The sequence below is a fragment of the Pagrus pagrus genome (genome assembly GCF_965226575.1).
Source record: "Pagrus pagrus genome assembly, chromosome: 1".
In the NCBI taxonomy this organism is placed as follows: Eukaryota; Metazoa; Chordata; class Actinopteri; order Spariformes; family Sparidae; genus Pagrus; species Pagrus pagrus.
In genome coordinates, this window is record NC_140185.1 from 30,770,371 (window position 1) to 30,908,467 (window position 138,097).

Here is a 138,097-nt window from a genome sequence, read left to right on the forward strand (position 1 = left end):
TCTGCTTCATTCACACATCACTGCACCGTGGACAATTTAGGCAGCCCGTTGCTCTTCATCTCTGCTCATCTGAGACAGCCCTGTTCTTCAGTATTGACCTGCAGGCACCACGATGGGCTCATAAACTGACACAGACGTCCTGTTTCCGAGGCGAATATGGAAAAGAAACCTGACATTGTTCTGTTGAAGAAAAAAAAACAACAACACAGAGCCAAGACAAAAGGAAGACGTCCACACCTCTACCATGTTCAGGGCGGCACTGAAATCATCCCGTGCACTGTGCCAAAAAAAAACAAAACTAACTTGATTGTCTTTCTAAATGCAATAGTGCCATTCTGTTATGACCACTCCCATGCTTTGTGTTAGCATTGATCACTGTCGAAGAGCACATTGTGACGGAAACCAGAGTAGGGTTTCACAGAAAAGTAAAGTGGCACTAATAATAAACAAATGTGAAGGGCGAGGTTGGAGATTTCCCTAAGACTGTTAGCTTATAACGAAACCTTTCAGACTAATCGACTTTTCGTATAAAATCTGAACCGGGGCCAAAGGATACAGCATGGAGATCTCTTCATGTCTTCATGGAAAATATTCCAGTTTTTTCCTTCAGCTACCCTTAAAGGAGTTATATGCCTTCTTAGCAGACACTGAATCACACAGCTAGTTTGAGAACATTGAGCTTGACGAGACAATACAAACCTTTTCTAAGAGGAGACAACACAGGTGAAAATGTTTTTTGAAATGTACGCAAAATAATTGTAATATGTAATTAGATCACCTAATTTATTTTAAACATTTAATATCAGAAAACTACAAATACAAAAAATCTTTAAATTTTACCCTTCTCACCATTTTCTGTCTAAAAAAAAAAGTATATAATTTAACAATCTACATCTTTAAAGGTGCAATATGTAAGAAACATTGAAACAAAATAACTTTTATGATTAACAGAATTTGAAGAAATAACAGGTTTGGGGTTATGTCAAAGATGTCCTCCGTCTCCCATCAGTACAAAGCTCCTGTGCTCGCAGTGTAAACACCAACCAGTTGTCGAGCTAGCTGCACGGCTAACTGAGCTAACATGGTAACCGTAGCTACAATCATGGATGTATGAGCAGGATGCAGTTAGCAGCAGTTGGCAGTCACTCTGGTGAGATGCTGCTCGTATTAGAGGTGGCTGATTCTTACATATTACACTTTTTAAAGTTTTCTCTTTTTTTTTTTTATTCTTTGAGCCGTAAATCTCCACTTCAGCAGCACTTACACCAAACTAGTGTTTGACTCATATCTATATTCTGAAGATGTTTACAGAAGGGTTTGTTTATATCATTCATAGACTGATTTATAAAATATAACTTGACATTTTACTCTTAACACACGGTGAAAATTGATTTTTTTTTTTCTTTTTATGGCTGTTGACAATGTTTTCTAACTTATTGAGCGATAAAAAAAGATATCCCATAATCCATCTGTACATTTGTCAACAAAATGAAACCTGGAAATGGAAATGTATGCAAATTGACACTTTTTAATCATATAAAGCCTTATTTAAACATTTAAATATTTAATTCAGACAACCTGTAACACAAAAAATCTCATTATTCTCAGTGAGTTAACAGCTGGGAAACTTTCATGATGATACCTTTTCAGTTTAAATTTCTACCCTCACCTGTAGTGTCTCCCCTTAAGTGCTAATAAACCGAACTCCAAATGAGAAAGTCACAGAATAACTGATAACAACTGTCGCTGTCTTGGACAGATTATATTTACTGGCCTCTCGTCCGGGCTGCAGCTGCACGACTTAGTGATGTAGTTGCTCAGAACGCTGCATTAGCCTCAGTTAGCTCAATATAACCTCCCCCACCAGGTGACATTTCTCACATACATAGCATTCACCACACTCACTCAGATGTCAAGGCGACGTTAATGTGAAAGCACAAGTAATCAGGGTCTTGAATACTTCACAGGTTTGCACATGTCAGCGAAATTAGAGCGACTTCTAAGAAATGCAACTACTGAGAGACAGACGGCGTGGCTGCTACGGAAAATGATTTTTAGAAATCAGTTTAATACAGGGACCAGTGCAGCCATCACGCTCGACACTCTTGCACCCACATTTGCTTCGACTTTTGAGACTTAACAAGCAGATTTTTCCAAAGATGTAGGAAGCCGATAGTGTTGTGTAAATCTGAATGAGAAACATTTACACGGCCATAGGGACAATATGGCACCACATGTCTTAGAATAAATCACCAGTTCACTGTATCGATCAAGTAAGCCTACAGTATATATTCCAGTACCGTACAGAATTAACATTTTGCTATTTCCGACACTGAGCAGACGACAAAATGCTATGTAACTGCTACAAGTTGACAAAGTACTTGCATACTGCGCAACAGTGGTCAGTGTTTCCTTCTTTTCTCTGTTTTTTTTTTTGTTTTGTTGTGTATATACAGTATCTGTGCTTAATATTGTGTGTTTTAAGGGACCTTGTGCAAGATGTGTTGTAGAGATAGTCTTGAAACTAGAGAGTGAACACTGCTGATATTTTGTTTTCGTAGTGCTTTACTGCCTACTTCAGCGTAAACATTTCAACTCTTGCACAGAAATACTGCACATTTTCTCACCATGCTGTTAGTTCAGCACCTGGGCTGGTTTTTATCGAGCATGTCAAAGCAGGAGAGAGATCTCTACTTATCTTCATGTCATACTGAATTAAAGGGGAGCTCGATAATAAAGGAAGTAGGCCTTTTCACTCCCTTGCCGAGAGTTAGACGAGAAGATTGATACCACTCTCGTGTGTGCACGCGAAATGTGAAGCTACCACCAGCAGCCTGTTAGCTTCCCTTAGCTTAGCTTAGCTTAGCATAAAGACTGGATATCCAGAAATGGCTAGCCTGGCTCTGGCCAAAGCGTACAAAACCCGTGCAGTGACAACCTGGAGTCTCTTCGTCAACTTGGGTTTGCCAGGAAATCAACAGTCACTCCAGATGTCACTGCCCCCAGAACTTCCAATAAAACCATAATTACTTACTGAATTTACCATTCAGGCAACAATAAATTGTTAATTGTTGCATATTTTCATTAGTGAGCTTTTGATTGATTGTGTTACCTTTAGAAAGATGCAGGCTAGCCGTTTCCCCACCGTTTCTAGTCTTCTGCTAAGCTAAGCTAACCATCTATCAGAAACAGGGTGCATCTTCCAGCAAAATGCAGCTGAATTAGGCGCTCAGCTTGAGGACAGTGAATTAAAAAAAGAAACAAAGGAGTCGGCAAACAAACAGTTTTTTGTTTTTATCATTTAAATTAAGCTAACAGGCTATAGCTTCACACCACCCATACATTAAAGTGCTATCAATCTTCTCATCTAACTCTTGGCAAGAAAAGAAATAGGTCTATCTCCCGAAAGGTCTACCTACTCCCCTTATCTTGTTTGCTCACTTTACAAGCAAAGACTGACAAATTAAACCAGAGTATAAACAAGAGATTTATAACAAGAGTAAATCAGATGCTAAAAGCCTTGGTGCAGAGCATTGTCTCAACTATAAAACACCTCTCTGGTGGCTGAATACCCTGCTTTGAGATGCCTGGTGAACAACCTCACAACATATTTTCAAAATGCCTTTTTAGATCTCAAGTTGTTCTGCCTTTTAGCCATGTGCCACATTGTACACCACCCAGCAGTGACCTCACCAACAGAAATGTGGTGACTGGCATGATTGTAGCCCTCCGCGGGCACACGCAACTCCACAACTCAACACGGGTCAACAGTAGATTTACAGCTTCATCCAAGCCGCCGCTAACTTAACCTGCGAACAGTACAACTGGGAGCTTCTCAAAGTCATGTACCATTCTGCAGTCTTGCTGCTGCTTGTGTCAAAAGTGATACAATATCTAAGAATAATAATAATAATACTTCCTTATCTCATGTAGAACCGCTGAACTTACGATACCATCTGACCTTAATAGTTAATAATGCCGAAAAGGTCAATTCTGTGTCACAAATGCATATTTATTAATGACGTGCTTCTCATTAGAAAGCAAATACTACCATGGTGATTGATGCTTCATTTTGAGTGGCTCCTCAGTAATGCAACATACTGTACTGGACATGAATGTAGCCTAACTATAACACATTTTGTAGAACATCTGCAGCAGTCTATTTTCCTAAAACGGCTTAAGTAGGCATTGCAACATCTTTTCAGGATTTTGTTTCGAGGGTCATACTACAAAGAAACGGCACAATAGAAGTAATTAATCATTTGTGCTGCGCGATGTAGTAACTGCAGTAAGATGCAAGCACAGCTTCAAATCCTCCATATCGGCTCAGCCATGAGACACAGCAGCAGCTTTGCCTCAGCATACTGAACACCATAAGCTTATTTGACTGAATAACTATTAGACAAATGTGGTCTTGCCTGCATGATTTCCTTTTTTTTATTTGTTGTGTACAAAAAACATTGTGAACTGTATTTTTTGTATCATTGAGATTGTGACTGTTGTTTTTATTATATTGTACATAAAAAGCACTTTATTTTAATTTTTTAAGATAAATGAATAAAATACATGTTTTGACACATGCAAGTCTGAGTCCACTTTATGCTAATAAATTGGTCCTGAGCTTTTTCATCTTGAGAGAAACCTTATACCAAATTCACATATAATTTTAGACGTGAAAGTGGGACTATAAACAATTGCATATGGGCTGAATCTAACTTAAAGGGGAACTCAGTGGTTGGAAAAACGAGGAATAATGCTTGGAATAAAAGACAACATCTGTTGTGTTGATCGTTTGTTATTAAGCTCTCCATAATTAGTCCTACAGTGTTATAGGAGTGGCCTGCCTTTTTAAAAATATGGCGCCTACATTACCCACAATGCAAGGTAACCACCGAGTGACATCACTGGAGGTCATTTATCAGATTGCATGCAGCTTCCTCTGGAGCCACAATAGACTTTATTTTTCTATTTCACATATACTCGTGAGTACTCGTCGTACTCCCCAAGACCTGTAATCACACTTTAATGTGTAAAATTGGTGGAGGGACCCTTTAAGGTCACAGTTGCATCCCTTTTTAGAAGATTTATTATCGGTAAGAAAGCAACAGTGGACTTCAGATGTTTAAAAGGACATCTCTCCTTGTCTTTGGATTGCTGTCATCAAAAATAATTGACAAGTAATCCTCCATTGTTATACAAATTTGATTGGTAATTTAATCAATTAATTAATCGCTAAATTAAAAGTCCAATTCATTTAGTGATTAAGTAAATTAACATCTAAATCATATTATTCAGAAAAGTGTTTTAAAAAATTCATCATCATCATTCAATCATTTAATTTGGGAATTAATCATAATTCATTCTTCAGCGCTGAAGTGGTGCTCACATTAGCTGATTGCCATCATCTGCTTCATTAAGGCCATCACTGGCTACAGGCTGACTTGTAACGTCCAAACATATTCATGTGGGTGTAAAATGTGGCATTCATAACCTGACACTTGTCAGTCCTACTGTGCTGATAGACTCATGCCAGCGCTGTGGACTGCAGCAGCCCCTTCCACCGCCCCGACCTCCTCCTCATGTGCTAGATCTGTTTGTACCGTTGATTTAACTCAGATTTAAAGTTTGTGTTAATAAGTGTGTTTGACTAAACTGCAGTCGATGTGCCACACCGAAAAAAATCCAAAGCTTTGATGAGAGATGAGAAAGCCTCTTACACCCAACACTGAAAATGATGCTGTGAGAAAAGGCTTAAGCTCCTCACGTCCAGTTACAGTTTATTAATTCTGCTGCACACTATCGTGGATACACAGAGATCCAGAGGGCAGCCCCGTCATAAACGCTCCAGCTTTGTGAATCAATACTTATTTATTTTTGGAGACTGTGTGTATCTGCCACCCAGAACTACATGATGTGTACTCATAGTGGGGACAGAGAGGAGATGCACAGCTCAGGTCAAGACTCGGTTTGGTTTTCTCTCCGTTGTGGGCTCTGAGTGTTGTACAAGCACATCGCAACTACAAAGTGATGAGAAAATTCTCTAGAAATGCTCTAAACTCTCCACCAACACCGCCCTCAAACCCACATCACGACTACTTGAATATCAGGGAGCATAAAGTCGACTCTCTAATATCTGTTCATGCCCTTTCTCACAAGATGTTTATGCGTCATCAAGTGTATTTTTCTCTGGAACGTTCAGTTAGTTTTCTTCGTCAATTTATGACCACAGCTGCTGCAAACATTGAGCAACTCTTCCCGTCCTCCGACACTGACCGTCTCCAAGCATCCAGCCTGTTCTGATGACTCACACTTTACTGTATTATATTAAAGGCCACATTACAGATGGTCTCTTCTGAGAGAAGGGAAAAAATCTATTATCGTAAAAGTACCATTGTCTTATAATGACAGATGTTGTCAGATCGTTCAGGCAACGGTAAAGTGCTTAAAAGAACAGAGTGAGTGTGCAGTTTTTTGAATATAAATTACCATCTGGCCTCATAAACAAATACAAGAGTCTCACTGGAACATATTTAAATCTCAGTTTCTGAGAGTAAAAAACAAAAAAGCTCATCGTTCACAGATATTGACACGAAACATTAAGCTGTCATGAGGTTTCCAGGGAAACAACATGGTTAATTTAACCTGTGGTGTACCACCAGGCTCTTGTTTGGGACCCCTTATTATTCTCTTATATGTTTTAATGATTTTTCATTAGTTTGTTTGCTAATGATACAAACATTTTGACCCCTTCTGTCACTTTTAACCATTTTCTGGTGTCGTGCTGTTGTACAGGGTGTGCAAATAAAACCATGTGGTGTCTGTCTAGGAATGCTTAGTAAGGCAAGGGTTTGGTATTTCGTCAGACACAAACTTAGGCGTCTAAGTAAATGGTGATATTTGTTGTTTGAAATGGTAGGTCTTGTTAAAAATAATGAGCTGTGGTTGATTCTCCAGGCGCCACGATAAGCTTCTGATATCATTAGCCTGGTCTGCACCTCTGACACTAATGATTTTCTGAGATTTTCTTTAGAGGTGTGAGAACAAACTGCTGTATTTGACTAAATCTTTCGATACAGTAGCTACTTAAATTCTCTCAATCTATTGTAAAATAATCAATATAGGCCTCTTTACTGTCTTCGTTCTTACATCCAAATTATTGAATTTAAAGAGCTGATGTCAAACTGTGGATCAGTGGATCCAGATCCGCCTGGTGTTGTTTGATCTGTAGGTCAGGGGAGAAAGAAGTCTCAGGACATCTCGGACGTTTAGTTGGCAGGTTTGAAAGGGTTTTTGAGGTAGCGACACGCTGAGTGCACACACAGAGATTTTTACACAAAGAAAATGCAGATTGAGAGCAGGGACAAGAAGAGGAGGAAGGTGGAGATGGCACTGATGACACCACCAGTCAGTAGCTCCTCTCTGCAAAGCTGCTGAACTGAGTACAGTCCTCGTCCTTGGCGTGATACTGCAACGATGCAACTCCTCTGAATATTTCTTTATTTTTCATAAACTAATTATGCCATTTTCCTGGACTTAAGTGTTATAAGAATGCGTCTTCCATCTTCTGGTTTTCTTAATTTGTTTGGGACACTTTAAATTAAGATGAATTGAGATTTTTTTCACAATCCTCAGTGGCAATTATCAGGGCTTATTCGGATCACATTCATTTCTGCTGTAGAAAAGGGCAGAATGGACCGGAGTGAGTAGCTGAATAGAAAGCGAGTGTGTATCATCCGTTTCTCCCTTTTCAGATCTGTTTAACAAAGCAAAAAAATCTAATCCTCAACCTTCAGAGTTACATTCTTATTAGACTGCTGTCCGGTGCTGTTGACCGTGAGATGCATCAGTCGATTAAATATGTGATAAAACTCTGTGCTGACCTCACTTGTTGTCCCTGTTCGTGTCTCCAGATATTTTCGGAAAGAGTTTTTATCCCCCAAACTAAATTCACAAGGACACAAAAATATGATTCAGCTCTCTCGTCCTTTCAGACTTGTTCTCACACTCACACATTTTCCAGACAAACAACCAAAGCATTGTTTAAAAAAAGATTAACAATTGAGTTTTTAGACTTTTAGATTATAATATATGTCTTTTTAGAGGTTAGTGTCACTGTGGATCTACACACAGCTCCTTTGTGTTTCAGGCCGATAATCAAAAGCAACAAAAAACAGGTTCACATCAAAAATAAGTGGAACAAACATGAAAGTGAAAGGAAATACGCCCATGAAATATCACTGGGGTGTAATTAGTTCTTCAGCTCAGCTTTATAAAGAAGCGACAGATGGCCCTGCTCACATCCAGACATTTATTGACAGTCTGTCTGTCCAATTTTAAATGTTCTGTACTCTGTAGTAGGTGCCACTTCTTTCTCCATCCACCAGTTGTAATAACACTGTCAAACTGCATCAAGATCAGCCTCCATCTTGTTTTTGCTGACCAGTTTGCAGCTGTTTACAAAGATGTCTCATATGAATTAAGCCTGCGAAGTTACTAAATGACAACACAAAGTACGTCCAGTGACCCCTCTGTCTGTGACACCCGCATCAGGATTTGTGATTACAACTTATTTTACCATTTGTACCAGTGTTCATGTCAATAGAGATGAGCCCAGAGTCAGTGTTGAGCTGAGACCTGAGACCCAAAAACCAGCCTCAACACGGTCAAGACATTCAGCAGGAGACTCTGCTCAGACAGGACGCTGCACTGTGAATAAATCTCACATTATTGATGTCCTAACACCCCTGCTGAGACAGAGATCAGCTGCCAGCAGGAATAATAGGCCTCTTCCCTCACAGAGTGTGTGTGAAAGCTCTCATGGTCACACGGGCAGAGCTGACTGTGACCGTACAGAGGACGCTCATCCTTCCCTCAGAGTGACTCAGGGTTAATAAAAAACAAAAGGCAGCCTGTCCATTCCCACCTTCCTCCCTCGCTGTCAGCCCATCTCTGTCCGTCTTCCTCTCTCTACACATCTCGACGTCTCCTCTCTCTTTTTTGTTTGATGCTCTGCGACAGATCCCATTTACTTTCAACGCCAGCCGCTCATCTGCTGTCAGCGACCGCTTGATGAAGAGCAAAGACGGTAATTTGCCATTCATTATTAACAAATCAGTGCGCTGTGAAAAGTGCCTTTTGTTTGGCTCAGCCTTGGAAACAATTACAGTCGAGTTGTATTTCAGCTGTGATTGCATTGCATATTTCACGGCGACGCTCTGCTGATGGTGAAATTGAAAAGCAGATTTACTTTTCACAGGCGATGAGAGGAAGTGGATCTTTTAAATCAGCCCAGATCCAACTTCACAGGTCACACACCATCTCATCTCCCTACAAACCTGAGTATTCACATTATAGTTATATTATATACCTAACACCTAATGAAACAGACTGAGAATGTGAGTTAGTAAATCTACTTAAATACTGTACTTAAGGACAAATCTGAGGTACTTGTACTTTACTTGAATATTTCCATTTTATGTAACCATATACTGCAAATATTGTACTTTTTACTCCACTACATTTATCTGGCAAATTAAGTTACTAGTTACTTTTCAGATCACACCCTGTCTGTGCAGTGAAAACCATGTTTCTCCAAATTTGGTGATTTAGAAAGAGATGAGTATTTTTAAAAAGCTTGAAAATGCAATGACGAGAGAAACTGATGTAAAATATCAAATATCTTTAAACTATATGCCCAGACTTATTCAGCTTGCTGAACGTGGTCCTCTAATAACCTCATTCAGGCCCTTTGATCATTTTGTTAGTTGGGTGGTCAGCCCATTCGTTAGTTATGTCTGTTTTTTATTACAAAGTTTTAACCCAGAATTTAGCTTTTACCATCCCTGGAAATGTATGGTAAATTATTATTATTAGGCATATCCCAGTACATCCCAAAGTAAATGCATAAGCTGTTGTTGAACCATTTGGAGTACAGGCATGGTTTTGGGCTCTTTTGAGCAGTTATAAGCTGTCAGGCGGTCTATAAATGCCTCTGGCATTAATCAATAGGAGTCTAAACACACTGAATTATATTCCCTCGCTTAAATTTTTAATGCAGAAATAAACCTGCAGATGACCTGTAACTGCCCCTTTCAGCTGGAAAACACAATGGGTCCACGTCATGTAATGGTACATGGTCCAAGTTCAAATTATCAGATTAGATATCACTGAAAATGACAATCTAATTAATGATTTTCTGAGGAAATATTCTGGTGCACGGCAAATAAAAGCTTTTCTGTGGCCTCAGAATACCCCTGCTGAGAGTAACAGGGGCAAAAACTCATTATTGTTCTTTATTTCCTTATTTACATTTATGGAATTTACGAGAATTAAACCAACAACCTGCTTCTAACATTAACAAGGTGCGTTTGTTTCGCTGCACTTTTCTATACACAACAAATCTTTTTCAAGTGCATTGTTTTAACACATTTAAATCAACTTTACAGGGCAGACATAGGGAATAGTCCAGGTCCAAGTTGAATAGGCCTGATATAATCCATAATTTCAAAATGTCAGCCTCTATGTGTTTTTCTTACAGCTCTATCAAACTTTTAGTGTCAGTTCAGAATTATAGCGTCATGTGATATTAAAATTACATTTGTTTCATTAAATATTTACAGAAATATCACATTTAAATAGTGTTGGGTGAAGCTCGTCATGATGTAGCAACCTCAGGAGAAATACAGCAGTCTAATAGTTTACATTTGATGTATGAATCTCCCGTCTCATCACTATTTACAGTATGAAGGGACAGTTTCCGTGATAAGGCTTTGTGTGTACACTGTGGATATCAACCAGTTACATGATTTATGAAATCCATCATTTCTTGTGCAGTCATTATCTCAGTGGCTGCAGCGGCGTCACTGTTTAAAAGATGTTTTCTTTACAGAAAACAAGCGTTATTAAAACACCGTGCGGCCTTCACCCTCAGCATAATGAAACAGGAGGAGTCCCTGCCAGTGGTTATATTTATCAACAACATAATGAGCATGATAATCACATATTTCTTCAGGGGTGAATTCTGTATACACTTCCAGGCTCTGTTAAACAATATTTCATGTGGCTGGCAAGTCTGGCTTAATTAGATAGATTTAAAGTATACGTTTGATAGAAGTGGCGATAAAATGAGGTGATGAAAGAGCAACATAGGTCCCAAACCCAGAACGATAGTATCATTGTGTGTGTCTTGGCTAATTGAGCCACCAGGATTTATCACAGCAGCAGTCTGGAGGATGTATAATCGGGGGAAATGAGCAGTGGCCATCCAGAGACTCACACCTGGGCTCCTTAATACAAGCGGAGAGTTCCACTGTTGGCTTCTGACCTTGTAATCAGGGGGTAGCGTGTCTAAAAGCAGATCTTGCGTGCTGTAAAGCAGTGGATCTTGGAGGGAAGAGTGAATTGAAGCCCCAAGTCTTAACTCAAAACCTCCCTGTGCCGGCGGGACATGAACCTGTGGATGTACTCTTTACTGAACCGTCGTACAAACATTCTTCTCAAGCCTTTTTGAGTTTCGTGTAGGAAACAGGGTACAAAGTACAAAGTACAAGGTACGAGGTAATTCTATCATCATTATACAACACAGGCTTGTATAACGAAGTCTGTAAACACCCTCATGCGACACAAATTACAGAACATGTATACAACGTTTAAATATACAAATATGCATAAATATGCAGCGCATCTTTTGAATCTGCATCAGGGTGAATGTAAACAGCAGCAACAAGATGGCGATGATAATGTGGTCGGCATCTTCTTATCCAAAGTTCAACATCTGGGAAACTCTGTGTGTGAGCACCAAGCATCAATGTTATAAACACAGAGTCCACCTCTCCTCGTCCCGCGGTCTGTCAGCTCAGAACACGGTCCACCCGTCGAGTGCAGCAGCTTGATCCAAGATGTGATGGAGTCAGGTCCCTGTGGGCACTACAGTCTCTGATTTCACGTTGTTTGGCAAGCCTGTGTCCCATTTTGTCCATTTCCTTTTCCTGCAATCAGACATTAGCCAGGAGCAGCCTGAGATGGATTAGCATGGCTCTTATTCTGACTCTCTTCCTCCCTCGGTCGGTCCAGCTGGTCAGGTTATAGCACTCGTAAACTCTCATACTCAGAAACTGTGCCTTCAAACAGGCCGTCAGGACTTCTGTAAGGTTGTGATGTCACAGTCATCCTGTCAGCCACTGCAAAAACACCAGCAGAGCTGATGCTGAAACACAGCGGGCGGTGCCTGCTCAGGCCTGTGAGAAATGACCAATCCGAGCAGACTGGCCTTAATGAGACTGGCACTAAAATGTAGCGTTCAGACAGAGCGTGAATAGAGGTGCAGCAGCAGTGGAAGGTATGAAAAAATAGTGCGGGTTTTGAACATTAAAGCATGTAAACATTTTCTAGTTTGCACCCAAAATAAAATATTTTCGGGTGTCTTTACTTCTTTATGACAGTAAACAGAATATCTTTCTTTAAGTTGTGGACAAAATAAAATGTTTAAGGGTTCATCTTGGGTTTTGGGAAACACTGATCGACATTTTTCACAATTTTGTGACATTGTTCAGACCAAACAACTAATCAATGAATTCAGTAAATGATCCGCGCATTAATCGTCAATGAAAGTAATCGGCCCTAATTTGTCATTACCTTCACACAGTATGTGGCCGAAGCTGGATTTCTAAAGAGCGAGAGGATATATAGGGTTTGACTTTACTTAGAGTGAATGGCATCTTTATTATGGGTAATTTGAGGCCATATTTAACACATGTAAAGCCGAGCAGCTACAGTACATTGTTGTCCGTCTTCTCTCCAATTTGTCCTTTGACACTGGACTATTGAACAGTGTAAATAGGAGCGCACCAGTTCTGCTACAACAATGCAGTGCTCTCCTATCTCAACAAATTCAGCAGAGGAGGCATAAAGAGATGAGGCTCCTTGTATGAATTTAATTAAATGAGCTGGCTCTCGTCTTTTTCTTTTGCGTCCTGTGTCTCATTACCACCGAGCTCCTTTTCTTGGTCTGTTTTAAGAAAACTTGCCAGAACCCACTCAGTCTGTTGGGCCTTATGCTGGAATTTAAGTGAGATCTACCCAAAGCTGTGAGCAGGGCATCATGGATGATAGCGGATAAGGTTTGAATTTTCTTAAATTTAGGCAACTTGCTGATGCTGCGTTTGTTCCTCATCACTATTCAGCTCTTCAGCTACTCCCCCCCCCCCCCCCCCTGCTATCTGAGATGGGAAAAAAAGCTAAACTGGTGACTTAATTATACGCCCTGTAATCTGAGAACTGAGGATACAAACCCGCTGGATTTCAGTAAGTAGACACACAGCTTATTGACTATAAATAGGCTGAGCTGTAGCTTACTGGCACCATAAAATATCAGCAATATGCACTTAGGTTGGAGGATGACAGTCAAATGTGCTGGAATAACAGTGCTCGAGTGTGTGTGTGTGTGTGTGTGTGTGTGTGTGTGTGTGTGTGTGTGTGTGTGTGTGTGTGTGTGTCTGTGTACTTGCTTCATTTTGATTGTGTGATTCGACCCATAACCTCCATAATTTGTGTTCTTGTAACTGTCTGAAGCAGAGAGGGCACACACCCCTTAACCAAATCAAACACAATTCACACACTTTACCATTCTGACAGAATCCAACGTTAACCAGTCAGAACGAGGTTGAAGAAATAGCTTGGTGTGTGCTTCCACCTAGTGGTCGCAACGCCTCTAAAGTACTATAACGTCTGCTGGCACACTTTATTTAATTATAGTGAATTTGGCAGACTCCAGCCTTACACAACACAGACGTATCCTCCCTTTAACCACAAGTTATGAGGGCAGGATGTTATATCTTGGCCTGTTTATTGAAAATAGGATAAAGAGATATTCTCTAACTAATATCAATATGTAACTATGTAGGGGATACTGTGTAGGGACTGTACTTATTACGTCTTTCAGTGTTTGTTCTGTGTATGTGGAGGGTTTCCTCTGAGCAGCCCATGATCGGTTAAGTTTGTAGGGTGTCTCGCTGCCATCCTGGATCTTCTTCCAGTGTACTGCAGGAGTTTGGTATGACTTTGTGCACATAGTACTGCACCCATAATAGCCCACTGCGTTTCTCTGGTATGCACACATTGCAGAGTCTGATAGACGACTGACGTAAGGAGGTCATGAGCACACTGTGCTGTACAACCACTGTTTATGATATGAAGCCATCAGGTCGGTTGCATCCTGCCGCAGTGAGACAGAGAGACAATGTCGTGGCAATCTGTTCAATGATTACAAACATTTCTTCATTTGTTATGCCTTATTTGATGAGTTGTACACCTGGATTCTTAAAGATAGAATAAAATAATTTGTTTAGTGTCTTTAGGTGAACTGTCTCTTGTCAGATTGTTAAGTGTTTATCCACAAATCAGATGATGATGCTCTGGAAGGACCTGCCTGAGGAAATGAGGTTGCCTGAGACAGTCTCTCCTTTTATTAGTCTCTTCTAAAAGCAAACTTTAATCAGAAAGCATACCCTGATTTTATCTTATTTGCCTGCTTATTTTATTGGTTTTAATTTTTTTATTAAGATTTTAATTCAGCTCTTCTTGTATTTTTTGTCATTTAATTTCACTGTTACACACTTTTTACTTTTGTTTGAGGAGTGATCTAAAAATAAAGTTTGTTGTTATCATATTAAATAATTTTATAGAAACTAGCATGTTTATCAAGGACATTTTTGATTATTCAGTAATACTAGGCGGTAATGTCTTTCTAGAAAATTTACATTTATGGATTGAGATATTTATTCATGTACAGGGAGGGTTTAAATGGTTTCAAGTGCCTGGGTGAAATTGTATTTTAACTTTCATCACAGCTATTATTCACCTTTGGTTTACAGAAAATACTTACATTTTAGTATTTGCAGTTAATTAATGTTATACAAATTATCTAAATAGCAGAATAAACTCAGGAAAATCTAACAATTGAAAAGTTAACATTTGCCATTCAGTACTCCCACGAACATCATGTGAACATACGACACAAACTGTCTTCCAACAACAACATTCAGAGTAACTCAAGCAAGCATGAACTAAAAAGATACACTTTATTTAAAACCAGCAGGGGACATTATTGTACAAAAATACACAACTGTTACATGGATGCTTTGTGTCAAGAATTGTTCGTCTCTCTCCTGCTGATTACACCACCGATGCTCTTCTGCATGCAGCAGCAACATGGGACAATCGCTAACTTGCTCAGACATAATTTTTACCGAGAAAAATAACAAGTCCAACAAGCAATGTCATTTGCCATAGGGAAGAATGTAGGATCCTAGATTCTTGAGTCTAGACAAACATGGCAGACCCAATCTCATAAATATCAGGAAGAATGCTGAACATGGGATGTTATTGAAACACTGAGTTGAACTCGTCTGCGATGTCATTCTGGAGCCTACTTGGCGGTGGTCTTGGTGCCACCTTTCCCGTCTCCCCCATCTCCATCGGATTTTTTCTGCTTCTGCTGCATTATCTCGGCATCCCTGGGAGAGAAAGGGCGGTTCAGAGAGACTTTGTTAGGGCAGACTCTACTGTTGCACAGAAAACAGAGATGCGACTAATATGTCCTCCTTTTATAACGTGTGTTGCTTTTACCAAAATGTACCTTAAGGTTTTGCAGTATGTATAATACACAAAATCAGCCAGATTGGAATAGTCTGCATAACCCTACATGCCAAGTCATGACAAAACATGCAGTGCTGCTGAAGTACTTTGCTCAAGTTTGTGTGCATCCCATTCCTAAAAATGTCATGCAAGGCTGCTGCCTACCTCTGCTTGCGAGCAGCAGCAGACAGCCCATCGTCGCCCCTCTTCCCTTTGGACTGGTCAGTGCTTTTTTTCGCATTTTTCATGCGTGCTAGCTCACGTTGGTTTCCTCCTGCAGGTCGGACATAAAAAAGGAAAGGAAACGACAATGTAACAGAAACAATGGCACCTTGAAGACCAACACCTCAGCTGCACCCTTGAAATCCTACTTCTAATAAAAAAAAAAGAATATAAAACTAAAAAAAAGACACTTGTTTGTTTGACGTTATAAAAAAAAATAGTGTGCAATGACAGACAGCTCCTTCCTGTTTAGCACGGCTGTGTGATGGCAGAAATAAAACTGGTGCAACGTATAAAAGCAGCCGACGTGGCACGGGGGCGCTCCGGAGCAGCGTCTTCCTTCGTATCACGGATGGTCTTCAGTGGGCTAATTAACGACGAGCAACGACGGCGCTGCCACGTCTGAGGACATAAAAACGAAGATGAGCAGTTTTGTCAGTCAGAAGTCAAAAAGAAATATCCGCTATGTCCGCTAATTATGGCTTAACAGAGGGCCGAGGCTTCGGCTAATAGCTGGACTCCAAAACGGCCCAGTGGCCTGTCGATGTTGACTGACGAACAAAACAACGCACACAATAAAACAACCACACACAGCTAAGTAGCTACATGCACACACACACACTGCAGCAGAAGCCTGTCAACACACCGACAGCACAGCCACTGGCGTGATTTGTTTACAACCGAAAAGAGCGACAACACTGGCGTGATGTCTACGGAGGGGAGAAAAAAAAAAGAAAAACGGTTACGTCCATTTCAGCAAATAGACGGGACCCGGGTCGGTGGTGGCCAAGGCTAACGGCGAAAAAAAACAACGACCACAGACTACGTGCAATCGAGTTAAGTACATGAATGTCTTACAGTCATAATATATGTCGATACCCACTGGTCATGTTATTAATCGACGCTTCTCTCGCCCGAAATCCAAATCAGCTCAGCCGAAGGGCCGTCGGTTCCCTTCTCGTCGCTCCAGTCGCTGTTGATGCTTTTGGTTGCGCCTCCGTGGCTGCCAAATGTGCGCGAGACTTCCGTGCGAGAACTAGAACATTCCGTCTCTCGCCCTCCCCGGGTTTGCACTGCGCATGCGCCAGACACGCATGCATAAATAAATTAAAAAGATCAATAACAAAGAGACGGAGATGAGGTTATTTAACAGCGTTTACTCAACAGAAGTAATCTATACATTTAGTTTAAAACCTTAAAATTTTTTTTTTAAAAACATTAGGCACCCATTGACCTCTAAATGGGTTTGTTTCATTCACTTGTGTTACATACAAAGCATTCGCCCCCTTAATTGTTTTCCTCTTTTATTGCTTTTATAAATGAAATAAAAAATATTTAAAAAAAACAAAAAAAGTCTTTAATGTCAATGTGAAAACAGATTTTGACAAAGTAATGTCAATTAATTAAAAAGATGTAATGCAAAATAAGTGATTGCAGTGATTTAGAAGATGCACTGAGTCTGTGTGGATAGGTTTCAACCAGGCTTGCACATCTGGATACTGCAATTTTACTCCATTCTTCTTTGCAAAACTGCTCAGGCTCTGTCAGGTTGCACGGTGATCGGGCGTGAACAGGCCTTTTCAAGTCCAGCCACAAATTCTCTATTGGATTGAGGTCTGTGCTTTGACTCGGCCACTCCACAACATTCACCTTGTTGTCTTTAAACCATTTCTGTGTGGCTTTCGCTGTGTGCTTCAAGTCATTGTCTTGCTGGGAAAAAAAATCTTCTCCCAAGTTGTAGTTCTCTTGCAGACTGGATCAGATTGTCCTCCAGGATTTCACTACATTTTGCTGCATTAATTTTACCCTCTACCTGAACAAGCCTCCCAGGACCTGCTGCTGAAAAGCATCCCCACAGCATGATGCTGCCACCACCAGGCTTCACGGTGGGGATGGTGTGTTTGTGGTGATGTGCAGCATTAGATGTCTGCCAAATGTCTAGTCTGGTGGCCAAAAAGCTCAATTTTGGTCCCATCAGACCAAAGAACCTAATTCCAGTTGACCTTGGAGTCTCCCACATGCCTTTGAGTGAACTCTAGTTGCGATTTAATGAGCTTTCTTCAACAGTAACTTTCCACAGCCGCTCTCCCATAAAGCTCTGACTGGTGAAGTACCTGGGCAACAGTTGTTGTATGCAGAGTCTGAGTCTTCAGCTGCTGAAGCTTTTAACTCCTTCAGAGTAGTCATAGGTGTCTTGGTGGTCTTCGTCACTAGTCTCCTTCTTGCACGATCACTCAGTTTCTGAGGACGGCCTGCTCTAGGCAAATTTACACATGTGCCATATTCCTTCCATTTGTTAATGATGGATTCAACTGATCTCCAGGGGATGTTCAGTGACTTGGAAATGTTTTTGTATCCATCCCCTGACTTTTCAATAACCTTTTCACAGGGGTGCTTGGAGTGATTAACCAGTGATGGGACCTTCAGACACAGGTGTCTTTATACTACAATCACTTGAGGCACATTCACTGCACTCAGGTGATCTCCATTTCACTATTAGCACCAACTGGCTGGACCTCTGTTGAGTTAGGTCAGTTAATTTAAAGGGAATACTTATTCAATCACCTATTTAACATTATATATTTTTAATTAATTGACATTACTTTGTAGAAATCTGATTTCACTTTGACATTAAATAAGTTTTTGTGTGTATATTTTGTGTATATTGACCATGATTCCATTTATAAATGCAAAAAAAGGATAACACAATTAAAGGGGGTGAATACTTTTTACAGGCACTGTATGAAAAGTGTTTTGTTTTAGTTTGTTTTTCCTGTTTTCTCTGATTAAATGTAGAATTGTACTGCCTGCACTATATTATCACCTCATCCTTATTTCCTGTTGTTTGTGTATCTGCTTGATTGTCTTTACATTTTTAATAGTTTGTATTCTCTCATTGTCTATATTGTACTTGTATGTTCAGGAACCCAGGAAGACTAGAGGCACATCCAAGTGCTTCTAATGGGGATCCTTATATAAACATAGTCATAAACGGAAACGGAAAGTCACCCACTCATCATTTTAATGAGCCAAATAGCCTATAATATAATATTTTTACAATTATTATTATTTTATTGAAAAAGGAAATCAGAATTTTGCCATTTTACATACTTCCCAACTCTGAGGAAGGCAACAAGATCTAGTTGAAATCATGATAGTTGTGCCTTTGTACAGTACCCGTAGGCCTACCTCTTGTTTTTCATGGTGCAGTGTGCAAGGTCAAAGGTTATTCTTACTGCTCAGCTTTATTATTAGGGTATTGATATTGTGCTATATTATATATGACAGTCACTGCTGTCATAATTACAATAGCAGTTTTCTAAGTTTATGTCAGTTTATTTGATGGTCTTGTATTTCTAACCCAGTCACTCAGCCTACAGAGTCTGAGGCTTTGATTGAAGGACACGGAGCCTGGCACTGTCCAAGAGTGACTTTTCTTCCCTTCTTCCGTCATCCTGGGCCAACGCCAAGATGGGAGACACAGTTGCTTTGTATCCAGTGCAAAAATATACTTCAAAATAAGTTTATATGCATTAAGTTTGGTAGCCTACCTGAGATTTTTACGGTTGACTCTTAAATTACTCACATATAACTAATTTCACTTACCTTTTCGATGTGGATTTAATAAACACAATTCAATGGGACATCAGCTTCAAGCACATTTCACCCCTAAGTCCTCACAGCAGCTTACAGCAATATAGCCAGCAGGTGGCAGACTAGGCTCAAGTAAATTTGGAAATGAACTCAAGGGAATCAACTGTACATAGCCATTACTGACAAAGAGGTCACTGATTAGTTCAAAAATATGTATTATGTCACAAGTATCAAGTACTTCAATAGATACATTACAAGCAATTAACTGAAAATGATGATCTAACACAATTAGCTTTGTTCCAGTGTTGACAAAACTCACCATGTAGAACAAAAACCTGAATAACTGATTTTGTTACTTTGAATTACAATGTGCTTGGAATTGGACAACAGAAGTATGATAACACAGTATGACTCCAGTGATATTATTAGATTATGGGTTAAAGTTAAAAATGTAATCCTTTTAATAGTAATTAGAAGTTTTATTTCTGTTGTACAATAAAAGCCACACAATGTTTCCCTTGCAGTTTTGGTGGGTGGACTTTATTGACTGTCTGGCTGTTAAATAGGCTGATGACTGAGTCACGTCTGCCCAAAACTGAACTTTTACCCAGACGTTGAAACTATGAATAGAAGAAGACGGTTCACTGTATGCAGCTGATCCTGAATGTGTCTAATGCACAAGTTGGCTCCATGTTATCTCCAGGGGATAAAATAAAATGACTTCTTTCTAAAGAATCATCAGAATCAGTAAAAAGAAGAAGAAGAAGACGGAAGAACTGGAAACGTAACATTATTTATGTCTGTCGAGATGATAACTTTTCTGCACTTGGAATAGAAATCTTAAGATGTGTTCATGGCCGTGGACGTGAGCTTGTCGGAGGAGAATGAAGACAGGGTTGGGTTTCTTACAGAAAGACGAATACTGTATTTTAAGGACATAATTACTGTTTGAATACAATGAGGCATCAAACTAGTGCTGTGATTGTCTAGCCAACAGTCAATTTGGGTAAGGAATAAGATCTTCTTTGAATTTAATTATATGCTGTTGGTTTGTTCTGGTCTGCAGCCCTCTGCATAATATTTCTTGTTGGACGTTCGTCTAAAAACGTATTCTGGCTGATAAAAGTAGAGCCCGAACACTTTTTTTTGTTTTTCTGTTGTTTGTCACGTTTGTCATCAAAGCCTTGAGGTCAAAATCACTGCCTCCTTAAACATAATGAACAGTCATTTAGAAATATAGCTTTGACACAAGGTCACTCACTCATCACTGACAAGGCCGACTGTCAGCATATAAACACAATGTCAGTGAGCAGAAATGCTTATTTCTATACCGACCTGCAGGCTGTAAGTGTAGTTTATTTTACACAAACGTGACCTGACACTCTTCAACTTCTGTGTCGTGGTGGAAGCCGGTCGATAGTTGAAGTTAGCGGACTCCATTTTAAACGTTAGGGACTGTTACGTTCTGTTAGCAGAGCGGAGACACATAAAGTCACATCCTTTGGACTGTCTTGGAAAATCTGACCTGGGTCCTTCACAAAGAAATCCACAGTCCAGCAGCATTAAACAACTCAAACAAGTCCTCCACAGGCTTTAATAGGCAACCGAAAGAGACGGGGGAAAGTGTCTTCACATCACGCTACAATAAGCTCACATATGGTCAATAACAGATGGATTAATACATGTTAATTGCTAAAAATTGTTACATAGAGCCCCTTTAATTTGGAGGACTTGTTGAGCTAAATGCTTACAATGCTAATGTTTAGTAGGTAGGCTCATGTATACCATTTTTTCCACCTTTGTTTGGTGGGTTAGCATGCTAGCATTTGTCGATTTACACTAAACTCAAAGTATAGCGGAGGCTGATAGGAATGTCATTTGTGGGGGGTTTTTTTGGCATTTTTAAAATTTGACCTGATGATGGTGCCAAATAAAAAGTCAAGGTTCATCCACATTTAATGGGAGTTCATCCAATAGCTGTTGAGACGTTTCACTTCAACCGAAATGTGAACGTCACAGTGGCACAAGAGCAAAGCTGAGGGGTTCACCAGAGTCATTAGGATTCATCCTCTGAGGATCATGAACGTCTGTACAAAATGTAATGGCAATCCAATAGTTGCTGAGGTATTTAAATATAGACCGACTGACATGCTGCAGGCAGGGCTAAAATGTTACCTGCTACCATAGAGTATGACTCATCTAAAAGTTACACAGTACTTAGAAAAGACAAAATATAACCAGTGACATTTTTAACTTAATCCCATCCTGATTGCACTGATTTATGGATTTCCATTTATATACTTGCATGCATTGTATATGAGTTATATCACATTTTTTTCTCCAAGGATTGTGGAACAAACTGTACTGAGCACATATTTCTGTGTATGTACACAGATGAGATATATCTTTTCTATCTTTAGTCTTAGTCTCTCTTAAGTCCCCCCCACCCCACCCTCCCAGACTGAGAGATGTACATCTTATCATCAGCATTTCTAACTTGTGAATCCAACAGAAATATTAAAACTACAGAGGAATGAGTGGAAAAAGAGAAATGGTTTTCGCATGCCACTTGCGTGCTGGAGCATGAAGACTTTAACAGTGTGTAGAACAGCATGTCGAACACTGTGGTCAGTTTATTGGGCTGGTGGCGACACGGGGCAACTAAGGATGTCTGCCTCTGACTTGTTTTCCCCACAGCTGCTTTCAGTGACAGCATCCTGCTTAAAGCAAACTATTTTTGTCTCCCAGTGCAATTATCAGCACCTGGTAATTTTGACAATGTTGACTGGTTCTCCTTTTTACAAAGCCTCCAAATGTTAATGGCGTCCTTGTGTGACTGCTGCTGCAGTTCAGCAGCTCCTCTTGTTGTCTGTCGCGTCTCCAATTTAATCAAATGGAGATGATGGCGAGGGAAAACTTTGTTTTCCATTAATTTCATACTAAATTTAACAGTAGGAGTCCTTGCCCTCTCATTACCTCCAGCACTTTTCCATACTGACTGCTTAGTGACAGACACCCTTTCACATGATCACATGCAAGTAAACTATTCAGTTTGGGCCTCCAGCAAGTGTGCGTGCATGTTGGACTATTAAGTGCGTGCTGTGGGATAATAAAGGGTTCTGCTGTTTAAGGGGAAATATGTTTGTGTTTGTACTTCTGTACTTTCATTCAGTCCAAACTGGTGATAGATGATTCGTGAAATCATGCAGATGCGAGATACATATGATCTGACGTGAGGACGGGACAACCACCATTAATTTCTCCTCCAACATTTTATTGCAACCATAGTCATTCACAGGCTGCACTGCACTGTTTGGAGCAGTGTGTTGCTAACGCTGATCATGAAGTGGTGGAAGCACTGATGTGTGGCAGTATAAACTTAGTGTGACAAGCTGGACGTATGGTGCATTCTTCTCTGTCTCATTTCACCGCTGTCATCCATCACGCTGCCAGAGTCCTGCCCGCTGTCGTGGATGATTGATGGGACTTGCTGATCCCATCTTCTGCATTGCCTTAATGTCCCTCGTGTCCTGATTGTTGGAGCTAATTTTGACATGGGCCTATGAAATTGCTATGTTTGTCCGTGCCGTGTTGCAAACTACTGTACATGTAGGCCGTTTTACTTCCCTACTGAAAATATCTATTTTTTGACTGCTGGAACTTAAAAAGCATGTTTATCTTAGACTGTATGTGTGTTCAAATGCGCAGTTACTTGGTTTTGACTTGCATTAGGCCTTATTAATCCAGGCTCATATTTTATTTTCAAAAATGATAAAAACTGTTTAGAAGCAGTTTTGTTTTTTTGTTGTTTTTTTTCAGATTATTGATTTTTGTAAACATTTTGTGTAAAAAAAAAATGCATTGGCTGTGAGCAAGTTCAACTTTAGTATGCTGATATAAACAGTAATGTAGGTGGTATTACTTTTACTCCCAAATATTTTGTGTATTCTGTACTGCAAATAGCCGACAGCACTTGAATATGAACATACTTGTCAACTGTCGCAACACTGCTTTGAGATAAATGCTAACATCAGCATGCTACCGTGCGCACAATAACGATACTAGCATGCTAATGTTTAGAAGACACAATGTTTACCGCAACACATCCTCACACCAAAACAATTACATAGGTCGATTGTCAGCAACTCCCGCAACTACTGTTCCCAAAACAACATGACTGCTGCAGTGTAACAGCAAGTATAATGAACCTTTGTCGTACTGTAGTTTGGTTAGGTTTAGGCTCAAAAGTTGGTTAGGTTTAGGAAAACATTGTGGTTTGGGTTTCACCACTGGACACCAATGGTTAGCTAGTTAAATGGATAGCTAGTTAGCATGGGTAAAGATCGCGTGCTAACTGTAGCTGTCAGTGCTGATGATTATTGTTTCAACTTTCCAAGCACAAAAAGCTTTGTTTGGTGGTCGCTGTAAGTATCTGATTTAAGTTCGCTACAACCTGAAAGAGCTCAATCACTGCAGAGGTTTTTAAACTCACTGTTTCCTTGAGACTAGAGACAAACATGAGTTATGTGTGCTGCTCTCATGGGTATCACCCTCGATATTATATCATGCAGTGATTCATTTCACCTGCGCCTTTGTCCTCCTCGTCACCGAACATAAAGCTTTCAACAATGTAAACACAGTTTGCATTGTGGTAAAGAACGCTAAAATAGGTTAATGTTGCCGGGGGGAAATGTTTGCATGTTGGCTATTCTACAAAAATGAGTGAAATTCTTGGCAAGATAAAGATCGGCTTGAAGGGAAGGAGGGAAAGCAGTTATCCATTACGTAAATTAATGTCTTTACCTTTCTCAAATTGCAGTTTGGTCATGCGATAGGGCTTTTAGATGACTCGAAACAGTCCTTCTTTTTCTCATTCCAGCTAAGACATGACTAAAACATCACTATTATTGACAGTAAAATATTAATTTAAACAATAATGCTGGCAAGTTAGGACAGCAGACGAAGAAGAATCCACCTGTTTCTTGCACGGATTAAAAAGGAATGCGGAGGAGGGAGATCGAGATAAAATGACCTTCTCCCATTCCTCTTCTGTATTTCCACTCCCATCTAATCTAGAGGCCATTTCCGCAGACCCATCGGTTCACCTTTTATCTCAGGTCTAACTGCCTTTGCCTGAGGCAAACTTGCCTACTTGATCAAAAGTTATCTGGGGACAAAAGAAGGCACGTGAGCGTCAAGGTAATTTCTCCTGGTGTGCAGATGTTGCACCGGTTGACCCTGTGCTGTGGAAACACCAAGCACAGTCCAGCAGGGGTGGAGACTTGACTGGATTGAATTTCACTGACAGGACTGTGGATGCAACTTTCTGAAAGCACAGAGAAGCTTTCTTGACTCGAGAATTTCTAGTCAGGTGCATGAGAACAGAGGAAACACGTGAAAAAAAAGGCTCCCACAGAGTCTCATACACATCCTGTAGTGATTTGGCACACAACACAAAGAAATGAACCTGCCTTAATGCGAAGAATCATTAATATTTTGAATGAAGGTTCAGATTTGTCCTTGTGAGCAGAGACGTTACCCTTTGAGTCATCGCTGTGTGACTCAGTGCTGTTACAAACACACTGCGTATGATAGGAGCTGTACACCAAGTGAACATTGTGAGATTATCAGGAAAAAGTACAAATTCAATTTGAGCTGCTGAATCACAAACAGGCTTTTTTCCGCACGTATGCGGCCAAACATGACAACCTGTCCTCTGATAGAGCCTAACTAAATGTTCTTTCACATGGCACGGAACAATAGCGGTCATCCAAGGAGAAAATGAGGGCTTTATTTACCAGAGACACTCTCTGTCTTTGTGTCCTGTCTCCGTCGTGTCTTTGTGTCCCGATTTAAGTCACTTTAACGGCACAAAATGAAGGAATGCATTAAATGAAATAGTAAATGTGACAGGCTGTTGATGAAAAGTCCTTGACACTGCTACATTTGAAGCATTTGACTAAAAAAAGACGAAGCCTACAGAGGAATCCATAAGGCCACCTCGTCAGTACACTGAGCAAAATGGGCCGACGTCAAGACTGGAGTCATTACGATAATGAAATGAAATCATGACATTGTCCAGATGATGTGTTTTAGAATGGTTGCCAAGGTAACCTCCCTTTCTAGGCGAATGCATGATGTCCAGAATATAGGGATGAGTAGATAACAGCGCATGGATCATCCTGTGCGTCTGACGAGGTTGACTGGTCCGACATCAAATTGAATTTGGCGATAGGATAATTGCACCAGAACTGCTGTGTACACTTGACACATGTAGACGTCCTCAACAGTCAAAATATAGATATCATCCTTTATGTTTGTGCTTGTTTTGGGTCATTTTTGGTGAAGATGTCTCCGTTTTCATCTCCCCATCCTCCTGCCGTGCATGATGTCACCACTGTCTGCCGGCTGACTCATCTCGGTTTGTTCCAGCGACAGACGATCTGACTGACGGCTCCACACTCTGCATGTAAAGTACAGAGAATTATTCCATCTCTGTGAAATCTAGAGGACGTGCAGAGCAGACTCACTGAAAGCACTCTGCATGCAAGACATGTTATTATTCAACTGAGCTTATCAGTGTGTCTCTCACAACAATTTTTTTGCACGGCCAACACAGTATTCAGAACAGCATACGCTAGGTGGACGTAATGCGACCAGTTCTAGCTCATAAGAAGACATTAAACGATGTGTTTAAGTACATGTTGTAGCTACAATACTTCGTTATTAGCCATCATGCTAGTGTGGCTCCGGAAATGAGATGTCGTTTGGTCATTCCACCTCTTTGGTTCACCTAAAACATCTCAGTAACAGTGAGATAGTTTGCCATGAAATTTTTACAAACATTCGAGAGTCCAAGAAAATAAACATTTATGAATGACATGGCTCAACAACTGCTGGATACGGAAGCTCATTTCTGCCAACATAATGGAAAAAAAATAAAGTAATTATCATAAATTCTTGAAAATAAGGACTTTGTATCCCAAAATAAAGGGAAACTTTATCAGAAAAGAAGAAATATTTGTATTGTTGTGCTCTTTCACATAGGAGTGACAGAAAGCCAGCTCGTTCAAGAGGCTTCGTGATGGTAGGCTGAAGTTAATATATTGAGAAAGTTTAACATTGTTTTCAGATACCAACTCATTATTTTGTGATACAAAGTCATTATTTTGAGATAATTTCTATATAATCGTGTACCGCGTTCTTAACGCTACTTTGCAAATGTTTGCTTGCTAACACGTTAAACTAAGATGGTGAGAACAGTATTAACATCATGCCTGCAAGAATCAGCATGTTGGCATGGTCAGTGTGAGCATGTTGCTAACATTAGCATTTTGCTCAAAGCACCACTGTACTTAAGGGCCAAGTTATGCTAGAAACGAACTAGTTGAAACGAGCTGTCTGAACAAGTTAGAGGGTAAAGGTGTTTAAACTGTTTTACTGTTGAAGGCGGAGGGGAGTTGGCTGTCACAGAGAGGAAATATGTGGAAAACAGCGTAGCCTAAACTTTCAGACATTGTATCCTAGCATGTAAAGGCAATACATCCGTTCAGTAACTGTGTGCAAGTTACAGACCACGTTGGATGCAGTGTTGGATCATCAATAATGTGTTGAGGTCAAGTGGAAAGCATTCTTAACTTTAAATCATTTCTCTTGTTTTTTAAGGGGAACAGTGTGATTCATGTAAAGGAAATCATTGAAACAAGAAAATTACCGTTCTACTAAATAACAAAATAGAAATAAAAACGTTCGGCACAAACTTACCAGTTTTCCCAAAAGAGCGACACTAAAAGTAGCATCCCCATATGTAGGAGTCTCCTCCATGGCAACGTGCCTTTACCGGGCCTCAATTAGCTGAGTGGCAGGACACATGGGAACCTCTTACCCATCTCGAGACAGGACTCCCGAGACCGGAGCAGAGGGGAGTGAGTACAGCAGTCGGGTTCTGTGCAGTAAAGCCCATTATTTTAAGTCTGAGGTGTAACAAATATCCACAGCAGCTTTTCCCTGAGAGGACAGGTGGAGACAAATATTATGAAGGGTGAAATTAGATGCAGTTTGCTCTTTTAAATCCTGCTCGCACTCCCAGGGCCCTTCAGCTTTAAAAGCCTATTGTGGATAATGATGAATACTTAACGCAGTCGTCTAGGTGTTGTGTGGGAGTTCACGATTTCATGCCGTTTCAACCATCATCATTTGAATTCAACAAAACAGATGTCTGACACGACAAAGATAATAGCACAAAATAGGCTGAGACGCCGAACCTGCTTGCACACAGACATTATTTACAGACTGTGTTGACAAGGAGGAAAATCATTATTGATTTGGAGTCGTGGTTTAAGTACACCTGATGAATATAGGTTTCATATCCATTTGCCTTTTCTGCTCCGTTTTGGTCTCCACCCACTCTTTGTCAGCTGCTTAATGCTCTGGTTTGTTCGCCAGCTAGTTGCTAACGTTGTTTCTTTATTGTTTTTTATTGTCCTGCGCAGGTTGTGTGCGGTCGATTTCACTGATGAGATGAGAGTGAACAAAAACAGTAAAGTTACAGGCTGTAAAACCAAAACAACGAGCTGACAGACACTAAAACTCCCTGATCGTGTGAGAGGAACTGTGCTCATTCTGCAGTGACGATGTTCACGATACACTTTCTCCTACAGTTAATATAAAAAATGTGGATTATTGCAGCTTTAATTTAGCTTTTAGTTCTATTTACACCTACATGCGAACACGATAGTGCTCGTGGTTACTTAATGTAATGTTAAAATAATATATTTGCAATATATGTGGCTGAATTTGTTGCTCTCTTCTGCCCTCTTTCTCTGTTTTGCTCTGTTTCTCCTACATTTACTATCTTTACTCTTCCTCTCCCTCTCTCCATGTTGGAAGTGCCGTGCAGCTGTGGCAATACGAAGGCACCTGCCCCTGAATAAGATGACGTCTGTGGCCTCGGTGAGTCATCGAGACCCTGAAGAGCAGCGGGGGGAAACTACAGCGGGCTGAATGACTGCTCCCCACCATAAAGCAGCTCCAATCATCCAGCTGAACAACAGGCTGCTAACAGTGAGCAGCATTAACCTCTGAGATAAGACACTGTGCGACTCTATTGTATGTTTCTAGTCCTTTGACTTTCAAGTGTGATTACCTGGTCCTCATACGTAATACGGCTCTTGACAAGGCGCCGACTTTAATCAAGCTTCAAAGGGGAATGGCATCATGTGGTGGCTACACACACACGCACACACACGCACACACACACACACTGTTTTTTTTCTTAAAAGCACAGAAACGTGTCAGTCAGCCAGAAAGCTTTACATGTTGACAGTCCTGCTTTGGAGTCAAGAGTGTTGAAATGTGTGCTGTTGACCGAGTGGTTTACACTGACTGATAACTCAACTCATCTCTGCATTCCTGCTGATTAACACAGTGATAATACTCAGGACACGTGTTGGTTTTTACTGATGCAGTCTCAGATCGAAGGCAGACTCTAAACTCAGCAACTCACACCAAAACAGTGTCGATGAATAAACAGCACTACAGGTAAAAGGGAAAAATACGTCCATTTGATTTGGGGGTGAACTGTCCCTTTAAAAGGCTTTAGCTTCAACAGAGTGTAAAACTCAGTCACTACATTACCCTGCTCCCGCCGTCATAACATGGTTTCATAGACACATCCCCTTCTTGGTCCCTTGGTATAAATGCTCCAGTAGTCTGGTATCTGACTTTTATTGGATCGCTCTGTCACTGTGCCCCTGTGGTTATGGGAAATCGGCTCCTGCTCCCAATTACACAATCCCGTTCCATTGGCAGGCGCCATTTGTTGTTGTGTTTTGTGTGTGGTGGCAGAAAGCTGGATCTGCCAGACCCAACTGATATTTTAATCAGAAATTGTCCAATTATGCCAATTATGCTGTAAAAACACAGACATAACCGTCCCGCCGCTACTGAGACTTGCTGTAAGCAAAGTGTGGCTGGTATTCACTGCTGGAGCATTTACAAAAAGACTGTCTGAAGACAAAAACAAAACAAAGGGAGAACTGACAGGATGGGAGGTTGAAAGTAGGTGGGAGTTTCACGACCATCGTACAAACTATTAACACCTCATCAGATGCCAACAACCTTCTGAATACTTAAAAGCATCGACTTGGACGGTGAGAGACAGAAAAGCTCTGCAGAGCGTTGATGTTTTGAGGATGTTTTCCAGGTCGGGAGGACACAGCAGCGCTTGTTTGACTGCTGTCTCTTTTCATGCGTGCAGTGATCAGTCACACCTGTACAGTCACTGTAAAACTGGTGGCTGTAAAGGGCCTGTGATCTCAATAAAACACCAAACACCTGGGTCTGCTTAGCAACGAGTATATACATGCATGTGTGTGAGCGATGGCACAGACACAGAGGAACACACACACACACACACACACACACACACACACACACACACACACACACACACACACTCAGAGGGAATGAAAAGCCCAATCCAAAGTCTGATTGTGTTTCTTTGTGGGAAAGTTTGCGCCCACCTTCACTTTGAAGACAGTGAAAACAAATGTTCAAATCTCAGATGTATGTGAACATAATCCATCCACACAGTGTGCTGAGTTAGTTTTTCTCTCTGTGGTTACAGGCGACTACGACCACATCCAGATTTTTGTCGTCTTCTATCTCACATGGTGAATTCAGCATAGTAACTTTAAACGAGATTTATTGCGCTTTTTTTTGTTTATTTTCCTTTCCTTCAGTTTTATAGGTTCTTAAAAAAGATCTTGTAAGTCAAAAAGGTCAAAGTCTGCACCAACAGAAGCTCCTCTCTCCTACAGAAAACACTGCTCCTGAAACACCTCGTCGTAGTCCCGCCTATAATTATGCGACACTATGACATCACACTGCGTCACTGTGTCACGCTAAATTTATATGGTTAAAAGGCAGCTAGTTAGCCTAGCTTAGCATAAAGTAAAGAAACAGGGGGAAACAGGTGGCTTCACATGACTCCGGGTAAATAATGGCAAACAGGCTCAGGGAGAGCAGATCACCTGCAAGTCGGAAGGTTTGCACTTTGGTTCTTGTGCAGATTAAACAAATGAGATATAATGCGATAATTAAAGAGACTGAGAGGTGCTGATAGAGTCAGGCTAGCTGTTTCCCTCTGTTTCCAGTCTTTATGCTAAGCTAAATTAACCGGCCTCTCGCTCCAGCTTCATATTTACAATACAGACAAAAGAGGTGCAACAGTTTTCTCATCTAATTCTTCAAAAGAAAGTTTGTGTTTTTAATATTTTCTCAAGATTTTGATCTATTCTTTCAAGACAACAAATACTATTTAACTTGTGTTTTGGTATTTGCTCTAGGGGCTTCACAGATCGCACAGGAAGACAACCTGACTGCTCACAACAGCTTTCAGTGAGAGATAGGGAGGTCTGTCTGCCGCCAACATGCCTCCCAAGTAACACGCAGCCTTGAAATTCCTTCACTTTGGAAAACACAGAAGCCTTGAGTGCAGCTCGGTGCAACAATGTCAGAAATCCTCTCTGATTTCTACTCTCAGACTTCACTCATATACACAAGTACTACAAATTTGCATCCAGCAGTCATGTTGTTATTCACGTGTTCTGTAACATTGATTTATAGTATTTCTCTTTATATCAAACCAACATTTCACTCTGGGTTTTTACTTTTAAGGGGCATATTCCCATGCAGGGGTCAATCTCAGTGTTAGCTCCTCTCATGACTACTGACTAATTCATGAAAACATCAAAAACGACTTCAAAATGTTCTCCACATCTTAGTGGGGGCTGGAACAAACTTAAATAAAGCTCACGTTAAAGCACCAGGCGAGACTTGTGACATAACATTTTCCTTTCCTTATGCACTGTAACGGTGAAGTGCTGGCTACTTCACGCAGTGTTTTTTCAATCCTGGTCTTCCGGATCACCTGCCATGCATGTGTTCAGGTGTTTTACCTGCCATAACACACCTGATTCAGATAATCAAGCCTGAAAATGACCCAAATATTTGAATCAGGTGTGATGAGGCAGGGAAACGTCATTTTAAAATAAAGTTTAGTGTATATATGGTGCATTTTAGAAAATATATAGAGCAATAATGCAAACGTAACCTATATAGCTGGCTTTAGATGACACTTTTAGTCTTTGTAAATGTCTCGTCTGTCCTTTTTAAGGTAGAACGACATCTAGGACATCATTAAAATAAATGAATACTTATGGATTTGATGATTTGTTAATGCTGAATTTCAGAATAAAACAAATCTATTGTTAGCTCACATACTCCACTGAAGGAGATACAGTCTTTTCACCTTTAATCAGCACTGACTTCAGTGATTGTGCTGTTTAAATTCACAAATGTTATTCACCTCGGAGAGTCGACTCTTCATCGCAATCAACGGTAGTCAACAAAATATTTACCGTGTGTGTTTTCCCTGTTTTCTGGACTCTAACCTTCACGTTTCCCAATTAAAATGATTATCTTTAGTTCAATTTCTGATTCAGACTTGCCAAAAAAAAAAAGAAAATCAAAGTTTGAACCTGTGAAAGAACACCATAAAGTGCTGAGTGCTGTTGAGGCTGATACCAGGCGAAGCGTTAGTCTCACATAAAAGGGCGTTAGTGTGTCGAACCCGATACCTTCCCCAAATTCATAAGTGTTTTCTCGATCTGCCAGATACACCATCTGCCAGCTGAAATAACAGCGTGCGTGTGTGTGTGTGTCAGAGAGAGAGAGAGAGCACACTGGATTACAAATGTACACATTACACACCCTCTCTAAGCCTCAGCCTTTGAGTCATTTGCACTGTCTTTGAGAAATTTTTAGCTGGGTTTTCACAGTGAAATGTGCAGTGACGCGTGCTGCGTGCATCATCGGATACAGAAAAAACACACTGCATGTGATATGACTTTATGTGTTACAGCATGCACGTCAAGCTTGAAAGGTCACTTTCTCTAAATAACACATAAAGAGATAAAGCAAAGGGCGTAAATAACATCGCTTCAGAGCAGTTTGGCATCTCGGGGCTTCTGGGGACTTGGGTTACGCCAGGCGAGCTGCAGGGAGCCATTTTATGTTTGTTTGGTTTTGGGGGTGGTGGTTTCGGTTGTATTTGCGCTTCTCTAAACAATTATCCATCTACCTCAGTTGTTTAGGAGAATGCTGCGACGCTGTTTTGCTGTGAAGCTCCAGAAATGTTTTGTGGACTACAAAACGTCACCCAAATTCCCTAAATGACTGAATTTTCATTGTTAAGGTGAACTGTTCCTTTAAACTTTCATCTACAGATTATACAAAGTTTCATGATGTTTGTCATCTTGATAGGAAGATCCACTGTCTTACCACATCGAAGTCTGTTTACAGATATTCACTAGTACATATGTGAAAAGTGTCTTTTCAGGAAACCCTGAGAAAAATTGCCTCAAGTGATGCCAGGTGAGTCAACGCTGGTTGGATCTGAAAACGAAAAATAACCCGGGGATGAAGAGTGAATGTGATCTTACCACACCTCTGCAGCGCACTTCTCATATCCGCTTGTGGCTATAGCGGCTGCATTAGCCGCTACTAGCATCGTAGGAGATGTCGGTTGTTGTGGGAAAAAAGAAAAGGCAGTGGTTCTGGTTCTTTAGCATCACGTTTAATCCCTCTGTCTATCAGAAGAGTGCAATTTTTTTCTTTTCTTCAAGCGTTTCTCATCACTTTCTCATGTTTGGTCGTGTAAGCCGTCAGTAGGAGAGCTTTTCGTACCAGAACAGGAGGATCCTGTTTTTCTGCACAGGACCGCCTCTTTATAGAGTTCTCTGTTGTGATTGGATAAAGTGGGCAGGGATACCAGAAAATGTATTTTCTGCATGAGTGGGGGGCGGGAGAGACATGGGCTATTGACCAAACACTCTATTACAGTGATTACTGTTGAAATATAGAGCAATTATTTTAATAAAAACACATAATTCACAGCAGACATACACTAAATTAACTTTGACCTTAAAGCAATACTTCATTCTTCTCTTTTGGATGTGATTCAGTGATAAAACTAAAAATATGTTTTCAGTTCCAAACTACGCCCAATGTTAATGAAGCTTTCCAACGTTACATTAAGCACATACGCAGTCTAACGCTGACAAAGTGTCCTGGTAGATCTCCACATTTTATTAAACATCTGTTCCCTTTCTTCCACTCTGCAGGCTTCGTATGGACGCACAGTTTCCATTACGTTCTCTCCATGAGGCTGTGATTTAATATCTATTATTTAACCTGACATAATGGACATAATACAGTTTTTTTGACACGTAGTGCTGCTCTCCACTAAAGAAAAAGGGGAAACAGGAAGGACACCGGTGCAACATGAACAAAGTGCTTGTTACCAGTTGCAGGTGTCCTGGGAGTCGCTGACCTCAGGTGTGAATCGTCGCTCCCAGGGGGCCGGTGTGCATTAGCAGTTTCCCATGCAGCAGATGGCAAAGCGCAGACAATGAGTGGATGAGACAGACGAGCCAGGTAAAGAAGAGGGAGGGGCTGAAGTGGGTTAATCTCCCACCGCTTGGCTGTCGGAGGCACGACTTCAAACCTCCATGCGTCAGTGAGTCGAGGGGAAGGACTGACATTTTATGTAATATTACGCAGCATGTAGTCTTACGTCCGCTTCGTATTCTGTTAAAATACAACGGTTTATTGGATTTTAGAGAGTTACGCATCGATCGGAGAGTTGCAGGCTTTTTTTCTCAGATTCATGGGAGAGCATGATGCGAAGATTCAGCGCCACCTGTTCTTTGTTGACCTCCACCTCCCCCCTTCCCCCCACCTGCTATGTACTTTCATTCAGGGAGTAGCTTAGCAATTTAACTAAATAGGCTTACTTGTCAGACTCATCTGCTTGGCAAACCTCCACCATCACTTGTGCGCTTTCTCCCAGTTATGCAAACACTTAAGTTGCTTAGTTTTGCCGTCACTCAGCTTAGTCACGTTTGCCGGTGTCTGAGGCGCATAAATTCAACACGTGAAGTCTCTTGACAGATAACAGGTCTGACACAGCGAGTTCATTACCAGTCTGAGCTGCTCCTGTTTTTTTGCTGTTTCATTGTTGGGCCTCAACCAAGAAGAAGAAAAAAAGGAAAGTTGGGCAGGCTGTCAAAAAATGACGACAACTAAGCTAATTAACTCCTCAGGATAAGCATCTTTCCTGTCGAGGATTATTTGCAAACTGACCCACATTGTGATTGTGACTTGTTTCTTCTTTTTTCTTTGCTTTTCTTTTGTCTGTCCGGCTCCTCGAGACGTTCACCAGACAATCTAGTATTTGATTTGACCAAACTAAAAAAGGATATTTGCAGCATTTGTTTACATTTTTAACTTGAGAAAACTATTGAATGTGGCTGCTCCCATACAGTAAAAAAAATGCAATTAAATAAACCCTTACAAGTGCCTTACAACAATCTATATTCTGTTATAAAGTATTAAACCTAAACGTTGACCTTTGACATTTGGTGGATCGCAACTGGGCCATTAAGAAATCTGTCATCACTCAACGAGACTCCTAACACAATTAAAACTGGTTTAAATAGCGTCTCTTTTCCTGGAAGCCAGCGTGTAATAAAGTTTACAGGCAGTGTGGGATAAACGTCCTTTACTGAGTGACTGACGCGCGTTGTTGTAAAGACGAATGTGGCTGAGAGTTCAGTGTGATGAGCTGTAACACCCTGAAAACTACCAAGAAACTTCTCCAACAAAAGTATCGCTGACAGATATCTCTGTATGACTTTACTTACTTTGTTTGTGTACAGTCTGTGGTGTCGAGCAATCAGCTCAAATCTCACTGACAGGCTACATTTGCAAAGCTAGCCTTGCCTGGTCTTGTCTTATTAATGAATGAATCATGTGTCGGTGCATCAATCACACAAGCTGTGACATTTATTACAGTCGGCACGTTTACCAAACGCTTCTATCTGTTAAGAAATGTTGATCGGCTCGTCAGGTTGTTGCTGACACAGATGACAGAGCCTGTTCAATGTGGTGACAGACGGTGTTTTCACCATGTTTGTGTTTACGTGCGTCTGATTCAGGTTATTTTTCCAGGTTTTGGACAAGAATTTTCAAATAAATGGCAAGTCTCCACACACACACACACACACACACACACATCTGTGCTGTAGACCTTTGGCACTAGGTTTAACGAAAACATCGCATCTGACATGTTAGATCGACTCTGCTTGAATTTCTGTGATAGGCTGAAACATTTCCAAAACGTAATAATGTGAATAACGCCCATGAAGAAAGGTATATAGTCCTATACATAGTATCTTATAATAGATTATTTGGCAGCAGAGGTTGTCATATATAGCTGTATTATTGTTAATTGTTGTTATTATCATATGACAGTTGCCTTTTTCTACACTTAGCATAGTTATGTTTCACTTGGAGTATTTCTTCCGTCTACCTGACAAATCTAAGTCCATTATTCACTCTTCTTTTAGCTCCGTTTTGGTCTCCACCAAGGAGAACACCAGTTCTGTAGCAGGGTACAGTGGGCTTGTAGAGCCCAGTTGGACTGGGAGCTCGGGGACCAGGGGAGTGTTAGTGTTTACATCGCTAGCACGGGAGCTTTGGAGCAGGATGGGCCAGGGCTAGCTGGTTAGCATGCTAAGTCCAGCAGATATCTAACTAAAATTCCTACATATTGCATCTTTAAAAAAACAAATATTGGTGAAGCTTTAACATGAAAGAAGCCATATTTATATAAAATAATAATGCACATGTACTGCTTTTATTTGTTAATTGTTAATCTATTCATTGTACTTTTTGCATTTACTCTTTCTTTCTTTTGCATTTACTCTTGACTTTTTCTGTGATTTTGCCTGTTTTATCGCTTTTATTCCTTTTACTTTGACTTTTTAGTAGATCTTTAAAGAAAATCACATCACTTGAATTATTACATCTTTACACTGTCTGTCAAAGAATAGATTTCAAAATCATGCCATTGGTTTTATGAAGCACTAAATGGTTTCGGGTCAAAATTTCTGATCTGCTTCTACATTATGAACCATCCAGACCTCTGCGGTCGTCAGGTACAGGTCTGTTTTCAGTCCCTACAGTCAACACTAAACATGGAGAAGCAGCGTTCAGTTATTATGCGCCACATATCTGGAACAAACTCCCAGTAAAGTGCAGGTCCGCTCCAAATCTCACCTCTTTTAAATCAAGGCTGAAGACCTTTTTGTTTGCCACAGCCTTTCACTGAAGCAATCTGAGGGCTTTGAAATGCACTGTGACTTTTATTCTTTAGTCTCGTCTCTTTTAAACTTATTCTATTTTATCTTAATTTCTATATCTTGACTTGTTTTAACATTTTGTTTCTTGATGTCTTCCTACTTGTTTTTAATGTCTGTTTATGTAATTATTATGCCCCTGTAAAGCACTTTGAGTAGCCTTGTGTCTGAATCGTGCTATACAAATAAACCTGCCTTGCCTTGTTGTCGTTCAATCACATCTCCTTTTTTTGTGTGTTTTCTTACATTTTCTGTTCTGTAGACGCGGCTCGACTGTTGAGTGTTTACTCTGTAATACCGTCGTCTTGAGTTTCCTGCTTTTTCTTGTTTGCCGAAGCGCTGTTGTTAAAGGTGCTTTATAAATAAAGTTTATTATTACTGTTATTTGTTATTATTTGTGTTTGGAGACACAAGTGTGAAGACGATAATAATAAAAAAGACATCTGTAGATATGAGCTCTGCCACTGAGAAGACTGAATGTCCTGCACAAACACACAGTGTGTAATGGCCCTGGCTGTGCACACACACACACACACTTACATACACACACACACACACACACACACACACGGTGCTTGTTTGTCGCCGTGGCCCCGCCCACACGGTGACGTATCAGGGAGAGTGTTGAGCCGAGCGAGGAAAGCAGCTTTAATTGCGGGGCAGCGAGAAAAGCCAGCGATGGCTTCGCTCAGGCAGGAGCAGCACTACGGGCTCTCCTGTGGAAAAAACAACAAAAACAGCTGCACCGGGACTCTGTACCATGTCAAGCTCACGGACACGGCTATCAGAGCGCTGGAGGCTTACCAAAACCTCAAGGTACCCTTTTTTTTCCCTCTCGTGTGTGTGTGTGTGTGTGTGTGTGTGTGTTAGGAGATTAATTGTCAAAGTTGTCGCCTGAGCTTTTCTTTTTTTTTCTTCTTCTTCTTTGTAAAATCTATCACTGCTGCGTTTTTGTTAAATTCAAACTCTTTTATAGCTTCATTTATTTGTATTTAAATAACATTTAGTCTGCCTGCTGTGGTGTGAGCACACATGAGAGTTAGTCCACAGTCACTTCTCAAACTGCCTTACCCCCCTGGATCACTTGGCTTCATGGCTTCATGGCTGAACCCTGCGATTGTCGGGAAAAGGACGAGGCTGTCAGCTGTTTGCTTCCTGTGCTTCAGAGTGGCAGCCTGCCTGGTTATCTAAATGACAGCTACACCAGTCTGTCTCATAATTAACTCCAGTGGAGGAGGCACTAACAGTTGTGCAACTTTAACTCACATTTGAACCCATTTTTCTGCCTCTGTCTCTCACTTCAGGGGTCCTTACCGAGCCAGCCGTCCATTTGCTTCAAAGGAAACCAAGGGGTGAGTTACATCTCAGTGTAATCTTATTATAAATCCAGTCTGACACCAAAAGAACAGAGATAGATGAAGTTTCAGATCACCAAAAGCTTTAAACTCAGTTGTTTAAATGCATGAAGCAACATACTGACGTGACACAACAGTAGTGTTTTGTCGAGAAGAAACCCAACGCACGCCAAGTCACGTCTTCTACAACTGCAGGGCAGCTTTTTTTGTTCATCACACATTGCTGTTGACTCACACGTTCCCCCACCGTGCTGCGGCTCAGATGGGGAGCTTATAGCCGGTCGTCTCCAGCAGATAGGAGGCATGCAGGTTACTGGGTCAGCCTGGTGACTGTGGAGAGGCTTTGTTAGGTCAGTGAGCGGCGCTGGGAGGAGAGGAGAGGGGAGGAGAGGGGAGGAGTGAGTGCACATACACTCTGACAGCAGCGGGGGAGAAGAGTTATCATAAGTCAAATGAGGATCCTTCAGTGACAGAGATTAGCCTTGTGCAACGTGCTCTCTTCTGGGAGAATACACTTAAATGCTGCACGCGTGGATGTGTATTCACTGTATAAAACACACCGAGACACTAATGCATCAGTAAGACTCTTCTGCTCTTCTGTGGCCGAACCATAATCTGCATCACGCAGCCCGAGCTATGCTTGTTTTGACTAAAGTCAGCAGCAGCTGTGTCCTTGGGGAATACTTTACTTTTCAGTCTAATTGCACGGGGTTGGCTTGGAAAAAAGAGTTGCAGCCCCCTTCCTGCCACGACAAGACGAGCTGAGTGGTGGTGAGTTTTTTAAGGGGGCTTGTGTGGTTAACAGACTGGATTAAGCCTGTAAGTGTGGCTGGTGTAGGGAGTGTGCGCTGCTCCTAGTTGGTCTGGAGGTACATCGTAAAAGTTGGCTTTAAAGGCGCACTGCGTAGTTACTAAACCAACTCTCTTCGTTTCCCGACTGAGTAAACAAACAAACCTTAACTGACGACATTATTTCACGCTGTTTTACTTTGTTTACATGTGGCGGACCCTGCCACCTTTCTAGCTTCAGACAGTGTTCTCGTTTTCCTCTGAGAACAGCTTTTTCATTCAGTTATGGAAAAAATAAATATGTTTGTTCTTGAATTTCTTCTCCAAAACTACATAGTGCCCCTTTAAAGGTGCAATACGTCCTGTATATTGTTGAACTTTAGGACTTCAGGATGGGCAGCGTGATGTTTTTGTTCTCACCCACCTGTTTTGCTTTAATATTTATGATTACAAATGTAAAAATATGGCTTGAAAGTACATCTTAACATCAAGTTAGCTCGTACAAACTGCTCGTATCCTTGTTTGTTTACAGGCCTCTTAAGAAAAGTTCAGTGCAACTTTAAATAAAAAATGGCTTTTCCCATTTTCCATAACTCTTCATTCTCTCCTCGAGGGATTGAAGGCGGTTAAATGGCTTTTACATCCTGTCCATCATTACGGGCGGTTAATGTAAAGTTTCCAGACCGTCCCCCTGAACAAACAACCCTGTTACCCGAGGACTGTCTGCCCGATGCGCAGCTCTTCGCTCGGGGTCAAGTGTTGGAGGTCAGGGGTCAGTTAGTCAGCTGCTCCGTTGATGTCACAATTGCGACTCCGACGAGGCACATGACCAACAGGAATATGCGTGGCATAAAATTAGAAGAAAAGCTGCAAATCCAATCCACAGCTTCACAGCTCACACACTAAGCTGTGGCACTGAGTGAGAAGAAGAAGAAGAAGAAGAAGAAGAAGAAGAAACTACTGTACAGACATCAGTCGAGTTAACTGAGTCCTGCACTGTGCAAAGAGGGAAATGCCACCTTAAAATAAATAAAAGGAAGTTCAGCAGATTGATTATGTGATTGAATTCACGCCGGTGAAATTTAATGTAGCAGACTGCCGTTTTTTGAGCAACTGTACGTGATGCTTGACACCATCTCAGTGCATCTCTGGAGCCACCGCTGTTATTATGATGGCTGAGGGATTTCACACCCCTCCCTGCACGCGGCACTGAGAGCTAAAGTTATTAGCCAAATGAATGTTTAGAGGTAATTACAGGAGCCGTAATGCTCTTGATTACAGCGTGAGGCATCATGACTTCAGTTTGCTTTAGCTTTCCCTGTCTGCCTGACTCAGACGTCCATGAATGTGTGTTTTTTCGTGTGTGTGTGTAGCGCTGACACACTTTTGCTGCAGTAATAGCAGCTGACATGAACTCTGGTCTGCTAATTTCCCTGTTCCCATTCCCAGGTCGGAGTCCCACTTTTTTCTGTGTGTGTGTGTGTGTGTGTGTGTGTGCAATGAAAGAGAGAGCGAGAACACACCTTGTGCTGCATACTCGGTGTGTGTGCGTGCGATTTTATGTGTTAAGTGTTTGCTACGACGTGGGTGTGGATGGTTGTTTTTTATGTGTGTGTGTGTGTGTGTGTTTAGGCTGTGTCCTGTGTGGCCTGAAGGCATGATTTATTCATGTCCCACCTCCCTTTTTGTCATGTCCTGCCCCCTCTGCCCATTGTGAAGCAGTATTTAGCCTGGCAGCCCCTGAGGACCGTCTGTGTGTGTGGTGTCTATGTTTGTTTGCTTGCTTTGCTTTTCTTTTTCTATTACTTGCTTTTCTATGAATATCTGTGTGTTTGGTTGAAGGGGTTTTTTTTGTGTGTGTGTGTGTGTGTGTGTCTCTGCTTGTGTGTTTAGGTTGCCTATGCTAAGATCCCCAGAGCCCCCCCTCTGATTGTGTGTTGTCTCCGCTGATTTGAATAACAATGAGCGGGGGAATGCAGGCTGTGTGTTGTCAGTCTCTTTGGATCACCCAAAATGAATGGTGTACAGTCGGTCCAGATGTGTTGTGGCCTGCCCCGAGGGTTTGTTTGTGCCCGACTTGACAGAAACCTCCCTGCTGTGGATCTAATGGAGTGGAGAACTAAAATGGAGAACGCTGCAAACATCTTCCATCATAAACATTTAGCTGTTTAAAGGGGCTCTTTGTAGTTTTTGGAGAAGAAATTTAATATTCACAGTGTTAACAAAGTAATAATACAAACTCCAGATACAGTTTTTTTCCATGAATTGAATAAAGAAGCTGTTCTCAGAGGGAAATAAGGCCCCCAGAACACTTTTTGCAGCTGGAAAAAGGTGGCAGGGTCCGCCAAATATAAACAAACTAAAACAGTTTGAAATTGTGTCACTTTCAGTGTTTTTTAAAAGTTTCTTTATTCAGTTTATGTAGTTTGTCAGACGATGAAGATCTTTCTCCTCTGATTACAACTTCTTCCCCAAAACGTCATAAATGTTTAAACGCGAGCAAAGTCTCAACTTTTTAAACACGAAAAAACACTGATGTTACTTCAATTGCAGCAGAAGCCGAGCTATCAAAGACAAAGGTATAAAACTGGCTTGTTATCTTAATGAACGCACTACGCGTGCACTCTTAATTTATGCATAAATCATCTTGAAACATGAAATTAAAAAGTACTTAAGAAGACATGGGGGGAAAAAAAGTACGGCAATTAGGAATGTGAGCGTGCAAAAGCCCTTCCACTGTGCTCCAGTAATCTCTGCAGTGCGTTGTATATGTCGTGAATGTCACCTGTTAGAAGTGCGATCACGTTAATCAGTGCGTGCCCACAAAGGGGAGGCTGTTGAGGGATTATGATGTTTTAAACACTGGTGGTTGTAGCCAGGAATGAAAATCTTGTGCACTGACCGGATTACACATTTATTTAGCGAACGGGTGCGTGTGCAGGACGAAGACAAGCGGCCCTCTGATATCCGCCGGGGGGCAGCTCTTGGAAAAATGCGTTCTCTGTCCGATTAAGCAGCTTGGAGATACGGCGCGAACCTTGGCTCGCTGAGGAACGTGTCCCGTCTAATTCCCTCATGAGCAAATCCACACCGTGAGCTAATGAGGCATAAAAGGGCGCTTGTTTTAGCCCCACACACACACACACGTGTGTCATGGTATGGCCCTGGAAACATAGCGTTCTGGGGAAGATCCCACCTAGCTTGGGGGGGGACGGGGGCTTTTGTCAGACACAGTGACCCACAATTTGTTGAAGTTGACAGTTTGGCCCTGAGGCACCTGCCAGAGACGTATCGTTCCTGGCATTGGAGGGGGAAACCTCGGGGGATGCTTGTGGCACAGCACCCTTCCTGTCCTCCCTCTTCCTTCATACATACCCAGCCTCCTCTCCCACCCCCCGATACTGGAGCTCGCAGCTCTGGCAGCAGCTCTGTCCCTCTGTGAAATTGCAAATGAAAAGGAGGAGAAGGTGATTACAGGCTGGGGCTTGATTACATGCACTGTCTCCCACTCAAGGCAGCCACATTAATCACCCAGTGCCAGCATGTGCAACTCAGCTAGAGAGAAGAAGATGCCGCTTTTGCTCCGGGCATTGACTGAGTGACTGTGGGATCATAAACGCACCCAAGAACATGCAAAATGTCTCGCTCCTCTATCGGTGCGTCCCTCTGCCCCCCGTGCGCCGTTCTTCCACCAGCCAGAGACACAGACGCACATTGTGTTTTGTATCGCTGTCCTCCATTGTGGAGGGGACCCGTCTTAAATGGCATGTGTCAACTTGTGGCCCTGGGAACGATTCGGCTCTTTTGTTAGCGACGAGATGATGATGAGAAGTAGTGTTTACTGGAGTGTGGTGGCTGGCTGGCTGGCTGAGTGTGTGTGTCGAAGCCAGTGGTATAGATGTTTGGCTGATAGATAGACTTTGGCCTTCCTCCCTCCTCAGCCTCATGAGTGGCAGTAGACACAGGAGCTGGAGCTGAGCCTCTCGCTGCTCACGCTGGATTAACACAAACCCAGAGTGACTCGCCTCCTGCTGATAACAGACAGCGGTGGTGGCGACAGGTTTCACTCCCTCCTCCTCCTCCTGCTGCACCTCCTCCCTCTCCTCCTATCAACCAGAAAGGGGAAGCAGTGCCATGGCATCCCACTCTGGAGCCGAGGAGGCCAGAACAAAAGACGGCCTGTTTTCAGAAGGCCATTACTCAGGCTGCAGAGGATGTGGAAACAATAGCCTGCATGAGATCTACACCCAGACCCCACATTCAACCAAAAGCTAGCAGGAAACATAAGCCATGTGCACCGACAGCAGTCTCTCACAGTTTTTGTTCAATCGACTTTATAGTTCGATAAAGCCAGGAAAATGAGCCTCTCCCGTCCTGCGTCTTCAGCGCGTGGAGACATTTATGACAGTCGAGGGGGAGCCGTGGCTCATTAAGATAGTGTCGCCACACATGCTGACAGTCGTGACTTTCATTGTGTCAAAACTTCAGTTACTGATGTGTTTTTTTTTTAAGAAACAGTAGTGCGGGTTTCTGGTGTGACTTGGTATTTGTCTTGTGGACATTTTAAATCTGATGCAGGTCAGAGGAAGTCTTGTGATTATGTGAGGTCAAAGGTTACCTCCACAGGCTTGTGACTCCAGAAAGACCAGATCAGAAGAATAATAAGATATGTATGTAATATAAAATAAGATTCTTTAAAAACATTGCACAGACTATTGAGTGATATTTTCATTCTTATCTATCTGCACATGCACACTTATAATTGCATTTTCGGGGAATGATCGAACCACTTCCTTAAATTGTCCCGACTTTCTGTTTGTCATCTCAGTCATTTTTCGCATTAAAGTGTCGTTGCAGGTCTTTGGGAGTACTACTGCATGAATGGGAAAAGTAATATAAAGCCTTTTGTGGCTCCAGCTGTACCTCCAGTGATGTCACTGAGTGGCCGAGATGCATTGTGGGTAATGTAGCTGTAGCTGCTGTATCGATCATTTGTTGTTAAATTGTCTGTTGGGAGTCCGACAGTGTTATAGGAGTGCAATGCTTTTCAAAACCTACTGACTACATTACCCGCAATGCAACTTAGCCTTAAGTGACAACATTGGAGGAACTTTATCACATTACATGCAGCTTCCTCTGCAGCCGCAGTAGACTTTATAGTATTTCTTAACATATGCTGCGGTGTTCTCCAAGACCTGTAAACACACTTTAATGTGTAAAAATTGGTGGAGTGACCCTTTAAACTGTTGTGTTGTGTAGGTGTACTGTACTGTACATATGCAGTCACACGAATATCAAATAAATCTTTAGAAATGTGTGTATTTGTGTAACGTCGGTGGGTTTTACTCTCGGCAGAGGTTCGATAAAAACAAGTGTGTTGAAACGTTCATCGGTTTCCTCAGAAAATCTTTGCTACATTTGGCTGGAAACTTAACTAGTGAGTATGAAGATTGGCAAAAAAGTAAATTCCCAAAGTTAAATGGAACAAAAAACAAGTGAATTGACAACACCAAAGACACACGCACATGCAGACGTGCAGTCGCAGAACGAAGTGCAAACACACAATCAGAGATATCACTGTGCGTACTAGTATTTCTGGTTTCGGCACAAAGGTGCCATTCAGCTCAAAAACCCAAGAACTGCAAGTTAAAACTCACCAAGCCTTCAGCTGCCGCTGCTGTTATCGTCTCTTATATAAACCAGCAGGGCGAGGAGCTGAAATTTTCTTCACGGTTGTTCCTATTTTCTAAAAATGATGAATATGACGAGATCATGACCAAAAATGTTGGAGGCCTGAAGGAATGCATGTGTGCTGATTTATACGTGGAGGGAGCGTCCTGTTCGCTGAGGGAACGTTCAGAAAATCGTATTGAAGTGAACACTGTGGAAGAAAATGGCAGCTCGTTTATGAGGGCGCTATGAGTTTGTTTGTTTCGCATTTGACTCTGTGGATACCGTTCACTCTCTCACTCTCTCCTCACTGATTGACGTATCCAATAAACTTGATCGCACCTATTAAGTTGGGACAAATTACACCCTCAGATGACTCCATTGTTAATTTTTCTTAGCTCTGAATGCCGATTTTCATGGACATTATAAAACTTGAAAGGAGTCTGTCAGACGAACGGAAACAACTGTATTGAGGAAAAAAGGCTTTTGAAGTTTTTTTGCAGACGGAGAAAACAGACGGACACATGGGCATCCGCCAAGAGTAACGCCTTCGAGAGAGATTGATGGAGACTAAGAGAGAAAAAACAGACAGATATTTTAGCGAAGGGTGAAATTGGCATAGGCCTGATTTCTTTTTTTTTTTCTTCTGATGGTGAAGACAGAGGAGGAATTGTTGAAAAAGACAGAGCAACCAGGACGAGACTGTCCGTGCTGCACTGATTTGAATGAGAATAGGGAAATGTAGGGGTTCAGGGATTAGGCTGGACTGTATGGGGGGTGAATGTGTGACGCTGGCAGGCATCGGGGGCCCTTGTTTGGGTTACAAGAATGAATTATATGTTGAAACACTTGTCAGATTTCAGGCTCCTCTTGGGTCGCCTCTTTGCCTTTGGCCTCCGCGGGGTCACTGAGCATTACCGAGGTCATAAGTCACTCGGTTTCGGACAATTTTTATTACATTAATGTTTTTAAGCGCTGACCCCTCGCTAGCGAGTGTTTTCTAACCACCTCGGTGACCATTTGTGCTCCAGTTTTGTGCCATTCAAGAATCACAAAGATCAGAAGCAACCCGCAGATTCCCCGAATGTTTTACTTGAAAGGAAGACAATAAATATTTCATTATTCATGGTCAGTTGGATTCTTTAAGTGCCAAGTCCTTTGTAAGAGCGAATTGCCAGGAGAACGCGCTGGGCTTTGGTATACGGGCCCGCAGCCACTGGGAACGAGAGTGCTTGTTGCAGTTTGCACAGTGGGGGTCTAGTAGTCTGCCTGTGGAGGTCGTACGAGCAGCCACCATCGGATGAATGCCAGCGTGGGCTCCAGAGCGAACTGCACGACTGGGCAGCACACAGTACAATCCAATGAGTCCATAAATCATTCATTGTTTTTTACCGTTGAGGAAAAACAATCAGCGATTCGAGTGGCGCAGGTTTAGTCGTAAAAATCATTTCATTTTCACCTTGAAGTGCTTTTTCTTCTGCAGCGTCCCCAAAGAGACATGTGTGAGCTTGTAGGCTTGTCAGCGCTGTCACAAACTAATCCTGCTAAAACAAAAAAAAACCAACTTGTGCTTTCAGTTAGAGAGCAGTGTAGCTTCATATCATTGTTGGGTGCATTTTACAGATTTGCCCCCCAATACCATGTTCCTGCGTGAAGGCAAGCATGCAGATTAGCCGTACCTCTCTGCTGTCCTGATGCAGCCCAGGAGGTGCAAATCACACTTTGGCTACTGTGAAACTTTCACTGGAAGTGGAATTCAAAACAAGCAACGAAGGCTCCTCACCATCTGTCCGGGGGTTTTTCAGTGATCCATGTGAGCAGCAAGTACGAAGTCATCAGTGAAGCGTTCATGTAGGAAACTCAAGTGCCATGTAGGGTTAATTGACAGTTACTAGTTCCCTTAAAATGACATAAAACTAAAAAGAGGCGATAAATTCTCACCTTTGAGAGACATTTTTTGCTTTATAAATCCCTCAAACCTGCTTAAATGTTTTGTTGTGCCACTTAGAAGTGACATAAGGCAAAGTTGTTTTGTTCAGTGCAACATTAGCCGTCATACTGAGTTGTGTTTGAATTCACCTGACGAATGTACGTTACATTTTCCCCCTCTTTTAGCTGTTTCAGGTCTCCACCAGCTCTCCCTAGCTTGTAAATACTCTGCTGTGTTCACATTACATGAAGTCTTTTGAGCAATTTAAAAGGATTAATTGATCATCAAAATGATATATTATGATAAACTAATTGATAGTGTTGTCTCAATACTGGAATCTCTAACTTCGATGCCTTACCTTGAAAATATCATATTCCCATAGTACTACTACTGATGCAAGGTAGAGAGCGTAACATTTAAGATTTTTATTGAAAGATAAATGTAACAAGGCCGTAACATGACAACAAGATACTGCTGATACAGAATGACTGAAGTAAACATTAAATATCATACTTTCTAAATACACACTTTATGTAATATTCATGTTTTTTCTCTTTAAAGGGGCACAATGTAAGAATTTAAGTTGAAAACACTCAAAAATTCACTCAAATTATGTGAATGAATGGCAGTTTTGACATTACGATGTCTGTGTATTGTGTTACAGAGATACCTGCTGAAGTTAGCATGCTAACCAGGTAGCCCCGGACCAAAGCTCCTGTGTGCTAGCGGTGTAAACGGTCCCTGAGCTCCCAGTCGAAACTGGTATCTGCAAGGCCGATTAACATTTTAGACAACACTACGCCCTTTTGGCTAATCATTTTAGCACTTGTAGGGATTCGATTATCTCAAACCTCACTCTGCAGTTGCAGTTTGAAACTCTTTTGACAACCAGCTGTTTCTCCGGTTCAACCAATTCAAAGTTTCACAATCAGCGATCGCTGTAACCGGTTTGTGTGAGATGGCTCGGACCGACGAAGATGAGCGAGGAGTTGCGGTGTGACATCTGTGCACACATCACCCTTTTGTATTTGTATCACCACACAGGTTGTTGAAATAACAAGGCTTTAAAACCTTATTGCTGTATAGTTAATGGGTATGGCTAAGTGGTCATTAAGTACGTGTATCATCTTGTGAAATGTTAACAAAACTGTCTCATGGTGAGAAGTAATCCCTTCTGGTGAGCTCTCACAACATGTTTTCTGACCTCGTTCTCCTGCAAACAATGAGACATCCAGTGTCATCTTACAGGCTTTGAGCGTGTACCATTGCAGGGCTGCCCACAGACAAACATTACATAACCCCGGAGCAGACACGTTAAAACACAAGTTATGTCAAACTCGCTACATGCGAGCTGCTCTCTATCCGTCAGTGCTGTCAGAGTTCAGCTGTATATAGTTTGTATAAATTCCTGTGTGAAAGCCTGCAAGTACAGACATGTGCGGCGGGCTGATAAGAGAATAGAGCCAACGACTGTGTTGCTTTTGTTGCACGGTTGCGTCAGTACATCCAATGTGACCTTAGAAAAAACAGCACAGAAGCAATGGGACACCTCGCTGAGCTAGATGATTAGTTCAGAATGAGTTCTCAACCTTTTAAAACATTTATTCTCATCGGGTCATGAATGGAAATAAAGGTTTTTTAGGTGACAACCTGTTTCCCCCGAATGAATTACATAATATAAACCTAAACATTCAGGGTTTGGGACGCAGATTAGCCTGTGTGCATTACTGATTTTAAAAAAAAATCTAATCTCATGATGTGAAATCAGCTATAATTAGCTTTTTGTGCCACTCATTTTTTGTTTACATCAGCGGTGATGAGTTGCAGTTCTTTAAAGGCAGGAGGGTCTTAACCCCAGATTACAAAGGTCGCGTCTGCCTCACGTTACAGTCTCTCCGCTCTGCTCAGTGGAGATGCGCAAAGTCTGCAGTATTTTTCGATGGAAGTGGAGAGCAGCCACGTTGAGCTGCACGGATCAGATCAAGCCAGACAGGAAGTCAGACAGCAGAACAGCATAGTGCAATAAAACACTGACTGTGCAGACACAGGCATCTGCAGCACAACAAAGTCGGAGATCTTAACAGTAAATGTACAAACAACAAAACAATAAAACTTCGCAGCCTGTTCAACCATGGTAGAAGCACAAAAATCAAGGGAAAATAATGAAACGAACACAATCTGAGCAAGTAAACAACACCAGGCAGACATGACCCTTCGCTTCTGAAATGCTCCCGGTGGGAATCGCCCTCCCTGGGAGTTTTTCTACCTGTCTATCAAGGAACCCCATGACATGCCTTTAAAAAGTGATAGACTACAGTGGGGTTGTGGTCCGGCATTGTGAAACTGCAGCATATGAAACGTGTCGAGATGTGGTCTGAATGTGCAGAATACAATCTCCTTTTCTGTCTTTGGTCTCCAGTTTTTGAGGGAATTATCTGTGTCTTCCGCTAATAAATGATCCATTGCTGTCCATTTTTCTGCCTGATAAATATCTGAATATATGAAATGGTTTCAATATCCATACACCAGTACCCTGGTAGTATTGCTGCCTTAGAAAGTAAGCTGAGCAGGTCGTGTTCAGGGGTTTTGAGGGACGCTTAAACCCTCTCGGGGGTTGATTATAAGCTGCAGGTTTGTCACTACGAGGAACTACTGTAACAGTAACAGTACGTTTTGGGACAATGCTGTCCAGCCGCTGCAGCTCCTGTGTCGTACAGACATGCAGGTGGGAAAATCAGAGCAGAACTGGACACGGCTGACTGAGTGGATTTGAAAACAACAAGAAGAGCAGAGCCATGTGGGAGCAGAGGCGCAACAACAGGAGAAAGTAGAGGAAATCCCCCACGATAAGTTATCGCTTAAAGCTGCTCCCCCGGTTCCCGAAAGCGAGCCTGCAGCATGAAGAATGGGATTCGGCGTGAAACTGCTGACCTCGGCGCCGCAGTTAGGAAGCACTGAAGAATACTTGTGATGACGGTGTGGATGTCCTCTGCGGATGGATGTTTCACTCAGAGGTTTAACTTACTTACTGTGTCTGCTGAAGCTCCTAGAGTCTCTCTCTCTCTCTCTGCCCCTACAGCTCATGTAGTGCTTCTGTTGTGACAATTTCCCATAAAGCTCAACGAAAATACCAGAAGAAGAAGAAGTGTTTCAGAATTAGTTCAGAGGCGTGCAATTACATCTTTTTCAGCGGTCGAATCAGCGTCGATTCTGACTTTTTTTCTGATCCTCCATTTCTCCTGATCTGTTATTATATGTCTCTCTGTGTGTGTTCGTGTGCGCGCTTGTCTGCCCTGGAGGTTGCAGCCTTGGCTCTGGTGCGCTCCGCCGAGTCTGCCAGGAGATCTCATGGACGCCTCAGTGGAGCGGACTCTTTAAAAACACTGTTTACCCAAGGAGATTTATTTAAAGTTACAGAGCGGCACAGAGTCTCACTCTAGATCCTTTATGTGTGTGTGTGTGTGTGTGTGTGTGTGTGTGTGTGTTACGCACGGCATTTACACATGCAAGCCTGCGACGAGATTCTCTGAAAACAAGACGTGAAGTGTAGGATTGCTTCCTCGCCAGTTTTAAAAGGCACATATGATGAATATTTTCTCCACAGTTCATCCTCCGTCCTAAACAAAGAGCTTCGTGGTCCAACGGCCGCGCTGCATGTTCACCAGTTCTCATTATCTCCCAGATCTTCCTCAGTTGACGGTGATCGGGTCGTGCATGTAACCGTCTTCCTGCGCTCTGATGAGGACTCACACGCATGACATCTGGATTCAATACGCCTCTCCCCTCCCCGCCCTCTGAGGAGCATTAATCAGACATTTATCGTCCCTGATGAACAAACAATAGGGGGATTACATTTTTTTTTTTATGTTGCAACGTTTACACAACATTCACATAAATGCTGATTCTAATCGAAATGTCCAGGGAGTAACCCGGGACAGCTCATACGAACAGCGGCCTAAGTGGGTCGAACACGTACAGAACAGTAAATGTTTAGTCGATGTTCATAAATCTTGCTTTGGATATTCAGGTTTGCGAGCAAGATTGTTAATATTTTTGGTGAACTCCTGACCTTTTCTCTTTTACTAGCAGAAGTACATTCATGCTCTCTAGAGGATGAACCCTTTTTTGTTTTTAGACACTTTGTCCTCTTGTAATCAAGGCAAAATGTAAACTCAGCAGGCACGATATCTCATAATCTACTGGGCTAACAGCCATTTAATTTGTTGAGTGCTCCCAAGAGGATAAATCACTTCACGTTCAATGATCATGTGACCTTTATGTATTGTTAGAGCCACTGTGAGATAGCCTCTGACAGCTATTAGCAGCCTTTCTTTTAACATTTACTGTTATTTCAGGATGAACTACTCTTTTCAGACTTCTGACTACTTTTGTCAGAGTGTGGGGATTTGCTGCAGGCAAGTTGTGGTGAAAAAAAAAAAAAAATATATTGATTTACATTGATTGCATAAGCCTTGTCGTTGGATGGCCCCGTGTTCTTGGCTACAATGCGTTTGGCATTAGAGTGTCTCTCTGAAATACTGCTGAGTAGATGATTCCCTTTCCCGACAATAAGATGACTGTTTGAGAGATAACGAAAGACACGTGAACTCAAGAGGTTTATGGGAAATATTGACAAGTAAAAACAATAAAAAACATCCCTTAGGTCATATACACGTCTGTATATACAGACAAAAGCCTGGTAGGAACAGAAAGAAGAGTCTGGCATATGAGGGACTGACATTAATATGTGGAAGCGTTTATCTTTAGTGTTGTTTCTTGCATTGTTTATGTTTGTTGGTCGTAAAAACTGACTTTCTCCTGTTTTCTCTGCGCAGTACATCAAGATCCCAGCTCCCACACCGGAGTCTCCTTCCTCTCTACGCGTCTTCTCCTTCTACTTGTCCAGCGACAGCAAAGACCAACCTCAAGCCAGCTTCGACTGCATCCATCAGTATGTTGCAAGGTAAGAAGTCAGCCAGTTTAAACTTGTTATCTCCTCATACTATGTGATTTATTTAAGAGATATTCAAGCGCTATGACTTATTCCTTTAAAAAAAAATCATTAAACTATGTAGAACTCTGGTCTTCAACATGGTGTTATGTACTATTGAGACATATTGGCCAGCTTTCTGTGTTATTATCCCAAGTCTACAGACGTCTCTGTGAGCCACAGTGGCTCTGACATCCATCAGACCTCCACCTCAGAAACCATCGCAGAACTTGCAGCGGTTGAGGCTAACATTAGCCATGCTAAAACTGCTGCCGACTTGCATGTAGACATGGTACAGGCTGCTAACACTACACGTTATTGTAGGTCCAGTTTAATATGCAACAGAATTTTATAGGATATCATTTTCCCACATGAATCAGCAAAGCGTTTTGGAAACAATTTACAGCAAAGGATGAATTAAACGAACTGTGAAGGAGTTATTGTTAACGATAACATTCAGCCAATAAATGTGAACAACCGCCGTTGTTCGAATCATCTGCCCCCTCAAGTGGTTGCCAGTTTGTTGTAGTTAATGCTTAGCTTGTGCTAACCTCACTAAAGCTAGCTAACATAAACATTGCTAACGCTAGCTAGCTAATGTTAGGCAGTACGTTAGCCAGCCATTTGTATTTGGGTCATTTTGTTTTCTCCAAAAATTGGCTACCAAGACTCTTGATGCTAACGAAACACGGACACCACATGATACTAACGGTGTGATACTATTGGCTGACAGACCTCGTTAGATGCTGGAACCAATCGTCATGAACAAAACAATCATTTTTGGACCCTACAAACGTTGTAAAATGATTGATTCACAATCATAATAACGGTTTTAATCTTGCGTCACCTGTAACAGCAAGTTTAAATGCAAGTGTTCGATCTGATCTGCTGGTTGCGACCCCAGACGACACCTTTCTGACATCATCGCAGGTCGTCAGTCTTTTAGTTCTCACTGTTCCCACATCTTCAAAGGAGCCGTGAGAGACAGTTAGCCTACCGCTTGTTCTGCACAGGATGGGGCAATTGTAATTTCCTGTATATTTCTGGGCTGACCCTCTCATTACTGAGACCTGCGATGCCTTGTTTATTGGAGTGGATATGCTTGGAAACTGAGGGTTATGCTCTGCTGCTGCCTCCTGCTGCCAGATGGCTAACTGTGGTCTGAACACAAACTTGTTCCGGTTCCAGTCAGCGGCCGGAGCCAAGAGAAACATCGTAAGAGCGCGAGGGCGAAAACCCTGCTCCCGCTGCCCCCACATTTGTTTTGATATTTAGAGGATAAAGAGGAGAAACGGTCTCCTGCCACGACTGTAATTGTGTTGTGAAAATGGGATCAGGGGAAAAGGCTGTTTTTTTAAATGGGGAAAAAAAAAAGAAAACAGAATTTGGCATCGCAGTAAGCCCTTGATTTATTAACAGCATTAACACAGCCCAGGTTCATGTATTAAAAACTCTTTCCTTTTGTCCAAGATGATCCTTGTTTTGTAAGTTTGCAGGCTGGAGCCAAGCTAATCCTGGTGGTTTTCCACAGGCTCTGTCCTGCTTTGAACCAGGATATCTGGCGTTCTCACATATAGCAGGCTGCAGAGCTATATCTGGCCTGTGACATAACATACAGTAACCATAGACCTGTCTTAGCCAGCTCCCACCACAAAGCCACTTTATGCTGCTGGGAGTCAGCGTTGGTATGCCACTCTAAGTTAGCTTATAGGCCCGTGTGTGTTTACAGTGCTGACCTTACAGCCAGCAGAAAGCCCTGCGGTCCAATGCCTCCGTGTTTTTGTTTCGCAGCGACGGCCGCGAGCAGCTGGAGGGTCAGGGCATCATCCAGGACAAGATCACGGTGTGTGCCACCGACGACTCCTACCAGATGACCCGTGAGAGGATGTCTCAGGTGGAGAAGGACAGCTGGAGCCGCTCCGCCATCGAGATCAAACCTGGAGCCACACATCCAAGTAAGAATAGACTTTAGAGGTCTCTGGCTGGAGATCAGAGGATGATACATGTGCAGATTTTAAAGGGGAGAGGCCAAACAGCTTTAAGCTTGGAGGAGGATCAGCAGCGTCAACGTGGATACAACGTAGCCGTATAAAAACAGAAATAGTAATATAATAGCACCTATAAAAGTAATTGGAATATTTGCCTCACACGAGAAAATATTGCTGTATTCATTCCTTTAAGCTGAAAGCCAGATATTTTCCTGTTTTGATGTGTAATGAAACCAGATGTGCAGGCTGTGTTTTTGGTTGTACAAATAAGACTTAACGCTAACCCCTTGTCTCTCTATTATTTTGTGCTTTTTACTTTTGGCTTTTGGTCGTCGGTCCTGTTGTCGTTCATCTTTCCTTTCACATGTGGCTTTGAACTGGGACTTTGGTATCGGTCGCAGTCAGCATAATTTAAGACGTAGAAGGCAAGTTCACAGATCGAAAACCAGGTTGATCTTGTTTATACGAGCGGAAGAAGCGACTGCAGTGAAAACGAAGCTCCACGTGACGATTTTATGAATTTGTGAAGAAAAGCAGCCCAGTTGTTTTGCGGTGTGGTTTTCACGAGCTTGTGCAGAAAAGGCTCCATGTTGCTGCAAACGTCTCGCAAGAATCTGATCAGAGAAGTTACCCAGAGGAGTTTAATAATCAAAGAAGGATACATACCTCTCATTAATCATATGAGAAGAGGCATAAACTGGCGAGCCACTTCCTTTTTTTCTTTCCTCTCTGCCAACCTTTGCCGTGGTCATGCAGTGTTGTTTCTTGGCCCCAGCGTCGGTGCTGGAGCTCCGGGTGGTTTAGACCAGATCCAGAGTCTGTGATTGTGCAACATCAGGTCGTCAGGTGAAGATGACTTGGCAACATGTATATCCGTAGGGAAAGATTTAATAACTTGACTGCACTGTACGTTACCCCTGCCAGCCTCGGGACACGTTGGAGAACACAGTGCATGTAATCAGACGTGTCAAAACCCATCGAGCGCCATAAGTTTACATTATTCAGTGTATTGTCATCATAATTAATGGCTGCTGGGAGAGCGATGATAAATAACACAGAGTTATTATCACTTGGCAGGACATTACTTTTTTCTGCGGTTGAAAGGAAAGCCTTCTTTTCCTGTACCTCCGCCTCACTGTGACCTTCAAAGCGCAGATTAACCTGTAATGGGATTAGCACAGAGAGATAGCTTTCTCTGCTCTAACATGTCCCATCTGTCTGCAGCGGAGATGTAAGCAATGATCAATGTGCCGTTTATATCTGGAGACAAATAGCTGCAGGCCCGCGTGTGCATGTGACCCAGAGGTAAAGGTTAGCAGCAGATATTTTAATGAATGTTTCCTCGTCGCTCGACCGGTCGTCATGATAGCGCAGCCCGGAGAGACAGTGTGGAGACAGAGCGAGAGTTGTGAAATCTGGCTGACTTTAACTCTTGTCACATAAAGTTTTATTTTTTATCGCCTGCGTGACACATTTGACTGAGTTCCTCTTGTGGATTTTTCTTTTTTTTTTTGCTCAGATTAGTTTCAATGAGCCTCTTTAAATGTCAGCGCATTCCTCAGATTAGATCTCTTGTGACTCAGTGAGACATTGTTGAAGGCAGATAATTTGTTCTGGATGTAAAAATGCAGAGCAGCTATCGATGTGTACACACAAACTATCTTATCTTACATAAACACAGCCATTCACAGGTACGACCGAGTGTCGCTTATTGATAAATCTGGTTCTCTCCGTGTGTGCAGGTAAATGTGTCAAGTACCACAAGAGGCCAGCTCCTCCGCCTGCGTCCGACAGCAGCTTCCATAAGCAGTCTGCCAGCAATCGGAGGAACGGCAGCGTGACCACGGCGACCCAGAAGCCCTTGAGGGAACGCATCATCCACCTGCTAGCTCTCAAACCCTACAGGAAACCGGAGCTGCTGCTGTGGCTGGAAAGAGAAAGAGCCGGCCCCAATGACAAGGCCAAGCTGGGCGCCATACTGGAGGAGGTACGGCACATGCACGCATAAACACTGCCGTGCATGCACGCACACACTCACCTGCTAAATGTTGCTAACTGTATTCTGTACATCCATGACTGTAGCTGCAGCGTGCATGCAGCTAGCAGGAGTGATGGGGGAGTCTTGTTTATACTGCTAGCATAGGAGCTTTGGACCGCCAGGAGAAAGAGGTTCTCAGGCCCAGGGCTAGCTGGTTAGCATGCTAACTTGGCTAGATATCTCAGTAATACAATACATAGACGTCTTTGAGATAATGCCAGTACTGTAATTTCTTCACATCGTGTTGATGATTAAAAATTATTTTTAAATGTTTCAGTTTCGATTTCTTGCCACCTTTAACACATCACATCATGCACAAGTGGTTTGCACACGTGGGTTTTGTACATTAATTTGACTTTACAGCCCTAAACAGTGTTTCTACAAAAAAACAACAACACTGCGTGCTTGTGTTTTTTCCAGCAGCCAGCCAAGGTGAACGTTTCCATTTTCAAACAACAAACCTAGATGAAGCTACATATAATCATTTAATCATGTACTGGAACTAACGAGGGGCCAGCTGTGCTTTAATTGAACTTATCTAATTTAGAAACGTTTACTTTATGTGACTTTCCTGTATACATTTCAGAGTAATTTCTAAATGATGTTTGTACTGTCATCACTGATGTGTGTGTGTGTGTGTGTGAGAGTGTGTCTGCGTCTGCGTCTGTGTCTGTGTGCTTGTTGATGTGCATGCAGTGCATGCATGCGGTTTTTGGGTCCGTGCTTGTGTGTAATTAGGTTGATGCTGTAATTGTCTCTGCAGAGATTGTGTTTGCAGCGGGGCGGGCCGCTGTGTCAGGAGGCCCCCAGAAAGATAGATGTCTGCAGAGAAAGGCAGTCAGACGAGATTAGAGAGGAGGTTAAAGCCCGACGCTGTCAGCTGGGAACAGAGACGCAGGAAAGGAGTTTTGCTTTTCAGGAATGTAGATGTGCCACTTTCACACCTCCGGTTCAGGACAGTTAGGGTTGCAACCATCCCAACCATATGGTATTACACAATTATTAGTATTACTCCCACTTACAATGACCCTTAAAGGAACAAAAACACAAGGATTCTTCCAACACAAGTTCAGATGTGATGCTTTTGAAAATAAAAGCTGCCATATAATGAATCTGGATTTTATTTGACATGAAATCAAGAAGGGATTTATTATATTGCAAAAAAATCAACTGTCCGGCTAAAGCTCTACAAACTTAATGTACACAACCTGCTCAGCAGACAGACTAGGCTAAAGAACCAGATATTTCCCTCAGGTTCAAGGTTCAGGTTAACATTGTGTGGTTTATTGTCTTTCAGGTGGCAAAAGTGAATCCCAAAGACAGCAGCTACCTGCTGAGGGATGATTTCTACAAGCATGTGCAGAAGGACTGGCCGGGCTACAGCGAGGAGGAGAGGCAGCTGATCGGCAGGCTGCTGGCCAGGTGGGTCAGAGGAACAAGCTGTGCTGTTACAACAAAATCAGAAAAAAACAAAGTTTAATCTTAATCTCTCTTTATACGGCCTATTTCTCTGTGACATAGGGCGTTCAAACAAACAGCTTCTCGCGTTCTCCCATGGTGTTGATTGTAATAGGACATGCAAACTCTCTGTTCTACCCGTCAGACTGTTTTCTCACAGCTCTGGCCAGGCGTCTTTCGTCGTCTCTCCTCTCTCCTCCACATCTTCTTCTCTCAGCCCCACACATCTCTGTGCTGGAGCTAATCAACACTCCTGTCTGTACCCGCCGCACTAAGAATCTGTTTCATTTTCAACTTCATTAGTTCTCCTGTAAATCCACACGGCCTTGCAGCGACGCCAGCTAGAAGTAGCTTTTAAATCGGTACAATGGTAATCCCCTTCTTCTTCCCTTCCTTCCTTCCTTCCAACAGGAAGTTGCAGACGCACATCAGCCAACAATCAGCACATGTGTCAATAGCGAAGACCCCAGAGGACGCATCGTTACATCACAGCCCAGTGAAAAACCCTGCAGTGGTAAATGGCCGTATTTTCTTTTCAGTCAACTTTAACACGTATGAAATCTGTCAATCTAGTTTACCAGGCTGTTTCTGTGGTGTCCATGACATTTTAATAAACGATATGAGTGATTAAGGTTCAGCTTCTCTCTTCTCCTTCTTCCTTCAGCAGAAACGCCCCGTGCCTTTTGACTCACTGGACAGGCTCGCTGTCAAGAGACAAAGACTTGCGGACCAGAGGTTGCAACAGCAGCCGGCAGCAAACGGACTGTCAAACAATAAAGGACACGAAGTTGCGACTCCTTCCCTCAACCCCAGTTTCCACACAAAGACTGAGTTTCAGCGGACAAGTACCCATACTGGAAACCCGAACGGCTTACCGGGGGGCCACAGTGGCTTTCCTCTAATGCACAAGCTGTCTAGCACCTCTGACGCACCTGTTTCAGAGAGCAGAGAGCAAGAACCCAAAGTAAGCAGCTATCAGGCGCCGCAGGGTGACTCTGACTGCGCTCACCAGCAGCTCGCCAACAGCCAGCACAAGAAGAAGAAGTCTAAAAAGCACAAAGACAAGGAGCGGGAGAGGTTAAAAGACAACAAGGGCAGCGAGTGGTTACAGACGAGTCCTGATCTCAAGCAGAAAGCGGACAAACTCGACAGTAAGGATCTTTTCTGGTACTTTTATTATTTTTCTTGTGACTGAACCCAAACAGCAGCCTGCCTCTGTCCACTGACTGCGCACTACGTGGTGTATTCAGGGGCTGCTTGTAAATTACAAACGCTTTGTCGCATTCACATCTAACTTTTAAGACTGATTGCTGCTTTAAGTTCATGTTGACTTCATTTTTAGTGTCATTGATGTTTCAAATGGTAAAATTATAATTGTAAAACTCCCCTCCCCCCCAAAAAAACAACCCCCAGGGATATGAACGGCACCGTGGCTTCAAAATCAATGTGTTAACTGAACCATGGTTTTTTTGAGGGTGAGTCTGGTGGAGAAATTTTATATTTCCGGATAAAGTCTTTCTTCTTTTTATGAGTCATTTTGACCTTCGTCAGGCAGTGTGACCAGGAAAACGTTTGGAAATATCACTCCCATCGCTCCTCTGACTATTTCTGTTTGAGCATCACATCCACTACATGGCAGCGAGCAACAAAATAACAGGTTAACCTCAAACACTTCGAGCTGGTGACCGGTGGTACATGAGCACGAGGTCTCTCTGAGCCTTTGTCCGACAGCCCACCGGTGCATCTACGCAGCATTGTCTCATAAGCATGTCTGTGTTTGCTCCCTTAAGCTCGCTCTCTCGAGTCCTCCGTGTGTTATGTGGCTGATTGACTCAACAACATCTCGAGCAGCGCTTTAGGTCTCTAAGCTGACATGTCTCCTGATACTCGCGAGCTCTGGGCTAGCCTGCACGCGTGCAAAACAAAAACACGATGCTTAACGTTCAGACAATGACAAAGTGTCAGTTCAGTGACTGTATGGACTCGACTCGAGCTAATGTCATTGTCTTTGTCTGGTGCTTTTATTCCAGATCCTGACATCACAAATGCTGTGGCCTCTGAGGAGAAGCCGGATTATGTGCTGTGAGTGTGAACATGTCTTCAGATTGTTTTGTTGTGATTCGTCCGTGTGGCGTCACTTGGCGTAGTTTCCTATTAACACTTTAAAGACGTATTAGCTGTTTAAAAAATGTGTGTGAACAAAAACATGATCATGAAAGAATCATTTTTAACTAATAGAGCTTAAAGTGAATGTCCTTGTTATGAGAGAGTAGACTGACATTAAGTTTTGTTTGTATTTATTGCTGTCAGTTAAATATATGATCTATTATAACAGTCAATAAACAATGGTCTCCAGTAGTCATGACTGGGGGCGCCCCTGTACTGTAGCAGCATGACAGTGTGGCCTTACGCTGCCACCTTGTGTCAGAAGGAGGTACTACACCAGAAGAAAAGGAAATAAGCATTTGAGTAAACAGCCTCTCTTGGTGACTAATGTGACCACTGAAATCCTTCTGCAGGATCGAATGACTGTCTGTGATATCAGCCAGTATGACATCATCATTATCAACCCTCTCTGTGTGTCTCCTCACAGCACATACGGCACCATCATGACTTTGGAGCAACGTCAGAGGTACCAGGAGGATTTCTGTGCAGAGTACGATGAATACAAAGACCTCCACTCCCGCATCGCCACCATAACTCACATGTTCGTTCAGCTGGGATCCAAGATCAAAAGCTTGTCCCCTGGCACGCGAGAATATAAGGTACCGCTTCGATCTAATCCGATTCGATACGTAGAGCACATTGGTGTTGTTTTATGCTGCTAAATTAACGGTTACAATTTATTTATTTGTGGGGTTTCTTTACTATTTAGATCATGGAAGACCAAATACTAGAAAAGTACAACAAGTATCGAAAGGTAAGTCTGACATTTGGATGGTTCCAGTTGTTGTTGTTGTTTACTGGATTGCTTTCATCTGCTTAAAGGAATTAAACATGGCTCTTTTATTTTGCAAAATTAAATCTATTAAAAAAGTTTTCTCCTCCCTCTACAGAAGTTCCCAGGCTACCGGGAAGAGAAGAAGCGGTGCGAGTATCTCCACGAGAAACTGTCCTACATCAAACAGCTCATCATAGACTATGACGTCTCTCAGGCCTCTTCATAGCATCGGCCTATCAGATGTTTTTTTATGTGGACCCCCTTTCTAAACAACACAGGTGTCAAACGAAGCCTTTTTTTTGGGAGTGATGTTAAAGGTTTTGGATGAGACTGCAGATGTCAACGTGGGCTGCTTCTCAAAGTTGTCACTAAGATGTTTTGTTGATGTGAAAAGTCGAGGCAAAGAAAAGTAATGAGGTCTTGGAAATCATCTGTGCACATCACATTGCCATAAGAGTCAGCTCCCCTCATAGTTTTCAGCCAGCCTTGTTAAAACCAGTGTCAATGACAGACATTTCATTGGAAATATGTAAAAGGTAGCAGATATGACTTTATCTTATTCACTTTGTCTTTGAAATTTGTGAAGTCAAACGTTGCTCCAGGCACGGTTTCCCCTTTCAATATGAAGCGCCAAAGTAGTGTACTTCTCAATTCTGTATCAAAGTTACCTCATTCATCACACATGAGTGAAGCGGGCATCTGCAAAAACGTTTCAAGTCATTTCATCTCAGGTTCAGCCTTCATGTCTTATTATGCAAATGTTGTGAGATAATTCCACTTGTTCCCATTTCAGTTTCTCTTTATGAAGACTAGTTTGAGGCAGTTTCTGCTTTAGCATCAAGATATTAAAACACTATTTTTAAAGGGCCAATATAATGATGATTTTAAAACCTTTAACAAGCTTTTACATTTCAAAAACAAATTGTTTTTCTTTGCATTGCTGCAGCACCTCTATTCACCCTCTGTCTATACGCTGCATTTTAGCTTCCGTCTCTTTAAGGCCCCCCCCCCCCCCGCTGTAAAGCCAAGTCTGCTCTGATTGGTCTGCTCCGACAGGCCTGAGCAGGCAACACCGACTGTGTTTGAGCCCGTTTCAAGGTGCAATATATAAGAGTTTTAGTTGAAAGCAACCAAAAACTGAAAATATCAACAGAATGTGAAGAATTAACATTTCTGATGTCATGACATCTATGCATTGTTTCAAAGATACAGTATCTACTTAAGTGTGCATGCTAACCAGCTAGCCCCAGGCTTTGAAGCCAGTTTTCATAGTGGCCAAACCATGTAAGTACGTCGCCACGTGATGCATTGCGGCCCAAAACACTTTTTCCCACAAGCTAACGTTGTGAAAGAAGCATCTGTAACAGTCACAACCCCGCGAAATGACTCGTTTCACTGTCAGAATTTGAGCCATTCGGTCCAATAAAATTTGCAAAGTAGAGCCGGACAATTACATTATTTTATCCCCAGTCAAGTTGGCCGGGCGCCAGCTCAGTCGGCGAAAGACTGTAGTCCATACGCTCTATGGGCCCCACAATGCCAAAGGATCAATTTCTGAAAACATTTGTCCACAGTATTTATTTAGCACCTAGACCTGCTTTATTATCACAAAAAGAACTGGAAATCGCACCTTCTACAATATGGGACCTTTTAAGTGGATTTTATATTGGGAACAAGTGAAACGATCTCACCCCTCTACATAAAATAATACTTTTATGACTCAGTAATATACAATTGGTGTAGTGAAATGAAGATATGTCGTACACTGAATTCAAAACTGGATTAAGAGGTTCACATAGAAGCGGCTGCAGTACAATACATTGCGATATACGCCGTCTCCCAAACGCACCTGTGTTGAAAGTATTTATTAACCACAGCCCTCTCCGAATCACTGGTAAAGGGACCAAAACGCTCGGCCCTGACAGCTGTTGCAATAATTTGGTTTGGAAAGACGATTCTCCTCCCAAAAGTCATGACTGACGTTGTTAATCAGGCACCGAGTCTAGTTTCAAGTATTTTACCCAACTTTTTTTTTTTTCTTTCTTTTTGAACTACTGATGTATTTATTTTAAGCTACATTCCTCTGTTCTGTGTTGTTGGTCTCTTCGGCTCGAAGGTCTCATTAAAGTGTTTGTATCAAAGGAGCCAGTGGAGCAAGGTGGGAGAGGTTGCGAGTCGATCAGAGGGTTGGTGTTTTTATGTTTTCTCTGTCCGACTCAACAGAGTTGCGGAGAGTCACTGTGTTAAAGCTGAAGTCCTCTAAATATTCATGCTGACATGGCAACAAAAGGCCTCAAACGGGAGGTGAGCAGCCCCTTCAACCGACGCCGTTTCTGAAATCGTTCACTTATTCACCGTAAAGGAAAGAAACTAAGGAAAGCGAGGACAGCACTACAAAATAGGAGACGACACTAAATCTGTGACTTTGTTGTGGATGTTGAATGATTTCAGAATCGGCCCCAGATATTTGGTCTTCAGGGAAATATGGAGCCATATTGGTAAAAAAGTACACATTTCCGATGACATAACCAGTTGTGGTACTTGGGTATTTTAAACTCTAGCCTGGAGGGTTTTATATTATTCTGTTTTCAGGGGGTTTTTTTGCACTAAACCCAGTCTGAGAAAAGAGGGACGAGAGGCTTTTGAAATTTCCCATCCAGATTGTAATTGTTCACCATGGTCGCAGTTTTTTGTACTGAATGTTACCACGCAGTCGATGACGTAGAAGCCTTAAGGTTACACTTTTATAGGACAAAAAATCTTCAAACTGCCAATATCAACAAGGACACATTACCCACACACATCTGTTATCTGCCTTATATTACTGCTAGCTGTTATATTTAAACACGTCTTCGCCATTTCACTGCTCGAATGAACGCCAACAGTGGCTTTCTCACACGTTTCGAATATTACTTTCTGGAGGAAAATGTTTCTGTTGTAATGTAAAACTTGTTTAGTGCACAGTTTTGTGTGGCTTTCTCCTCGGCTGCATTTGTAATCCTTCTGGTACTCTTATGTTCATAATCGTCATTGAGATATACGGTCAGGTATTTATCATTAGGAATATCGCTTTGGTTCATACTGCGGCTGATATTCCTACTTACAAACCATCTGACTCGGCTGTGAGCACACGGAGCAGTTTGATTGGATGACGGTATTCAGTGGTTCAAGCACAAAATGTCCGTTGTTAAAATAACAATGCTCAATCACTTGCAGGTAGTGCATGTGAGCTATGAGAAAGCTTCAAGGGGGAAATGGTTGAGATTCCTTACAAAATCACTACATGAATTTAATTTATCCGTGCGAGTCTTAATCACAAGTTCATACGGTGTTTTGTTGCTTGGACCGGCGCTGAATATTAACAAGGCACCAGCGTGTGCTGCACAGTAGGTGTTTTTATGTACCTGCTGAAGGGAAAGTGTCATCCTGGTCACGGAGGAGTCAGAGAAGAGAGTATGCACTATGAACTGAATTTTACAAATGTATACTTTCTCTTTTCCAAGTTGTGCAAAGTTCAACAGAATAAAAACATCAAAGTAACTTTTGCCTCAGATTGTATTGTGTTGCAAGCTTATCAGGTAATCTGCATCATTAATTGATCACCATCATTCATTTCAGCTTTAATCGCAACATTTTTTAGCTTTGCAGTTGTCATCAAATACAGGACTGTGATTCATGTGTTCGTTAGCTGGTGCTGGGACTTTTGGGTTGCCAGGTTTTAAAACGACCTGGTAATGAAATAAACTTAGACTGAAATAAATGTATTACCCCTTTAACACATTTCAACATTAATAGAAAGGATAAGGGAGATGGCCAGAGGAATTTTTTTCACAATCTGGCAACCCAGAAGTTGTTCTTTGTAATGGCTGTGTAAACCATTAAAGGTGCACTATGTAGTTTTGGGGAAGACATTTTTATCAGAAAAGAAAGTTTCTTTATTGACTGATTTATTTGTTTAATGCTTAAACAAACTAAATAAACAAACTGACCTTAAAGGACGACACAATTTGACACTGTTTTACTTTGCTCACATTTGGCGGACCCTGCCACCTTTCTAGCTTCACACAGTGTTCTGGGGACCTTATCTTCCTCTGAGAACAGCATGTTTATTCAATTATGGTAAATATATATATATATTTAATAAGTTCTCATTAATATTGTAAATATAAAAATTCTGAGTTTGAATTTCTTCCCTGAAACTACACACCGCCTCTTTAAGCAACAGTAAATGTCTCACTTACTGTTAATAAAACCCATTAGTTACAATTTATATACCTTTTAACACAAAACTATATGTGACTTACAATCAGAGAGGTCAATTTAATTAAAAAAAAAAAAATTGTGAAAACCAATGTTTCTCTATGAATAACACTGCTTATGCCATTTCTCACCATTGATTTGACTGAATTTTGAGGGTTGTAAGCTGGGAAACAAAGCCTGCATGATGACCCCTCAGAAGCTGGACTTCATACTCCTCGAGAACAACCGTAAAAGTGGAGAATCGATGGTATTGACCTGGTCGTGGAGGTAAATACACCTTTAAAGTACTTTACCCAGGGAGCGTGTCCATGGAGGCCCTGTTGCCATGACGACCGTGACGCACTCAGCTCCCTCCCAGGCTGCTAATGTGTCCATGTTAACAGCAGCAGCCAGGTGAAGGTAAGACCGCCGGCTAATGAAGTCAAATGTAATAATGACATTTAAAAGAAGTGATTGTGTCTTTTAATTAACAGCCAACCAAAAGGTCACTGTGAGTTCAGACTTTCCAGCGTGGAGGGTGTAGCTGGCGTCAGCTGTGTTAGCCTGACTGTGGCTAATAAGCTAATTGTTTTCACCCCCTCCACCACCAAAACACAAAGCTACACCGCTCGTTAGCTTTATTTTAGTCAGCTTGTAAAATATAAAAACAACAGCAAAATGTCTTAGTCTCAGTCAAACCCACACAGTATCAATATATGTATTTATTGTGATGAGTACACTAGTTTACTTTAGTTTACTCAAGTACTACACACAGTTCTGAGGTAGGCTGCTCTACTACATTTTGAAGGCAAACATTGTACTTTTCACACACCTCTACAGTTATTTGATAACTTTATTTAGTTGCTTTGCAGATTCAGATTATTAATATGAATAAAAAATAAACAAATACATTGATGTATTATATATATATATGCAGTATATGAAGCATTGTTATAAATTAAACCACCCAGTAATATATAAAGTAGTTAGAATGAGTTCAGCTTTAACATTAAAATGCTTCCTACACATTGACGCATCAGTAATATTTCAGTATATAATGTAACACTCAGTTCTGTATGATGACTACTTTTCTAAGTAGTAAGATATATGTCTTCATGTTTAGACTTTAATGATAACACAAAGACAGTATTAATGATTAACTAGCTGTACTCTCTTGTCCGGCTATTGTAGTGTTACATTCAGCAGGTTACAGACAGTGATTTGTATAAATTGAACATTGTTTTGGTCACAGGTTGTCCATGTACACCAGAAAAGGTACCCCCGACTCAGAAATGGAAGCAGCTTGCAAAACGGAAACACCCACATCGGAGCCGTCCAGTGCGACACAGGTACAGAGAAGGAGTTTAAACGCATCTGGTCATTGTGTGGGCGGACCGTAGGTATTCATTCTTCACGGTTGTGATTTTCCCGTCAGCTTCCAGAGGGCACCAACTGCCTGGCGTGCTCAGAGGACGGCAGGTACCTCAGTCTGGGTCACTGCCAGGGCTTGTCTGTGTGGTGTGCATCCTCTCTGAGCTGTGCTGCAGAGTGGCTGCAGGACAGAGTCGAGATTACATCTATTCAAATGACCAGGATGGCTGAGACGGCCTATCTGCTCGGCACCGTTGATGATATGGGTGGGTAGCACGTCACGGCTTCTCTTCAGCTCCTGTTAAGTTTGTATTCACTCTCTGGATAGGCGGTTGCATTTTAACAAATTGCTGTTGCTGCACCAAACTGAGACAAAAACACCGGACAATTAGAAAAGATAAAGGTTTTAAAACTGTTTCGAAACCCGTAGAAATAGGTAGTTTATGGAAAATGTATCATCATCATCATCCTGATATCAGCTGCTATCATCTTCCACTGCAGGTGTTGCCAGAGTCTTTGCATGTCACTGTGAAGACATTCACCTTCTCCATGTTATTAACATCATGGTGTGTATTGTCGTTGTCATTTATTTGAGATATACCTTGTCATGTAATGTTTGTCCACCACCAAGTTTTCATATTTTAGAAAGAAAGAAAATAAGCAGGATAAATGTGAAGAGAATATTTATAGATTTATTTTTTTATTTTTGACTTCATGTGATAAAAAACATACTTAAAAGCTCTTTTCAATATCAGGAAAACATCAACGAAAGGAGCATTTGCTTGACATTTGAGGTATCTGAAGGGGGAGATTATGGAGCTGCATCGATCAGCTGTAAGTACAGACTTTTCTTTTTGAGCTACGCTTATTATGTGATTTTAATTAACTGAACCATTTGAATTTCACACCTTCCGTCAGGCAACGGTGCTCTTCGGCTCGAGGTCTATCACTTCCCCTTAGAAGCATGGCTGAAAGAGTTAGAGATGGCACTCGCACAGAAACAGGTATTGTGCTGAAATTTATACTCAGCAAAACTACACACACTTGTTTTTGCCTCCATTTCCCATGATTTGAAATAAACATCTAAGACTTTCTGTGTACACAAAATACTTACTTCTCTCAAAATGTGAGCATAGATTTGTTAAAATACGTATAAGTGAGCGTTTCTCCTTTCTTTCGAGATAATCCCTCCACGTGACAGGTGTGACATGTCAAGAAGCTGATTAAGCAGTGATATTGTTTATGTGACTTTGGACTGGTCACGCTGTTTAATCAGCATATTGATATATCACACCTGTCATGTGAACGGATTATCTTGACAAACACGCAGTGTAATGGATCGGCTGGGTTGAACAAGATTGTGAGTTAGGCATTGTAGAAACAGTGAAATATGATTTGCAACTACCATCTGATTATTTTTCATTGAAGTCATTAAACAAAGAAAAAAGGAGATGAGCCGTTGGATCTTGAAAAGTGAGAAAATGCCAAACGTGTGCACAAATACAGGCATAGAATGGCAGAAAGATGCTGCCTGAGAAGGAGCACTAAGCTTGAAATGTGTTGCAATCACGCTGTCAGTTTATGTGGTTAATGCCCGTCTCTGTGCACATATTTACCGTAGTACATTTTCCCCTCCTTTCACCTTTGTTGTTACGAACCAGGCTGTTACTGTTAAGAATATTTCCGCTGTTTTGGGGTATTTTCCAAGTTGAATATAACTTATTCCATTTTAACTGCCAGATACAAATATGTATCATTATCTGTAACTTTTTTATTATTATTATTATTTTGCGAAAAAATGTTAACAGCATTGGATTTTTAAAAAAATATATCCTCAGCACTCAAACTCATCCGGACATGTGGATATGAAATGGTCTCCAGTTGCCATGGTGATTGAAATCAAGCCACTTCAAATTTCAGCAGGTATTTTATCACACACAACTGCCATCTAGTATAATTGATCGATTTTGTGTGTGTATGTGTGTGTGTGTGTGTGTGTGTGTGTGTGTGTGTGTGTGTGTGTGTGTGTGTGTGCGTGGCCTGTATGCATCTCTGCCAGTGATTATATATCTCTTGTTTAAATGACTGTGTGTAAGTGTCACACCAGTTCCCTCTTTGTTGCTGTTGCAAATAAATGTAAAGCAATAAACACGCATAATGCAGCTGAGTCAGAACCAAACATTTCTGCTGTTTGCAGGCGCTGCTGCGGACGGTCCACTCGAGGTCTTGCAGACGATGGACTTTTTGACACACTGTTTGGCTCTGGACGTGGACACCAGCTGCAGTCGTCGGGCTTTTAATACAGACGTAGGAAAGACGAAGGAAACAAATGAAAGCCCGAGGTCCGATAAAGTTGACACAAATATGCTTAACATTCACAGCTGAGCTGCTGTGATAGCTCTGTTGTAGACTGTAGAAAACTGTGCCCGTGTAAATGTAAATGCAGATTCTCAGCCCTCCTCTTGTCTCAGTTACATGGCATCTGTTTTTCAGACGTTGCACCCACCACTTTCTTCTGCCTTGTGGTCCAAATCGTGATGAGAGCAAAGCAAAGTCTCAGCCAGGTTTGTAAAAGAGGAATATTTAAAATTTTAGTGATGAACAATTGGCTCGTACTTTTTCAGAGCCATTTCCACTGACAACATTTGGCAGCTCCCAGAATAATAGATCATAAACTGGGTCTTTGTGTTTTAATGAATAGCTAATTCCTGTGGATTTTATCCCTCGTACTCATTTAAGCCTCTATTAAGGCAGGTAGTGACAGGGCTCTGCTCCCGTTAATGTCATCTTTAATCTCAGCAGGATTGCCTGTTGCTGTCTGCGTGTGGTGGAGCGGCAGCCATAATCTTCTTCAGTATTTGCTGCAGAAAGCACCGAAGAGCAAACCAGGTAGGATATTTATTTGAGATGAATCAGCTGTATGATCACAAGCACCACTTTAAAAATATGCCGCCTGTTGTTAAGAGCTCGTGTCTGCTTTTTGAAGCAGATGTGGAACCAATGCCAGATGTGTTGTGGCCAAATGCAAAGGAAATCCTCTGCTCTGCTGTCAGTAGATGCACACGCTACATAGCTGTTGGGCTCCACGATGGTTTGGTGTGTGTCTGGGACAGAAAATCTGGTCAGTAAACTGCATGGTGAGGTATTTTATTTAGTTGTGTGTAACTGCCAAGCTAACAGCCATTTTTGGATGTTAAACAAGGTTATTGCCTGTTTTAATTTCCTTTTCTTGTCTTTCCCTCAGCGTCTCCATTGTCTGTTGTCCCAGTCACAGTGACAGACAGTCCCTTTTCCAAGATGCAGTTTGTGGATGACTGGCCTGTGTCTACTGATGATTCCCAGACGTTTACCTCCGCAGAAGTCCATCTGTTGGTGCGGTGTAAAGGTGGAGCAATTCACGCAGTCACCACAGGACGAGGGACACGATCCTGCACAATGCAGCTCACTGAAAGGTGACCTGACTTCTACATATTTCCATATTTAACGTTTGCATCGAACTTTTGAATTGCAAATGAAACGCAGTTCTATTGTATCAGTCAAAACACATTTACACATTATTTCCTGTATCTCTAAAGGCCAAAACACAGCGGGGACCTCCTGACTGTCACTGCATCAGTGCCATTCCTGCAGAGCTTGGTAAAAACACTGAAATAGTTTTTAAAAAGTTTAAAGCTTCAAAAGGATTTGTTACAGAAGCTACAGTTTTGTAATTTTCACCTCTTTCGCTCCATCTGTCTTTTTTTTCTCGCCTCAACTAGTCGCTTGTGGTGCAAAGAAATGGAAGAATTTTCCTCCAAGATGTCGTTAACAAAACCACTGTGTGCCTCTTGATTCCTCCCACATCTCATCTGGTTGCTGCTCCCTGCAATCCTGTTTATGCTCTGAACACCAAACTGCGAGCTCTCCTCATAAAAGGTAACACACGGGAGACAAGTTTTGAGAAGGGAATCGCTGGTGACGTTCTATAAGAAGTGACAGTCAGTAAGTCCATGTTAGCATGGAAGTGTTAGCATCAGAGCTGCACAAACAAGGTGACATGAGATTGAACTACTGTGACTGAAGCTTTCATGTCTCAAGCAGGTGACCAGGACCCCAGCTGCAGTTCATCTTCTCAAGGAGGAAGCCAGAGTCAGCTTCTCATCTTCCATTTTGGAGAGTCTGATATCATTAAGCAGTATATTGTTCCACCGCCAGTCTCCCCGCAGCAACAAGAAACATTGAGCTGTGTCACTCTAGAGGAAACCTGTGATCTCTACCTTCAGCAAAGGTTGTTTTCTTTTTATATGTGGTGTCCAATTATTTAGAAAATTTACTCTAGAGATGAGTTAGAAGACGTGGAGAAAGCTATTCATGTTTGAATGTTGAAACAGTTTCTTTCATGTGTCTCTTACTGTGTGTTTTCATGTGCAGAGCGCTGTCTGTGGATGAAAGGACCAAAGCTATCACACAGACCTGGAGGCAGCTACAGGAAACTGCGGAGACACAGCAGGGCTGCAGCCAGCTGAAGAGCAGTAGGAAGTGACTTTTTGCACTGAGGTGCTATAGAGTGTTTCATGTTTATTTCATGTCATTTAAAGCTACTTCTATAGCAATTCTTGTGCAGGACGATATACAAGGGCTCCTCTTTTTTTTAAATAAATGTATAAATTAAAGAGACTCCGTGGAACCTCTGTCGAAAAGACATCACTGTGTCTCTTGGGTTAATTAAGGCAGCATTTTCAGATCTGTGGTGCTGGTAGGCCATCTCTCATATGTATTTTAAAAGGATGAGTGTATTCAAGCTCATAATGAAAGGGTTGCATTGGGTCGTGAAACGTTAGCAATTTGTTGCCTTTGGGGTCCTTGAATATGTGATGTGATGAATATGTCGTGTTTTTAATGTCACAAAAAACTAGTACAGAGTGCAAAGGTCTTTCTTAATTTGATTAAGTTAATTAAAACTTTATAATCTGGCATGCGATGCTCTTAAAAACCGTTCAGGGCTTTGACTAGCTGTGACAGTATGTTCTTGGCTACCTAACGGTTGTAAACATGTTACAGTCTTTAATTTAATGGGAATTTGAATAAATTCTTTGGCCCTATGACCTGACTGAGAAGACTGAGAAGGACATTAAAGCAAGGGGGGACACTCTTGACCCTTCTTAGGTATTCAAGGGAGCATAATCTGCTGCTAAATAATGTCTGTCTGTCTTCACTGAGTGCCAGGTACTTTGTTAATTATTTGGAAATAGATGTTGAAGATCTTTATCTATTGGATTCCATATTGTTTGTCTATAACCAATCAGGACAGTGCAGCTGGAGAATTATTCCTGATTGGCTCCCTGTTTGAGTTTAGACTGGTGTGCTCGTGTTGTTTATTTCAGTGTTTTTTTGTTTGTTTTTTTGACATTTAGCTCTATTGTTGCATCATTTGTATTCCGGTCCTATCAGATCCTATTGTGTCGTCTCTCTCTGTCAGTGAGGACTGATACTGATTTTAATATGTTCCTGAAAGCTTCATTTGAATTTCTACAAAGCTTTGCTGAGGGTTAATGCCAAAGGGCCACACGCCACTGAGAGTGTAATGAAAGCACAGGTGCTCTATACAAAGAGTTTGGCATTTGTTAATGTGAACAGTGAGAAGAATCAGTCGGTTAAAAACAATGACTTCTCAAATTAAACCAAGCACCTAGAACGAGTTAGAGACTTTACTCTAATCCTTGTCACTGTTTGCTGTTGGGTTTGTTATGATCTTTAGTAAGCTGCTTAGAAAGTTACACTTCATTTTTGTTCACAACTCAACAAAAAGTAGTCCTAACATGTTGATTTGTGAGCTGGTGGTAAACTATATTACACTTGAACATAGTCAGGCTAACCGGCTCTCCATTTCCAGTTTTTATGTTAAGCTAAGCTAACCGACCGTTGGCGGCATATTCATATCGAATGGACAGACAGCACAGAGTGGTGTCGATCTTCTCATCTAACTAAACGCGATAAGCACATTTCCATAAATGACAGCTGGAAGAGGCTGCAGCCTTTCACATCTGAATATTTTCTTTATATGTTTTCTCTTTTTTTCTTACTTATAACAGTAAAATGAATAACTTGAATTTGAATGGTTGATCAGACAGAAGAAAAAAAACAATTTGAGGACATCTTGGCCTCTGGGAACATGTGATGGGCTTTGCAGATCATGTGATTAATTGGTTGATCGAGCTAATTGATTATTATAAATTGAGAAATTAATAATAAAATGGAAAAAAGAATCGAAGAAAAAAATTGTGTACTCGTTTTCGTTGGGCGACACTGGCATCAATTAAGATAATGGTTTCAGTTTCTTACCTCAGTTTAAAATGATTATGTCTTGAGGCGTGAGGAGAACGTGACCAGAATAATCTTCCACATAAGAAATACAGCAGCTGTTGTTACTGTTGTATTTCACAAACTGCACAGATTAAATACATTTTCCAGCTGCATTATGGGTTTTGTAAGACACAAAAAAGCACAACTTGCAACAATGTTAGTGACACAATACTTACAATACTAAAAATCAATCTCCCACTTGTCTGCATTGAGGTTCCTCTAATCATCGAGGACTTGATGAAATGATAGTGGCGCTGCACCTGAACCCACCGGGCCTTTGTTCTGAACAAAAGAAGAAAGTCTTTTTTTTTTCAATAATTTTTCAAGTCCACCGCCACACATTGGTTTGTTACGATTCTAGGGTAGAAATGGCCTTTTCATTTTCGACTATGACTCATTACTGATTATAGGCAGCGGTACCCTCAGGGATCCTACTGCTACACATCATTACAGACACAGAAATGTGTTGGCACAAGAGATCTGCACAGAAATTGCACGGCTTTGCTGCTCAAGATGGATTCGCGTCCTTGCAAATTCATCTATACGTGTGAAAATGCCCCTCCCCGCAGGGAACATTTCCAGCAGCAATGGATTCACAATAGAAACTCCAAATCACAGTGAATACATTTAATTCAAGATGAACACGAGTTACAACTTACAGAGCACCAAACGTTCCTTCATGACTGGAGCTGGTTATGTTCGTGAAGTCGTATTTATTTTATGAAGCTTCTCCTCCTCCTCCTCCCTCGAGTTCTGTATTTTCAACCAGCAACTACAGAAATGCGTTAAGATTTTTGAACCAAGCCAAAATGACATGTAGTTTTCAAGGAATACACGACCCAGTCAGACACTGAACCAATAAAACAGTCATACACAGGACGTAACAACTGTCAGGGAGCCTCGGCCCTGTCATTTCCTCATAAGATGCTGTCAGAGCTGAACTGGTGAGGATCTCTCTCTGCGTCCTTGTCCACTGTTAAAAAGCTGCTTCTTGATGGAGTGGACTCTTCTCTGCTGTGGCTGTCGCTGCACAACATGAACCTCTCCTGGCTGGCCGGGCTCACCTCTCTTTTAAGCTGCAGAGAGTTGGCAGCACACGTGAAAGATCCGGTTATAACCGTGTTGTTATCGAGGTCAGACGCCGCGGCGGCATTGCGGTAATACCTCCGCAGCCCCGTCCGGAAGTGAATGGTGAACAGGCCGTAGATGACCGGATCCAGGCAGGCGTTGACGAGCCCAAAGATGAACAGGATGTGGGTCAGTGAGTGGGAGACCTTCCCCTCCAGGTCGTCAGGAAAGAACCAGTACCACAGGCCCAGCAGGTAGTACGGAGTCCAGCAGATGATGAAAGACGAGACGATCACTATACTCATTTTCAGAGTTCTCATCCGGGCTCTGGGGATGTTGTTCTTCGAACGCCGCAAATGCACTTCATTGGAGGGCACTGGGAGCACAACAGATGACAAAAACAATTAATTATAAAAGGCTTGATTGCAAACAATAAACATAAAGAAACATCATTTCTTTGCAATGCTTTTAAATGCACTACAAGGGACGTTCAGCTGGTTATGAAACCGTCTCAATTAAATACTGATGCCGCTTAACGACCTGCTTAAGCGAAGGACCTTCAGCGAGGCTATTGGCTTCTTCGATATTGTTTTCTTAATGCCTTCGGGTTGGATTCCTCTTAATGAAAACTATTTTTATGGCGGAGTGATGAGAATGAATTGAGCAGCCTCACAGCCTGAGGAAAGAAGCTGCTCTGTAGTGTGATTGTGCGACATTATTACAAATGCATGTCTTTTTTTCACTCTCTTCCACAGCAGATGCACACACACCAGCCAGATCCAGGTCTTTACCACAGGAGGCAGTGGTCCTTGTCCACAGGGGCCGCCAGAGTCAACAGAAAATTAAAGTACCTTATAGCTGCTTTAAGTTTCACTTGTAATGCAGATAGTTTTACTCACACAGATAGTGTTGCGCACAGCCTTGGGGAAATATGTAAGAATTATTGTGTAAAACGTTTAAAAAAATTTACCCAAAATTAACAACAGAGGGCGAATAAATTGCAGTTTTGACATTATGACGTCTAACAGAGATATCTACTTAAGTTAGCACGCTAACTAGCTAGCCCCAGCCTGTCCAGGTCCAAAGATCCTGTGCCGGCAGTGTAAACATTTGACAGTCCCCTGGTCCCTGAGCACCGCTAGCTGCACGGCTAACTGAGCTAATGAGTAAAGGAAATTCAGTACGGTATACGTTAAGGATTCACAAATGTTATTAAAATTCATCCTTTGGATATCTGGATATCCACGGATGCCTGTGCCTAATTCCATGACAAATAACCCGCTCACATGATGGAGCTAGACGAAACGTCAGGGGATCACCAGAATCAGTCAGAATAATCCTGAGGGAACTGTGAATTTCACGGCAATCCATCAGATAATTGTTGAGATACATCAGTCTGGAACAAAGTGGTGGACAGACAACTCGACTAACAGATCTGCATTGTCTTCCCTAGAGCCTCACCGCAACATCTCATTCAAAAAGCCATATTGTTTACGGCTTGGAGGATCATTTTTCAATGCTGCTCACATTACTTGTCAGGTTCTTTGTTATGGACTGGCAGTAAAATCCTCTACAGCTCTGTGCGAGTTGAAAAACAAAAAGCCTTAAAGCGCCTCGCAAATGTGCGTAATCACCGACTTAAGCTGACCCACAGAGTTTCAGACGCAGTTTGAACTCACAGTTGTCCTTTCTCAGTCGTTTGGAGATCTCACAGAAGATCCTGGTGTAGCAGGTGATCATGATGACCAGCGGCAGCAGGAACAGGCAGGAGAAGGTGAACATGTTGTAGGCCGTTTCGTGCCAGTGACTGACGAAACTCCCACGTGTGGTGCACTGAGTGAAGTCCTCCGGCTGGACGATGGTCACGTTGTGAAAAAGGAATATCTGAGGAGGGAACGAAAAAACAACTAGACATTCGGCATCTTTGGTCATGTGAGATTACATCTGTCTGCTCCTCATGTGTCATTGATGACTTTCCATGCTCTAGTTGACCTGACCTGACCCAGAGGCTGCCTCAAAAACACCCAACCTACACTAATTTTTATATCTGCGGTGAGGAAGTGGGTCTTGTGGCTCATGACCCACAAAGACACTGCTGGTCTTCTCTGAGACTGTGTGTCATTTGAATCATTTCATAATGATCCGGTTAAAAGCTGTACCAAATATATATTTATCCTGTCCTCCCGCCACCCCTGCTTGTTCATATTTGCCCTCGCCTGCAAAGCTTCCCACATGGTGATTAATACAATTTTGATGTTAAAGGTGCACTACTCAGAAAGGTACAATTTACAGTAATAATAGGGTTGTAATACATACTTATAAATGTTTATTTGATGCACAGTATTGCCATAACTGAATAAACAAGCCGTCTTAACTCATCATGGCTACTGCTGGCAGCCTGGCTAGTGTCCAAAGCAAAAAACACCAAGAATCACATTTTCTTTGCACTATAGCAGACCTGCTTCCTTTGTGTCGTAATGCAGCCTTCATTTTGTTGGTTCCAACATAAATATAATAATGAAAAATGACAGTTTACGTACAATTTTGATGTACTTTACTTGAATTCTTCTATTTAATGCTACTTGAAACTTCTGCTCCACTACATTTACTTGACAGCTTTAGTTACTCTTCTTTGAGATTACAGCACTTAACAGATTAAAGAGGGTTCCTCACAGCCACAACATTATAGAAATAATATAGGATGAAGGATAGATAGAAGGATAATATAGTTTATGATGCAGACGGACAGCAATGGCAGGAGCCATTCTGCTGACCAATGAGTACTTTTACTTTTGATACTTAAGTTGTATTTGTTGCTAAAACTTTTACTTCAGTAACATTTTCAACAGAGGGCTTGTACTTGTAACAGAGTATTTTTACTGTGTAATATGTCACTACTTTTACTCAAGTAAAACATCTAAATACTGTACTTCTTCCATCACTGCAGATGGGCTCGTCTTTGTGTCAGACGTCAGATGTTGGGAGGCCAACTGGCAGCCACACATTTCATACTTTTCATTTGAAAGAAACGGTCATTTATGGTTTTCAGCAACACTTTACAGATCCAGTAATTTCTTTAATACATTTCCAGGAAACTTCCAACTGATTTCCTGCCTAACTTGTGCTGATCGTGCCGGCTTAACTTCCCCTCAGCATACCACAAAATGTCAGCAACATTCATGTAAACAACTTACACCAAAGTTAGAATTATGAGAGTACCAAAGGTGGCCATGTTCTCCTCAACAGGACATGTTTAATGAAAACCTGTTTCTAGTCTAATCTAACGGAAATCAGTCCCGACCTCTGGTGTGTGACGTCAGCTGGGATACCTGCCCTTACCTGAGGGACTGACAGGAGCACACTCATGCCCCACGCCACAGTCAGCATGGCTCTGTTCCTCTTCCTGGCCTTATTGATAGCCAGAGGGTTTAGGATGGCTGACTGCCTATCCAGACTGATTACCACGGTGACGAAGGCGCAGGAGTACATCGCCTGCAGCTTCAGAAACATCAGCAGCCTACAGGCAAAGTCCCCGGCGAGCCACTGGACTGTGATGTTCCAAACAGCGTCCACAGGCATCACGATGAAGGTCACCAGCAGATCAGCCACGGTCAGGTTGATAATCAGCACCCTGACGTGGGATTTACGCTTCCCATCGCTGTGTGCCGCCCACAGCACAGCCAGGTTGCAGAAGGCCGATACACCGCAGAGAATGCAGGTGATGACCACTCTGACTTTGGCTGCTGTGGTGAACGTGGGCAGCTGCAGGGCGCCGCCCCCCACCGTCCAGTTGGACGGGGGAGTGGAGTCGTTGCAGCTGGCGTTCAGCTGGTGGTCTGTCGTCAGGTGATACATGGCCGCGGCAGAGTCACACAGAGTGGTGTTCATTTTCTGACGCCCGCAGAGGGAGAAACATTCTGCTCATCCACCATGAAGATCAGCGCTGGGAACGAGAGGAGATCAAATAGAGGGAATCAGCAAGGGGGCAAGAGGGATGAGTCAGGGGCAGAGGAGTGGGCGCGGATCATCCAAACATGTGTAATGAGAGATACAAAACATCCTATGAATGAATAATACAGGGGCTCATCAAGAGGAAGTAATATGCATATATGAGAGTCTCATTGGTGTTCCAGTTCAAAGTGGTGGAAAGCTGGAGCCAACAAGCTGTGAGGGACGCTGTAAATTATAAAGACAGTACATTAGTTCATATTAAATTTAAGTCCATGTTTTCCTCGAGCTCGTGCATAGTAATCCTGCTAATATTGGACTACAATTTACAAACGTCACGTGCTGTTCAGAATGACTTATTTATAACAACATAACAGGAAAGATTCATTTAGTACCAGATGTAATAAACAAAGGTTGCCATTTTGTTAAAATAATAGAGCTTCAATGATTAGTCGATCGAAAGGAAATTAATTTCTGGATATTTTGTTAATCAGGTGATCGTTTTAAGTCCTTTTTCAAGCAGAAACATCAGATATTTGCTGGTTTAAGCGTATTAAATGTGAGGATTTGCTGCTTTTCTTTGACATTTTTGGTAAAAATTAAATGTCTTTTGGTTTTGGGCTATTGAGAAGCAATTTAAAGCAACATTATGTGATTTTTTATCTTCAAATAACAGCTTCAAAATCATTTTGATGGTACAGTGAATGGTGTCTGTCTTACACTTATTCCTGCACTATGTAACTTCAGTGAGAGCGTCGGATCACAGCGTTACACACACGTTTACTTCACGACACAAGTTTTCAACACATAACATCGTTATGACGTTATGAGTTTTGTTTGTAGTTAGCACCTACGTTACGTCTGACAACTGTTACAGACCTGGGATTTGCATTTACCACAGTGGTGTTGCACTCAGAGACTGTGGGGGGCGCCACATCGCACTCTACAATCTACATATTGTTTCTTTAAAGACGGGGGTTTTTTTGCAGTTGGAAATTGTGATATATCGATTGTCGCAGCCCGAATAATAACAATGTTGATCTCTAAATCAATTTTTTAAATGGAAATATGAGAGTTGATCTTTGTTGTGTGAGCCCAAACAAAAAACTGTCTCCCGATAAACTGCAACAAGAAAAAGAAATCATCTTTATATCTGCGACTTTTGGTCTGAAATGCAAACAGCAGACACATGCAGACGGATTTCAGTCAACCTCTTTCAGTGGCCTGGTTCATTTAATATCTGGCTGCCAGACTGTGTGTTTACTGTTACTATACTAGCCCACAGCTGCATCACTTGTGCTGATCATGCCAGCTGAACTTCCCCTCAGCAGACCACTAAATGAATATAAATACATGCATCACAGCTGCATCACTAGACATTAGACTGATTCTAAGAATACAAACTATCAAACCACGGTCTGCCTGCTTTCAGAAGGATTCTCACTTCACAAGAGGGTTTTTAGGACAGTGGTGTCTCACATACATCAGGTATGATATAAATCTTATCATGACATGTAAAAAACATGTAAATAATGTTAATGTAAACGTATTCTGTGTCAAAAATTGATGTGAAAAACAGTTATTTAAGTTCAAGTAAGCAAACAGACATGCACACACGCCCTGTCAGTCATCCAGCCTCTCTCTCTCTCTCTCATCTATATGTGAATTTAAAAATGTGCAAAAAATTAAAGATTAATTTAACGAAATCTTCTGCGATTCGTCAGGAACATCGACAGTATGTTGATAACACATACATGAATTATTAGACATGTTCTCGCCCTGCAGCCTGATCACACTACATTTAAAACTGCTCACACAGCAAGGACTTACTTACACGCACATCCAGTCCAACTTTGATTTGAATGATTTTTTAAATACACGCTGATCAATTCAAGATTTCCACATCTGCAAAAAAACACAAAGAAGCAAACTTACGTTCACAGGCAGTGGGGAGAGCTGTGCGCTTCGCCTCCTTGTGCGCACTCCTGGGAACCCATTTTTTAAAAACCACAGCAGGTCGGACGCTTCGTGTTGGGTGTGAGTGCCCGTTTGTTTTTCCATACATAGATGAGATGAGAAGTTTTGTAAGCGTGCAGTCTCGCTGACAGCTTCTACAGATGTCCAGCTCCTCCACCACCCGGTGCGTCCTGTGCGCTCCCAGTCCAGCCCGCTCCACCTTTATCCACACACACCAATCAGACCCGTGAAACACAAACCCCCCCCCGGGGAGTGGACCGTGCTCAAGTCAATATTCCCTGACAAATGTGTTAGAAAAGAAAAAGACTCACATGAGGGCGAGTAATCTGTGATTGGTGATCACTACATGCCAAAAACGCACCAATTATCTTTTTCAAAATAAAGCCAGGAAGAAAAAAGTCGCAATCTTGACTAAAAATGTAAATAAAAAATATTAATGATAAAATCACAGTTTGTGGTGTGCCAGTGTTGAATGAGATCCTCCAGTGAAAGCTGCACTATTACATAAAACATGATTCATGAGCTGAGAGGCAGAGCTGCTATTGAAAACAATATTCATTGACCATGAAAAAACCTGTCAGCTGAATCTGAAGATTAGAGAGAATGTGTGTGTTAAAATTAAAAAAGACAGGAGAAAAATGTGAAATCATTTCCATCACAAATGGATCTGGAGTTATTTCTGTAGTTAGAAAACTAACAATCTGGTCGTAGGGCAGAGTTTGGAAATTTGTCCAAATCTGGATCTTTGAAGCTTCTCACCAGAAGTCCTGGTGCTGAATGTTATTTAAAGGAGTGGTTCGACATTTTGGGAATAACATTTATTCACCGTCTGTAGATATTAACTAAAGCCGAATTGCTTAGCTTAGCATAAAGACTTGTTGGCTAATGGACACACTGCTGACTGTCTTCTAACTATATAGTAAAGAATGTCTATCTGTCTATCTGTCTGTCTGTTATTCACATATTGCAAGAACAGTTGGTCCGATCTATTCCACATTTGGCAGGTTTGTTGCTGAGGACCCAAGAAAGTGCAGCGTCAAATTTTGCGCAGTTTGATCACACAACACCTCCAAAAATACATTTCCAATAAACAGCTCACACCGCTCTGTAGCAGTGGGCGGTGTGACTTTAGCGCTCTGGCTTGATGGCTCTGTAGACTGAAGCTGGGCTCACACATGATCCTTCTCACGTGATATCATGGGGAAGCACACACAGTCAAGTACTTTATTTTCAGTGAGAACTGTAGGTGAGATTTTAAGTTTCTGTCTGCAGCTGCATGCCAGCTAACGTTAGCTTCAAGGGCTGTAATGGTTATGGATGCTTTGCAGCGCCGTCAGCTGCTCCGGGATGCCTCCGTCATTGGTTGTGGTGGTCCAGCTCAGAAAGCATCGATACAATCATTCAGATTTTAAATAATAAACATCAAACATGTTTGATATTATCCCCCCGATGAGTCTGCGAGCAGTTCAGGAGGCTTAAGATCTGAAACCCGCCCCCCTTACATTACCAAACAGCATGTTTTGAATGATGACAGTTTTTAGCAGGATTACTCATTACAGTCATTAACTGAGTATGTTTACATGACTGCAGTAATCCCATAACTGGGAATAATCAGGTTATGATAATAATCTCTTTTGACATGTTTACATTCACTCTAGTAATGCGATAATGGAGGGGAAAAAAGAAAAAAACGATTTGTTTACATGATTCAGTCAATTAGTTGGATTTCTTTCCAAGTACATGACGTAAAACTGTTTACAACATCTGGTTTGTTTGTTTTTTTACATTTTTACACACGTGCAGATGTAAAAGAATGAAAGAAACCGATTGATGGTATACATGCGCCAAATAAAACAGAAAATTGGGCAAAAAACAAGGTGTTTTTATCAGATTTCTCACAATCCGATAGTGGCTTTTATCCGATAAAGCATTCAGTAAACATGCTCATTAACTTATTTACACCTCATGTAAATCAAGTCGCCAGTAGTCAAAGACACACCCTCACTAACATATTTCACTGGCAGAGGTTTGCCCTCTACTCTGTCTAATTAAAACGGTTACAGAGATTTAACACATGTATCAGAGTCGAGCTAACTAGGGTGCTGTGTTTCCATGGTAATGTCTTACTGAAACTTACACACAGGTCAAGGTAAGGAGGCGAGGTGACAGGGAGTAATTAATCCACTCTCTTCCCTTTCCACTCTAATTTAAAGGGAAGAGTGAGAGCCACCGTCAGGCCATAATTATACAATCGAATGTCCAGTACATGGTGGTGCTGTATGAGAAATGGAAAACAAGTTGATATCAACTCTCTCCTCTGTCTTCTACAATTTGTACAACAAAGTATCTTCGTCGGCTTTAATTCTTTTCTTTACAAGTGTATGTAAACCTTACTTCAACTAGAAAGTAAGGTCGTTAACCACACGTGTAAAGGACATACCAAAATGAGTTTTAGTGTTTGTAGGAGTCTAGTTTTATTCTAAAATCATCCTGAATCCCTTCTTTGACTTTATATGGTGCATTTGAATCACTGTGAGTACAGATGCTGGCCAGTGCTGGATTGAACTCATTGAGATGAGTAATTGGTTATTCGTGCAGAAACTGGAACTGTGTGTTTCTCAGTCTGTTGCTGCAAAGTGTTTATGTCTGCATTCACACAGGACACTCCTCTGATTTATATTCATTTAGCTGAAGTGCAAGTGAGTAAGAGATTTTGTAGTGCTCCTCCAGGATCGCTGTCGATGAAATGGAACAATCAAATCACACTTTTTTTTTGAAAATTTTGTTGAATTGCAATCAGTGGCGTCCGAGCGGACATGCCCTCCCTGATTTGATTGTGAGGGACGATGATCCAAACACTTTTATGCAAACAAATGTAAGCACATAAGAGCGGGTCCCTCTTTTTTCTGGATCTGGAAAGATACTTTTATGTTGCATTAGTATATTTTTCTGCTTTCCTACATCTTCTATCATCTCACGACCCCCTCAAAACGTGTCTTTATCTTACCCCCACGCTCAGAACCAATACGACCAGCATTGATAATAACTTATATGGACAGTATGACGACTGTTTGCTCAACCCAGTCACGTGTTCTCAACTGCATGTTTCACCCACTCTTCAGTGTTTGTCCCGAGACTTAAAGGTTGTGGGTTGAAACGTCACTATGAGTCATTCACAGTTAAGGCTGTCTATCGGTGTGAGCCAGGCGCTAACGTTTCCCCTTCTTACACACCATCCAAGCTAGTATATTCACAACTGCAAGAACATTTTTATATTATATCTGATGAGGCTAACCTATATTATATTATATTAAACCTTTCTGACTGTTAGTTCACAACAGTTGAATCTACATAAGTCAAGTTTATAGACGCACAGGAAACACATTTCGATAATTAGAAACTCTGTCCTTGTCCTTGTCCTTATGTTGCAGGATCTGTTGTGCTTTAACGAGATGGATTATTTTTCCCCGGTTCCAATTTCGAAATAGACGTTCATGCGGTGTCGTTGTCACGGCCAGGAAGGAAGGGAACACGCTGACCCAAAACATGATGTTAGTTTGTCACCTCAGTCTTCCGGTTTCGCTCATCAAGAGCCCAGGAAGGGAAGTCATCTGACAAAACAACACAGTACTTTAGATTCACACTCAGTCGTGTTTTTAAGCTTAAAAAATGTTGTCTTCGTGTCACTGTGGCCTCCTTTCAACTCGTTCTCCCTTTTTGCTTTAAACCAGATATCGCTGCTAAACCTCTCACAGAAGAGCATTTGTGCTCTCAGATTATCATCCTAAATTCAGCACAGGATCCAGACAGTCCTTTTGCCTGTGGTGAAAGTTTTCTCTATTTAAAGGAACATAAGAAAAGTTTTTTTGGGGGGGTTCACATGAGGAGATATTGCATTTTTAATGGGACTGAAATGGGACATAAATGTTGTTTGAGTACTTTCTTAGACTTTGGATTGTTGTCTAACATATCCAAGATCTTCGTCCAACCTCCTGGCCTGGCTTTTGGTTGACAAATCTCACCGGGGGTCACACGTAAGATAACAGTGCACACATTTATTCAAATAAATCCACGTTTTACTATTCAACAGCAGTGTAAACTTGGTTGATGTTCAAACAGAATCATTAATAATTTCAGAGGTACAGTATTTTGTTCTATTTTACATGTCAAGTATCATATGTCATCATCGCAGTGAATAAAATAGACCGATCTCATTAGCATGATTATATATTCGGCTACACAAAATAAGAACAGAAATACGCTTCACTGCATCATGTAAGCAACGTGATTGGACTGATTTCACCATCAAGGCCAATCAGTACACTACACCAGCACATAGGTGCAGTGACCCCCTGCTGCACACAGGCAGTCGAAGCTGACACTTAACCCTCTCGACTGGAGCAGCATGTCATTTCCTGAACGGAGCTTTCACCTATTCATGCCCTCAGATTCAAATTGCCGTCCTTTCTCATTGTGCGGAAAGTATAGAGCAGAGAAACGTTTGACCATTAGCTTAAAGGAGCACTTCAGTCGTTCCTTTTTCACAGTGGAGAGGTGACACAGGGTCAAGGCTGTGGCAGCCATTGATCACTGGCTAGTAGGGGTGTGAATCGCAAGTTTCATCACGATACGATTTCGATTCGTTTTGATACAGGGGCCTGCGATCGATATGAGCTGATATCATATGCCCATTTAACATGCCGTCTTCAGTCTAAAATTCTGCTGTTTGTCCCACCTGTTGTTACTCCCATTAATAACATTTAATGAATAATTAGGCAGGCAGAGGCACAGTGATGGGTGTGTTCATTCCTGCAAGAAATTTTATTTTTTTCTCCTGTGGAATATTTTTAGACCCTCTGAAGCTACGCCCAGAGGGAATGAGCGTACGTAAATCTGCACCACATGGCTCCCAAAGATTTCAGCTGGATGTGTGTGTGAGTGTGTGTGCAATCTATACTTGTTAATGTGAGAATTCCTGCTCTGAAATTGAGCACCATTATTTGTGCAACATAGATTTGCATACAGATAGCATGCAAATAGACATAAAACATAAAAACGTGCTGCAGATGTACATCAGACTTCTCCCCTAATGTCCAAGAAAAAATATCTATGCATAGATCAGTAGATATTTGTGTTGTGGCGACTTCAATCTGAAATATTGTACACTCAAAATGCATCGAAAGCAACATGACATTGTTATGTAAAGTAAATGTGCAGCAGCCACGCAGCTGGAGTGCACATTTACAGCAAAGAGTGCAAGCCGTAGTTTCAGCAGCCGGGTACTCGACTCGAGGTCACACGAGGCGAGGCAGCTGCTGTGTTCGACTCAAGTTTTGGCACTGTGGAGCTGCAGGGCTGAGCCAGGAAGGATGAACACTTAAAGATCCATCACCATATGGTCAGTTTTAGCTTCAAATCCACGTACACATCCGCATACATTCTCACTGCCACGGTTACTTAGGTAACTAGCTACATTTAGCCCATTACCTCATGTTAAAGCCCAACACATTTATCAGCCAAACGATCTCGTCCTGCAAAAACCTCGCAGCACTGATAGTAATTGTCAAAATGATTTGCACTAATTGTCCATCTGCCTTGGGGAGCTGGTTAAAAACTGATGAATTTGAAGTGTCACGTTCAACAAGCGTCCTTTTTACATCCTGACAAGCGACCAGACTTGCTATTAACTAATTGGTGCTGGCGATTGAACATCATGCGAGGGGTCCATCACCATGGAAAAACAGGATGAGCATGAGTCACATGTAAGGCTACTCGAGCAGAGCTAAAGGGACAAAAGGGCAGTATTCAGTGAGAGATCATAATCTGTGACAAGAGAAGACAGTACGTAAAACAAGTCATATAGAACATATAAAAACAATCTGATGAAGCGATTCATATCAGATCCTCTGTAACATTTATAAAAATAATGTTTACATGTATTAACCCCTTTTTTGGATTGTGCTGAGATGATGAGACCTTCTCCGTCTCTCTCGGTTGCCTTCTCCCATCATTTACATTGTAGGGCCACATTTTCCAACATATACTGTACATGCTTAGAACCGATCAGGTTTCCGGTACAGATCGGGCCCAGTCAGTGATACCAACAAAGCCACACATGTGGTCTGACACCCAGCATCCAGTCGTCAAGTCGTCCAGAATTCACCGAACTTTCGTTAGAATCGTAACTCTTTCCTTCTTTCATTCTCCCTGCCCACCAGAGACAATATGTGATATAGGGTTTGCATGGATCCTTTGAAAGTTTGTGAATATAAGAGAAGGGAATCAAGGCCTTAAAAGTTCTTGAAAATAGACATAAACGGACATGGATCATTGAAAGTGTTTGAATTTATTTATTTGGTGCAGAATACAAATTGTTTCTTTGAAATTTGTAGTAAAGCCTGTTTGTTCTCACTATTAAATCTCAGTGTTGACCCTCAGTGGGTCCTTGAATTTGAGGGAATGCAGCCTGGAAAGTCCTTGAAAAGTGCCTGAATTTGATGTTTAAGAAGGAATGGGAACCCTGGTAATACCTGGATGACACATACCAACAAAGTCACGAGGAATCTGCACTGACAGTGCCTTAGTTGCAGACCTCAGGAGCAGACCCAAGCAAGACTAAATGGACTTGCATTTCGTCAGCCCTTTTCCAGTCTACTGACCGCTCAAAGCGCTTTACAGCATTTACACATTCATATACTGACAGCAGAGGCTGCATGCAAGGTGCCAACTGCTCATCAGGAGCAATTCTGGGTTCAGTATCTTTCTCAAGGATACTTCAACATGCAGCCGGGGGAGTCAGGGATTCAAGCCAGCGACCTTTCCATTACTGGATGACCCGCTCTTTCTCCTGAGCTACAGCCGGCCCAGATCCTCAGCCAAGCTCAAGTAGCTGCGGCACCAATGTGTGCTTGTGCTATGGTATTGACAACCACAGAGTCTCTATTTGGACAAGACACAGTGGAAACAGAAAGAGGAGGAGGGAGGAGAGTACAGGATAGATAGGAGGCGAGAGAAACAAAAAGTAGGGAGAAGACAGGAGGTAGGAGGAGGATGAAGAGGAGCGAAGGAAATCAGCCAAAGAAGAAGTGCAGTGAGAAGTCAGGAGGAGGGTGATGGAGAGGAAAGAAAGAAGGATCCAATTTCAAAGCTGAAAACTTCCATCCAAGGAACAAATGATCAGGGTGTCACTGTGATGCTGAGCCAAAGTTAATGCCAGCAGCACCAGCAGGCCCACTTACAGTATCATGACTGGTGACCATGTGCAATAAAAGCGTTTACTTTTACCGTTCCACTACATTATTACGCGTACATTGTGATTTTACTACTTTTATTAATTCAATAATTAATACTCTGTTTGAGACGCCACGCGGTGAAACAGAAAGCGGTGGGCCGGCGTCGTGTCATGTGTCACGAGCCAATACAGGAAGTACCTGGCAGCGGCGGAGCAGCCACAACAACAGCGATGAAGATACGAGTGTGAACCGAGAGCGTCTCCGTGCCACACAGCAGTCAATAAATGTTGATGCCTTCAGCCTCTGCGAAACAACGAATGGTACCGAGATGGACGGAGCTGTCACAGTCGTCATTTTGTCGGTCGTCTTCTTGGCATCGCAGGTGAGTTTACGGACGTTAATGACAGAAACTCAACCGTTGTGTGCGTTAGCTGCTGCCGAGCGGCCCCCCCCCCCCGATAGCTGAGCTCACCCTCGGATGAAACACCGCCACTTGTGACTACTTTTAACTGTCTGAATCGTATTTTTTAGTATGTCGTCGACACGCTGGGGTTTAATTTATGTATAGGAAGCTCAGCGTTGTCCTGTACTCGACGAGACAAATGACGTGCTGCCCCGTAAAGCTAGCGTTAGCTTTAACGTCTGTTCAGTTAGCCTCCGCTCGTGCGGTTTAAAGCTAGAAAACAGTGTTTTTTTTTTTGCGCCGCTTTAATGTCACCTAACGGCGTTAATGTCGCTAAATGTCAGTTTTAATAAGCTGACGTTTAAAGTACAACTCACGCAGAGACTGTCGACACCTATTTTTAGGCTACTTTGAGGTTATGGAGGGTGATTTCCCAGACGGTCCTCGCATACGTCACCAACAAGGAAGAGTTAACGTGATGTAGGTCAGAAAGGGGCAGAGATGATCACTGGGGGAAGTTACGGTGGTGTGAAAGCCACCACTTGCAATTAAAACTGTGAGAAAGCTGTTCCGTGACGTGACAGCCTTTTAATGGCTATATTTCAATGTTTCAGTGTAAAGATGTTGATAGAAACATCAACTCTAAAATACTTTAAAATCAGTGACTATAAAGTGTAAAAAATAAAGGCAATGTCTGTTTTATGAGTCACACACAATTACACATAATTGCATCTTTATCGACATGACATGTAAGCAGGTGAACAACATCAACGTGTGGTTTAATTTGAATGATTTTTGACATTCAAAGCACCCAGTACACGCCCACTGGGCTGCAGCGTGTATAAGTTGTACGTCGGGTCAGCACCTTTATTCAGCATAGTATGTTAAAGATATAAGATATTTTATTCAACACTTTCAAGTTTTTTTTTTTTAAAGTTTGTGTCGACCTTTTATACAGAATAACATTTCTTTCCCAACAGATAAACTGCCAAGAGGCGATCCTGCACATTTCAAATGAAAACACAGAGAGGGAGTACTGCATTGTCCACAATCACTCCTGGACCCCCCTGTCACAAAGCCTTGATGCTGCTGTAAGTTTTTTTTTCCAAACATTTTAAGCACTATTCTACCTCTCCTGATATGAAGAACCATAACAATAGCTGTCCTAACCTGACCTGGGTTTGTAAACGGTATCTCCTACAACCAATGACTCACTTAGGGAGACAAAAATCAGCCTCTTTAATCATCATCGAAACTCTTATTTCACGACTTTAGTATGTCTAACAGCGTGGTTTCACAACAATGTGTGTGCAATACAGTTGGCGTGGGATAAACTGTACTCTAAAAGGGACTCTCTCTGAAGAGTCAGACTGGAGGATCTCTCACTGTGTGCACTGTGAGAGCTCTCTGGTTTTAATGGGCGGCTTCAAAATCCCCAATAAAAAAACCTTAACCATCATTGAAAGGCAAAGAGTGTTACTGCCCCAGTTCAGCTGAGAGTAATTCGCAAGCTTCAGATCAGACCCTGTCTTATTAGTCGTGTCAGCCTATATAGGTACTGATCACCAATAGGAACATGTCTCTGTTTGGTTGACTAAGAATCAGTTAAATGGTATTAAGATGAATTCATTCATACTTACAGTTGACTTTATTATGTTTACTGTTTGATTTCTCCTATGTTTCCCGAACTTATGACAGGAAAATTATCGGAAATATTTCTCCTGTCCTGATTGTTAAAAAAATTATCGTCCTTACTTTTCCAGTTGCAGTACCCGCTGGTGAATATGACCTTCACTACGCTGTGTAGCAACTCGACGCCCTTTCCAGATGTCAAGGGCAAAGCGTTGGTGGTGATGAGGGGGGACTGTGATTTCAGCCAGAAAGCTCTCGTGGCTCAGAGCCTCGGTGCAACAGCTTTGCTCCTTGCCAGCAACAAATCATTGGTGGGACATTTACATAAATCTGTATTTTGTTGAGGTTGAGGTGTGACTTGATATTTTCCTTTTTCAGGTTTTTTTACATTTTTAACTAACTCCAATGCAGAACCTATTATTTTTTGTTGTTCTCGATCATAACACTTGTGTCAGCATGTAGCAATGCACCATGTAAGATCTGCATGCAGAAGTGATACAGAAATAAGGAAGTGACACACAAGTGGTACAGATGGAGTTTCCATCTAAATATATGTATTCGCTGTGTAAAACAGATGTTCTAGTTTCCGTCATCATGTCACTGTGTCATCTTTTACATACTTTTTTGACAGTATACCATGCATAAAACGACTCACCAAAAGTCTAACTGTAGAAAAGGCAAATCATCTGCATATATTAATATCTCTTTTGTCTTACTTCAGATCACTCCATCAGCCAATGCCTCTGAGTATGCAAAGGTCCACATTCCTCTTGCTCTCATGAGGTACAGGGACTTCCTGGAAGCACAGAAGGTCAGACAGTCTTTTCTCTCTGCTACTGAATTCTTGTTACGTACCGGCTCTTTTGTAAAGGTTGATCGGACGAAGAAACTAAAACCCGATGCAAAGTTGCTCATTAAATATTGAATCTTTGTGTGTCTCCTCAGGTGTTTGGCGAAAATATGGAAGTGAAGCTGTATGCTCCGCCTCAATCAAGGCTTGATCCAAGCATTGCAGTCATGCTACTGATTGCGATTGTCACAGTCGCCTTGGGCGGCTTCTGGAGTGGAGCATGCGAGAGGTGAGATAATGTACATACAGAGCTGTATTTGTACATTTTTATACAGTCAAACTAGAGCAGATGTTAGAAGAACATTTAGTTTTGATAGAATGCATTGTGAACGAGCAATACTTTCCCAAAGGTCTAATTTATTGTGTTATTCATTGCATTAAATTGTACAGCATAGTAAACAATTGGCTTGAAATACAAACCAAAATAATGTTTTTCTGTCTGTGCGGTAGGGACCGGTTGAATGGGGGTGCAGACGGGGGAGGAGGGGGAGACAGCAAAGCTGACAGCGGAGAGCTTTTCCTCTACTCTCCTCTCAAAGTAGTTATCTTCGTCGCCCTGATGTGTGGGATGCTGGTCCTCATGTACTTCTTCTATAATGTCCTTGGTGAGTGAGACAAAACAAAGCAGCACTATGATGAAGTCATAACATCTGGTGTTTTGTTGATGTGATCTGTATTTTTTTTTTTTTCACCCAGTTTACGTCATTATTGCCATATTCTGCCTGGCATCTGCCTCTGCACTGTTCAGCTGTCTAGATGCAGTGATGGAAAAAATTGGTTGCGGCACTTTGAGGTATGAGCATCACTCTGTCACAGCTGCACACACATATTCCACTTGTGTTGGGTAAATCTAAACAGAGCTGATGTGTATCAATGCTACCTGATGAACAGCTCAATATAAGTAAATATGTGTGAATGTTTTACTTCTTTAACTGGTATCAAAACAAACATAGTCTCTTTATTTTACATCTAAACAAGATGGATGTGAAACAGAGCTCTGTGTGTTACTTCCTTCTCCTAACATGTCTGTCTGTGAATCATACATCCTGGCAGATGAGCCTCAACTGCTGAAAGCATTTGTTTATTTAAATGTCTGTGTCTCTGTCTCTGTCTAGCTTCTCTGTCCGAAATTTGAACCTTTCAGTGAGGTCTATCATACTGGCTGCTGTGTGCATTACCATTGCTGTGATTTGGGGAGTCTACAGGAATGAAGACAGGTACTGTGAGAGGACACATAAACACACAGCCGCAATCCTTCTGTCTGTTTCACTTTCACACCCTGACATGGCTGCCACAGTGGTTCTGCCACTTCGGTGGTGAAGCAGGAAGTGCTTATGGTTTATGATAATCTGGTAAACAGCCACTTGGCAGCAGCAGTGCCTTTGACATTCAAGTTAGTGTTACCAGCCTTCTGCAGTGGTGTTACATTAGGGCTGGGCAATATATCATTATGGTATCGCTATCATGATAAGATACTACATATTGTCTTATTTCCTGGTTTTAAAGGCTGCATTCCAGTAAAGTAGAGCTTATCAGACTGTGCCACTTGTCCAGTACTTACCTTTACCCACTTATATCCACATTACTGATGATTATTTGCCGTGATAAAATTTCATTGTGTCATCTCTACAATATTGTTGCCATATGAATGAATAATATGAAACTATGAATCGCAATACAGCCAAAGAATGTTGCCCTGTGTTACATGTTTATCTCCAATTGTAAACCAGAAAGGTGGGCTTTTTGTTCCCGTCACCATTGTACCTGGTACGAAGGACACTATTTCTTAATGGTGCCACGGTGCTGTATTGTCAGACATAAATGACCTCTTTAGTGTCAGTTAAAGTATTTTCAAAATGATAAATGGATCGTCTTGAATAATAAAATCACTCACTGACGTTGTTACAGCTTAAGTGTCTCTGTATGCAGCTGTCTCTGCACTGCACTGTGCAATTATATTTAGAGGTTGGTCAGTGTTCCAAGAATAGTACATGGTATTCTCAGCCTCCCTGTCACAACATCCTGAACATAACCTGTTTGTGTTGTTTTTATGGTCTTTTTCAGACCGCTTAGTCTGAGTTTATGAATGTGAAAATATAAGAGGCCAAAGGTTCTTGCAATGTAATGGCAAGAACATTTTTAAACTTTGCTCTATCCTTAAGTGGGAAGAGACTGCTCTCATAAAAGTGAAAAGCAAATGCTTAAGTTGAAATACAAGGTAATAGATCTTCTTGTGTTCTTGTAGATGGATCTGGATCCTGCAGGACCTCCTTGGCATTGCTTTCTGCCTCAACTTCATGAAGACCATCTCACTGTCCAACTTCAAGGTACCACTGCACAGTCACTCTCCTTTGAGAATCACACTCACTCCATTCACTATTGTGTCTTTGTCTAAACAAGGGCTCCTTTCTCTTGTTTTGTCAGGCATAAGGACTACTTGTGCTGTCATTATTATATTTCTTTAAGTCTACATTTTTATATATTTATGGTCCTCTGCCATTAGTATATCACACACTGCCCCATTGAACCAGATCTAGGTTTCTCTTGCATCAACGAGAGAGACCTCTGTACATTTACTGTTATTGCAACGAATGTAATTTTGATAAAACGTTGTTCAAATATATTTTTCTTCAGCTTTGAATTTTCTTCCATGATCTTATAGATCTGCGTGATTCTGCTGACTCTCCTGCTTGTGTATGATGTCTTCTTTGTCTTCATCACTCCTTTCTTCACAAAGGTATGGGTATATGTATTTATTTACTTGTTTTATTTGTTTTTGTGATGGCTGTAACGATATGGTTCCACATACCTAACTGTTGCTGATATCAGTATTTCCTGCTTTTATGTCCGACCCTTTGTTGCCCGAAAGTTTAAAGTGTTGTGGCATCCAGTGAACATATTTTATTAATCCACACTAATCAAAAATCAAGTTTTTATTTGCAACTCGAAGTGTACACAGAGACATCCAATATCGTACAATAAGAGATGTTTTTGCAGCTCTGGTGTTGCAGTATCGTGCACAGTGCATTTTTACAAACTGACAGGAAACATGATATAAAAGCTTGGCTTCTCTTTCTCGGTCAACAGAATGGAGTAAGCATTATGGTGCAGGTTGCCCTGGGCCCGGATGCATCTGGAGAGAAGGTAAGTCTCTCTGCTTTACAACCCACCTTGAAGGGGAACTCCACCAAATTGTCTTTCAAGGCATTTTCAAAATATTTGCCCTAGTAGCAGATTCCACATTCACTTGTTTCACTGTTTTTGTGAGTTTTAAGATTTGGTATAGTTGAAGAAACAACATTAAGGACAGCCTCTTCTTTATACTATTTTTAATATCTAGAATTATGACAAGGAAATTATTGCTTTTATACCTGAGAAACATAACTGTTAAAACACTTCCTGTAAGCCACTTTATACTATCCTAGGATTTTTTTTTTTCTGTGGGTAATATAGTTCAAGACATTTGAAGAAAATTGTTACTTTATGAGGTGACTGGAGACTTGCATGTTGCTCTGTGAATAAATTGATCTGAGGAGTAAATTTGCGTTCAAGAGGAGCAGTGTGCAGCAGTTTTTGATTTGAAAAGGAGTGCAGGAGTTTTTCACAGAAGTCCTGAACGAGTTCAAAGCAAAGCTTGGTGGAATTCCCTGTTAAGTTTGTCCTGGCTTTTATTAACATCCTGGCTGATTTGCATTGCTTGTTGTTGATGCCCTGAGGGGAATGATGGACTGATTGACTAACTGTGCGCTGGGGTTGGGTGGGCTCTGTCGTAGACGCAAGGTAACACGGTGGAGGTCCCTGCTGAACCCCAGACTCCCTCTGAGAAAGTAAGGCTTGACTTGTTTACCCATCCACTCCTTTTTTCAATGCTACATCCTTAGGTGTGTGTGAAGGGATTGGGGTTGTAGTTGTTTGGTCTTAGATAGAGTCCCGCTTTTATACTTATCTCAGATAAATATGCGATAAAAATATGAAGAGGATGTTTGTATTGTGCCTTTGTTTTGTTTACTCTTCTATATAGACACACATGGACTTGTTTAAACTTGGTTTAAGGTCCAGTGTAGGATTTAGTGGCATCTAGCGTTGTGGTTGCAGACTGCAACCAACTAATCAACCCTCAGCTCACCTTCCCCCATGGTGGCCACTTTAAAAGCGAAAGGCCCTCTCCAGTACCAGCGACTGGTTTGTCTGTTCTGGGCTACTGCAGAATCAGATTTAAACATTGATATATTTAACCCTCCTCAAAAGCACTTCATTAATGGTAGGACGGGGCGACAAATTCAAACATCACAATATTTTTGTATATTGTAGGCCCTTCTGCATTTTCGATGTTACAACAGTATTGTAGAGATTACGTAGAATTTCTGACAAATAATCATCGGTAAAGTGGATATAATGACTATGTTGGTCTGGTAAGCTCAGAAAATGTTATCACTTTACTGTAATGCAGCCTGTAAAACCAGGAAAAAACAACAGTTATGCCATATCACGATATAACAATTTCCAAAATCAAAGATGATATATAGTCTCATATCACAATAACGATATATATCATATACATCAAAACACAAAACATTCAGACAAGTAAAAAAAAAATGCCTTCCTGTAGTGATAAGTAAAATACATTATCTTAACTAAAATAATATACTGTATATAATTATCTACTGAACCAGTTGTTTTTGTACCTCTTATTTTTTGTGGCCCCCATCTAGTTCCTGTGTATCTATGTTGTTCATTACATTTTCTTTTTCTGTCGCTATAACCTTGAGAACAAGGTACTGATGAATGGTTTTCCTAATCCTTTAAAAAAAAAAAAAAATGAAATGTGAAGTCAGGGAAAGAAACAAAACACCAAGACTCTCACATGACTGTCAGGTGGTGTGCTCTGATAAGTCACTTGAGTTTGAACATTGCAGTTCTGCTTCAGCTGAATCAGTTATGAGCAGTGTTTTCATCTTATTAATGGATTTGGCCTTCAGGGTGCTCCATTTTGTGTTTGTGTGTAGGAAAGTATTTATATTCCATTTCAGTAAAACATTGTTTTAGCATGAATACTGCCAGTTTTTTTGCTGGGCAGTTAGAGGTGCCCAGAGGATTCAGTGAGGAATGTTAAGCCATTGCAGGACAGCTTATAGGATAGTGTTTCTCCCCAGATTCCTCCTGCAGCAGAGCTTATGTTCTTGGATTTTAGTAGTGTTCGTGAGCATTTGTGGAAACAGCAGTTTGTTTTTACAGTCTTGAGTAACGCTCAGAGTAAAAACGAAACTGATTTCAAACTTCTGTGGCTGAATAAATACCGCTAATTACACCTCAAGAAAGCACCGAAAAGTCTGAGAACGGAACTTGTTCATCGGTGTCGGTGACACCCTGACTGAAAAAAAATCTCCTGGTATCATATTAATTATGAGAGCAGCAAGACATTGAGAGTGTCTCTCTTGTGTGAATTGCCTCCAGTAATTTGTAGCTTCAGACCATCTGAATTTGTGCATCAACTGCCTCATATTGTGTCAAATTGGGATAGCCACTGTGTAGATGAGGTGGCATTTGGACATTACAGCTAGAGATTCTAAGGCAGTATACATTAATGTCTGCTTTGACAAATGGATGTGAAGTAAAGAGTCTACATTTCACTGTATGTGGTTGCCCACAACATGACAATTGTGCTGTCACACTTAATGTATAAAATGTTGTATTTCCTCAGCTGCCAGTGGTGATGCGTGTCCCCCGGTTCTCAGCTTGGGCTCAGAACCTGTGCGGGATGCAGTTCTCCATTCTTGGTTATGGAGATATCATCGTTCCAGGTGAGGATGTTGAAGTGGCACCATCAGTTGTTGCAGCTGGTCGCCACTCAGTTTAACCACAGTGTATCAACACTTAAGCACATGACGTGTGTGTAATATAAGTTATGTTTTGCTTTCTTTATGTTTTAAATATTCCTCAACTATGTTAAACAAAAGCAGCATTATGAAATGGCAGCATTTTCAGTGTGGTGTGTCACTCACCCTTTGCATCCTCATTGGTTCAACAGGTCTCCTGGTGGCCTACTGCAGCAGGTTTGATGTTTGGATCAACAGCAGGAAGAAGATCTACTTCGTCAGCTGCTGCATAGGTACATCACTGTTTAACTGTGATTTTCTTATTCATACGTAGTAACGCCTTGAAAAACATGTAGTGAGTGTTATAGTATTGTTAAAACTGTAGGAGTAGGTGCACAGTATTTCACCATTTTTTCTTTATATTTTAAAATACTCTCCATTTTAATGTTGCATATGTATGATGTTTTGTATATATTCCCTGTATTCATATAACTCTTTCTGTTTTGTTTTTGTCCACCTCTCTCATTCCCTGTAGCCTATCTGCTGGGAATGATAATGACATTTGCCGTGATGCTGCTGTCAGGGATGGGCCAACCTGCCCTGCTCTACCTGGTGCCATTCACCCTGATAACCTCCGCCGTGGTGGCTGGGTGCAGGGGAGAGATGAGGCAGTTCTGGGCAGGAACCACCTATGAGGTGAGAGGTGCTTCTAAAGGCAATGCAAGGCAAGTTTATTTGTATAGCACAACTCAAAGTGCTTTACAGGGGCATAAACCGGTTTGGCACAGTATAGGTATTTGATAGCTGTGTTGGGAGTTTCCTCTGTGCTTTCAAACAGGTTTCAGTACATTTCTAAAGAACGTCACACTTTTTGTTTCTGCCTTCTGTTACATAAGTTTTTCACCACCAGTTCATGAAACTAAAGTCGGCACAGCACTATATATCCAAAGACTGAAGCACCCACGACGGTTTTGCCAAGACAAATGCTCATAGCTAGTCACTGGAGGATATTTTAAATAGCATAATAAAAATGAATCTTTCCTGTTCAGCAAAATAATGTAAGTTAACTGAGAGGATGGAGGTCGCACCAGGCCAACCCGAGTCTCCTGCGAAGCATTTCGTTCATGAATTGAATGGCAACATGAAGGGGATTTGAATGCAGTTGAACTCTTAATGAAATCTTAGGTGAACTGCAGGGTCCACAGCACAAGTCGGATACGTTTTTCTTTTGTAACGTGGAGTAGAATCTGCGCTCACAATTTCTGATTTATTTTCAAATTTTATTTTGAAATCAACAGTGTTTTGTATTTATTGATTCGTCGATTTTATTTCCCACCCTGCTCTAGTGAGTGAGGGGAATCTGTTTCTCACAGACAGGCTGGGAGATAATCAATCAAAGTATATGTTAATAAGTTACAAACATAAACAGCAAGATATTTGTGTGATTTAAACAGTTGTCTGTGCAGATTACTCTTCACTAAAGGAGACTGAAATACACTGGGGGTCTCTGGTTGCTGTGGAGACAACTTTAAAAACCTTTTTTGTTGAAGCATAAATTGAAAACAATGCATGACTGTTCTGCTCCTTTTTCAAATCAGTCTTTAAAATTTCAGATTCTTTTCACATTTTCCAGCCAGTCATTGGTAACAAGTATTACTTGTGCTGTATAAAGATTAACTTGCCCTGACGTGAAATGTCCTTGGACACTGATAATCCATCACAGTCGAAGTCACGTAATTGTAGCTGCACATCATGTAGTTTCAGCACACTTCAGCAGGTTCTAGTGTTTTTTCACATCTCTGTAAACTTACATACTGAACTGGCACAAACTGAATCAAAGGCAGCTTGGACGTTAGGAAACTGACCCAACACGGTCTGCTTTAGATTTGCGAAAATACCTTTTACGACCCTAACATTTCCCACCCTGAGGTTATAGATTAGCTTGGACGTGTATTGATTTGTGAACATTCGTGTGTACGTATGCGAGAGACGAGAAAGAGCAGGGAACGGATGTAATTCTAACCTGCTTCATCTTCACCAGGTCTTGGACTCATCCAGGGAACCTTTGCTGCCAGGTGTGACTCCCTCAGACTCAGACCCCCCTCCCCTTCATCTTTCCTGCCATTTTACAGTGTTGCTTACTGCAGTGCCTTATCTTTTCTCACCAGCTTCTTGTTGTCCCCTTTTTTCTGTTGTCTTTTGATTTTAACCCTTGATTTCCAGGGTCAGTGTGTTATTCCAAGATGTTATACCTTTTTGAAATACAAAGATCTTGGGGAGGACCTTAGTTTGGACAGTACAGTGTTTTGCATTAACTGACCACTAGGTGTCTCTATATGATAGACCATAATCCTTTTACACGTCAGAAGAGCTTCTCAGCTTCACTTCAAAGTGCACTCGTGTTAAAGCCATGGCCCTGGAATAGCATTAACATCATCTCTTTATTTCTGCAGTTTGTGTTATCATTCTCTTTCTCCACTCATCCGTCTTTTTCCAAGCAACGGGAACTACTCGTATCACTCCATCCTTCATGCAGTCACCAACATGTTCACGTTGCCCTCTGCATGTTGTTGCTTGCAGTTTACCTGTGAGAGCTGTGGCATGGACGTTGGGATGCGTTATGTTTGTGGTTTTGTATTCGTAAAGCGTGTCGCTTGTCTGCTGTTGTATGTGCAGTACGCTTAACCAATCTCCCTTCATCTATCACTGGTAAATGGTGAACCAACACGTTAAATTGAATATCTAACTTTTTGTTTCCTTTTTTCTTTAGAGGGAAGAACTGACTGCGCCATAGATGGAGAGAAATGCTGACTTACAGTGTTGACAATGGACCCAACTGCTGGATGCTGTCTTTTTTTTTTTTCTTCTTTTTTTTTTTTTTACATTTTAATATGACATTTGCAAACCGAGGGAACACATGTTATTGATCAGCAGATTCTCTAAAGAGTATGGGTTCATTTGCCTGCTGTGAATGGTGGTTAGATGATGGATAATTAATATTATGTAGGTGGAACGGAGATGTTTTAAATGATCGAAACGCTTGTTTAGTGCCTGAAGGGTCTGTTCAGTTCATGTTCAGAAAACTGACTTTGCCTTGGTGACGAGCAAAATAAAAAAGCACTTTATAACATTTAGCCTGACAGTTGTTTCATCAGGGGTGGGGTTTGGGTTTTAATTACTGGTAGCCACACAATTGATACATTTTTGATAACTGTTTTGGGGTTTCTGTGTAACCTGTTTGTATGATGTGATTTCTTTCATTGCCTTATATTAAAAAGAACTTCTATCTATTGTTCTTGTGTGTATTTCTTGCCTTGCTGAAACTTCCACACAGATAATTTGGTCGAATCAGCTCATCTCTAGAGAAACGGTGAAAATCCATACAGCTATTATTAAGTGTATGAGAGGAAAGACAAGGTTTGTAAAGGACTCGAGGTGTATTTTATGTTCTGGGTCCAGACAGCACCAAGCATTAATCAATAAACTCTTAAAATTATTCTGCAACAAAGGAAGTTGCCAGCGTGAGGAGGATGGAGCGGAGCTGGTACAATGCTGTCTCTGAGTTGAGAAGTGTAAGTGCTCTCGAATGGTGTCTGATCAGCATTCATGTCTTTCCTTTTTAAGACTCAGAGAGCACCCCATTTTAATAAATGTCATGTGGGATGTAAAATGATAAAGACCTTTATAGTCCTGATGAGGAGCAGTCCAGTATGAACACAGTCCAACTAGCACTCATAAAAATCAGACATCTTTGAGAGTTATGGTTCCCATCAGTGGGTTTACAATATGTTGTTGAACCACTCATTTGTTTTTTTAAGTGTGTTTTATATCATTGTGAAAAGGATTTGATACAGAATAAGCACAAGGAGAGAAAGACTAAACCAGCAGTTATGAAATATTCTGTATGGATTTTCTTTTTCCTTGTGACATGGCGTGTTTGTGATGTTTGATATCAGTTGTATTCATCATCCATAAAACTAAGACAGCCCCCATACTTAACACTTACCTATAAGTAACTCTTAACCTGGCTTTATTGATGGTTGATGAATCATTTACTGATGCTACTGGTTAGAAGCCATAAATAATTACTTATTAGGTAATATGCAGTCACGAATAGTGGGAAACAATAAATTCTCAGGGGTTTCTCACTTTCCAAAAAGTCATTAAACATGCAGTTGTAAATGTTAAGTCATTAAGGCTGTTTAGAATAATAATAAACTTAATAAGTCTACAAGTGGGAGCTGTTGTATATTAAATGGATGTTGGTGTCGGTGCTGTTAATAAAGGATAAGGGTCCATGGTCCAGGTCATAGACGAAGCTCTGACAGATGGATAGATAGACAGATTGTACATAGACTTGAGTATTTTCATTATCACTACATTTTTAAGGCAAATATTCTACATTTTACTCCACTACATTTGTTTGATGCTTGCATGCTGCATCAGGGCCAAAGTAACACTTTTTAAAAAATGTATTTATTGACAAGGGGGTGTCGCAATATCTTGATACTCACGATAACAATAATATTTTTAAAAAATTATTATATATTGATATCATGTTATTAATACACATGATTATATCTTTTGCCTTGTGCACCTTTCGTTTATGAGATCAGCTGGTTATTGAGTAATTGATAGAAACTGTTTCTTTTGTACACTATTTTCTTTTTTTTTTACAGTTATGGTTACAGACTCTCTTCACCTCCCTACACTCACATTTTCAGGGTAATACATTCACCAAAAGAGAGACAGAATACAAAGTAAACAGAGTTAAAGATAGATTTGATTGAATAGTGAAATTCAGATATCCTGACAGCCCAATCGCCAGTATTGATAAATCGAATATCACATTCTATAGTCGGCCAGGCTGATAATCAGTCAACCCATACACAGTATACACATATAAATGTGTAATTCTACTTGTACTTTAGACACTTAAGCATATTTATTGCCAGAAATTTACTTTTGATACTTAAAGGTGCAAAATGTAGTTTGGGGTAAATATTTTAATCAGAAGAGAAAGATCTTCACTGACTGATCTTTTTACGCCTAAACAAACTAAATAAACAAACTGACCTTAAAGGACAACACAATTTCTCACTGTTTGTCTTCATATTTGGCGGACCCTGCCACCTTTCCAGCTTCAAAAAACCTTATTTTTTCTATGGAGGACCACAAGTGTCACGGCAGCACTTTAAACATAACATCATGACTACATGAGGGTCTGAGGAGAGGACTGCAGTCTTTGATATCAGGCTCCCCAACAGCTTCCTGGAGTTTGTCTCATCTGAGATGAACCTGCACATTCACACACTTCATAAGCACAATATCCTGTACAGTATGATCCAAGACATTATTTATAGTGTTGGACAAGTTACTTTCAAATTACTTATTACTTATTACACTACTTTTTTTTAGTAACTTTCAACAAAATAACCTATATAGAACAATTAACCAGCCCAGATCTTTTTTTTAAATAAATGAACACAGAGATGAGCAGACAAAGGATCACAGTCTGATGTATTATGAGATAGGAATAAATATTTTTAATTATAGGCTCAGTCATATGAAACACAATAGACCTATACCTTCTATAATGTAGTGACAAACATCTCTCTTATGCCTTTTAATTTAAATTTTTTCACTTTTACTGTAAGTAAATGAGACGATGAGGGGGGACTTTATGATAATACTAATAATAACAATAATACTGGCTGTGTTTGGTGGCTGCTTTGTGTTTATTAGGAACTAAAACAAAGCGCACATGTGGCCGCTGGCTCCGCCTCGGCCATGTGACAGTGTGCTGGCTGAGTCAGCCGGCTCGTCATGCAGCGTCAGTCCGGAGTCGCACAATTATGAAAAAGCAACCTTCCGTTGGAGCTGCAGCCGAAGCGGATCTCTCCAACCTCCACCGGGCTTTCCTTCCAAGGCTAACCGAGAGCACCGCCGATAGATGGATAAAAGCCACGACGCAGCTCTTCCTGAGTCTCAACGGTGAAGAGAATGGTACGTGAGCCTGAGTTGTCAACTTGTTTTTTCTTTTGCTTTTTTATTTATATATAGTCTTGTCAAAAAAAAAAAAAAAATCGGCGCTGAGGATCGTCGTGACTGATCGGGGGCTTTGAGTGGCAGGTCCCCCCCTTCAATGCATGCTGCCTGTCAGACACCCCAGTCGGAGCCCCGGTGGCTTATTGTGTTTTTCCTGTGTTTGCTGTGTCTGCCTGTGCTGCTGATATACCCCGAGTCCAGTAAAGTGTACACGGTGACACACTGTCTAGCAAAGAAAACCCCCCCAAAAAATATCACACGCGGGCGTAACGTTAGCAGGCTAAATAGCTAGCTCGCTAGCGCTAACCGCTAGGTACTTAACCTAAGCTAACTAGCTACGGTAGCTGGCTGATGTTAGCAGCGGTTTCTTTGCCGTTAGGACAACAGAGACGGCTTCACTTCAGCCGGACGGTCCTCTGGGACACTGCACGCACGAAAGAGGACAGTTGAGAGCGGCTGGCACTTGTAAAAAGACACGTTTCTCCCAGCTGTCTCAGATGTCGGAGAAGACACACTGTCATTGCCAGTAACAAGTCAATGCCACCTTGAATGGCTGCCAAGTCCGTTCAAACTGAGGGCTTTTTTTTTATTCCGCCAGCGTCGGGGAAAGTTAAGTGGTGTTTAAACAGTGCATTTATTATCTCAGAGCCTTTTGTTGGACCTCTGTACGCCCACTCATGACTCTGCGCTATTCGCTGAGAGTTAAATGTCTCGGGCCTGTCTGTCTGTCTGCTGCAGACACTGCTGAAGACTCTGTCTCAGCGTTTGTGTTTGTATATTGTGTGTTTGTCCCTCTTCCTCCTCACGTCAAGCTCAGCCTCCTCTTTCACCAGGTATTTCCTGTCTAGTCCCAGACTGACGAGCTCAGGGTGAATGGAAAAGAGAAAGATGACTGGTAGCCAAAGCTGTGAGTCAGGTTTGACCACAGTGTTGTTTGTACACAGTGTGTTTCAGCTGGGCAATATCAACAACATCATAGTGAACCCTGGATAGTTTAGAGTAGGAGTGAGAGACATGGATGACGTCCTCTATCATAATATATGTTATTTAACATTTATATATGTTGTGATATAGTCCGTTTTGTAGAGGAACAAACCAGAGGGAACGTCTGGGTTGTGCCACTCCAACAAATTAAAGTGACGTTGATTCAAAAAAACATACGACAGCTGTCGAATAGTCTTGTTCATTAATTTGAGATATCACAATTAGAGACACAGTTTGAATAACGAGACATAATCTCTGACTACAGACTATTTAATATCATCACTTAACCTTATTTTAGATGTGATTATTGCCAGGCATTTTATTTGTGTATGCCACATCTCATACCTCAAGTCAAAGGTGAGAAGGAATCAAAAGACAGACGGTCGCTACGCTCATCTGTTGTTCATTTATCTCGAATTGAACCGTTAGATACCTTTATCAGATTGGTTCATTTCACCGTGTTGTGACCTGAAGGACGACGAACGTGTCATTGCCCAAATCTCAGATGACGTCTCATCTCACAGTACCGTATTTTATATATACACCTTTTTTATTCTATGAGACGCCACAGCAGCCGGCGCCCGTCTTTTCGCTGTCTCATTTCCCACAGAGCTGCCGGGCTGAGCTGATCACATGCCCCAGCTTACCCCCGAATGAGGGACGGCTCCTGTGCTGCTGTCGGATAGCAGTCTGATGAACTCCCGTCGGTTCATCAGAGCACGCAGCGTGATTTGATCTATATCACCAATCGCTAATAGAGCTTTCTAATTGCGAGTCACAGTCTCTTATGTAATTACGGATGGTTGAAGTGGTCATCTGCTCGGGCTTTGGCGCTCTGTGAGCTGGTAGAAAATGATCTTGCATCACTTTGTTGTGCTCCAGAAAAGACTCCCGCACTACTATTGTTGTGTGCGTATGTTTGTGCGGTGTGTTTGCGTGTGTGTGTGTGTGTGTGTAACTGCGTGCATGTTTCAGCCTGCGGAGTGACTGAGGCATGCCTCTCTGAGCTCTGTTATCTCACGCTCTAATCCATTTGCGCCACACACACACACACACGCAAGCCCATTTGAAGATGACTGATAAAGTTTTTCCAGTGGAGCTGGACTGGGTTTTCAAAGAAATTGGTCACAGTCCCAGTTTGTTGATTTTATGAATGAGGCCTGCCTCTGTAGTTGTTATGCAGCTGATCCCCCCCCCATCGCTTTCTGCTCACTCTGCAGAGCTGCAGCTTCTGGTCAAGCAGTTGACTTGCGCCTGCTGTTTACTACCCAAAGAGCACCGGAGGGAATACAAACTTTGTATATTTGTAATATAATACTCTATGTACAAACTGAGTGAGATGCATGTTTATGCTTTAAAGTGGTCTGACTTTTTTATTCAATCAGAGGTTCAGTAGCTGTGACTCTACTCTGTCCCTGCTGCTTTCTCCTGTCCTTAGACTGGTGTTTTCCTCAACCCAATCGCCAGAATAAATGTTAGCTAAGTACGTTTCTGGAAAACCACAGAGTTCAAACTTTATATTTCCTTGTGCTGCAACTTTACGTTTCGTAATGTTTATCTATTTCTCTTTCGTCAAAAATGCTGTGCTCATGCTCTGGTTAGATTTAAGCAACAAAATCCCTCGCTACACATAATGGGTTTGGCTGACAAACAAAACTGGATTGTCCCGAGGTCTCCTTTTTAAAAACTCACAGCTTTTTTGCCAAAATCACAGCTGGAGATGGCCCGACTTCCTGTGGAAAAATATCCGGTTTGGTCGCCACAAACATGGCTGGAAACTGGAGTTCTCCTTAAAAATATCCAGTTTCTGTCACGCTTACAAATGTTGGTCAAAAAAATGCGGTAGTTTCGCACATGCAAATGCCAAAACGCAAACTGTGCTCACCCGTTTGGTAGCCCATGTTGTCTGTAACTCCATCACTGCCCCCTCCACCTCCCGATGTGAAAGTCAGGTAATAAACACATAATGTGAACCTGATATGGCACGTTTTGAACAAATGGCAATATGGGTCACGTACAAACTTGGGGCGCATCTGTGGTTTGCAGAAATGTTAACTACTAACATTATATCCTGGCGTCTGGGCTGCTGTTCTTAGGTCACATAACCATGAGCTCCAGATGTTGAGAAGAATAGCAATCACATGCTTTACACTTCAAGGTTATACAGCTGCTTGGAGGTAGGACTCGGGGTGGCGTGCCAGCATGGTATCAGCCCATGCTGTGCAGTCTTTCAGCGCTATGTCCAGAGGCTACAAGTGGTAGAGCTGGAGAGCCGTCACACTTTGGTCTCATGACTGTATGAACTGACTTAACTACTGTGTGCAGCCTTCCAGGGATCTTATCGTGAGGCTATAGTGAACCCTTTCCCTCCATTTAACAATGTTTTATAGACCCAGAGCTCTGAACAACTACTGTATGATGTGGCAAGAATTGCCAATTGATAAGTTTCCTTTGTGTTAAAATGAAGTGTGTGATATAATCTCAGTTAATGAAGCCAATATAAAGGCCTAGTTTGATTCTGCTTTGACCCTATCAACAGGATAGCGGTATTTGTAGCACTATATCATATCAGGGATCTAACATTTACAGGTAGCACTGGGCAGAGTTGTAAACTTGAGACTTGGATGTGAGCCACACGCTGAGGTCACCGATATCAGGACTTGAGATCTGACGTGGACTCGCTTGATGTAGGAGATGTATTGTGGAGATTTCCAACAGAAAACAATTGAATCATTTCAATTAAACTTATGCTTGTGCTGATATTGTGGCCTTTACTGGGTAAGGCACTTAGGAGAACCTGGGAACATTTTGTACTGGGCTCTCCTGACCTTCCTCTGTTTGAGTAACCAGTGTCAAGTGTGCATAATAAGGTACACTCATTAATTATTTTTGTTGCATACATTTGTAGCACAGCTTTTTCATCATTAATCACGGCCTCAGCTTTAACAGGATGATGTTCAAAGGCGCTAGAACTCCTGCCATGTTATCAGTGTGGTCATTATGGTCATGAATCAGAGACGGTAGACTTGAGTCAGGAGTTTTATTTTGTTTAGGAGAACTTCACTTGAAGCCAGCTCAGGCAGAAGAAAGACTTGACTTCTGATTGATCTCAAATCAGTAAAGATTTGACTAAAACACTTTCAGGAGAGTCAGGTCCAGACGTTGTCTAGAGTCTAGAGAGATTGTCCATCTCGGATGCGTTCTCACCTGCAGGAAATACTACTTTTGGTTTAGGCGAGCAGTGACGCCTGGGCAGGGTGTAAAGGAGGACTCAGATGTAATAATGACTGTTTTTGCCTTCATATAAATACCACATGTAGTTGGACATATCTGCAATATCAACGAAATGGTGGAAAGCAAGCAGAAAAGAGCAGCTGCACTCTGTTCAACATCAGTGATGTCATCGACATGCCCACTCCCGACCATGACCTGCTCTATTCACACGTCAGACGTTACACTTTGTACCAGGGGGCTGTAAGGGTAAAGTCTCCTTAATGTCCGGGCCAAATGATTTGGACATTTGTGTTCTCACCCACAGCTTCTACAGGTAACGTCCGGAAAGGTTCTGGGCAGCACACCACGTACGGCCTTTAAAACAACTACAGTATCTATCAATTATTGGCTGATTACTGATTGATTGTTGGCCCTATCGAATTTGTGAAAATGATTTTTAAAAAATTCCTTCACAATTCCCTCATACCCAAGGCCTTATATGTCTTGTTTTGTCTGACCAGTAGTCTAAACCCAAAGATACTCACTTTATTGTCATTAATCCAAAGAAACCGGCAGATATTTACATTTACAAAACTGTAACTATACAATTTATTGTCATTTTCGCTTGAAAAATTACTCCAACGATTTTTGCCAATTACTTTTCTGTCTATCTTGTAATTGATTGCAGTTCCAAAAAGTACGATGTCTACATCCAGATTGTTTGTACCTCTGCGGGTTGTGCAGTACAACTGCATTTCTCCTGTGATGTGACTTGATGCAAAGGGAAACAGCGATGTGGAAAAAAACTCATGACAGGAGACTTTGCTCACTGTACCGTGGAGGATGCCCCAGTTCTGTGTCCATGCTTATAGCCATAGCCATACACCAGTGTTTCAATTGTTACAAAAATCTGTAATAATCAAAGAGTCTGTATCAGAGAAATGAGGCAGTTGAACAGTTTTGTTACTGTATCTTTATAAAAAACATTCTGTTAAATCTGAACCTTATCTTTTCCATCACAACGAGTGGGAAAGTCCTGAAAGCTGTATAGCAGCCAGTCCACTTCGATAACAAAGTCTCAAAGTAAACGGGGCAAAACATAAAAATAAAATGGCACAAATTAATTTAGTTCTGTCTGTTGGTTCTCTGAGAACCACTCTTCTCTGTGGTTACTGCTCACACTATAGTGCTGACCCCGTATCCTCCACTCTTTCTAATGGGTAATGGCTTTTGCCAAGCCAGATGTTATCTCTCCCTGTATTACGTCAGGCAGGGCCAGAGGAATGATGGGTTCACCAGCCAGCCTTCTTACATTGTTGGGAAAAAGAAGAAGGAGGGGAAGATGAGCTCAGTTGGCAAGGTTTCTGAGTTCAGTGTGCGAGTCGGGGGGGAGATGACAGTCGGAAATAGGGCCTCACCGATACATCAGCCGATATTGGCCTATTACAGATATATTGGGACGGTTGCAAAAAATGTCATTGTGACTATGTGATTTAAAATGACTACACACACAACTGCCGATAAACAAAACTCACTGCATTCCCGTGTAGTCGAACCCAGAAAGATGGAAAGGTGCCGGGATTATTTCCTACAGGAACAGAGTAATCATAAAACCTGGAGCTGAGAGAAAGAAGCCAGGGAGGAAGAGGGAGGGAGCGAGGAAGCGAGGCGAGTGTGTGAGTGTATGTGTGCTTTTGGCAGGAGCTCTGAAGTTTCAAGTCTTTTGTTGCCTGACATTCTCAGGTACCATGGTTACAGGTTAGCGGGGGGACAGCCCGGCTTTTATCTGCCTCATTAACACTTTGTTAGATCGAGAAGACTCCAGTGTTTTTGTTGAAGGCGTTCATCCACAGCGCAACACAGACCTCCCTTAAGTCGCAGGGTGTGCCTCACTTCTGCCACTAGTTCAGCAGGTAGTGAGTCACTACAGTGAATTAGATTTCAGATGCAGATTAGGTCGCTAATTCAATGAGGAAGGGGGCACTGAGGAGTCAATGACCTGCGGTATTCAATTATAAGGAAGGAAGCTCATGAATAACATCACATCAACAACATAACTAACTAATGAGGCAACAGAGTGAAATTCATGAATGCGTTCAGAAACGACTCGGGACTGAATGCTAAGCCTGTATTGACACTGTATTTCTATCGGCGCTCACCAGAACCCAACCTACCAATTAAAGTTATTAGACGAATCTGTTTTTATCCTGCTGTGACACCAGCTTTGTTGTAATTACACGTTTTTACATCTCCTATAAAGTGAACACTATATTCAAGTACCATTTTCTTCTGATAATGAAATTATCATGTACAAGATGTGCACTGTCAAACACAGGTTCCCTTTTTGTGATGCCAGTTTAAAAAATTCAGAAACTTATAGGAATAATTTGACATTTTGCAAAGTGTGCTTATCCACTTCTTGCAGAGATGAGAAGATTAGTGTCACTCTCATGCCTGTCTGTCAAATATAAACTTGGAGCCAGGAGAAGGTTAGCTTAGCTTAGCATAAATACTGGATACTCGCTCTGTGAAAAGGTTATAGAGCTTTACAGGTGCTTTTAAGGTGGATTTTGGTATCTTTGGAGAGAATAGTGTTGTCAGATTTCTCAGGCCTGATAGCTCTGAGGTGGATTAGCTTAGCTCTGAGAGGTACACATGGCTGTTGGGCTAACTTAAGGACAACACAAAACCTCACAAACCTCTTTAAGTTCTTTCAAGAGTGGAGTGTGTTGTTAGGTGCAGGTTCATTGCTAAATTAGTTGTGTTCGGGCCTTACATTAGCACTGATCTGTAGCTTTGCCTGCATATGGGCGTGTTGTATCCTTTTGAATGTCCTTGTTTGGTTGCCTAATATGCGAGAAGACAGCACTTTGAGTAAGTGAGAGGAGGTGGCGCTGTGTGGGCACAACCATGCTTGTGTTGACTCAGGTCCGTTAGAAGATAATGTGAGAAAGTGCAGCTAGTATAGATGTATCGATACTGTGGAAAATGAGTATTTCAAATGTGAGAGTGAACTTCGCATCTAACTCTCAGAAAGAAAGTGAATAACCAGAAGATTGAACTTTTTCTCCTATCTTCTGTCTTGCTTTCATAGCTATGTATGCACGCAGATTTTTGTGTGTTTATTCAGGGATTGTTATCAGCCTTCCAGGTGCACTCACTTCGGTTTTCACCTCCTTAATAAGTGGTTTTGATAAGACAACTAAATTGAAGGGTTTGTCTCTAAACTGTGCTTAACCAAGCCTTCAGGGCATTGTTTGGCCTAAACATACATCCATATTAAAAGGGATAATGATTCCCTCCGCAAAAATAATAATTCACACCTACATAAACCATCACACTCATCAGATCATTAGCCGGGTCACAGTGCATTTAAACTTCCAGACCTTTCAACTGCTTTTCAAAGCGGTTATAGAGACGAGATCAGCAGCATGTGAGCAAAAATGGAAATTGGATAAGAACAAAAGTTGATGCCAGTGGCCTCAACTTTAAATTGAGATGACGTTATTAAAGCTCCCTTTCTGAGACTTTAGACAGTGTTTATGTTGGACGTCATCATTTCCCAACTCATGTTCTCCAGCAGTGCTGCCACTATTGTGAGAAGAGGAGTTTAATCTGTGAGCACACACCCGATGTAGAGTTTTTCCATACGGTTGGCCCTAATACGACGTGAACATCACTGCCACCGCCTTATGTCAATATGTGAACCCGTGTGTGCTCCATGTTGCATTAGTACACCGGGTCAAGATGTCAACATTAGGTTGCCTCCCCTCACTTTGATCTGGATTGAGTTTTTAAATGCCGTTCTCTGAGTGTCAAAATAAAAGTGGGCCTCTTCGAGCATAAGTGCGGGTCCTGAGTGTGTTTGGGAGAGAGTTTGTGCGCGAGCATGAATCACAGTTGGTGGTGCGTCTTCAGTAGACAACTAGGTATATATCATTGAGGCCTCTGCCCATCCGCTAATCCTCTCCCACACCCCCGCCTCCCTCGTCTCTTTCTCCCCAGCCTAAGTATAATATCTAGTTGGTCTCAGACACATTCATCTGCCCCCTGAGTGTCTTCTTACAGATTAACAGTGGATGGAGTTGGGAGGCTGCAACTATTTCACTGATCACTCAGCTTTTAACTCATGCCGGATCTGTGTGGTAACAGCGTCGTCGTAGACTTTGAGACCTGTGGGGAAATTTGCGTTCAGGTCTTCTACGAGAAGCGTAGTGAATCTTCGCTGATGATCCAGTGCTCAGGGGACGCTGTGGTGACTGTGGTTTGTCCGGGAGATGCATGAAGGAGCTTTGGTATGTTCCTGTACAAAGCCCTTAAACACAGAGATGAAGAGGAGGACATCCAGGTACACACACACAGTGGATCGGTGTCACTGGTCAAGCGGCAGCATGACCTGCTGTTTGTTTTGATGTTTCTGTTAAAACCGCTATTTGTTGTAAGCAGCGTAGAACAACATATGCTATGGATGGGACTCATGGCACCCGAGATTGGCCTTTAGGGATAGATAAAACGACTAAAACTAACTATTGATGATCTTTTGCAGCCAGCTCCAGTAGGAGATGTCTTGCTGGTAACTGCCTGGTTCATAACATTTTCCTCTGCGGTGGTTGTAATACTATTGTTTGAGTTTCAAGAATAGTTGAAAGGCTGTGGTGTGAAGCAGGTGACGGTGTTTGCAGGTTTCCCTCTTTGTGCTGGAAGGGATTAATGGGGCTAATCGCTCGTGGGTCACGTACTGGAGGAACAATAAGGCGTGAGGCATTAATTGAAAATTCCTCCGACACAGAACTTTGTTTCAAAAGAACAGTGATAAAGGATGAGATTGTTTTATTGCTTTAATTTAGCGTTGGCAGACTGTAGCTGGTGCACCTCCATTACCACTACACTGTAGTTTCTCTGAAATTAATTTAGTAGTTTTTTATTTATTTATTGAACCCTCTAATCCCTTTGATTTTCACAGTCTAAATCCTGGATTAAGGGGTTACAAGCTTCCTTTTAGGATATTTGGAGTTTATTATTTTCAGAGAAAACTGCTCTAACTGAAGTAAAACGGACACTTTTTGATTTAACCCCAATGTTTTTTTCACTTGCTTTTCTTTGTGAAACTACGATTGAAATAATGTTTGTACGAGCACTTAATTACTGCACAGAGGATCTTTGTTTTTATCATCCCTGGGGAACAGTTTGCTTAGCAGCTTGAAATTATAAATGCAAACATAATAGAGGCATGAACGCAAACATGCTGCTGTCCATTGCTCATAATAACAAACTGTTTCTCTTTGTCCACAGTCCCAGAAACCCTGGATAGAAAGCACTTTCACCAAGAGGGAATGTGTGTACATACTTCCAGTGTCAAAGGACCCCCACAGGTATGTGCTTAGACGTACTGTAGTGCGCCTTGTGGTGATAGCCATGGAAACGCTGTAATTGCATGGTGTGTGTTAAAGTAGGCCCAAACCCTAACCACTACTCTCCAAACGAGTAAATGAGTCTGTTTCTACATAATTTTAATGTTTATGTCTGTCACAATGATTACAGTGTTAAGTGAGAGGGAGGACCAGTGATGAACCTGTTTATCATATCTTCTCCCGGTCTTAGGGATTGGATTTGAGATTAATTTCTTATCAATCTGTCATTTAGGATGTTTGGATTTCTGAATCCCATTTTAAATCATTTGTTTCCCTACTAGCTGTTATTTTAATTTAAAAAAAGAAAGATTATTTTTCTCTGTGTGTGTGTGAATAACTGATGTGAATGTTCTCCCGTCAAATACTGAGGGATTTTTCTGCAGGCTTACTGGAATCTTACAAAGCAGTGTTAAAACTGTATGGAGGCGTCTTATTGGTTGGCATGCAGGCCACTCATTCACAATGTGCCATGTTTGCATGAGAGGCCCACATGAAATATCTCAATAAAAGATACAGCAGCTTGTATGAAAGTTGTCCAGTAGTGAAGAAATAGTCAAAGAAAAAGAAACCTTTTGTTTGTAAAATTCTTGGTTATTGAATGTCAAGTAGTTTCTCACAATAATGTGATTTACTATTTCACCACCTCCTGTTTTTGTTGTTTTTAGTTACACTTTCAAGAAGTCACATTCCTTCCTTTCTTCTTGTAAACTCATGATGATACCGGGTTACTCTTTTCCCCCGTGTTTTCTTTTGCATCAATTATTTGCCACTGGCTTTTCTCCCCTAACTACAGTACGTGCTGCTGCTCTGTGATGATTCGGGGGTGTTAGTGAACATGGGCCCTTTTAACACTGGGCCAAAGGCCTGCATGTGACTGCGATCAAAGTGAGAGTCCCCTCGGCAGGTTTCATCAGGCTCTCTTGGTTAAAGGCCAATCTGACTGGGCTGCCTGCCTAGTCGACAGATAACCTTCCAAAATGTCCTCAAACGTCCACTCAGAACTTCTTTCTAACCAGGAGAAATAAGACTATCAGACTATCTTTGTATCTTTACAAATGTATCACACGTATGTGGTCCTAATGTGTTTACATTTAGATTAATGACTAATAATGCTGCTGTGAAATTCCTTCCAGATGCCTTCCAGGATGCCAGATTTGCCAACAGCTAGTCCGGTAAGTATTTGTTTCACCCGTTCTTTGTGACCTGACAGGATTAGCCTGAAAGAAACATGCTAACCAGCTACTTTACACCAGAAAAGGCCTGCAGGCAAAGTCTTTCACAATGTAATGCCGCTGAACAGCAGCCCTCCTGAGGAAACAATTAACTTCCAGGCTTTGTTTGTCAGGATGCACATTCTCGCCTAAGTTCATTGAAGGAGGTGAAGAAACGGAGAGGCTTAGGTTGGTCATTAATTGTAGTGGTAATGCAGTGTTGAGGCGCATTTAATGTAAAGCTCGCCTGCAGACTTGTGTGTCAACCCTTGTCATCATGGTTGGTTGTTGGTGGGATAAAAGTTTAAAAGTGAAAAGTTATTTTTTCTTGTAATTATTTATTTTAATATAAAACCACAAACTTGAGTTCTCCTTGGTTTGTGATACTAGGTTGGTTGCTGCTGTAGGTAGTAAGCTCGCTCAGCGAACATGCTAACATCTGCGTCTCTTTTTGTTGGCGGTGCTCTCCAGACTCTTTGAGTTACTACAGCTCTGTGCACAATATATATTTAAAAACATTTCTTAATATTTACTATATATTGCATTAGTAAATATACCAAAACATTATATCAGTGTTGCTGCTTTCTTACCAGAAACCCTGATTTGTTTTTTTGTGATGAATGTCATTTAGCTTCTTTTTAGTTTCTCTGTGTGTTGCTTAGTTTTTGCGCTGAAATGAGGGGTCCATATTGAAAATGTATTGCTTTATTGTTTGCTTAAGGGTACAAGGCATGAATATTCATGAGGTTTGGCATGGGGCTCTCAAATGTGTCATAAAATGAGCTTCATTTAAATGCTATATTGTCAGTATTCAGTTTCATCTGTTGTGTTGTGCAACTTTGTAACATCACTGCTGGTAAGATGAGAAGAATTGAATAAACAAATTATTGTATTATCAATTACAAGTGAATCTGTTCACCCTCAGGTGCTGCTGTGGGCGGCTGGTCCGGCAGCATGTTGGCTTCACAGCCAGCTTGGCCACGAAGTACTCGGATGTGAAGTTGGGTGAAAACCCCAACCTGCCCGCGGTGGAGGAGTGGTCGGTGGAAAAACACACAGAGGCGAGCCCCTGTGATGCCTATGGTGTCATCAACTTCCAGGGAGGGTCTCACTCATACAGAGCCAAGGTAGGCTTGGCAGGGTGATGTGAGGAAATGATCTTACACAGTTATTGTACTGCATTTCTAGGTGTTTTCCTCAATGGAGATTTTGAACAATGTAGATTATTAAATTTCTGCTGCCTAAACGATGAGTTGATCAACTAATTAGTCGATGAACAGAAAGTTCATGACAGCTATTTTGGTAATTTATCAATCATTTCACTGATTTTTCAAATGAAAGGGTTTGTTGGTTTCCGCTTCCTAAATGTGAGGTTTTGCTGCTTTTCCCTGCTGTATGCGTTCACATGAACATGCTTTTCTTGTGTGTTGGGCAGTATGTGCGTTTGTCCCACGACTCGCGGCCAGAGAGCATCCTGCGGCTGATGCTGAAGGAGTGGCAGATGGAGCTTCCTAAAATCCTCATCTCTGTCCATGGAGGAGTTCAGAACTTTGAGCTGCACCCTCGCATCAAGCAGGTTGTGGGCAAGGGCCTCATCAAAGCTGCAGTCACCACCGGGGCCTGGATTCTCACCGGAGGGGTCAACACAGGTATGTGGTCATAAAGAGATTAGTTTAGTCATCCACGTGCCCCCTGCTGGGTGTGTTGTTGCTGGGAAATTGCATAGTTAAGAGAGGTTCCAGGAAAGTCATAAGATGTCATAAATGTATTTCATGGTGGTTTTCAGCTGTTTCACCTCAGCAAGCCTAAGAGTAAAGGAAACTAGACTCTTAACCTCTTTTGTAGGTAGATGAAGAACACGTAATCAAACTGGCTTGTAGCTCTGTCACAGACTCACAGATTCACATTCAGTATTAGTAGCTGCTTTATTTGTGGATGTGGTTAAGCTAGTTATGTAATTTTCTACCAAATAAGGAAGAAACCAAAGGCATAAATCTCTGCCTTGGTTTTACTTTCTTTGTCCGTAGGCGGCACAGATTTGCTTGAACCTACAGGAGTAAAAATCCTGGCACTGTGGCTCTGCAGGCTAAAAAAAACTAGCCCAAACTGGTTTTAGGTGCTTGCATCAATGAATCAAAATCTCCATCTTTATTTGAACCGAAAAATGACAAACAAGAACTGAAGAAATGTAATAAAATAGAATATTACAGCCATGATTACTACGAGTGGATCTTGTACTTTATGAGTGTTGTAAACAATTGGTATTATTGTTTTTGAATAGATATAGCAGCTAATAAGTAATTACTTTCCACCTCCTACAGATTCCCTAAATGAACACTCTCTCATGCTTAAATTGTACAGCCACCATCAGTATGATGCGCTGATGTAGCAGAAGTTGTAATACCGGGCTCGAAGCGTGTCATTTGGCTGTGTGTAGTGGCCCAGGTGTGTCTGCAGCCACAGCGTGGCGTTAAAGATGGTGTGGTCTGATCATAGTGTTTAAATCATTACTCACAGGGTCAATTACCCAGACCAGTGATTACTTTTAATGCCTCCTCTGGCACCCTGGCCAGTTGGGATGGTCTCCTGGCTCACAAATTACTGCTGAACCCATGAGATCCATTAGCTGAGGATTGTGGTTCACAAGCAACCCCAAAGACTAATGTACTCAAAATGTCTTGCCCTATATGTGGCATTTTGGTCACAGAAAGTTCAGGTGTTTAGGCTATTTCTTTTCACATACATGAGTAGTAGGACCTGCAGTATTAACCACACTTTTACTGGTCATAGATTTGTACCGAAATATACTGTACGTACATGCAATGGGGCCAGTTTTATTATTCAGTCACCCAAATTTTAAGTGAGGTATGCCAAAAGGTTAAGTAGCAATAAAAACTTTACACTCCAGTCCAAGGAAAAATGAAAGTTTATTGATTGTTTTAATGCATCCTTCCCGAAGGTGTGGCGAAGCATGTGGGAGACGCTCTCAAAGAGCACTGTTCAAGATCATCAAAGAAAATTTGCACTATCGGGATCGCACCCTGGGGAGTCATTGAAAACAGGAATGATCTCCTCGGCAGAGATGTAAGACAACTCTTGCAGTCTTTCTTGTAATTGATCTTGATACTTTAATGGTCATTATGACAGAATTCATTTTTCTTTCCTTTTACCCCCTCTGTCCTCTCCTCTCCGTTTACCTCCTCATGTCCACCCTGCAGATTATAGCTCCTTATCAGACGCTGCTGAACCCTCTGAGCAAACTCAACGTTCTCAACAATCTGCACTCACATTTCCTCCTGGTGGACGATGGGACGGTGGGCAAGTACGGCGCCGAGGTCAACCTGCGGCGGGAGCTTGAGAAGCACATCAACCTCCAAAGAATACATGCACGTGAGTACAACCAGAAACTAACACTTCCATACGATCGTTTTCTCTGCTTGGATTCCTGAGAAACAGGAGATTATGTGAGATCAATTTAGATCTGCTGAAACAGTCTGAGTATCTTCTTCCAAGATAATGCAGTGACATCTTTTGTGTGTCTTAGAAAGCCAAAAACATCGCCTCACTTATATACTCATCTCCTCCTAGTCAAAATACCACATTGGATCCATTTAATTACCGAAATCCATAGCGTCATGTGAAAAACATTTGGCAACTTGAGTTTATTTTTGTCCTGATGATTATTCTTTGTGGTCACTTTATTGCGTGAGGGCTTTAAACCTGGACATCAGAAAGATTTAACTGAACTTAAAATGTATGTCAGTGCCTCCAATCCAAACTAATTGAGTGCCCCCTTCTGACAAGACAAACAAACTTAACTTCTGTGTTTTGCATTCTGTATTAGCGATGTGCATTAAAAACATTAAATTGTCACTTTTTAAGTTCTCTTAAATGTTAAATATTGACCAATATGCAGAAGTGAACATGAGGGCACAAAGAGGGCTCGACTCTTCTCATGTGTTTCACTGTTCTTGCAAGCAATTTGGCTTCATAAGTGCAACAAACAAAAGTTGTTGAGTAGATATTTAGCAGATCACATCATGAATGCCTACAGCATGTTAGACATATCAGTGAATTATCATGACATACCCTACAGACAAGAGTAGACTGTAAAGTGCAATCATTGTGAAGTCAGTGTGTCTTTGCTTGGTAGAAACTAGGTGATAACAGTAAACTGGCCATTATCATCTCAACCTCTTTCAAACTGTCGCTTGGGTGGAGCTGTTTTATGTGATTGTTGAAGCTGAAGTGAATGTTGGAGCCCAAACTTGAAGCACACTTTTTTTCCCCCTTTTTTTTACCCGTAGGAATCGGTCAGGGTGTTCCCGTCGTGGCGGTCATCTTTGAGGGGGGTCCCAATGTGATCCTGACCGTGCTGGAGTACCTTCAGGAGAGCCCTCCTGTCCCAGTGGTGGTGTGTGAAGGGACCGGCCGTGCTGCTGACATACTGGCCTACGTCCACAAGCAGACAGAGGAGGGAGGGTACGTCACACACACAAATGCAGAGGAAAGGGATGGGTGGGGGAAAGAAAATGAACAAACAAACAAACAAAACGAAGAAATACCGTTGTAGTGTCGATTTTTGTTAACAATTAAACATTGAATCAAAGAAAATGTTGTAAAATTAAGATTTCAGCATGTCATAAATCAAAATGGCAGCATGATGCTGTTTGTGATGACTTATTTACTGTGTTCCAGACAGAGATGTTCCTGTTTTTTTCCCCCCATTTCCTTTAATGGCAGCGTCGTTGGTGGCTCTCATCTATTTTTGTCCCAGAAGGTTTTCTAACAACCCAACCGCAGCCCAGCCTGTTATAAAACAGTTAAAAAAAATAGTTGAACTTGTGACAGAGTGCAGTTAAAAGTAATCTGTTGACAGGTTTAATCAGCCAGTGATATTTGCACGTACTGCTGCAAAATGTTCACCCTCAAACTCAATGAAAATATGTTCATAATCTTAAAATTTGCTGTCATTTGTAAAAACTCCTCAGTGATCCAATATAAGGATCCAGATTTACTGCCCATCTGCAGCATGTGTCGCTCCAATTTGAGATGTATATCTCTGTAAGTCCCGGCTAACTTAACTGTGAATATGAGCTTCATCAGTCTTGAGCATAAAAAGGTTGAGATTTTTTTTTTACAACCGATCACAGGAAACATGCACAGATCCAAAACAGCAGGGGTGAGATCTAGGTTTATAGGTCAACTGTAGACGAGTTTATCTGTGCAGCCTAAATCTCCGTAGTGAAATATTAAAGTATCACATAATATGCAGTAAAACAAGCTACTGTCATTTGACCCCAAAAGCACTTCACTGTATTACTAACCTTACTTTATGTTACAGAGGCTCAAACTGCTTTATTATATTTGCCCATTTTAAATCTGAATTTATCTCCTCACTATAGTTTTATCTCGCACTGATGAACTAAGCTACGCGAAGCCATCTCGGATTAAAGATTAAAAAAGTGTTGTTATCAAGCTGCTAGTCGTGACATCATTTCTGTTTCAGCAGGACCACCAGTATGAAGGAAGTAAAACAGTCTTCACTTCTGTAATTAAAAGGCCAGGCCAAATTTGAAGTCCTGGCGCCGTGTGTGGTGTTCAGGGACAACGCAAAACATGTTGTCCTGTGTCGTGGACATAATATTTTGACTTTAAAGGCCTTTAAGGAGTTCGCCGTGTTGTCGAACGATATTTAGACAGACGTGTGCTGGAATCAAACCTATACTTTGAGCGTTTTATAGCCGTGTGGGTTTGAGAAGCGTGACTGTAATCATGTTATACTGTAATTCTTCTGCAGACGACTTCCTGACGGAGTGGAGACTGACATCATCGCAACCATCAAGAAAACCTTCAACTTCAGTCAGAGCGATGCCATCCATCTCTTTCAGACTCTGATGGAATGCATGAAGAGCAAAGAACTGGTACATTCATGCACATCAATCACATGTTTTAATCTCTTATCATTCACGTTCCCCTTTTTCAAATTTCCATTTCAATGACAGTGTTTGAAGCAGTGGAATAAACCTGCAAAGGTCAGAGTTGTTTAATACACTTCCTGAAACACAAAAGCTTCAGAAGCAGTAAAAGAAAATTAAGCTGCTATCAACTAAATGAAGCAGTTGAAGCACTGCCACACAGACAACTGTGAATGACTCTGGTCGTGTGTTTATAAATTAATGTATCACATATCACAAACTCGTGAAACATCTGGAGAATGTCTGTGGGAACGTGTTAATAAGTCCTATCTTGTTTCCTGGAAAACAGATAACTGTGTTTCACATCAGCTCCGAGGAGCACCAGGACATCGACGTAGCCATTCTGAGGGCTTTACTCCAAGGTTAGTGCTTGACTTCTCTCTGAACTTCTTTAAGAGAGTAAAAGTCACATAAAGTTGATTCGGTCTATTCATATGCTGAGGCTGTTGGCATTGGGAGATTAAGATTTCAAGACTCTGTAATGTTTTTGTTCTGATATAGATATGCTTTGAGAACAGCATTCCCCCCTGTGTGCCCTTCTCTTTGTGTTCCTCAGGAGATCATGTTGCTCGCATTCACAGGGCCTCCTTATTCCAGCACAGTTAGTCCCTGAGCTGCATATCTCAGTCTTTTCATCCCTGCAGTCTGTTGGAGAAAGAGAAAAGTTGGACATTCACCTGAGCTGTTTTTTTTTTCCTTATGCTTTAGAAAAGGAGAAAAAAATACCCACTTTATGATTGTTCTAACTCTGACCAGCCTGTACAAAACAAATGTTTCAAAAGAGGGCAGGGGGTGTCGCACTGAATGTGCCTGGGTGTAGCAAATCAGTGCCGGTTCGCCCTCATTCCACTTTATTCAGACAAAAGCAAGGAATTTGTGATTGACTGCCGCTGATCGATAGTCTGGAGAAACCGGCTCAGACGCTCAAAAGACAAAACGCCCCTCGACTGAAAATGACCACCCAGGCAAATATTTGTTGGCCTGAGGCGCAGCCGTCTTGGTGAAACAGTAACTCATCCTCAAAAGGACCCGGAGCTGCAAAAGCTCTCAAGGCTCTTGAAGAATATCGAGTGCTGCCGTTTCTCTCGTCCATTATGACTCAATTCATTTAGCAGGCAGGATATTAAATGGGACGTTTAGAGGAAAAGCTGTTGCTGAATATACTGTGGAATACTTAGCGTGAAAGCCGAGGTTATTAAGAAGTCATTTTAGTGATTTTTAGTCCAAATTCCTGTTGAGATTCCTATTTGACCTACACAGTGTACAGAGATTACGATTGTTTGATTCAGATGGCTCCTAGTGGACAATACGGCAGATTACTGTGGAAGAGAGCACTAGACTGAAGAGGGATTTACTTTGTTGTCTAATCTGCTGTGTATTAGTGTGTAATTGACTGTATTACTGCCCTGGCCCGGCTCTACAAACCCCCTCTAATCCTGCTAGCTGGCTAACGGGAAATACACAGTTAATGAGGCTTTACTTGCCTGGGAAATCATTTCTGTTTATGTGTGAATGTTTACTCACGGCTGTACCTGTGTATTTCAGGCACAAACGCGTCTGCCTTCGATCAGCTGGTCCTGACTCTGGCCTGGGACCGGGTAGACATTGCCAAGAATCATGTGTTTGTGTATGGACAGCAGCTCCTGGTACGTGTTTTTGTGTGTGTGTGTGTGTGTGTGTGTGTGTCACTGCTTTCAGAGATGTTTGCTTAGCTCAGCAATAGCGTCAAACCTTTGGACCTGCCCAAAATGACCCCAGATTCTCTGCAGACCACAATCTGCAGCCTGAGGAGCCGGGGGACCGGACTCGGCCGGCTGCCATGAATTGCTTGTCTTGACTGTAACATGAACCCTCTTACAGTTGTCTTCATAAGCTGCCCTCAGTGGTCGTGTTTATTTTAAAACGTGGGGATTCCTGGCTTTCAGCGTGAATGAGAGGATGGATCATATTTATTTGTTTTTCTTGCATGGTTTGTTTTTTTGTAATCTGCCCGCATCGTGTTTGTTTTATAAATAATAATTTGCCATAAAAATATGCTTCATAACAGCATGTTTATCTTTGTTTGTGTGTTTAGGTGAGCTCTCTGGAGCAAGCAATGCTGGATGCGCTCGTCATGGACAGGGTGGATTTTGTCAAGCTGCTCATAGAAAACGGCGTGAGCATGCACCGCTTCCTGACAATCAGTCGGCTGGAGGAGCTCTACAACACGGTAACATAATGACACACGCACCAGAATGAAAGAGATCGGCTGTCTGTTCAGAAGTGTTGTAAAGGTTTTTGTGTCTTCTGTTCTAGAAACAACCGAACAGCAACCCAACTCTCCTGCACCTGGTTAGAGACATCAAACAGGTAGAGTCCGTCTACTTCATATCATTTTTATCAGTTAACTTTCATCTGTCTTTTCAGTCTCATGCACCATTTTGTTTCTGTGTCTTTCCCTGTAGAGTCATCTGCCTCCAAACTATAAGATCACTTTGATTGATATGGGCCTGGTTATTGAGTACCTGATGGGCGGGACTTACAGGTGCAACTACACCAGGAAACGCTTCAGAATTATTTACAACAATCTCCATGGCAACAATAGGGTGCGTTTGAGCTTTTGCATTTCCTGGGATGTCTTTGTAGAAATGTCTGTTAAATTGTTAACAGAAATGAAGTCGGTGGAAGATGAATCAAGTAAATCTGACAATGTATTTATGTGCTGCACAGAGGTCGGGCCGCCACACGGCAGGTCCTGGTTCTCATTTGAGGAAGAGTCACGAGTCTTTCAGCATGCAGGCGGACAAGAAGGAGAAGACGAGGCACAACCACTTCATCAAAACTGCACAGCCATACAAACCCAAGGTAAACTCCTCCCATACAATTAAAGGAATGAGGCCGACGAAAACCTGTCCCTGCATCTAAGGAGGCACTGTAAAATGGGAAATATAAAAGTTTCCTTCTTCCCCCTCCTCCCAGCTTGAGTCCACCACCGAGCAGAACAAAAAGAGAAGCAAAGAAGAGATCGTGGACATAGACGACCCAGAGACACGGCGGTTCCCCTACCCTTTCAACGAGCTGCTGGTGTGGGCTGTGCTGATGAAGAGGCAGAAAATGTCGCTCTTCTTCTGGCAGCACGGCGAGGAGAACATGGCGAAGGCACTGGTGGCCTGTAAGCTTTGCCGGTCGATGGGCTACGAGGCCAAGAAGAGTGACGTGGTGGACGACACCTCAGAGGAGCTCAAGGAGTACTCAAAGTATGTTTGCGTGTGGCTTTGATTACATGTCAAAGTTCTCACATCAGTAAGTAACGGTATGAACTAAATCATCTATGCTGATGTATTTCAGTGAGTTTGGGACGTTGGCGGTGGACCTTCTGGAGCAGTCGTTCAGGCAGGATGAGACCATGGCCATGAAGCTGCTCACCTATGAGCTGAAGAACTGGAGCAACTCCACGTGTTTGAAGTTGGCCGTCTCCTCCCACCTACGGCCCTTTGTGGCTCACACCTGCACCCAGATGCTGCTGTCAGACATGTGGATGGGACGGCTGAACATGCGCAAGAACTCCTGGTACAAGGTTCATGTTCCATTTCAATTTTATTTTTGGTAACAAACAAGAATCTGAGAGAGAGTGTGTGCTTGAATCAGTGCTTTGTCTGTGAACAGCCTAAAACAAATACTAAGCCATTCTGTATTGGTTTAAGACGGGGGGGCCCAAACTTTTTCCCTTGGAGGGCCAAAAGCAAACACCTTGTATTGGTTAGATGTCAAATGGTACCAGGATCCCAAGTTCCCTTAACTGACTGCCCGTCATGCTCAGATTATAAAACTGCTTTAACTATTAGCAGCACCTCTACACTGCCCCCCACGACTACCGGAGGTACTGCTCGGTTGGTCCGTATCCGTAAGCTTTCAGAATATGTGCAGAAATACAGACAAAATGAACACAAAGTATGGACAGAGTGAGCATTAATGATCCTTTAGCCTGTCTTATACTATTTTTGTTACTGGTACCATCAAGGAAAATGGATAAAAACAAGAAAATATTAAATTAGTGAAAAGCCACAAAACTTAAAGCACTTGGGATTCATTAGTGTGTGTGCGTGTGTGTGTTTGTAATTCAAAGGACTTTGTCAACAAACATAGCAGCATCCACCCACATGAGTGTGTTTTATGTCTCTAGGTGATTCTGAGTATGTTGGTGCCTCCTGCCATCCTACTGTTGGAGTACAAGTCCAAGGCTGAGATGGCTCACATCCCTCAGAGCCAGGATGACCACCAGATGACCATGGAGGACAGCGAACACAACTTCCAGAACATAGCTGAAGACATCCAAATGGTTAGATTTACTCAGAGCTTCTGTTTTTGTGTTTCTATCCAGTTGCTTTGTTTCCTTTTTCCTTTTTCTTTAGAAAATATGGTAAAAGATGATCTCTTGCTTACTTTAAAGCAGCCTGACAGTCCTGCAATAAAATAAATCATTTTAAACATCATGTCCGATTATTAAATCAAAAATTGTCCATTGTTGAAGTGATGTTAATTAATGACCTGTGTTGTATAAGAAGAATAACATGACAGATATTCACATCAACGGTGCTTTTTTGCACTTTTGGCCCCAAATTCCTCTTTTGTTTGTTTGTTTTAATTCTGTCATGTATTTGCTTACTTTCTGTCGCTCACATTCTGTTGTTTGACTTTGCGTTCTCTCTCTGTCCGTCTCTATTTTCTCTCCTCACTGTGGCTTGCTGCTGTCGTCTAATTTGGGCCTTTTTAACCTCTCTGCAGGATGTATTCAAAGAGGCCAGATCCCACGACCACGTAGAAGCAAAGAACGACATGGAGACGCACATTCGCTCCAGGAAGCTGCCCTTAACCAGGAAAATTTATGCCTTCTACCACGCTCCCATTGTCAAGTTCTGGTCCAACACGGTAGGGAGATTACAGAAGAGAACATACACACGCATACAGTCATCCGCTCATCCATCCAACCATCTATTATATGGTGGTTTATCTGGGTAGGATTCTGGGTAACAGGATCTACAAAGAGAGGGTGTTGCTAGCTAGGAGCAGACGCTGAACACAGATTGTTTATGTTTTTGCGCTGAAAAGAAGATTTACACCAACCACCCTGCAGAGATACAGATGTGTTCTTCATGTTATTGTTTACAGGGCGTTTCCACCACAGGAACTTTCCCAAGAACCTTTTAAGGGAATTCATTTATTTTTTTGTAGGATCATCCCTGGTGTCAAAATGTTCATGTTCTTTCTTAAAGTATTAGCAGAGCTTGCAGCGCTGAATGTCACTGAAACTTAAAACCTGAGGACAACAACAACAAGGAAGCACCGGTAGTATCAATATTAGAACTAAGTGTGGTTATTTCTTGTTGTTTATCCAGGTCAAAAACAAAAGATGCGTTTCCACCCAGAGTACTCGGAGCTTTTACTAATTTTCAAGGAAGTAAAAGGTTCCTTTAGCCTGTTGTTGTTTGCGTTTCCACCCAGTGAAGATTAGGCAAATAAGTCTGCTGACGTAGGAAGAAGCCACTGGTGTTTTGACACATTGTTTTAGCGCACAACAGTACAACAAAAAAATGGCTTGGACTTTGTTGTTGGTTTTATTGTATGCTTTCTTCTGTCAACTCCGTCATGTTGATGTGACGAAGCACAATGAACAAAAAACAAGCTTTGTTTTTTTTTTTTAAAAGTGGCTGAAATACAAATCTGTGTGTACTCAACTAGTCATGAATGTACAGTGCTGGAAATATAGGAGTTTGTGGTCTTTTGGAGAGTGTTACCCCCAACAGGGACTTTTTGGGATAAAATAATGACTCTGGGACTTAATTTGGACCCTGGTCCCTCTGGTGGAAACACAGAAAAAGTTCCTCCAATGTTCCTAATCACTGGAAAATCGAACCACAGCTTAAGTTATGTTGTTGAAAGAAGAGCTGAGAGAAGGAGTGAACAAGAGAGAGGGATGAACGATAATAGGTGATAGTTGTGTGGCAGTTACATACTAGAGTTAAGTATGTAGTAGTACCTGGAACAATTTGGTCTAGGAGCTATTAGAGATGTGGAAATTGGTGATGTTTAGAATAAAGATCAACAAAAAGCTTTGTCTAATGCTTAGTGCTGTCTTCACCAGGTCAGTCTGACACAAAGCCCTGCTGCCTGGCTGTGATTGATGGTCCATTAATACCACAAATAGGAGAAGGGGACAAGGTGCAACCTTGTCTTATCAGACACCCACACAAAAAGTAGTGAGTCACGAAGAATGGCAGCGACATATATTCCCACAGCACCGCCCACAGGAAAGCTCAGGGAACACAATCATACAACAATTTCCCAATCCACAGCCAACATCAGTCAGGACTCATCAATTATTTGTGGGAAGTGTTTTTTCTGGACTGTGGGTCACTTGCAAATGACCAATTTAAAGGCAACAGCCTTCTCAAGAAAGAGGCAGCGGTAGCACTTACAGCTTGTTTTCAATACATTTTCTTTAATACACACTCAGTGAAGGGATTATCATTCATCTTTTCTCACTTGCTCTTATGTTTATGTATATACACAAGCCTGAGGCTGGTTCTCAGGAGCCTGGGAGTCGTCACTGAGGGTTTTATTTGCAGAGACAGGGCTGTTTTTCAGGCTGTTCGAGACTTGAGTGGAGCTGATAGCATCACTGAAACTGCCAGTCTGTGTAATGTAGCCCGTGCCCCGGGCTTATCTACATCTGCAGAACCAGCGTCAGTGCATCAGTGCAGCGCTCAACAATGACTGACCCATCAAATCGGGAGTGTTAATGGCTGATTTTCCAAGAGTTCACACCTTGCATGTCAAGGTTCAGCTGTTCTTGAAAGCGTAGATCAAAGTTGCTCGACAAAAGTTGTTGGGTGCGTGCACATGTGTAAATTGCCTGTCTGTATGGACATTTACAAACTTTCCCACAGTCAGCAGGATGGTTGACCTGTGCTTCAACTTAATTTACATTTAGAAGCGTTATTCAGTGTTGCTATATAAGAACTGATTATTGCAGCTTTAAATGAGGACATGCTTATAAAATTCCCATCTCTATTTCTTACATAATTCACCTCATCCCTCCCTTGTGAGAGCAGGCTTTGTCAGGAACTGTGAATTTCACTTGAGACTTTAGAAGCTGAAGTTTCTCGTCTCTCACACGGCCCCTATCCACACAGCTAACCGCCAGCTGAGCTCTGAGACCTCAGAGGCCTCCGTCAAGACTATTTGCTCCTGACTTAAAGTGCCATCATGTGATTCAGCCCCTCCAGAGGGCCTCAACTGACCTTGTCTCAAAATATTTCAGAGAGAGGAACACAGGACAGTTATCATCTGCGTCCAACATATCTTAACGTGACGTGTAGTTAAAGAATGTAACCGTTGAATAAGCGTTTTATATGATATTTCGGGGTTGTTTTAAGAGTGTTATTGTTGCGTCTCCTTCTGTCAGCTCTTCTACCTGGGCTTCTTGATGTTCTACTCGTACGTGGTCCTGGTGAAAATGCCTGAATGGCCTTCTCCTCAAGAGTGGGTGGTCATCCTCTACATATTCACCTCTGCCATTGAGAAAATTCGAGAGGTATGTGTAACCGAAGTATTTAAGACATTTAAAAATGATGACAAACTTTGGATCATTATTTCATGTTGTTCCTCTTCATCCTCCCTTTTTTCTAGATGTTTATGTCTGAAGCAGGCAAAATAAGCCAGAAGATAAAGGTGTGGTTCAGTGACTATTTCAATGTGTCCGACTTTCTGGCCATTGTGACCTTCTTTATTGGCTTTGGCCTGAGGTTGGCTGGAGGAGAAGCCTTTGTCCCCGGGAGGACGGTGTATTGTCTCAATATCATCTTCTGGTACGTGCGACTCCTGGATATTCTGGCTGTGAACCAGCAAGCCGGACCGTACGTCATGATGATTGCTAAAATGGTGAGTGCTATGAGAGAGAGAGACACCGCTGGATGATGTAAGCAAGCAGATGTCAAGGTTTTTGTACACCGTTTAAAAGCTGTCATTACTTTTTCTCCCATGTTTTTTTCTGAAGGTGCTCTTAGATTTACATGATACAGAAAAAAGATGTTTAACAGTGATCATTGCATTCATAGGCCATGACAGTATGCAGCTTTTGTATTGGTAGCTTTTTAGCAACTGGTTTAAACATGCTGTGAGAGTTATTATGTTTCCGTGTTTTTATTTAATCAATATGAACATTCACATTTTAAACAGCGTTAATCAACTACATGATGTTTTCAGGTATTGTAACCTACTATATTAGCTGAGCAGCCCCATCAGTGTTAGAGCAGACAGTCCTCTTACTTTCCATTTAATTTGCTCCACGTCGTAGTTTAAACATAGTATTTTTATCATTTTTGACAGATAAAAAAATATTGAGTGAAATTATCTGAAGGTCATGTTAAAAACTTGTTGATGTAATTTTGTTACAGTAGTAGTTTGATCATGTTTGAAATGTACCTTCTTGCCCTGTAGTATGAGGCTCGAGCCAGCATACAGCTTTGCTTAGCTTAGCTTTGCTTAGTTTAACTGGAAGCAGGCAGAAATGGCGAGCCTGGCTCTGTTCAAAGCTAATAAAATCCGCTTACCCCAGCAACTCTTAATTTTTAAAATGTTACACAAGGCAAAGATTTCTTTGCTAAGTCTAAACAGCAATGCTCACTACGTTTTTACCTCAAGATACACTGCTTTGTTGATGTTCCAGGTTTGCCATTTCCCCCGTTTTCAGACTCTGTCCTGACTGGCTGCTTCCTTTAGCTTTTCATTCAGTGTACAGATATTCACAGATATTCGAGTGGTATCAATCTTATCATCTCAAGCAAAATAAATGACATAGTGCTGATGTTTGATCCCCAGATTAGATGTGTGTGCACTATAGAGACTTTATAAGTCAAATATTGTTTCAAGTAGTGATAATACCGTCAGTTGCATGTTTTTCACTCAGTGTGTCCCTCTTTCAGGTGGCCAACATGTTTTATATTGTAGTAATAATGGCTATAGTCCTGTTGAGCTATGGCGTACCCAGGAAAGCCATTCTGTACCCACAAGAGGAGCCCAGCTGGACGCTGGCCAAAGATGTGGTCTTCCAGCCGTACTGGATGATGTACGGGGAAGTGTATGCCTATGAAATCGATGGTAAGGACGATGAGGATGGTAGGGGAGATTACGAGGGTAAGAGCAGTTTTATTCAAAGCTTCTCACTACAGCATGAAGGCTGATTGTCACTCAAAACAAGCACTGGAAATCAAACCCACGACGGAATAATCATTGCTCCCCCTCACAGCCTCTTCACACAACATGCGCAGCCAACGCCGGTCTCTTTAGGCAGGGCAGTGCCTTTTGCTTCACCACAGCATCGACTGCCTCGACTCAGTGAAAAGTCGGGCGCATTTGAAGCTTTGGTGGAACAAAACATCTGGTTGTGCCCCATAACCCAAGTTGGCCTTTACCAACTTCCCACCCACAGTGGAAATTTATCACATGGTTCATGACTGATATCATGACCTTCATAAAAACTGAGGAGGCGATAAATAGTCATTTGTCAATTAAGCAGTGATAAAAGAAAAAGAAAGAAATGATCACTCAAGGTTAATTTTTGAACAATCATTCAAAATATTCCTCTGAATAAATTCTAGTCGCAGTGCGTTTTGTCATTCAGTAAGTTAGATTACAGCATGGTAATAACATGGTAAAATAAGATAATCCTTTTTAGTTCCACAACGGGATCAACCCACATGTAATTGTGGGGTGATAGTTTGATAATAATGGTGTAATAATCAAGAAATGAAAATGAAAGTAATAACTACGTATATAACAGGGTATTAAGGGGCCAGAACCAAAGTGTAATAATGGGGAAACACATTTAAAGACAGTCAGTAGTATAGTAATGGTGTCATTTTGGTAACAATATGGTAACCTGCTAGCAATCAAACGTTATATCAGTATAATATTTGCATTTAAAATGGGTAATATGGTGACATTAATGGGGTGATGACCTGATAATAAAGGGATAATATAGGCTCATGTTTTCACAACATTACAGGCTACTATCAGCGTAATACCTTCAAAATCACATGGAAATTCTTGGAAGTAAAAAATGGTAATTACATGATTGAAATGCTGAAATAAACATTGCTTTTGGTTTCAAGGTAATACTGGACAAATGATGTGTTAAATGATGTCACTGTCCTGAATCAGGCCTAAAATACCTGTTTCTATTTGATTTCATGTTAATAGTAGATGAAACCATATAAATTATCATAAAGTATTTCTGATTCTGATAATAAAAAACCCAGAAGACATCCAATACAGGTACATGCTGTAATTACATGGTTGTACCTATAACCTCTTCATCATTAAACTATTACTCCACTTACCATGTTATTATCGAGCTGAAATGTGAAATTCTCCTGCTGTTTGTATCAGTGAATACATAAAATACAAATCTTAGCAGGATTTTATATTAAAATATCTAATGTCAAGGCTGTATGGTCCCTCTCTATTATCGTAGTGTGCATCCAATTTGGACCCACGCAGGGCAGAACATTAGTTTTAGACTAGGTAAAGATGAAGACCCAGACGTGTTGAGACCATATGTCTTGATATTTGGAGGCTGTATGTGCGTGTGTGTCCTAAAAGGCTCCTCCTCTTCACAGTGTGTGCCAATAACAGTGACCAATCAGTACGGCCCCTGTGTGCGGCGGGAGTGTGGCTGACTCCTCTGCTACAAGCAGTCTACCTCTTTGTACAGTATATCCTAATGGTCAACCTCCTCATCGCCTTCTTCAAGTAAGTGCCCAACATTTCACTGCTAAAATGCAGCTGTGTCACCAGAATAATGTGTGTGCTCATCAGCCACGTTCTCCACAGCATCATCACCAATGTCATTTTTTTACTCTCTGTTTTCCAGCAATGTGTATTTGCAAGTGAAGTCCATTTCTAATCTGGTGTGGAAGTACCAGCGTTACCACTTCATTATGGCCTACCATGAGAAGCCTGTCCTCCCACCGCCCTTCATCCTGCTCTGCCATATCTACTCCCTCTTCTGTATGTGTAGGAAGAGGAAGAAGGAGAATACCTACGGACCAAGTACGAGCACAGAGTTGGAGGCATTTTGCCATTTTTCAAAAAAACACTTTGTGGGTAAGTTAAAGAAAATCTCCAACAGTAACAGTTCTTTCTTTCTTTATTTTCAGAGCTGTTTCTCACAGAGGAGGACCAGAAGAAGCTTCATGATTTTGAGGAGCAGTGTGTGGAGACGTATTTTCACGAAAAGGATGATCAGTTTCACTCGGGGAGTGAGGAGCGCATACGTCTGACCTCAGAAAGGTGGGACTGTCATTGCCCTTCTTTAAGGTGCCCTGTGGAGCTTTCTTGTAAAGGAACTTAAGTTACGTTTGCTGTCAGTATCATCGAAACACATTGTGTGAAAGGTGTAGCAAATGTGCTGAATGCATTTGTTCCTCAAAACAAAAAAACATTTGAAAACCCATTTTATGTAGCATGAAGTATTGTAAATGCTGCATTGTTTACATCCATGCAGTCTTCTTTTTCTTCGTGTGCGTTTGTTGGTGCATTACTGCCACCTCTTGATCCAAGAAAGAGAGTGGGGTCAAACACTCCACAGGGGGAAATGAATGAGAAAAAAACAATTCAAAGGAGTCAGTGAATATGTGACTAATGTATTTAGAAAAAAGTCCTTTACATTTTCATTTTAACAAAATAATATTATTTTTATTTAACATTAACAGTAGTAGGTAACAGGCAGGCCTTGGGCTAACCGAAGCTACTCTTTGTCATTTGCAGGGTTGAGACCATGTGTATGCAGCTAAGAGAAGTCGGGAACAAGGTCAACTTTATAAAACGCTCTTTGCACACGCTGGACTCTCAGATCGGTCACCTGCAGGACCTCTCTGCTCTGACTGTGGACACTCTAAAGACCCTCACTGCTCAGAGGGCGTCAGAGGCCAGCAAGGTCCACAATCAGATCACCAGGGAGCTCAGCCTGTCTAAGAACGTGGTCCCCAGCATCGCCCCTGTGGCACCAGACACTGGCCCCCACTCCAAATCGTCCGTGATGGGCAAACGCAGTGTGGGGGCCTACTACGGCTCCTCTTTTCCCCAGGCAGGAGTCAACATTGCAGATTCTCTGTTTGGGATGGGTGTAGGGGGAGGGGCTGGGACAGAAAGTAGCCGGAGAATCGGGCCCAGCCCTGCAGAAGGACTGGGGCTGGACCCCAGCCTGAACCCAGCATTGAGTCCAGAGAGGAGGGGGTTGTTTGGGCTCGGGCACTTTGCTGCAGAGGCTGGCTCCTCAGGCAGCGCCGGCCCCAGTGCCTTTGTCCAAAGCGCTGTGGCCATTTCCCCTCCGGAGCTGCGTCTCCGAGGCCACTCACTCACCCAGAGTAAGCTGACCCGTCCACAAGAGCCGGGCCTTTCCGACTCCCCATCCAGCCTGCCCAATGTGCCCTCCCCCGGCGCTCAGTTCCACATCAGCAGCACCCCTTCCCAGCCCAGTGGCTCCAGCCACCCAGAACTCGCCCTCACCGGGCTTTACCAGCAGCCCCTCCAGCCAGACAGTACCACTGTCGAATTTGGGGCATTTGTGGGTAAGTATGAGACGGAGAGTGAGTCTGTTGTTGATGAGGAGATAAAAGAGGATGGTGAAAACTGTGTGTGTGTGTATCCTACTGTTGTTATTATCTCTAAGACTTCGGGCTCTGCTCGGCCTGCCTGCTTGCCTGCTTACGCTGCAAAGCCTGAGAATGCAAAGGGGTTAGAAGGTGGGGAGAGAGACAGGGAGGCACGTTTGGGGTACGTGAACGAGGCGTTCTGCGATGACGAGGGCAGATCAGGCTCTCTGAGTAGACAGAGCATAGACACTGAAGTCCCACTGGCTCCTGAAGATGAGTCATCACCGGGTGACTCCCGTGGAGATAGCAACCTGCCAGGTTGTGCCCATGCCCCTGCTGTGGCACCCAGAAGACCCCACAGACGAAGGAGCAGGGAACAAAATACATTGGGACCACCTGCCCCTCTAGCGCCCTGCTGTGAGGGTCAAAGTGGGTCGGGCGTATCGCTTGAAAAGAGGAACACGGCAAGAGAGCCAAACACAAAGAGAGGTTTGAGTTTAAGTCTGAGCTTACGTTGAGGGCTGCGTCTACCGGGTGCTGGGGCCTGTCCATCTTCAGATCAGGGTCCCAGTAGACCTTTAACTGGTGCTTTTTGCTTTTCTTTCTCTGCTCTGCCTGGATCTCTTGTCTGACTGGTTTACTCTCTGTTCCTGGGTGGTTCTGAGGTTTACACATTTGATGTGACTGGAGCATGAATGATTGGTCGAGGAGTTTCTTTACAAGAATCAGATGTTTGAACTGTGATTATTATACAATTGAGGTGATCTGGTGGTCTTGTCACCCGATCGGGCAGTGCATTTTTTTTGTCTTCTTTGTTCTGACACAGTGATCACCTTAGATTTCACGATGGGAGTAGAAAACAAATCCTAAATACTAGAAAAATAATTATTTCTGATAATTTTGGTGGGATATTGTTACAGGATGCAGACATGAAAAATATATAATTTTTTTGATAATGTGTCAAACGGGAAGGGAAGTTTAAATTAGCCTGATATGGACTGACACCATTTTCTTTGTTTTAGGACATAAAGACAGTTTGGACCTCGAGCACTCCACACCCAAAGAAACCTCCAGCAGACAGCAAAGCCCGACTGCACAGACCAGATCGCAGGTGTGTGTTTGTATGTCTCCAGGCCAATTATACTGGCATCCCAAATGTTTTTGGTTTTGTTTTCTTGGCACACTATTTATAAATCAAGAGGTGAGGTGCCTCTGAACCATTTCACTCTGTGTGTGTGTTGTGTCATTTGCTGCCTTTACAATCTTGTCTTTAGCGGCCATGTGTCAGGATTCAGCCTATTAAAATGAAATGTATAAACTAAACAAATGTTTACCTTCGTTCTCCTTTTTGTGTCTTTGTCTGTTATTCTGGCTACAGGCTCAGGCGGAAAGTCACGGTCACATCAGAGCAGTCAACTCCTATGCTGGTTTTACAGAGTTTGACAGAAAACCAGCTTTTCTCCATCCTGACTCCAGTAAGCCCACAAACAAAGCTCAGAAACCAACAGCGGCAGTGATATTCTTACATTTTCACTGTTACAGATGGTAATTGTTCATTGTGTTTCTGCAGCTCTGACAAAGAAGGACAGGAGCAGAGTGTCAGCTGAAGACATCCTCATCCACGAGGACCCCAGGACCGCAGTACTGGTAAGAAGTGTCTCTAAAGCAAGAACAAAGAAACACATTATTATTTTTATTATTATTTTATTGTTTAACGACTTCTTCTTGTTTCTCCACCAGGAAAGAGTTCAGGTCAAATCAGCCCAAGCCAGCAGCCTGTAAGTGTCCCACTGGCTCACATGATGCGCACACACACACACACACGCATACATATGCATATGACATTAATGTCTCTCTGTTGTCTCTTTCTTTCAGACGAGCCCCTGGAGAAGATACACTAAACAGTAAGATGTGTAGTTTCACCACAGTGGTTTAGTTTGTTCGGACTCCTATTGTCCTGATCTGCTGGTCCAGCAGCATTTACACAGACGCTGTTGTCAAAGTGACTTTTAACTTTTTCCATTTCAAAGCTGCTATGCTTGTGTGTGATACAATCCACAACAGGTATCTCCCATTAAAAAAAAACAAAACCTTTTCTAGTGTTTGCAAGTCATATTGCAAAATTTTAACTTAATGATCACATCAGAACCAGAGAGTGAACTCTGCTGTTTACTCATGTTTCCTGATGAAAGCTTCATCGTCTTTTTCTTCTTCTGTTGTTGCAGCCGCAGTTTCTCTCTACACGCCACGACACACCCACCTCGGAGCCAGGAAGGACTGTAAGTAATCAGCGCTCACTGAGCATACATCAGGGTTTTTAATACCATGACCGTCTTGGCTCTCGATTACAATTGAGATGATTCATTTGTTAATCAAGTAGTTCCAGATTCTCCCCTTTGAAAATTTGTGTCACTTTGTCTTGACTTTTAGTCAACTAGGTAAACAATAACAATAATAATTAAAGCTGCAAGCAGCGATGAACGGGCCCTCGCCCCCCCACGTCCGTCGGGCCGTGGCACCGTCGGACGCAGAGGGCAAGTTTGTCCACAACACAAAAATTAATAAAAATTAATAAAAAATATTTAGAGATGTAAAATGTAAAAACAAGAGGCGTATCTCATGCAGCCAGTGTAGGTACATGATCCCAACATGATTTTGAGTCAATTGATCACATGACCTGGAAGCTATTGAGCTAACATGCTAATATTTACATATAAAAATTAACAAAATATAATAAAAATTAATAAAAAATATTTAGAGATGTAAAACGTAAAAACAAGAGGTGTATCTCATGCAGCCAGTGTAGTTACATGATCCCACACTGATTTTGAGTCAATTGATCACATGACCTGGGAGCTATTGAGCTAAAATGCTAATATTTACATATAAAAATTAATAAAACTTAATAAAAAATCTTTAGAGATGTAAAATGTAAAAACAAGAGGTGTATCTAATGCAGCCAGTGTAGTTACATGATCCCAACATGATTTTGAGTCAATTGGTCACATGACCTGGAAGCTATTGAGCTAACATGCTAATATTTACATATAGAAATAAATAAAAAATAATAAAAATTAATAAAAAATATTTAGAGATGTCAAATGTAAAAACAAGAGGCGTTTCTCATGCAGCCAGTGTAGTTACATGATCCCAACATGATTTTGAGTCAATTGGTCACATGACCTGGAAGCTATTGAGCTAACATGCTAATATTTACATATAAAAATTAATAAAAATTAAAGCTGCAAGCAGCGATGAACGGGCCCTCGCAGTCCACGTGCGTTGGGGCATGCAGCTTTTGCGGCGTGCTGCTGTCGCTACATGCTGCTGTCGCTACATGCTGCTGTGGGGGCTTGTTAATGCAACAACTTCCGTTGAGGAATCAAAAGTGAAGGCAGTCAAGCTGTTCTTTCGTCATTTAGCAATGAAAGCGCCCCCTTTTGGCCGATTTCCACCAAATTTTTCACAAACTGTCATCGGGCCACGGAACACAATTAAAAAAACTTTAGTGTTAATGGGAATGTATTTCATCAAGATATGGAAGACTGTGTGTTTGACCACAATGAGCAGGAAAATTGAACAGATTCTAAAATTTTTCGGACATATATTCCAAGTTTGGTGAGTTTTGGGGTTTGTTCAGGCAGTGAAAAATGCGATCATTTTGTCAGAAGAAAAACAAATAACAAAAAAATAAGAATCATTTGAAAAACAATAGGGTCCTTGCAGGTTCCCTGCTCGGGCCCTAATAATAATAATGATAATAATAATAATTTTATTAAGCACTTTTCAGGGTACACAAAGATACTTTACAGATTAAAAAGAAGAACCCATACCCATAATAAAAACAACACACTTAAAACACAAAAAGAGACAAGTTATACATTAAAAGCAGTTTTAAAAAGGTGAGTTTTGGTGTTTATGATTATTATGATTAATCATGTAGTCAAGAAAACAGCAAATTAATCAATAATAATTGATAACTAATTGCAGCCCCAATGCTGCATTTTGCACTTTGTTTGACAAGAAGAAATGAATGGATGATAATAAGCGACGGATAATATTGTTCTTTGGTGTTTAGTATTTATGAGAAAAAGTAGATTCAAAGAAATGTAAAACCCATTAAAATCATATATCTGTCCAGCTTCCAAATACGAATCCATGAGGATAATTTTACTTAGTGATTGATTACAGGAAATAAACGAGTTGCATCAAGCTTCAGCTGTTGTTGTGAAGCAGAACAGAGACCTCTACTGGTGGATGCTGGAACAGCTCAGAGTATTTCTGTTGAATTAACATGTCCAAATGATTTATTACCACCGTCATCTTCATTACAACCACATGAACTAAGTTTTGCAAAAACATGAACAGATCTCTCTTTTTTTCTCCGTAGCGATCGGCTCACCTTTCAAACCCATGGAAAACTACCAGTACTCAGGTGAGACATGGAGAATAAGTTGTATCATCATGTTTTCATGGATTTCCAAAGTCAATGATTGTGGACTTTGTTCTGTTCACTCTTCTTCTGCAGTTGTCTTAACCTGTTTATGTTTGAATGTGTGTGTGTGTGTTTGTGTTTCCTCTTGTAGCTGTGGAGCGCAACAACTTGATGAGGCTGTCCCAGAGTATCCCCTTCACCCCCGTGCCCCCCAGAGGTAAGTCTGGGTCACGGCACACTCTCGGGCATGTCCAGTCAGGTGAAAACCCTGCAGACGCTTCTGAGAAACGACAGCAGACAGTTGGAGAATGAGGAAGTTTAGAGCCAGATAAGAGATGTTATTTGTGTATTGTTTTCATCACACCACACCTGCGGCTGGTTGCTGCACAGTCACACCCAGCTATTCATGAGCAGTGTAGGTGTTGTCTTCTGTGTTGTGTTGTTTCTTATGCTTATTTTGGCTTCATAATTCACGTACATCTCCTTGATGAAGACGAACTACTGTCTTTAATGATTTTGATGAGTAGCAGCCACGTTGTTGTGACAGTCTGCTTGTTTCTGCTGTGAATGTGTTGAAGTGTAAAAGCTTATGCGTCATGTGAGTTTCTTGGCTTTTATCACGGTGGTGTTAGGTGGTGATTATACTGTTTACTCGCAGCAAGGGCATCATACAGTACGTCTTATAAACAGGCAACGACACGGAACCAGTTATTAGTGTGATTATGATTTTAAACGCCATGAAGCAACATTTTAACTATCATCATTTGATCTAAAGACATAATAAAGTTATCAGTGCTACAAAAGACTATAATCCTCGGTCTTGAGACACCTTGTAAAAAAGACAGTCATCTCTGCTGCCTCACAGAGGCCGAGAGCTGGAACTACAGCGAGTCTCGTTGAGAATAAAGGGGTTGCAAGTTTGAAGGCTCTGAGTCGAACCGTGTTGTTAACTTGTGAATGCCTTTTTAGGCTTTTTAATAATCTGTGTGACCGACTTTACATAAAACCTAATTAAACAATGGACCATGTAAAGAGCACAGTTATAACTCACTATCTACAAACAACATAGTCTATTTTTCACAGTTGTGTGTCCGTTTGAACGGATGAGCTCATTTAATGAAATTAATTTAAATGTGTTATAACTGTGGCTAATTTATCCTTAACACATCGCCAGAAATTTACTGGAGTCGGACACTACTGAGACAAAGGCTACATCTCCTCCACTAAGCTAGGCTAGTTACCTTTGAGCAGGGCTACTTTATCTGGTGTTAGCCTCCTTTTTAACTTCATTACGATTTAGTCGTATTTTAGTGATAAACTAAACTCAATTACCAAAATGTTGGACGACGAAAGAGATGATTTTTAAATTACAGGAAACTGGAAAAAGAGGGTAAATTAGCTTGGCTTGGGTCTTGCACGCTAGCCTCAACTAGCCAGATTGCAGTCACAGTAGTTTGGTTATTTCCTGTGAGTTTTCAGTTCTTGAACATTTTATATGCTGTGGTTTTTTTTAAGCACATTTTTAGGCCCTGAAAACAAAACGGGTAAACGGATGCGAACACATTAGACTCTGGTCTTTCCTCAGATCTGAAGATGTAGTTATTGCCTTTTGGCTTTGTAGGGCTATACAGCGACAAAACCATGGAAACAACTGACTAAACTAAATGTTAGAGCAGCAACCTTCCTTCCACATTGCACACAGTGTCGCTTCTTGGTGTTTATTGGTTATCTGTAGACGGGAACTCGCTAAAGATCGTGAAAGATTGATCATTTTAACTCAAACCATGATCTTTCCTTAACCGCTAAGCGTGTGTCATAATTAGTTTGTACGCGCACAAGAACCAAGTTTGATGGCTCTCGCTGACACATCCGTAAAAAACTGTCTCTGTCCCAGTGTTACTCTGAACAGGTTATATCATCACCACCTCGTAAATGCAATGTTCTTGATTCAGATCCAGACCTGAGACATTTTTGCACGTCATATCCTTCGCCCCGTCTGCCCTCACGTTAAAGAAGACTTTAAAGTGTGTTTCTGTTTTAAGAAACAAACAGCTGAGGGGGTTACAGAGATCAGCAAATCATCTCTGTGTCAATCAGTGTCTTTGACCCTCACCTGCTGCTCTGTGTTCCTGCAGGGGAGCCGGTGACTGTGTACCGTCTAGAGGAGAGCTCACCCAACACCATCAACAACAGCATGTCTTCCTGGGCCCAGCGGGGCCTCTGTGCCAAAATAGAGTTTCTCAGCAAGGAGGAGATGGGCGGAGGACTCAGACGGGCCCTCAAGGTGCTCTGCACGTGGTCAGAGTACGACATCCTGAAGCCAGGACATCTGTATATAGTCAAATCCTTCCTTCCTGAGGTGGTCCAAACCTGGCAGAGCATCTACAAGGAGGACACTGTGCTGCACCTTTGTCTCAGGGTATGAGGACACACACACACACACACACACCACACACACACACACACACACACTCACTCACAGTTAGATACAGTTTGCAGGATGGAATCAGTCCATGGAAAATTGCGTCCACTAAAAGTGTCTGTTTTTGCCACTGACAGGCTGAGGGTTTTATTCTAAGTGTCTGACAACTTTTACAGAAACGATTCCTATGGAGAGAGACCTTTTTACTAAATAATAAGGTCCTTTTTGTAACCAGAAACACAAGTCTGGTTGAAGGAAAAGTCTCGCTCTGAAATCTCACAACAGGCTGTTGCAAGAAGACAGCGGTGGAGAGAGAAGTTTGAGTTTATCTTCAAAGTCATGTCTGAGCAACTGTAACAACTGGGCTCTTGTGAGATTTCAGAGCGAGACTTCCCCTCGAACGAGACTTTAGTTTCTGGTGGAAAAACAGATCTTACTATTTAACAAAAATGTTTTCAAAGTTGCCTCAAAGGATTTCATTGCAGCCATGTCGTGGCTGAGTCATCATGAGTCGATCTGGTGGACCGTTTCCAAAACTTTTGGTTACATGTAAATATAAGGCCTTTGTTTAAATATACTGGAATTCCCCATTAATCATGATGTCAAATAATCAGCAACTTCAGCTTGTTGCTCAAAGCATAAACCTAGAAACTAAACCACTAAAATGCTTAGCTGTTTGTTTTTGTGACCTTTTATTCTAGTTATACTTTCCGTGTCTTTCTTGTTAACAGCCTTCACACCTACACTGATGTAGGACGCTAATATTAGACATTTAGTGTCTGTGTGTAAGTGTTTTTCCTGTGTCATTACAGGAAATTCAACAACAACGAGCTGCTCAGAAACTGACATTTGCCTTCAACCAAATCAGGCCGAAGACTATTCCTTACTCACCGAGGTAAGCACACATGAAATGCAAGTCACACACAGCAGCTTCATTTTCATTTTTCTTATTTTGTTTTCCTGTTGGACTGTTTTGCTTAGCTCATCGTGGTTTGGCAGAACATCAATGT

At 41.7% G+C, this 138,097-nt stretch overlaps 6 protein-coding genes across 17 annotated transcripts in view; 4 read left to right on the forward strand and 2 right to left on the reverse strand.

Annotated features, from left to right (window-relative positions):
- Positions 1-15,058: 15,058 nt before the first annotated feature.
- serf2b (small EDRK-rich factor 2b) lies at positions 15,059-16,880 on the reverse strand. The gene is made up of 3 exons (XM_084378462.1): positions 16,739-16,880; positions 15,799-15,907; positions 15,059-15,512 (listed from the first exon to the last, which is right to left on the reverse strand). The coding sequence occupies exons 1-3, from the start codon at positions 16,743-16,745 to the stop codon at positions 15,425-15,427; spliced, it is 204 nt and encodes a 67-aa protein (XP_084234588.1). The 5' UTR covers positions 16,746-16,880; the 3' UTR covers positions 15,059-15,424.
- A 20,477-nt stretch (positions 16,881-37,357) lies between these two features.
- LOC311262728 (RNA polymerase II elongation factor ELL-like) lies at positions 37,358-60,874 on the forward strand. Of its 2 annotated transcripts, none has more exons than XM_084362374.1 (12): positions 37,358-37,529; positions 38,018-38,065; positions 51,293-51,420; positions 53,239-53,402; positions 55,178-55,422; positions 56,771-56,895; positions 57,343-57,445; positions 57,596-58,082; positions 58,962-59,013; positions 59,525-59,696; positions 59,807-59,851; positions 59,988-60,874. In XM_084362374.1, the coding sequence occupies exons 1-12, from the start codon at positions 37,392-37,394 to the stop codon at positions 60,096-60,098; spliced, it is 1,818 nt and encodes a 605-aa protein (XP_084218500.1). In that variant the 5' UTR covers positions 37,358-37,391; the 3' UTR covers positions 60,099-60,874. The 2 variants fall into 2 exon arrangements, with proteins under 2 accessions (XP_084218500.1, XP_084218501.1); XM_084362375.1 differs by having other exon boundaries at positions 57,599-58,082.
- A 4,493-nt stretch (positions 60,875-65,367) lies between these two features.
- Positions 65,368-73,665, forward strand: wdr93 (WD repeat domain 93). 7 transcript variants are annotated; one of them, XM_084354984.1, is made up of 16 exons: positions 65,368-65,460; positions 65,547-65,748; positions 65,984-66,048; positions 66,238-66,316; positions 66,401-66,486; positions 67,321-67,405; positions 67,680-67,824; positions 67,976-68,046; positions 68,282-68,371; positions 68,469-68,603; positions 68,727-68,934; positions 69,058-69,118; positions 69,241-69,397; positions 69,560-69,749; positions 69,893-70,018; positions 73,648-73,665. In XM_084354984.1, exons 1-15 carry the CDS (start codon positions 65,371-65,373, stop codon positions 70,002-70,004), a joined length of 1,776 nt encoding a protein of 591 aa, XP_084211110.1. In that variant the 5' UTR covers positions 65,368-65,370; the 3' UTR covers positions 70,005-70,018; positions 73,648-73,665. The 7 variants fall into 7 exon arrangements, with proteins under 7 accessions (XP_084211110.1, XP_084211109.1, XP_084211108.1 ...); XM_084354983.1 differs by lacking the exon at positions 73,648-73,665 and adding an exon at positions 72,038-72,121; XM_084354982.1 differs by lacking the exon at positions 73,648-73,665 and having other exon boundaries at positions 69,893-70,165.
- Positions 72,271-76,824, reverse strand: LOC311258604 (putative gonadotropin-releasing hormone II receptor; the record flags this gene model as incomplete). Its single annotated transcript, XM_084355048.1, is given in 4 exon segments — positions 72,271-73,268; positions 74,572-74,776; positions 76,232-76,791; positions 76,794-76,824. Coding segments are annotated over 4 exon segments (1,323 nt in total). The 3' UTR covers positions 72,271-72,741.
- A 9,407-nt stretch (positions 76,825-86,231) lies between these two features.
- Positions 86,232-98,045, forward strand: sppl2a (signal peptide peptidase like 2A). 5 transcript variants are annotated; one of them, XM_084357915.1, is made up of 17 exons: positions 86,232-86,431; positions 87,433-87,543; positions 88,216-88,395; positions 88,806-88,895; positions 89,030-89,163; positions 89,385-89,539; positions 89,631-89,727; positions 90,050-90,151; positions 91,180-91,261; positions 91,597-91,671; positions 92,022-92,078; positions 92,708-92,761; positions 94,636-94,735; positions 94,963-95,043; positions 95,286-95,475; positions 96,792-96,825; positions 97,521-98,045. In XM_084357915.1, the coding sequence occupies exons 1-17, from the start codon at positions 86,378-86,380 to the stop codon at positions 97,542-97,544; spliced, it is 1,620 nt and encodes a 539-aa protein (XP_084214041.1). In that variant the 5' UTR covers positions 86,232-86,377; the 3' UTR covers positions 97,545-98,045. The 5 variants fall into 5 exon arrangements, with proteins under 5 accessions (XP_084214041.1, XP_084214042.1, XP_084214044.1 ...); XM_084357916.1 differs by having other exon boundaries at positions 95,286-95,446; XM_084357919.1 differs by lacking the exon at positions 86,232-86,431 and adding an exon at positions 86,573-86,932.
- A 10,997-nt stretch (positions 98,046-109,042) lies between these two features.
- The window catches only part of trpm7 (transient receptor potential cation channel, subfamily M, member 7), a 31,436-nt gene continuing 2,381 nt past the window's right edge, over positions 109,043-138,097 (forward strand). Inside the window, 36 exon segments of the mRNA XM_084374222.1 lie at positions 109,043-109,343; positions 110,288-110,367; positions 111,540-111,578; positions 112,543-112,744; positions 113,053-113,266; positions 114,577-114,701; positions 114,836-115,007; positions 115,925-116,099; positions 117,418-117,541; positions 117,885-117,957; positions 119,141-119,241; positions 119,670-119,804; positions 119,891-119,944; positions 120,040-120,180; positions 120,305-120,439; positions 120,554-120,831; positions 120,923-121,151; positions 121,758-121,913; positions 122,360-122,503; positions 125,040-125,168; positions 125,264-125,515; positions 126,559-126,733; positions 128,254-128,386; positions 128,508-128,686; positions 128,794-128,926; positions 129,404-130,206; positions 131,253-131,341; positions 131,609-131,705; positions 131,801-131,877; positions 131,971-132,008; positions 132,106-132,134; positions 132,456-132,509; positions 134,621-134,665; positions 134,817-134,882; positions 136,801-137,084; positions 137,900-137,982. Coding sequence (XP_084230348.1) covers positions 109,293-109,343; positions 110,288-110,367; positions 111,540-111,578; positions 112,543-112,744; positions 113,053-113,266; positions 114,577-114,701; positions 114,836-115,007; positions 115,925-116,099; positions 117,418-117,541; positions 117,885-117,957; positions 119,141-119,241; positions 119,670-119,804; positions 119,891-119,944; positions 120,040-120,180; positions 120,305-120,439; positions 120,554-120,831; positions 120,923-121,151; positions 121,758-121,913; positions 122,360-122,503; positions 125,040-125,168; positions 125,264-125,515; positions 126,559-126,733; positions 128,254-128,386; positions 128,508-128,686; positions 128,794-128,926; positions 129,404-130,206; positions 131,253-131,341; positions 131,609-131,705; positions 131,801-131,877; positions 131,971-132,008; positions 132,106-132,134; positions 132,456-132,509; positions 134,621-134,665; positions 134,817-134,882; positions 136,801-137,084; positions 137,900-137,982 — 5,294 coding nt within the window. The 5' untranslated portion in view covers positions 109,043-109,292.

Coding starts and splice junctions, on each gene's coding strand:
- serf2b (XM_084378462.1), bottom strand. Junction 15,513..15,798: donor GCTGCTGCTCGCAAGCAGAG/GTAGGCAGCAGC, acceptor TTTCTCTCCCAG/GGATGCCGAGATAATGCAGC.
- LOC311262728 (XM_084362374.1), top strand. CDS start 37,392: ATGGCTTCGCTCAGGCAGGAGCAGCACTACGGGCTCTCCTGTGGAAAA. Junction 51,421..53,238: donor ATCCATCAGTATGTTGCAAG/GTAAGAAGTCAG, acceptor TTTGTTTCGCAG/CGACGGCCGCGAGCAGCTGG. Junction 59,014..59,524: donor GAGAAGCCGGATTATGTGCT/GTGAGTGTGAAC, acceptor GTCTCCTCACAG/CACATACGGCACCATCATGA.
- wdr93 (XM_084354984.1), top strand. CDS start 65,371: ATGTACACCAGAAAAGGTACCCCCGACTCAGAAATGGAAGCAGCTTGC. Junction 69,398..69,559: donor GCGAGCTCTCCTCATAAAAG/GTAACACACGGG, acceptor TCATGTCTCAAG/CAGGTGACCAGGACCCCAGC. Junction 69,750..69,892: donor GATCTCTACCTTCAGCAAAG/GTTGTTTTCTTT, acceptor TTTCATGTGCAG/AGCGCTGTCTGTGGATGAAA.
- sppl2a (XM_084357915.1), top strand. CDS start 86,378: ATGGACGGAGCTGTCACAGTCGTCATTTTGTCGGTCGTCTTCTTGGCA. Junction 89,164..89,384: donor TGGAGTGGAGCATGCGAGAG/GTGAGATAATGT, acceptor TCTGTGCGGTAG/GGACCGGTTGAATGGGGGTG. Junction 94,736..94,962: donor TGGAGATATCATCGTTCCAG/GTGAGGATGTTG, acceptor TTGGTTCAACAG/GTCTCCTGGTGGCCTACTGC.